This window comes from Macrosteles quadrilineatus, unplaced genomic scaffold, assembly GCF_028750875.1.
Source record: "Macrosteles quadrilineatus isolate MER2022 unplaced genomic scaffold, UCM_ALF_1.0 Scaffold_7__1_contigs__length_78375512, whole genome shotgun sequence".
Lineage (NCBI taxonomy): Eukaryota > Metazoa > Arthropoda > Insecta > Hemiptera > Cicadellidae > Macrosteles > Macrosteles quadrilineatus.
In genome coordinates, this window is record NW_026542600.1 from 36,844,004 (window position 1) to 36,988,182 (window position 144,179).

The following is a 144,179-nucleotide window of genomic DNA, read 5'->3' on the forward strand; positions in this document are numbered from 1 at the left end:
CTCTCGATAAGTTCTCCATTTACTCACTACGCGTGCTAGTGTTTTGTTACGGTTTAATTTAATGATTTGAATCAGCTTTATGTATTGTTAAAAGTTGTTTTGTTATTTTATTTTAATGTAAAAAAAAAATTATTGAGAAATATACGTAGATTCCTTTAGCCTACAATATTTTATTTTATTTTTATGTTTTAAAATTAATCGAAAATATACGAAGGTTTCCTTTTAAAAGATTGTATTTTATTTTTATGTTCAAATAAATTAATTGAGATATAAAATAGTAGTAATATTACTGAGGTCTGTTATTATGTGTTTGTGTATTTTTGCGTCGTGATGAAAAGTATCGTTCATAACTCGTAACGAACGTTATTTTCTGGCACTTACTCCATCATTCCCGTACTCGGCGATTCGGCTTCGTCTTGCACGTGAAATTGGGGTTTTCTGTGTTCTGCTTCGCCTTACACAAAAACTTGAGCGCGTGCCAGAAAATGTCACTATCGGTCCTAGTAATGAATTAAACATTTCCTCCTTTGGATTGGGTAGGTTCATGGATTTGTACATTTTTTACACTTAAAATCCTAATCCCAAAAAGTCGGATGTGATTTAGATATAAAAAAATACCCAATAAACCGTGACATTTGTGTTATTGGAATGAACATTGTTGCACCATAAATGTTTAAGATTAATTTGGGGCATATTAACAATGAGCCAGGCTCAAACAATGTGCAATGGAAAAGTTTAATTTGTTGTTGGTCACAGCAGCTGTACTTTAAAAATAACTTGATGAATGTCAACTTTTAAGTTGTCAAACACCCCAAGCTATTTGGCTTGTTAAGCAATCTTTCTGAAACTGAAACTCTTCAATGTCAATGGGCTTCAAGTTTGGTCTTTACTTGGGCAACGTACATAATATTACTTATAATTCTTCTTTATTCCTTCCATGTTCATTATCACTGATGGAATTACATTTGCACCCCAATAATTCCATTACGTTAGGTTTTAAAATATCTTTGACAAATATCATTTTATTTTTGAAAACTACAACTAAAAAATATATATATATGAAATTCCAGTTTAATATATTTCAAAAAAATCTATTATTGACAACAGATAGATGGTAGCTAAAGATTTATGAACACAGATCTTATTAAAAAAATTATATTTATTTTTACAACAACACAAATATTTGATTACAAAAGGACGGATGATTCACAAAATAATCAGTCAAAGTGAATATGCTTTTTACAAAACGTGCTTCAGTTTTATGTCTAAAACGATGTTATTTGGGAGATAATTATGGACTGTGAATATTACTGTGGATTTAATATTTTTATGGATAAAAATGGAGATAGAACAGTGATGATAATTTGAATTGTTTTGTCCAATAAATCTTTGAGTGCACTAATTCAAACAGACTTTTTTCGTTTTTCATCTCAAAATAAAAATACAAGATTGTACTCTTATCAGGGAAATACAAAATAAGCTATGGTTGGCGTGCATGGACTAAGGGTTCCACCCCTTCCCATCAACCAAAGAAGTCATTGGCTCATTGATCAATAAACAACTAATTTACCCAAGAAAAGAGTGTTAGGCAGTTGATACTTGATAGCACACAGCTTTAAAACACAATTTTAACTTATTTCGCTCCTCCAGAATCTTATTTCTTCAGAATGAAACATGAAAATGGCAGTTGAACATTTTTTTTGTATCAGTGAAAGTCCAAAATCATCTACCAAATCACAATAAGTTTTTAAAAAGTTACATTTCAATGGCATTCCTCGGGCAGTTCATAGCTTTGTATTTGTTGAACTCCTCAAGGAAGTCAGAACCTAGATGGGTTAGGTCATCTGGTTGTAATACTCCTCGTGGCAGGTACCCCAGCAACTTGGTGGCGTGAGTCTTCAACAAACGGACTCGTTCCTCTTCTATCAGCTCTCTCCTGCAGACAAACACATTGATTAATTGAGCAGATCTCATAGATATAATTAATCTATTACAATATACAAGATATATTTTAAATTTATGAAACCAATGCTTGATTATTCATAACATTCAGAAAGATTTAATGATTTATTAATTCAGTAGAGGTTTCGATTCTCCGAATTAATTGAGATTGGGCTGATTCAGACATTTTTACCATGTTTTTCCTCCTCTTGTGAACATTAAATCGGAAAAGATCTGCTGATATACGTAACTGTATGTGATGTATTAGTATACAGAATAGATGTCGTGTGTACGGTGTGGCTAACTGATTCAAGTTGGAAATAGGTGCTCAGACTAGCTATGTAGCTTGTACAATGTTGGACCAGAGCCTGGAAATCAGACCCCAAACCTATCTGAGCCCTAACCTATGTTGGCTGCTACCAAAATTGACTTTGATAATCTTGTTGGAAACCTTGCCGGGAACCAGAGGACTGAGATCTTTTACCCAGACCAGAAAGCAAAGCAAGCCAAGTCAGCTTTGATTACACTTATTAAATAACTGCTAATATTGAAACTTGAAACCTTCCAAATTAACCTATAGAAATCTGATTGCAGTAAACAACTGATGATTTGAGTTTGAGAATAAGCTTCTTAAAATGATATTATAATTTAGTGATGGTCAAAACCAGAAAATCCGAATCTGAAAACCGAAACTGAAACTTTCAAAAATCAAATCCTGAATCTCGAATCTCTTAACCTAGACGCGAAACCTTTTTTTGAAAGAGGTCGACTCCTGACACTGACATAACAATATAAATGTGACTGAAAAACCCAAAACAACTTAATTTTTTATAACATTAAAGTAAATTAAGCTACTGGCACCAACATAAACAAGAATATTAGATTAATTAGAACATTTAGTGGTTAATATTTATTTCTGATTATTAAATATAGCTATGAAACTGAGTTGTATGTTGTTCCAGTTATAGTATTTAAGATGCCTTTTGTAGTTCAGAATCAGAATACAATTTACTGTTTTCATTACTGTTTATGGTGATTAGTTGTATCTATTGCTACCAGCTTGTGTGGAAAGTGGAAACAGTGTTAGACACAATAATAATGACACCAAATATGTCAGCAGTTTCCAGAATAAAACTGCCAAAATCTTCAATTTCAAAACTTTTGAATCTCAAAACTCGGTGATCGAATCTCGAAAACGAAACTTTTCTAAAGTTTTGATGGTTTTGAGATTTGAGATTCAGTTTTGAGTTTTGACACATCACTATTATAATTCAACTGACGCTAACACATTTTTCCTAAGGCAGGTCTACCCCAAGCTCATCCACAGACAGGTCAACTCCTCATGAGTTTCGCAACCAACTTGATCTACAGAAGATTTCAGCCCTTGATCTACAATGCTATATCCTAGCCGGGGAAACTGCTCGGACTTTGATTAAACCAAAGAGTCAACTACTCTACCATCACTAGTAAGCAGAACGCTCTGGTATGTATTAGTTCCATGTTTAGCAACTACCTTTTAGCATTAGATGTTGGATAAGGGCTATCTTTAATTTTGTAATTAGGCAAAGCAATGATTTATTTCTAAAAATTTATGTATCCACTATTGAAATCAAAATCTACCAGGAGCTTTAATTCTTGCTCTTAATCATTCTATCCGTTTCATTTCTCCCCCAAAACCATAAATCATTTTCTCATAGCCAATTAAAACTGATCAAACAATGTGTAGTGCAATAATTTATTAAGAAACTCTTATTATAAATTGTTTGGATTTTAAAATGTTCTCTAAATAGAGATCTTGGAACACATCAGCCTGTGTTTATCTGTCAAAGTGTTAGGTTTCTTATGAATTTCAATGGAAAACTTATAGTTAGTCGCGTGAGGAGTATAGCAGTCTATCTTGGCGTCTCTCACCTGTGTTTTTCCTCAGCTTGTCGTAGAGCCTCTAGTTTAGCCAACTGTTCCCACTCCTGCCGCCGTCTCTGTTGGCGCTCCTCTAGGAGTTGTTGCACCTGTCTCCGATGTTCCAACGTCTTGAGTCGTCTCTTCTCTGCTGTTAGCTGCTCTATCCTCGTGTCGTCCGCAAACTTGGCCAACAACTGTACACACCAATTCATTGTAACAACTAGTTGGATTTGAAAAACTTCAATACTCAATTCATAGTATTACTGGATATTAAGTAGCTTTAAATCCAACATTAAAACTATTTTGTCTCAAAATCAAAATCCCTTAATCACTTCACTTAGACAAGAACATACTTTGCATATTTTAAGCTGAAGATATGAATAACAAGGTGGATTTAGAATTAAGTGCATGATCTGTGTAGCTTTGATACTGACTGATATTAGCTGTTTCTTAAGCAAGGACAAAGAAAGCCCAATGGCTAAGGACAGCTGGTATTAGTTGAAAAACATAAAAAAAAACTACGTGCTTGTTTAATGATCTAGGCGGTGGCTTTCTAATTTTTTGCTCCAGAATAAGACAATTCACCTTGCTCAAGAGACTAATCTTTTTTTGTTTTCTAGATAAGTGAAACTAGAGTTGAAGTTGGTATAGATTTACTGTACCTATATGTAAAATGGTGTTACTTACCGTGGAAATAAATTAATAGGATTGAATGGAATTGAAGGAGGACACTGACATTATCACATTACCAATGCTCCTTGCTTATTGCCATTGGAAAATTGTGAACATTTTAACCCTTAGTGAGCTGTTTATTGTATAATGGCCCTAAAAGTAAATTAATTTATAGCAAAACATAGTTATAAAAAAAATATTAACAATTTTAAAATAATTTTATAGATAAAATATTGAAGTAAGGTCGTCGTCTGCGGTTTTAACCCTTTTTTAAACAAATTTTAACCCTTTCCTCTAGACCTGACGTCATAGACTCTAACTACTACATGCTCTGTGCCAGGTATCTTTATCAGAAGTAAACGACAAATACTCTTAAGTTTCAGAACTATACCTGTTGCCTGTAAAGTTCTGTTTGTTGTTCCTCCTCTTGCAGTCTTCTTCTTCTCTCCTCTAGCTGTTGCCTGTAGCTTCTCTGTAAATCTTGTCTTCGACGCACTGCCTCCTCTATTTCCTGTTTTGCTTTTTCTGCCTCCCTTTCTCTTCGTTCTTCTGCAGCCAACTCAGCCAATACCTCTTCTCTTTCCCTCTTCCTCTCCTGCAAAGTTATAACTTAATTAAGTTATGTTCTCAAAACTGCATGGATTGAAACACATTCTAATTGTAATCATGTGTTTGTTTGTAAAGGTACTAAAGAAAAAAGTGAAATTTATCAAAAAGCGACACACAGCTAGTTTTATAAATCCATATGGCATGGACAACCTCCTACAAGTTAAAGACAACTATTTGATTCAAGTTTCCATATCAATGGCTTTAGCTTCAAATGCATTGATCCATTTAAAATGTTTTGTGTTGAAACATTACTGGGCAAAGACAGCTTTAGGCCAAGTTTGAAGGATTCTGTGGATAGGTTGAACAGTAAGAACAAAGATTCTACAACTGAAGAAGGAAATGTAGTTTAGAAAATAATATGTTTTGTGTGTTTATTATTAGTAAGAATAATAAACTTGCAACTTATCTATCACCAAATCCTTTGAAATAGTTTGTGTTACTGATCTCAGATCTATTTGTAAACAGATTTATATTTTGATTCCTCTCTGTTGTGAAACAAAAGTACATCAGCATACATGACAGGGTCTTTGTTGTAACTGCCTGTCGTCTAACGTCTTTGGAACAAACTTCCTCTATCCATAAAATCCTTGATAGTGTTGTTCCCGGTTTGTGGCAGCACCCAAAAAGTTGTACTTCAAGCATATGGCTTTGGCTGGTACGTCCTAGGACTGTTTTGGCGCTTCCGTAATTTCTGACTGAGTGATTGAGTGTGTGTCATTTTGTTGGACAGTTTTTGTTATTTAAGTTTTTTTTTTATAATGTCTGTGTAAATGTTGTATTGTATGTCTGTGTATTTCATATGTATGCAGGTTAAGTGCAAGAAATGACAATGTGGCCTTCACTTTGCCTGTTAAAATAATGGATTTCATTCATTCATTTGTACAACAACTGAATGCATGATCAGTAAATGACAATTTCCACCAACTAAATAAAATACGATAAAGTATCCCTTGGATGGATAATGTTTGTGTAGCAACAGATGACATTGATTTATTATACGAGAGGTATTGAGGTGTTTAGAGAGCATAGGACAACAGATGTTTTGGAATAAAAAGTTAGCCTAGTATCACTATGAAATGTTATTACATACATTTTAAAGCGAGTCTTTGTTTCTAGATTTTCAACATTCAATTAGAGCTTCAAGCCACTGCTTTTTAAATCGGTACAAGTAATTTTGATTGCGAGTCTATACCTTCATTTGGTATAGATACCAAAATATGATAATAAAGCTGTTAGATACTGTTTCATAAAACTAACTTACATTAAATTTGAGAGAAATGTTCAGTGAGTTTAAGTACGGCAAGTATTGATTTTCACAGATTTCGTATAAATTCTTATTCTTGATTGTAGTTGTTAGCCTCCGGATTGCCAAATAATATTAAAAAAGGTTCAAATACCTGCTATTAAAGTGAAATCACCTCACTGAAAGTAACTAATCCACAAGCCCCTATACTCAGAGGCCTCCCCAAGATCCATAAACCTGACGTCCCCATCAGACCCTTGGTAAATTTTATGCCAAGTCCAGCCTACAAAATTGCCAAGAAGCTAGATAAAATAATAAAAGACCAAATTTTATTGGAGAATAGTCATAGTATAAAAAATAGCCTAGAACTCGTTGATAGAATTAAGAACCATGCTGTTAAAGATAACTACAAATTGGCATCATTTGACATTGTAAATTTGTACACCAACGTCCCTGTTCAAGAAACAATAGCTCTCCTACACCAAAACCTCATTAAAAACTCAAGTTTATCCAGAGAATCAGTAAATGAGTTAGTTTCACTCACAAGATTAGTGCTAAATCAGAATTACTTCAGATTCAACAATGACTATTATTCCCAGAAAGAAGGGCTGGCAATGGGTTCCCTCCTCTCCAGTATTTTAGCAGAGATTTTTCTCAACAACCTGGAAAATAAACATTTATTTTCTGATTCCAACCGCTACAAAGAAAAGATCCTGTTTTATTTCAGATATGTAGACGACACTATTGTTTTGTTCAACGGAAACAGTAGACAGTTATCGTTACTCAACGCATACTTATGTGGTATTCACAGCAACATGAAGTTTACATTGGAGGAAGAAAACAATAATTGTTTGAATTTTCTGGACCTCACCATAAAAAAGCATCAAAATAAATTTGAGTTTAAAATATACAGGAAACCGACATGCACTGACCAGACCATTCACTCAGAATCCCATCATCCGTACTCACAAAAATTAGCTGCATATAATAGTTTCGTACACCGATTGCTTACAATTCCAATGAATGAACAGGACTACAACGAAGAAGTAATTACAATAAAACATATAGCCGTATCAAATGGTTATCCAAGTAGTATTGTGGATAAACTCATCTACAAACATAAAAATAAAACAGGAGGAACTAATAAACAGAACACTTTCATCAATGCAGGAACACTTTCATCTCTGCAAAATTTGGCACCTTTATGAGCAATAAATATAAAAATCTCATGGCAAAAAACAAAATCACAGTTTCCGTCAGAACAGAAAACAAGCTTGGTTCATTGTTAAAGGAACGCAGTCCCACGATGACACAATCTTATGATAAAACTGGCGTTTACAAGATCAATTGCACCTATTGTACGAAATATTACATCGGCCAAACAGCACGTTCCTTTACAAAACGATTCAAAGAGCATATTCCAAAAGCGTCAACAGCCCACCAAACATCATCTTTTGCCGAACATTTAATATCCCAAAGCCACAATTATACCAACATTAGCAGCAATATGGATATTCTACATTTTTGTAAAGACAGATATAAACTTAACACATTGGAAGAGTTTGAGATATATAAGGCAGTAAAATCCGACCACCATAATGTACTATATGACCAACAATTTTTCTCGTCTAATTTTATGTATGACACTGCCATCGGTTTACTGGAGAGGGGAGGTGTGATTGACAGGACGCAACCTGGGATGATAAGATAGCGGACGTACACCACTGCACTGACCACCCGCAGTCTGGACTCAAACTCCGCCGGGTTAGCGTCGTCTATTTTCTTAACTGATCAGTTACCATAAATGTCTCGTGTTCGTGTTTGTGTCGTCTGTAAATGTTTATTTATTTTCGTGTAAATATGACGCTCTTCGTATGAAGAAAGAAAACTGTCCTTGTGCAGCCTGATGATGGTGTCACACAGACACCGAAACTAGTTGTTCTAACAACAAATTTGGATTGCTTAATAGCAGGTATTTGAACCTTTTTTAATCTTATTCTTGCAACCTACAGTCACAATACAGGCCAATTACTGTGTACCGGTGGTAATTATCATGAACATCTATTCAATCAGATTAAATATCAGTCTACCACAGGCTCACAAGACTTTTATAATTTATTTTTTCTTCACTGTGCATTATCCCTCATGATAAATTCCATTTGGTAACGATTATTATAAATTTTATAAAACAAGATCTTCAGTAATAAAAAAACAGACACAAATAACAGGCAACAACTGCATGAACTAACTGCATTATGGCTGTGGGTAAAACAACTCCCTAACACAAAGTTGAATAAGTTGACAAAGCCAGTTCTTCACATCGGCAAATTTTTTTATCCTAGACCGCAAGGCATGAGCCCGGGATTGTTTTTCACATTACTTCAGGCTAGACCTAGTGGTTGTGGCATTATTACTTAGATAAAATCTATTTGTGATTGGCGGGATTTGAACCCAGAACCTCTTGGACCGAAATCCCCCGCTCTAACCACTAGACCAGCTCACTCCCCCATCGGCATATTAGACCAAAATATCTATTACTAGCTGTTGTACCCGTGCTTTGCAACGGGAAGAGGACACAAAATAGAAACATTTTAATCATTATCTCTTGCATATAATAGTTACAGATCCGCCAACGCTTTTAGAAACAAAAATTCAACTTTTATAGCCTTAATAGAAACGTTCAAGTTATGATTTTTAAATCTGGTAAGTAGTGGATACCACCATTTTGGTTTTGATTAATTTTAAATCTTGTGGAGGCTGACATGAGAAAAACTGACCAAATCTTCGAGTAAAACTTGAACATGATTTTCCAGATTTACCTTCAACTCCCTTAATTACAAATCTTTTGATTTATTATTGACATTTTCAATTTCAATTTTGAAGTTGCAAAAATACTAATTATTAAATTTAAATATCTTTATATTAAACTCTTATTTATATTAATTCACAAATCCTTTCATCTTCAGTTTTTTCACTCACAATAAATCATTAGCAAAACTAAGTCAGCTGTTATAAACTTTATAAATATTGCTGTGCCTTATCAATACAGTCTTTTGAAATATTAAAGAAACTATATCCATAGGTACTATAAAAAATTTCAAACAAATAATTTAGCATTAAAGACAGCAGACAAAACTAATATGATTATCAAAGCATCAAGGACTAAAAAATGTAATAGCAAATACGGAATATGTTTCTTTGCATCTCTGATTCTACTATACAAAAATATCAACAAACAACTTAATATACAAACCAGTTCTTTTAATCAGTTCCATCGTCCATTGCCTTTACATTTTCACACTTACCATTAGGAAAACATAGTAACAGATATTTCATTGATTTTAGAAACAAAAGAACACTGTGTACTGCTTAGTTTTATGATATTTTCCTTGGTTTAATTTAATCAGTGGTGTGGCAAAACACAAACAATAAATTTATCAAATAAAGTAAAATTTGAACTGAAAGCTATGTTAAGATAAAATAAGAGTATTTTGTATTATAGATTTTAGAAAACAAAAATCAAAGACAAATTATGACAACTTATAATTAAAGATTCCTCTAAAACAGAAAATCGTTGTAGTGCTGTAGTTTCTGCGTTTTTTTGCAGACGGACTTGTCTCTCTTGAAAGGACTCCCTTTCTCGCAAAGATGCCATTGCCCTTGCCTTAGCAGGACGACTGGAGAGGTTGCTCTTTTTTCTTTTAGGCATTTTAATATCCGAAAGTCCCACATGTATGTTAAAAAAGATTAAATTCCAATAAATCAAAAAAAACTTTATATAAAACTTAATATATCAAAAACTTTTAACTTTCTAATTACATTTAAAAAACATTTTCAAAAAATAAACAAATAAAAATCTCAAATCCTTTACTTACTTTTAAATTATAAAATAAAACATAGACAAACAATAATTTACAACATCTGGTTAATATTATGGTATAGCATTTAATTTGAATGAAATGAAACAGGTGATCTTGCTTCTAAAAAGCATTGCTCACTCAGCATTGAATATAAAAAAAAACTTATTATATACTATGTGAACAAACAAAAACATTAATACTCTTACTACTAAAACAAAACAAACAGAAACATACTATTTAGCTATTAAATAATAGGACTATTTAGTATTTAGTCCTACTATTTATAGCTCCTAATATTTATGCACCAAAGGCAAAGGCATATATACAACTTTTTTATTGTTGTTTTTAATTTGAAATATTTGTATATCAGCTTAGAATTAGTAAATTTAATGTCATTCAAACAATGTTATTGTAAGGGTAGGTTAAGTTAAGAGGAACTTGGTTGAAATTATACATGTAATGACCTTGAAACGCTCGTAAAAAGATATTCATTATTAGAATAGAATGTAAAATCTACAGGAAGTGTAAAAAGTTATAATATAGAGTAGTAGCTACCTCTGGATTAGAAAACATCATAACTCTATGGGTAGTAATATGAAAATATGATTTAAAAATTTGGGAAAAGGCTAATGGTGTGAAAAATATTTCTCTCAAAATGGCAAAAATATACAATTAATTATCTCCTTGAGAAAAATGTTTCAATTTTTAAGGTGTGTGCCCTACTCTAAACACATGTTAATTGTTCAAAAATGTTAAAATGATTCAAGTAAATGTGAACTTTATAATTTCACTATTTTTACACCAAACTCTTTCAATACAATTATTCACATTAGCAAAATTTTAAATAATTAATTAGGGTTAGATACAGCATCAGATATACAATCTCACTAATTTCATAAAATAAATAATCAATGAACCATCAAATATAAGAATAAATAAACATGATTGTAGAGCATATTATATGCCTCCTATTTATAAACCAGCTGTGGCATTGTGAATTAATGTGGTTTGACAGTGCAGCTTGTTTACATTTGGGTGGCATAGCAAATTGTAAACATTGTGTTTGTTCTCATGGCAGCCATGGAGACCAATCAATATTTACTTTTAAAATCCTCAACTCAGAACTTTTAAAGCCAAAGGGGCAAAGCCCACGGTCAGTATCGAAGTGTGAATAGTCCTATTATGGTCCTTGGTATGGTAGCTATATTTCTGTAAAATTTAAGCCCAGTCAGTTCAGTAGTTTATGCGCCTATTAGTAATACACATACAGACACCACAAGATTTTTATATAATAGTATAGATTTGTTCAAGCTCTCATATGATTTTACATCATAGTTCAAATATAATGTGAACTCAAATACGGAGGAAAGTAATTGGAGCACCACCTTCGACAGTCATTCTGTCATTCTGTGTCTATTTATCACAAATCAGGGATTTAATTATCAATTTTCTGTTGCTTTATGCAGCCTCTACATTCCTCCATGCAGCTTGAGTTCTGGAGACAATTTTATAGGTGGACAACCATGATCCTATTAAATCATTACTAGAATACCACGTACCTACAGCAGGTATATAGATAGCATTAATATAGCTTTTTAATTTAATCATTTTTAAAGCTGTAGTCAAGATTTAAGTCAAATAGGAAATTTTAATCTTACCAATTTAGATAAAAATTCTGCTTCCACACGTTCTTGCAATTTCTTTTTTATTTCATCCTTTTCCTTCAGTTCTTCTAGTTTCTTCCTCTCCTCTTCTTGGTGTCTTTCCAGATATTCTTGGATTCGTCTAAAAATTAAGTGCAATGGTAAACATTTAGTTTTAAAAATGAAACTACAGATCCATAAAACGAGTTTAATTGACTAGTAGGCTGAATTTGTATTTTTAAGTATCATGATGAATTTCTCATGAACCCCTTTATAAAGTTTCTTCCCTACATAATTTTAAATGGTAGTCGATAATTCAAGGATATTAACTATTAAATGGCTAAAATAGTCTATTGAAAATGGCGTGTATAAAGGCTAGTACAGTCTAACCTTGATATAACGAATTCCTTGATATAACAATTTTTTTTAAATCACCTAGAACACTCCATAAGACTCAATGTATATTTCACCTTTACATAACGAACAAACCATATCAATCTTGATTTAACAAATATTTGATGATCCCGGCTAAAATAAGACACCTCAATATAACAAATTTATCATTGTCAGAACCTCTACATAGCGAATTTAACACCCCACTTAATGAATTGTCTGTGTCTTTACATCGATATAACGAATTCCCCTCACATTATTGTTTTTGAAAAATGAGAGTTTTTTATGAATATAAAATGGTAAGATGACGGCAACACTTGTGCAACATTCGTCTGCACTGTTTTTTACATCTCCTTATCTTTCTGCTGTGCACGCCACAACTGATTTCATTCCCTGAGGACTGATGACCGAGATCTTGTTTCTGAACCTCGACTTAGTGAAATTCAATACTAACCTCAATATAACGAACCTCATTTTAACAAAATCCTTGATATAACGAATATTCAGTTTGGTCTCTTTAGATTCGTTATACCGAGTTTAGACTGTATGTTAAATGTTAACCACTTAAATTGCTTTTTAGCAACTAGTTTAGGCAAGAACTTGGTGCTATCTTAAGACTGTCCATGGACTTGTGTCTATTGAAATGAAATTAAATGTGTTTATTCGTTTATTGTCTTGTGGATTATACAAATCATTGACAATGTCATAAAACTGCTAAAATTAGCATGGTCAGTTAATGAATACAATATAGCTAACTACACACAAGGAGACATGTTACAATACATATTTTAAATATTACAACCAAATAATCTTATTGTTAAGAAAAATTCAAGGAATAATGGAAGTTATTAAACCCCATAACCAACTAAATCCAACAGTAATTTTTGTTAAATTTGCTATTGTAGTTATCTTCTACTTAGTACTGTTATTTTTATGAAAAAGTACACTGATTTACACAGTCACACACATGTAGTAGGTACATGAACATTATACATGTAGCCTAAAAATTAAACTTTGACGTTATTCTTATACAGGGTGGCTGAAAAGTAACTTGCACCCCCCTTTAACTTTTGAACCTTTTGAGATATTTGAAATCCGTTTGCGGAAACCTTCTTAGATATAAGGGGCTACAATAATTATGGTCAATTTTGAAAATTTTGCCCTTAGGGGTAGTGGGGGCTCAAAATTTTTAAATAGCAAGTGTAGTCGAGTTTGGTATCATTTTACGAGTCTTGACGAGACAAAACAATTGACATAAAGAAAACCAAAATCGGCCCACTAACTACAAAATCGTGCCCTAAAACGTATCAAATCCAAATAACCATGTTGGTGGCTGAAAATTAACTATTTTAACTTTTAACTATATTAACTAATTTAACTATTTGAGATATTTAAAATCGGTTTGCGGCAACCTGTTTAGATATGAAGGGTGAAGAATAATGATGGTTAGTTTTAATAATTTTGCCCTTAGGGGTAGTGGGGGTTAGGGTGGCTAAAAATTTTCAAATAGGAAGTACGGTCAAGTTCCGTATCATTTTACAGGTCTTGTCAAAACTAAACAATTAACATAAAGGAAATAGAAATCGGACCACTAAAAACAAAATGGCAGCTAAAAATTACTTTTAATAGGTAACCATTGTCTTAATCCTTTTTAGCTGCCATTTTGTTATTATTTTTTACTGATTTCAAATATCTCAAATCGTTGAAAAGTTAAGGGGGGGGGGGGTGCAAGTTACTTTTCAGCCACCGTGTATAATAAGAATGGACAATTTGGGAACAGCCTTCCCGGAATCATTTTTTACTATTCATACAGTAGTCACAGATTTTTTATTTATTAGTGTAGATACATTTAAAAACCTCCTGAAAAAGCATTCAAGAATTAAAATGTTATTCAATTTTGTTGGTGAAATCTGAGGACGATTTTTGCTTACCTATCTTCTTTCTTCCTCTCTTCTTCTTCCCTTTTCTTCCAAATTTCTTGTTGAAAGCGGAATTGTTCAATTTCCTGTTTAGTGTTCTGCATTTTTTCCAATCGAATCTCCTCCTCACTGACAATAATCAGATCAACAGTTAAATAAATGAATATTACTACTAATCTCTATATAACAAGTAATTTGTGTTGGTCATGGTCATATTAGATAACATTGAACTAGTTTTGTCCAAGAAAATAGTTCTAAATAAGTTAATGATTAAGTTATTGTATTGCTATTGAAATTGTATTGTGTTTATTGTTGTGGTAAAGTGTACCTAGATTTCTCTACTGCAAACACCCCTTATCATTTCAGTAATGAGAATTTGAATTTCTTATTACGTTAGCACAATAATATTCCATATAACCATCTTCAAACGCCCAAAAAAGCTGTTAGTGAATAAAGTAATAGCACACAAGATGGGTGATATTTTATTTTGGGAGTTCAAACCTTTTTCACCTTTAGTTGAGGTAAGCTACCTGAGTTGAAGGTTGCCCCTACAAAAAAGTACCAAAAGTCATGCATACTAAATAAGAAATACACCACTTAAGTAGCGAGGTTATTTTTGAAAAAATCAACTAACTTGCTGTCAGAGAAAAAAAGGCAAGATTTTGTCATTTAAGTTGTCATGCAACAATCAGTTGTCTATTTTTCCCAATTTGATCGACCTTAACCTTAATTAACTGCATATTTTGTCCTGTTTTACCTCTCCAGAGCCTAACTGTACTTATAACTCTACAGGCTTATAACTCAAATGATAAACAACATATAACTTTTTTGTGTTTTGTGAATTATTCAGCTCACAGAATAGAAATATAGTTAATCTCTTATCGATAAGAGCCGATTTAGGCCCTTGGCACTATTTCTATAAAAATAACAAAATATAATAAGGTACATAAATACTGTTATCTAGGGCTTTGGGTCATGACAATGGCAATTCTTTTGCAAATTTTCAACCCAATATCCAATACTTCAACTCAAATAACGTCTGAAATGTGTACAAATACAGGGTGATTGATATAAGTGTGCCAGCCGTTTTATTCAAAAACTATAAGAGATATCAAAAAAAGTTAAATGGTAAGTGCCTTGGATTTTTTATTTAAAAAATTGTAGTAAAGTCGAAAAAATTATTTTAGCCGCCATTTTTCCAATATGGCTGCCAACTTTGATTTTTCTTATGGAACATCCTGTATTTTATGATATATTCTGGTAGAAAAGGTAATTTTAAGACAATTTTATTCTTTCAACCGTTTCAAAGATAATAATGGTTAAAGTTTTTAAAATTTCTGCATGAGAAAGAGTTTCGATAAAGGCCTAAGCAAGCATGCCAGCTGTTTTATTCGAAAACCATTCAAAATTTCACAACTTAAACCATTAATATCTTTGAAACGGTTAGGTTTATGAAAAAAATCACAAAAATAAAATTGTCTTAAAATTACATTTTTTACCAGAATACATCATAAAATACAGGGTGTTTCATTAGAAAAATCTAAGTTGGCGGCCATATTGGAAAAATGGCGGCTAAAATAATTTTTTTCAATTTTACTACAATTTTTTAAATAAAAAGTCCAAGGCAGTTACCATTTAACTTTTTTTGATATCTCTTATGGTTTACAAATAAAACGGCTGGCACACTTATATCAATCACCCTGTATGTTGATAATGTATAGTGCCAATAATAATTTTTCATCAGATTCTGCTTTTAAAAATAGGCCTATGTAAAAGCTTTCTTTGCTAGGCTATGAGTATTAATCAGTTTGTTTGGATGCAAAGAATGAAAATAAAATATGCTGTAAAAGAATAATATATCCTTGTAATATTAGTCTTGCCAAAAAATATGAAATGTTACTGTAAAGGAGGCTATTTAAACTGACACAGTGAATGAATATACTAAATATGTTACATAGGATTAATCAATTATGTACATAACCAGTACATTAGAACCTTGATAGTGCCACACCTTGTGGACTAAGGGGTGTCAAACTATCCAGCTGCCAAACTTTAGGGAGTATTTAAAACACAATATAAAGCAAACACATTTATGGAATAGTATAAAACTTGACAAAAATAAACAAACTTATCTACTTAAATCTCTACTGTACATTCTTTGGCGTCTAACTGTATAAAATAGTTTGTAATATTGAACTGCCGTTCATTTTGGATCTTAGAAGATAATTTTTTTAACTAATTGAATAGTCAAAGTTTGAGCTTTGAGGCTTTTAAAGCACTTTGAAAAAAAAATCTTACTACAATCAAATTATAGATAATGTGTCTCAAGTAACGAACAGCAAGCAGTTTTGGAGTGCAATAAATTCTTTTAAAAGTAAAATTTCAAAACCAAATTGGTAAAATTGCGATACAGGATTGGACGAAACAGTTTAAGTGTCTATTAAATCCACCCTTGTTAGTATCTACTGTTTCGTATGCTCAGCCAGTAGTTTGTGACGAATACCTTGATGCAAATATTTCTCTAGATGAATTAAAAGCTGTGTTGTTATGGGTAAAAAATGGCAAAGCACCTGGCATTGACAGGGTGCCATTTGAGTTTTTTTTTTATGCACCGGCTCCATTACTTAATGGTCTTATTTATATTTATAATAGTATTTTAGAGAGTGGTTATGTCCCACGAACTTTCAAGGAGTCTATTATTTTTCCTCTACATAAAAAAGGCAACATTAATGACGTCAAAAGTTATAGAGGACTGTCCTTTATCAACTGTGTAGCTAAGATTTTATAAACATTTTAGATTCAAGGTTAAGTAATTGGGTTAGAGATAGGCAGTTAATAAGTGAGTTTCAGGCGGGATTTAAGAGAGGTTATTCAACCATCGACAATATCTTTAACCTAAATGCGATTGTGCGTCTAAGGCTGGCAAGGACCGGAGGTAAGCTATATGCTTTCTTTGTTGACTTCTCGGCACATTCGACACTATTGATAGGAAGTCGCTACTGTTTAAGTTATCCTGTATAGGCGTTTCAAGAAAATTTTTAAATATTTTTAAGAACTATTATGATGGTACTAGAGCTGGTGTGTGGTGTGGAGACAGTGTGACAGCAAATTTTGAAACTTCGACAGGTCTTAGACAAGGATGTTCTGTAAGTCCTTTAATGTTCACTTTAATTATTAATGATCTTCCTGAGGCACTTGGTGGCGGCTGTAATTTTGGAGGGACTAGGATAAACATTCTTTTATATGCCGACGACTGTCGTGCTGTTAGCGCCTACGTCCACCTGCTTACAACTTATGATAAGAAATTTAGAAACTTACTGTGAAATATGGAATTTGAGAGTTTATCTTGAAAAATCAAAATAATCGTTTTCAGAAATGGGGGTAAATTGGCCTCGTCAGATAAATGGTGGTTCAATGGGAAACGTGTAGAAGTAGTAAACAGCTATAAATACCTTGAAGTGTTATTTACAGCGACGTTATCTTGGCAATCACATTTTAAAGATAAAGCGAGGCAAGCAAAATTAGCAATTAACTCTGTGTGGGACAACTTAATCAAGAATAAATCTGTGCCTTTATCATCTAAAATTATATGTTTTAATTCCGTCATAAAATCAATTGTTAGCTATGGGGCTCAGGTATGGGGTTGCTTTGAATCTGAAATCCTAGAATCCGTCCAAAAATTGTTTTTAAAGAGACTCTTCCGGTTGCCTTATAACACGCCAAACTATGTGATTTATTTAGAAAGTGGATTTAAAAAAAAAAAATTTATAATATGATTACGAATTTAAATTACCTCTTAAAAGTACTGCATTCCTCCGATAATAGACTTCCTTTGATTCTAGCCAAACAAATTATAAACCATAACTTAGATTGTTGCAGACAGTGGAAGATGCTAGGTGAGAAGGTAGGGGTCGATGTAGATTATAGAGCAGAGGCGGTAAAATCTAGATGTCTGATGGTGGTGGAAAAGCTAAGTGACGTATGGATAGGAGAGTGTATAGGGCGCGCACGCACGTCCATACACCACAGTCAGCTGATCAGTCTCGACCTTGGCCTTGAACTTGTTGATAGAAGCTACCTTACTGATAACGCCGATTTCAGCTTCATTTCCTGGATAATTAAGGCTAGGGCAGAGTTGCTCTATTTGAATGGTAAACATTGGTCAACGGGAAATAAGTTTTGTTCTCTTTGTAATATGGGCGAAATTTAAACCACATTTCATTTCATCGCTATATGTCCAGTGTTAAGTAATCTTAGATTAACAATTTTACACGATAGGGTCCTTTCGGAAGGGGATTATATTAGTTTTTTAAATGGTAGGGATTGGCGAGCGTTAGTACATTGTTTAAAAAACGCCTGGCAATACAGGTGGATTTTAATACAAGAATTTAACAATAAAAAATAAAAATAAACTAATCATAAAATTTAATTATCGTACCCCTCCAAACTTCTCAACACAAAAAAATCCGATATAGGCCCTAACTATAGGAATTTAGAGAAACAGGTTAAATTGTATTTCTATTTCTTAACTTTAAAGTCTTGGCCATAATTGTTAGTTTAAGGAAAGATTTTTAATTTTATTTTAAAAGAATCCAATAACTGTTTTGTTAGATTCAGTTTTAGATGTGCCAACCCGGCAGACGACCGAGAGGTTATTGCTGTAGCGCGTAGGCACATCCCCTGCGTGGGACGAATAAACTTGTATTGTGCACTGGGTATTTTGAAAATAAAGCGCTTTTTATTTCTTTCTTTCTTCTTTCTTTCAAAAACAATAAGAGTATAGTTTTTTACCATGGTAAACCCATCAATGGCTGCTGCCAACATGTCAAGTGATTACGACCCGTGTCGAACTATAGGGAGTGAAGAACTACTATCGAGGTTCTACTGTATTCTTCTTTTCAGTTGAATCTACTACCAAGGAAAATCTCATTAATCTGAATTTTTATATTCTTGTACCATAAGAATTATACAAGTTTTAGGTATCCGGTAAAAGTGTTTTCAAACTATTCAGTCCCTATTCAAAAAAATGTAATCACAAAAATAATATAAATTTTGTTTGAAAAACAGAATTGAGTTTTTCTGTTTTTTTTTATGAAGCACAAGATTTACCAGTATGATGGTAAATGTCAAAACCATTCCCTTTAAGGGAACTATTTTATTTATTACCGTAGTCACTTCAGTAATAAATTAATTAAGTTATACTGAATGATGAAAACAAACCTAAAGACTTTATACTATATAAAACTTACCGTTGATCTTCTTCATGGATTGCCTTTACAATCTGGTCAAGAAGAGCTTTTTCTTTGATAAATTCTTGATAAGCCTCTTGCTGTCGTTTGTAAGCTGCTATTATCTGATCCTGAAGCTCAATACGATACCTGTAACACAAATGTTTAAATGTTGTTTAAGCTAAAAATAACTCTGACTATTTTCACTCCAAAATATGGTTTGTTTTGTTACTACTAGGGTAATTTTTCGGCATTATTTACTATTGTTTGGTTGGTGAAAATTTGTTTGCTGTTCATTGTCATATCTTCCTTGTTTACAATCAAAGAAGTGTCGCATCACGTCCATTCAGAGCTACTTCATACCTACCTTATGGCCTGTCATAGTCGCTTTTGGATGATCCCATTTGAACTTGGATACTCAGTCTGATTCGTACCATTACACTTACCAATCAACCAGATGTACAAGATAATATATGAACAAAACAATGTACTGTAACATGGTTTAGTTTCATATAGAAATTTGAGAAAATAATTTTTATTTTATTTTGTTGTTGTAAAGATTTGAATTTAAAGTTTTACATTAACAACAGTCAGGAGTAGCCTGCAGTAGCAAGACATCTTGATAAGAAAGCTCTGGAACCTTCCTTATCACCTGGTCCAGTGCAAGTGCTAACCCGAGTAGGGGTAGAAGGTTCCAGAACTGAGATATCTTATATGAGGGAGGTGCTTCCATGTGGTCAGTTCAAGAGTGTAAATGTATAGTGTCCAGACCTGGGGTGAATTTCTGCAGCCTACTCAATGAGTAGTAAGTTTATTTTATTTTATGTTATTTTAATCCATTCACTATTATCCCTCTCTCTGCTAATTATTGTAATAACAAGAAAGATTGTGGAAGTTTTATTATTAAATATTGAACTTTGATTTCAACTAGTAAGAGATGTAAATATAAAATACACCTTTTTATTCTTTTATAATTTCTTTAAACAAGTTAAATTTGGATATTAAAACAATAAATGTTAATAATTAAAGTAAAGTTTTTAAATTTTCTAGGAAAGTTGAGCAGTTGTAAATTTTATTTTGTTCAGGAAGGAATTAATGTTTAATTTAATTTTTAAAGAATTTTAATTCAATTGTTTAGTTCTTAATTTTTTTAAGAAGTTTGAAACGTTAAAATAAATATGTATTTGTATTGTAGACAGATAAGCTAGGAAAGGGTTTGTTTATTCACAGGGCTGTGTACCATTCTGTGTACCAGGAATTAATTGTTTTAAAATGTCTCATAAAAATATTAGCCGAATGTTTTAAATTTGTTAATTTTTTTATATTCCAAAAACTAATGGAAGTAATAAATTTCAGTTTGATTTCGGGCTCTTAAAGGTGTAGTAGAAAGTGTGTTAGAAGAAATTGTTTTATTTTAAATAAACTATGAATTTTGTAACAATGACAAATTTTTATTTTGGGTCTCCTCTTTAGGCAAATTGCACAAAATGAAAAAGTAATTAATCTTGGAAATAACGATACAGTACTGTATGGTGCAGCGTTGAATACTACATCGTACTAGCTAGTAGCTACCCTGTGTGGCTAGATTGCAGTACTACACTAGAAAACTTTGACGGCAGTTCTTGCTCTTCAGAATAAAAATAGTGAATAATTCAAAATATGCTTTGTAACGCCCAGACGTTTAAATCAGCTCAATATTCACAGAGGAGAAGTCAACCAAAAATAGTTTGGGCTATGAATGGAAGGGACATCATAATGCTTGTCTAGTTATAAGGAGCATGTGTCTACTACTTTGGCTAGATATTGGTAAAATAAAGTTTGCTTAGTTTGAATTATAATAATTTGACCCTAAAAACATAACATATCACAATTTCAATTTGCGCCATATTGTAGAGCAAAAAAAAATAGCCTAATGAATTAGTATATTTGAATCTGTACACACACAGTGACACTCAGTCAGTCGCTTGTCAGCTGACAAGTTGAGATGGCGAGTCCAAGTGATGAAGAGGTTGGATGGTTTTGCTTTCAAGTGGTTTTTACAAACTCAAGTAAGTGCACACAAGTTTCAGGTTCATCCTGTGAATCCCAAAAATAAAAGTGATCTAACGTCCTAAGATGAGAAAAAAGAATAAAGCACAGACTGAATTGTCTGAGTATAATTTTTTGTAAATTAATTTAATCGCTGCAAGGTACTAATGGCGCTTTACTGTAGAGTCATCAATCGTAATTCCAAACCACATGAGTATAAAATCAAATTCACATAGCTACATGGTAAACTACTGCTTTTGTTGGATTGTAAATCAAGACTTTTGCAACAAACATTTCCCAAGACGTTGCCGAGGTCGTAATAAGTGAAAGTAGATACTATGATTGGTGAGCAGTTCATAAAGATGGATGAGAAACCTCAACAATTTATTTTCAGGAAGAGGTCCTGCAATGTGTAAGTCTTAAGCAGACAATTTTTCTAAATTCCTTAATAGTGCTTATTCAGGACACATTCCAGGAGGAGAAATATGACTAAAAAACTAAAAAAAACTTACCACTATACCCCATAAAAAACTAATACGGAGTCCCCAAATGGAACAAGCGTATCCGAGAACACCTTGGTTCAAAAGTGTCATTGTATGCTCTAGTCGAACCATCCCTGCTTACAGCTATATAAACAATCGACTTGGCAATTCTTGTCGCATGCAGCTTAGGTCACTGCAACCATCTCAAATACCTGCTAGGCGCGACTGTGTGTGCATGCTTCAATTCTACTTTGCAGTAAGCCAGTATGCGACCAGATAGACTGCCAGCTACCTGTCCTGCTGTACTGTGTTGTCCTTTCTAACTTTCTTATAAAGCTCATAAATTTTAACTTTTAAGGTTTTAAGCATGCTATTTCACATCTCTGGTGATATTGATTGACACCAACAAGATCATATTGGGTTTTTTAAATTGGTTCTAAAACAGTAATAGATGAAAAAAAGATAACTTGCATAAAGATCCTTATTGTTCAAAAATGTCGAGCAAAGTATCTTAAAAACATGTCAAATCAAACATTTGCAACAATATTTCATACAAGTTACCTTATCTTAGAAGCTAAGTTTGCCTGGTATTTCTCTCGCTCCTGTTCTTCAATGAATCTCCTTTCGGCTTCAGCAACCTCTTCAATTTTCCGCCTTTCTTTCTGTCACAAGGAAAAGGTTCTTATTAATTAAACCCTAAAACTATCTTGTATTTTTTTTAATAGGCATATTAACTAGCCGAAGCTATTTGAAAAGAAGAACTCTGTCATTCTTTTTTGATTGGCAAACTTAACTTTTTTTTATACATTTTTTTTATATGAGGAGGCCTATTGTTAGTGACCTAATATCATTACTTTATATTTGTACTACTAGGACTTAGGAGATTTACTATGATAAGGAGTTGAAAATGGAATTAAAAGGTAACAAGTCGTGGAGACAAGAAATTCGCAGTTTAAAAGTCCATCAAAAGCATCCCATGTTCTAATCTAATTATTTATTCATACAATATTGCAAGAATTTTATCAAGACTAGCTTTTGCAATTAAAAAATCTTAAAAACAAAATGTTAATTTACTTTTTCTATGGCAGCAGCCGCCCTCTTCTCTGCTATTTGTGCGGCCAACTCTTTACTGACATAAGCAGCTTTCAGTTTTGCTTCAAGAGTCTTCAATTCTTCACTGGATTCCCTCAACTGCTGACTAGTAAAAATAAATAACGCAAAATTTGAACTGGTTCAGTAATTAATGACACTAGCAGCTAATCAGTAAATGACAATGGAAATCATAGAATTCACAACACGGCCAAGTAGACTCAATGGTAATTGAATGGTTTTGATTACCTAGAAACTCTATTAGTGAAATGGCAGAATTAAAAATGAGTCATTGTGTACATCATCTGTTGAGGTTGGGGCCTATGTCTTTAAAATTTAAATTGCAACAAGTTTAAATTTGTTAAAGATAAGTAAGTTATTATGTAATTACTTACAAGGACAAAATTATTTTTATAAGATGATGCTTAATTTTTGTAACTTTGTTTGGGGCTTGCATTGGATGACTGTACATACTGAGGTTCTGATTGGTTAAATGGTCCAATTACTGTGGTTGGTTGGTAGCCAAATTGAAGTATGGATGCGAAAAACAGTGATATCAGGATAACAAAAACATCAGGATTTGCTCAAAAGAATAACATTTTACAACTTAAACAGAGCACTTTTATTTTTAAAACTATTTGAACATGACTGAATCTACTCCATTTATCACAACACATTTTTACAGGTTACGTTCTAGGTTTGGCCAAGGGCTTTCATATTTATTATATACTACTTTTTCCTGCAAAGGGCAGGGTCCGCTAGGCGCGGGGGCCAGTGCGACGGCACTCTTCGCTCCTCCCTAATGCCAGCTCTGAATCCTTAATACCGATTTGTTCGCTACTTTTCATAGGTTAACCAATAAATATAGATGCACAAACAGGCATAATTAGTGTATTTATGAACAAGTAGGCCTACCACTCCAAAGATGGGTTACTAAACCTAAAATGAACATAAACCTAGCTCATTTCATAAAAACTTATTTGAACCACCCAATAGATCCTCAATTTTGAAGGAAGTATACTTAGTTTTAACCCAGTAATGATTATTTGAAACTTATTTTTTATCCATAAACTCACCGAATCTTTCTCTCTCTCAGTTCTTCATTTTGAAGGCGATTCATTTCTGCGATGGATCTTTCAGCTTCCTCTCTCACAGTAGCTGCTGCAATTGCTTCTTCTCTTCTCTGTTAAACAATGTTTTAAAATAAAATGCAGATCATAATCATCATGATCAGTGGGAGATTGTGTTTTTAATTTCCTTAAATCTGATCATTCAAAAGTGAATGCTGTAACGTCCCAAATTGTACCTCTATTAAATTTTTAATTAGAGCGGGAAATGTTACCGGCAGTGTACACCCGCCGCACTAGTAGCGTCTTAAGGATGTAGTGGTAGGGGTAGGGCGAGAGTTCTCCAGGACCTAGGATCAACCGGCATTTGATCGGCCTGGTCACTTCCCTCTCTTGGCTGCTCCTTGTTAACCTGCTCTAATTTACCAAACCCATTGGGTAAAATAAACGTGGACGTCGTCCCGTTCGAACGTATTCTATTTATTTTGTTATTAAAATTTGGTTGTTAGGGTGTAACATGGTTTAGTTGTGTATAGAAATTTGAGAAAATAATTTTTATTTTATTTTTTGTTGTAAAGATTTGAAATTAAAGTTTTACATTCACAATAGTTAATGTAGTAGTAGCCTATAGTAGCAAGACATCTTGATAAGAAAGCTCTGGAAGCTTCCTTATCATCTGGTCCAGTGCAAGTGCTGGCCCGAGTAGGGGTAGAAGGTTCCAGAACTGAGATATCTTATAAGGGAGCTGCTTCCATGTGGGATTGTCAGTTCAAGAGTGTAAATGTATCGTGTCCAGACCTGGGGTGAATTTCTGCAGCCTACCCAATGAGTATTAAGTTTATTTTATTTTTGATCTTATTTTGATTCATTCACTTTTATCCCTCTTTCTGCTAATTATTGTAATAACAAGAAAGATTATAGATGTTTTCTTTTAAATTTTAAACTTTGCTTTCAATTAGTAAAAGATGTAAATATAAAATGCACCTTTCTTTTAGAATTTCTTTAAAAGAGTCAAATATGGATATTAAAACAATAAATGCTAATTACAGTAAAGTTTTCAAAGTTTCTAGTAAAGTTTAGCAATCGTACATTTTATTTCATTCAGGAAAAAATTAATGTAATTGAATTTTTAAAGGATTTTAATTCAATTGTTTAGCTTTTTAATTTAAAGAAGTTTGAATTCAATTTAAAGAAGTTTGAAACTTATTTAAAGAAGGTTGAAACACAAAATTAAAAAGTAATTAATCTTGGAAATAACATTACATAAATTGCGCAACTCTGCTTACTGGGCCTTTTGCTTAGTTTTATTATCCAGGATTAATTTACGCTTCATTAAAGATTGGTCTTAAGACAATTGAAATAAGAAGTTTGGAAGCATAAATATAAAGATGGGTTCTAAGATAGACTTGTTGTCTAAGAGTGGATTAGAGTATGAGTTAAAATTAAGAAACTTTGAGCCAGATGTTAGGAGTACAAGTTCAGTTTTGAGAAAAAAGTTAAGACAGTTGATTAGAAACCAGGCAGATAGTGATGTCAAATATTTGAGTAACAAGTTAGTAATTACATGAGGAACTTAATTACATAGAAACGAGCTTGAAAGTTTTGGGTGGTAAATTAAAGGACCTAAACGACAGCAGTCGACCAATAGATATTTTAAGATTTGAAGCTAAAATTGAACACCTAAATCTAAGAATCACTAACATTGGAAAATATAAGGTATCGGATGAAGCAAAAAAGACTATTGAAAGATATTCTAACGAACTTAAAGCTCTAAACATTAAATTTGAGGAAATAGGTAAATCTATCGACAAGGATATTAAGACGGGACTATTGCGTAGGTTAAGTGAGAATAATACTGAAGAAGAGAATTTAGATGATGTATTCGAAAATGTAATATAGCTGAGGAGGGAAAGAAAGAATCTTATCAAGAGATAGAATCAGATAACAGTAAGGAACTACTTGCTAACAATATCGAGCAACAAAATGTACGGGCTGTACTTTCCCATGTTGAGGTAGGACCTTCTAATCTGGGCAATGTCACGTCACCTGAGAGTAACCTTTTTTCTAAATTACCAAACCCCATTCTGAAATATTTTGAAAATCTGCAAGTCTGTGACGGTCTAAAGATTGACGCTTTATTAAAATTTTTTAAGCGTGACTCTAAGAATAAAAGAAGATACTAATCTACCAAATTGCCACATTCTAGAGTTGTGTCAACAGTATTGTAGTGGACCTCTGTGTGGTAAAATTTTGGAGTGTAAATAAATCTACACATAAAAATTTAGAGTTCCTACACAAAGAAGTTTTAGATTGTTTTGTGCCTTTGGGCTTGAGAGAAGCACTTAAAAGAGATTAGGTAACCACCATAAACAGACAAACTGGGACAAATCATTACCTTTAATACAGAATTCATTGAATTATTCTTTCAAGGACTAATACATAATAGTCCTTTTCATATCCTTTTCATATGAGTAGTAAGTTTATTATAATTTTGATGTTATTTTAATCCATTCACTTTTATCCCTCTCTCTGCTAATTATTGTAATAACAAGAAAGATCATAGATATTTTCTTTTAAATTTTAAACTTTGCTTTCAATTAGTAAAAGATGTAAATATAAAATGCACCTTTCTTTTAGACTTTTTTAAAAGAGTTAAATTTGGATATTAAAACAATAAATGCTAATTACAGTAAAGTTTTTAAAGTTTCTAGTAAAGTTTATTAATTGTAAATTTTATTCCATTCAGGAAGAAATTAGTGTAATTTAATTTTTAAAGGATTTTAATTAAATTGTTTAGCTTTTTAATTTAAAGATGTTTGAATTCAATTTGAAGAAGTTTGAATTCAATTTAAAGAAGTTTGAATTCAATTTAAAGAAGTTTGAATTAAATTTAAAGAAGTTTGAAACATTAAAGAAATATGTATTTGTATTGTAGACAGATAAGCTAGGAAAGGGTTTGTTTGTTCACAGGGCTCAAGTGTGTACCAGGAATTAATTGTTTTAAAATGTCCAATAAAATATTAGCCAAATGTTTTAAATTTGTTATTTTTTTATATTAAAAAACAAATGGATGTAAAAAAATTTCAGTTTGATTTTGGGCTCTAAAGGTGTAGCAGAAAGTGTTTTATGAGTAATTGTATTATTTTAAATAAACTATGATTTTTGTAACAATGATGAATTTTTATTTTGGGTCTCCTCTTTAGGCCAATTGCACAAAATGAAAAAGTAATTAATCATGGAAATAACGTTACAAGGGGACGGGCGAAACAGCTCACGTCCATCGATAGGAGCTTAGTTCACTGCACTTGACACTCATAACCATAAATTATAGTTGTTACAGAACGTATTTTATTTTGTTAAATAGAATTACTATTACTAATTCGTCCTCCAAGTGGACGCGTCAGACGAAGGATTAGGAGCCTCCCTCACCCAACGTCGTGACAATGGGGAGGTGGTCATCGCCTACGCGAGTCGTCTGCTTTCAAATGCCGAACGTAAGTACACTGTAACCGAGAAAGAATGCTTGGCTTTAGTCTGGGCGGTAAAGAAATTTTGCCCCTATTTAGAGCGTTACCGCTTTATTGCGGTGATGGACCATATCACGCTAAAGTGGCTCTTGCGTCTAAAAGAACCTATTGAACGGCTGGCCAGGTGGGTTCTTGAGCTCCAGCAAAATGAATTTGATGTAGAGTAGGAAAGGGGCATACAACCGTGAAGCTGACACAATGGCGTGTTTTCCAGTTGAGGATCTGACGACTGATGACCTGGACGTGTCAGCTTGTCCCGTGGACGTGAGCACCCCGAGTCAGGTGGTGAAACAGCCCCAGGACAGTGTTACAGGGTACGTGGATAAATAGTATGACCGTCTTTTTGCAAAGGTAGCCAGAAATCCAGTTTCCAACCATATATTCTCTATTCGGGACGATAAGCTATATAAATTGTTTAGGCGGAAAGTGTCCCACGGCAAACAGAAGGAATGTTGGAAGCTTTGTGTTCGAGTAGAGGACTGTGAAAGGGTATTGGTTGAAACCCACGACTCCCTTACTGCCAGTCATTTCAGCTTTAAGAAAACAGCCAAATGAACTAGAGAGAGTTATTTCTGGCCGGGCTCGCGGAAAGACGTCCGGGCTTACGTTAGAAGTTGTGCTACGTGCCAAAAGTTTAAGGTCGAACAGACAAAGCCGGCCAGAGTTATGCATTTTCGCCCTCCCGGTGGGCCCTGGCACACGGTTTCGGCAGATCTTATGGGGCCCCTACCATGTTCTAAAAAAGGAAACACGTTTATTGTAGCCTTCCAAGATCAGTACAGTAAGTGGACTGAAACGGCGCTACTTAGAAGTGCCACTGCCACGCAAGTAGCCCAGAAATTTAAGGAACTGGTCTTATTGCGGCATGGGTCTCCTGAAGTGCTTTTCATAGATAATGGTACTCAATTTTGTGCTCGCGTATTCCAGGAGCTAGCAAAGGACTGGGACATAACCTGTCAAAATACAGCCCCATACAGTCCCCAGTCCAACCCTATTGAGAGGCGCAACCGGGTAATTAAAACCCTAGTGGCGCAGGGTGCCTGACGCGATCCGTGGTCTGTTATTTGAGGTTGCTAATGACGGGGGTGAAATAACTCCTGATGAATTACACCACGAGCGAATGCAACGTTTTAGGGCTCTATACCAAGCAACTCTATACCAAGAAACTTGCGAAACACGTTTTCATCTCAAGCAATAATCTGCGATGCCGGGATGTACAATATGCGGTTGGTCAGCAAGAATTAAAACGGACTCATATTTTATCGTCCAAAGCTAATGCCGTGGCCACAAAATTGTCGCCAAAATATGACGGGTCATTTGTTATTACCCGTAAAGTAGGCTAAAACATGTATGAAATTCAATTGCCCGGTTCAAGGAAAAAGCAAACTGCTCATGTCAAAGATTTAAAGGCACTCCAGGAGCGTCCGATGGTCGACTAACTTATAAATAAATCTACACAGTTGACTAATCATAAATTGTCCCAATAGTTAAGTTTTCATTTCACTAGTATTTAATTTGCTGTACATAGTTGGTGCGTAGCATAGTTTTATCACTATTTTATCTAAAATTGATTGATTTCTCTTGTTTGCAGGTTCCACTTTTGCATTGTAGTGCTTGGCTTGTGCATGATATCATAGTTCCCCACTCTTGCTTCACACCATCCCCTGTGCACCTTAGCATGGCTACCTTAAGGCCTATAATAAAAATTAGTAGTGGTGAGCTGGTTGCGCTGTACAATAATGATTGTATTGATGGACTGGTAATTAACGCCTACTTAAGGCTCCTAGAGCCCCAAAGTCGGTATTATCGCGAAGTGCCCTCCACTTGGGCTTTTGACACTGAGTTCTTTGGAGACTGGGCGAAAGGCGGTATCCGAGCTACCAGGGAGCGTGTGAGTGAAGTTGCCTCTTTTGTGCATGAACTATTGTTGTTCCCGGTACACCTTCCGGAGGTCAGTGAGGTTGGGCATTGGGCCTTGGTGGAGGTGAACACTTGGGCAAAATTCTTGCAGGCCTACGACTCGGTCCACTTGCGCAGGGCTCCCCAAATGAAACTAGTGTTGAGTTACCTAGAGAAGGTGGCATTGGTCCAGGGGGTGGAGTTCAACCCCGGGGAATGGTCCCTCTTTGAGACACCAGACGAGGCTCCGCGACAGCCTGATAAGTCGTCGTGTGGCAACTTTTTGTGTGCAATGGCGGAAAAGCTATCCAATTATTCGGGGATTATTAAAGACTTGACCATCAACCCGTGCGAATGGCAAAAAAAAATGCCCGAACCCTTAGGAGGGGCCGATTAGAAGATGAGAACTTCGCCCTACTTGAGGTTAATCAGGCAGACGAGCACGGACGACGTTATGCAGGAATTCCCCATGCCAGACTCCTGCTATTATCGATAGTCACTAGAGAAGGACGGCAAATAAAGGACGATTTAATGGAGGATCAAGTCAGTTTCCGGGGCTACAACTCATTTAGGGCAGCGCCCAGTTTTATTGAAATGTCTGGGATGGAAGAGGAAGCTACCCGGGAGCCCGAGTTGGAAGAAGGGGAGGTCGACCCTCAACACCGGTCCTGAGTATTTTGGTGGATGAAGACAATCTCGAGATCGGTGCTTCCGAAGACGGGCGAAACAGCTCTCGTCCATCGTTAACCAGACCATTGTGGAGGGAGGTGCGTAACACTCTCCTGGGACCAGAGGAACTTCCCGGAGAATCAGAATGGCGGCGGAGGCCGAACCGCTTCTACAAAATAAGAAGGTAGAGAGAGGACGGGACCTTCTACCGGGAGAAAGTACTGAAGCCTCAATCCCGGAGGCGCTGGCACTAATCGGGTTTATAAAGGGTAAAGTGGTGATTTCATTTAAAGGAGAAGTTTTGTTTCCGTAGGCCAAAAGGCCGTATTTTCTGTTACCAATTAGTTCCTTGTGACAGTATTCGTTAATTTTGCTAGACGAAAAGCTTGTTATTTTAATTTTATTTTATATAGAATGTTACTGTTGTTTTGTACCTTTGTGAAGTAAATTGTTCTGTTACTTAGAATATGGTGCTTGTCGTTTCATTGGGTACTACCTTACATAACCCCTAACTAAGGGCAAACCAATATTACAAATGTATATATGAATACAAACAATGCCGTCTGTTTTTTTTTCTTTCCCGAAAGTGGGAAGAGAGTGTAAGGTCCAAAATTGGATCTCTATTAAATTTTAAATTAGAGCGGGAAATGTTACCGGCAGTGTCCACCTGCCGCACTAGTAGCGTTTTAAGGACGTAGTGGTAGGGGTAGGGCGAGAGTTCTCCAGGACCTAGGATCAACCGGCATTCGATCGGCCGGCGTGTAGCTGGTCACTTCCCTCTCTTGGCTTCTCCTTGTTAACCTGCTCTAATTTACCAAACCCATTGGGTAAAATAAACGTGGACGTCGTCCCTAATCTGGACGATCACCAACTGTAAGTATTCTGAGTATTAAATATAATTAAATTCACTATTATTATTTTTTTCTGTTATATTCCTTTTTGGTGGAATTTATAGGCCAAGATAGTTTCGAGCTAAATAGCTAGGTAGATAGGTTATAGTCTGAACAAGACTGTTTACGGGTATTGTTAGTTGTCTTCTTGAGAGTTAGATTGATTCTTGGTGTAGACTAATAGATGTCTACTACCGTATTTTATTAAATTGAATTGTTAGGGGACGGGCGAAACAGCTCACGTCCATCGATAGTAGCTTAGCTCTACACTTGTCATTAACAACCATAAATTATAGTTGTTAAAGAACGTATTCCATTTATTTTGTTATTAAAATTTGGTTGTTAGGGGACGGGCGAAACAGCTCACGTCTATCGATAGGAGCTTAGTTCTGCACTTCTCACTCATAACCATAAATTATAGTTGTTACAGAACGTATTTTATTTTGTTAAATAGAATTACTAGGTGGCGGACGAAAAAGCTCTGCTTATATTACTTCACTTGTTACCAATTTAGATTCTTATTAGGTGACGGGCGGAACAGCCTTGTCGTGATCCGTCCCGTCGTGTGGTCTATTAATTAATACCCATCTATTTAGATTAATTCACTTAAAATTGATTTAAACCTGAGATATTCCCCACGTCACACCCGGGGGAAACAACTCAGGGAACCTAGGACGTAGTTGTTAGTCGTGACAATAATTTTCTTTAGTTATTCTTATTTTTGATTTTATTGGTTTTGATTAAAAGGTGAAGTAACCTTTTTACAAGTAATTTTATTTTTTGAGCGTAGGTAACGCACTAGCAGTAGTGTTGGTTCACGGCTAACCTACGGTTCTTTCTTTTTGTGACGTTTGATTAGCCTTTTAACTGAACGTAAATGATAATAAAAACACAATCGGGGATTAATTGGCTTTAATTTGGGCAATGATGATGATCAATGATTTACTGAATAAATGATAATATCCTATGGTCTGAGCCAAGCAATTAATAATTTAACTTGAACCCTGGACACACCTGACTGGTAGCAGATCCGAGGCATATAAGGTGTAATTTTACCCCCCTCGGAATTAACACCTTACAATGCATAAAATAAGCTGTTTTAAAATTTCAAAACAATTGAATATGCAGTATGTTATGGCTGTAATTACATTCTGGTTGTAGTTTTAAGTGGATTTTAGAACAAAAACACAAGGTTTATAAATACATTGAGGGAGGTTACATAACTAACTCGTGCCGAGAAAAAAGTTTTAGGTAGTTGATATGGCAACAATTTTTAGAAAATTAAACTTAACACCTTATCTTTACAAAAGAACCCTCTACTTTTTTCTGAAACTTATGCAATCAAATTCGCTGTTTTAATATATCCCTTAATCTCTATTTGTAATTTACTGAACAAATACAAACAACTGATTATATTTGTTGGATGCGTCTTTAAACTTACTTTGGCAAGTAAAGTCTCCATTTCAGCTTCAGTTTGTTCTGTTTTCAACCTCCTCTGAAGGTTACGCCACTCTGCATTCTTGTCCATCTTCATCTTTTCAGCTTCTAAACTGTCCCGAGATTTTTGTTTTTGAAGCTGCTTATAATCTTCTAGAACCATCCATTTGGGACGGTTATTGCTGGCCTAAAAAGGTATATTTTTCAATAAGTTAGTAAGCATTTACTATCTTGAGCCCATTAATCTTAATATTTTATGTACGGAAATTAACTGAAATAAGCACATTCATCCAACACATATAGCAGAGTAGCTGCCTTGGTTCAACCAGAGTAAGCCTACAGTTAAATCTTTTTGACGGGTCAAAACTGGACCCAGTTGTTCTTAATCATTGGGCTTTTAACAAATGATCCTGGCTGAAGTACCAGCAGATCCTGGTCAGTAACAAAACGAAGCCACCATCAAATTCATTCAACATTCACCCTTCTACTGATCTTTGCTTAAAATAGACCTATGTATTCTGATACTACAGCCTTGTCAAAATCTAATCTCATCAAAATCTATCTAGGTCTAATATTATTAACATTGAATCAAGAATAATATTTGTCAAAAGAAACATAGGCCTATAGTTTAATTTACCCTTTGATTTCAATAGTCACTGGTGAATCTTTTTATTGGTTGTAGTGGCCCCAAAACTGCAATATTGACTAGGCGTAATTGGTTTATATTACCTGTCATATTAGTTCAAATTGTAACATTCAACATATACAACTCAACTTCAACTTGCCTATGTTTTGGCAAGCTACCATTTTCAAACACCAACTTAAGTTAAGTTAGCCTATACAGTCCAGGAAAAAACATTAAATCTGCTTGGACGGCTTTGTTGATGGTTTAAATCACAGCCACCTCTAATACAAGGCCGCGGCGAGTGAAAAGCGGCAACGTCGCATCAGTGTCTTGGTGCGCGGTCGTCTTATTATTACAGTGAATGGAGGAGTCGCGTACCGACGTACATAATCGCGTTTCTACTACCTTTAATCATTATTAATGACTTTAAACTTATTACTACAGCATGCTAGATAGATGTGATGTGCCTGGATGCAAGAATTATTACGATAGCTCAATTAAAAATGAATAATACATACAGTGTTCTAAGATTCTACGTGATCCGTCGCGTAAGCAACAATTGCTTCCTGCTATTCTTCGATCAAATTAGACATCTTAAAACCATTCTCGTTTTTGTGTGAAACATTTTCACGAATATGAACTTAAATTTGTAAAAAAATGTAAGAATAAGACTTTGATTCGTGTAAATATACACGCGAGAAGCGAGTTTTAGGTATGAGAAAGCCGTACTATTTCCTTGCTTATTTGTCTATCTATTGATAAAAGCTGTTGTTAAGTGATTAAAATAACTTAAATAACTAGCACTTCGAAGAAATAAACCGGTGTTTCTGTTAAGTAGGCCTACTAGTAAAAAATATGTACTACACTATCTAACAATTAAAGCATCATATTCTCCGACTCCAGTCTGAATGTTGATGTGATAAAAAAAATTCTATTAATATTGTGGAAAGCCATATGGAGGCCTAGCTTCTTAAATCGTTTACAAAATGAAAAACGTTTTGCTTAGTAATTATTCAAAAAAAATAATTTATTTATAGTCAGTATGCCTTCAAAATGAAAACTTAAAATTTTGTTGTCGCTAACTAATGGTTTTCTCAGGTAGACTAAAACATAATATTCCTATTGAAAAATGAAAATTAATTTTATTCGAACAAAATTGGTAGATGTTAGTCTCTACAAATCCCAAAGTCTCTAGAAATATTGAAGTGGCAATAAGTTAGTCAGTCCTACTGTATTACCATTCTTGGCATAGTAGCTTTATTTTGTAAAATTTAAGCACAGTCTGTCTAGTAGTTTTTACTATGTTGAATAACGCACATATGTACAGACACCATGAGATTGTTATATAATAGTGTAGATTATCAAATTAACAAAGGAAATATGAAAAGTCCATCTATTTCCACATTCATCGTACTTACAATATGATAAATGCAACCAAAAACATTATGTTTGTATATTTTTAGTTTTAGACATATTGTGGTATGTTGCAATTTTTCACTAAATAAACAACCTAGATTCCAATTTTGTCTATTTTACCATACCTTAAAATCTACTAAAATATGTTATTACGTATTTAAATACTTTCATTCATTGATACAGAGCAGCAATACTCTCATTGATGTTCATACCCTAGCGCGTGTGAAGACGGACACAGAGGGGGTGTGATTGCTGCGTTGCCAGTTCGAACGTCGCGGCCTTGTATTAGAGGTGGCTGTAATACACAACACATAAGTTACATGTAACACACAATAAATTAATAGGCTACTTTTAGTTTGATCAGGTAATATAAAACAATAATACCTAAGTGAACATTTTTTTTAAATAGTATTTAAGTTAATGTAGCCTAACTTAGGTCAAATGACATTTGGTGGTTACTGTAGATCTTTATGTTGACAATTTCAGTTTATTCATTCTGGTGACAGGGACGTAGCAATGCATTGGTGGCAGAGGGTGCAGGAAGCATAGGGGCGCAAAATAATAAAATGGCTTTTGAATCAAATTGTAAGAATAATTAAAAATAAACTTTTTTCATAGCTTGAATGGAATCGTAGTAGGCTACTAACTAGAATTGAAAACTATTAAATATATTTTTTTGGCAATTCTACATCCATACTTCGTCACGTAGAATAATATGATTATGGGAGAGAGCGGAGCGCATTTGTATGTTGTATGCCGAACTGCCGCCCTACTTCAGTGTGAAATGCAAGGCGGGGAATATTTTTGGTGGGACGGCCGACAGTTGTCAGTGCCGCAGCGCTTTTGTCTTTTGTCGGATCAAAAGTGAGTAGCCTACTAGTAGTGACAACAAGGCGCCAAACAGGCTCAACATAACCTGGTCACAGACTGCTTTATTGTTTATGTTTACATTAACACTGTTTTTAATGTCTTATGATGATCTTAAATTATCTTAATAGACAATAGATATTTATGTCTATAAGAAAATGAATTAAAACTTCTAAATTAAATAAAAAGTTATAATTCATTCTCTTGTTGTTATTTGTCTTAATATTGAATTGTGGTCCCTGGCTTCATTCAAGCTAGACTTATTTTTTGAGGAAACACAAAGCTGAAAAAATAAATGAACACTGCTGTTTAAGTTATTAATATCCAAGCTAGTGTAGGCATAGGCTAAATACATTTCTGAATACAGCTTACCATTGTGAAAGAAATCTTCCTCCAAAATTGGGCAAGCTAAATCTGTACAGAGCAGAAAACCTAAAACGGAAAAATAATTAATACCTAATTTTTGACTCAACAACTTGATTTTTAACCATCAGAAAAATTATTGCTGAAGGTTTGCTGATTGAGGATATCAATAGCCTATAAGCCTTAACTTAGCCTTATTGATATTGAAAAGTTACTTATTGATCGGTTACAGAAACATTGCTTTCGGACTATAGCATATCTTAAACAAAAGAACAATGTTGTCTTCAAATATAAGCTTATATACCATTCACGATTAGATATTTATAATTGGAATATTAAAACCTTATATTGGTCCCAGCATTACTTGCAGCTGAAGTTTACTACAGGTTATATTTATAAAACCAAATTGAAGGTTTTAAAAGAAGAGTTGGTTTAAACTTAGCTAGGGATGGACGAGATTGGATTTTTAGTTCGAGACGAGACGAGGCGGGATTTTTTTACATACAATTTTGAGACGGGATTTCCCTTCTTATACATAACGGGAAATGCTTGTTCTACATTTTAACCTGTTTGTTTTTAACATTTTTAAATACCTACTGATTTATAACAGACTTGTTGAATAAAAAAATAATAATAGACAAAAATATTTAAAAACTGTTATTAAAAAACATTAATAAAAACATCAGTATAAAAAACATATAATAAGGTCTAACTTATTAAAAATAACTCTTCAGCATAGAAAACATGGAGATATCAGTTTAGTATATAAAGTAGGCTAGACTCCCTCTTACCCGGACTTCCTCGAGACCGAGGCCAGTCCGGATAACGGGTTTTCCGGTTAAGCCAATGTCCCCAAAAACTCGTTAAAACACACTATTTACTGAGATATTCGACCTAAATGTAGGAGAGCATTGTATTTAGACATGTGATCACTGGTCTCAAATCTTTCCCACAAGAACAGTCGTTTCAGTACAGCCCACTTCCTGGCGATCTAGTCCGGTTAAACCAATGTGCTGATAAAAATTGTCCGGTTAAAGAGATGTCATTTCCGTCGAGTGTAGTCCGGTTAAAAGGTGTCCGGATAAGAGGTGTCCGGATAAGAGGGAGTTTACTATAGTTCAACTTTGAAAAATATCAAATTTATAAGTCTAAAACAACAGTATTACTAGTTAAGTATCAAGTAACAATTTTTAAGTCTTGTGTTATTTTTAGAATTATTTTAGTGTGACTTATTTTTGCTATGTTAACAGTCACATGTCTCACACTGCTTACACTAACAAAACTTCTCATCATTATCTATTTCAAAAATAATTATAAAACAATTCAAGCAATATTTCCATGTAAAAAATTAATAAGCATTTCCCAAAAATTTCGAGACCCGTCCATCTCTAAACTTAGCTGTAAACTTTAAAAATAACACACCTTTTTTAAATTTCTCCTTAATACCTAATGGCTGACTTGGCATTTAATCACCATGTAATCAATTTTACACAAACTTCTGAATTTAATTTCCTTTTATCACCTTGTGGATGCCTGGGTTAGTAGATTTTTTTTCACATTTATCTGTAACAAACATGGCCTATAGATTTTTGTTAGTCACTGATGCCATTTATGTGTTATGTCTTGTTTTGTTTTTGAGTTTTAGTTAGTATGTATACTTTAAAGAGGGATAATTCTAAGGGAGAGGATGTACAAGGATATATAAGGTTTGGATTTGAGATGCTCTTCTCGGCCAGGGGTCCGTCAGGCCTACCCTAACCTGAAAGGGAGGGGGACCACGGAAAGAAGAACCCAATGCCACAGGATATTGTTTTTTGAGTCGTTGTTCTATGTGAGTTTATATATTTTTCTTGATTGTTCGTAGATAGTTATTAAATTTCTCTGTACATTTCAGTGTCTAGGCGGGCAAGTATTTCTCTTTTTTTGTTTTTTAAGTCATAGTTTGTGATTCTGTTTATTTCTTTAAAGCATTTCTTTCTCGCATATTCATATTGAGGACATTCCAATATAACATGTTCTATTGATGCTACAGTCCCTGCAGTGCATTTTAAGCACAGTGGCGTGAAATAGAGATTCATTCTATGAAGTGTTTTATTTAACATGGTGTGACCAATCCTCATCCTTATGACGTTGGTTATTTCCCATCTGTACAAGTCTGAACCCGCAGGGGGCCCACGCTTGCGTGGGTACGTGGCCTGGCGACCACGCGGACCCTAGCTCTCCCAGAGGGGAGGTAATTGCCCGGTGTTGGAACCGGCACTTCAGGTAGGCCACAAGCTATGGACGACTGGACAAGCCAGCCTCTTTGGGTTGTACCCAAAGTGAGAGTACCCAGTGACATTTCCTCCATTCAGGGTGGTGGGGTGTTTAGCTCTGCTAGTGTTGATTAAGTTCATAGATCTTTCACCTGCCTGTAGCTTGTGGTTGTGACTTGAGTTCTTCGGGCTCGTCCTACCTGTTGTGTTCGACTGACATTTTGTGAGGCATATCCTCGACTTTGGAAGTAGCCTCGTCCTGGGAGGTGAAAAACCTAGCCCCCAAAGGGGAGGTAACTGCTCGGTGTTGGTATCGGGATTTTCAAGTAGGCCACAGACTTGGACGACTGGGCATTGGGTCCCAGTGACATTCCTTTATCCAGGATGGAGGGGTGTTTAGCTCTAGGAGAGATGGAAGTGCATCATATTCTCTAACCTACCTGTGTCTGTGGTTCTTTGGGCTTCGGCCTGCTTGTTGTGTGCGACCAGCATTCAGTGTGGCAAATCCTCGACTTTGGAAGTAACCTTTCCTGGAGGTGAAAACGGGCAAGTACCCGTAGCTCACGGGGACACTCAAGGGCAACGTAACTTTCCGCAGTGTGAGGGTAACGGTTTGTAGGCACTTATGCAAACCAATCCCTGTCTCTGAGCACGGACGGTATGGTTATCTTGAGTGTGGGGGGTTCTTCCCGGAACCTCAATTGAGTCAAGGGTGTCGCCACCTCTGGTGGATAGGTTCATCCGGGTGGGTCCCACTTCTATACCTGCCTCCTTTTGGGAAACCCTGATGGCCTGGCAGTGATGTTGGGTCTGACGGGCAAACGAAGTAGATCGGGTGCTGGGTCCGAGCCCGCCAGGGGTATCTGGGGATCTATCGCTCTGGTTATCTCTGGTTTCCCAGCAACTGGGTAAGGCCTCGATCGGGTAGTGGTGTAAATGGGAGGTTGGGGTTCCCCCCGTCAGCGTGCTGACGGTCCCCTTCCTTCTGGCTATTGATGGCGGGTTTGCCTGTCAGGGATTAGATAGGTCCCGAGTGTTACTTGCACTAAATGCGTCGGGGCGCTCTACCATGGTCCTCTAGGTCCCGACCTAGTGGAACCCAGGTGGAGTGACGCTTAAACAAGTAGCCGGAAACCCTGGTTAGGATTGAGGGGTAACCCTCTTTCCGAAGGGTCTGCTTCGGCAGCCGGTGAGCCTGATGACCTTAAGTCATCCGCCCATGATGTGCAAAAGGTTGATGCGTAAGCTTCGGCCTACATCATGGGGCCCGGGTAAGTCTCACGATAGGTACCGGGTATGTAGTCAGGGGGCTTCGGCTCTCATGACAAATATTGAAATTGACAAAAAAAAAAAAAAAAAATTGTACAAGTCTGTACTGTGGTACCATGGAGCTAGTGTGCTACGATTTTGTATGGATTTATACCAGTAGGCCTTGGGTGTAGTTTTTAATGTATTATTTCTTTGTTTCCATGTCCTATCCTTTTGATATGATCTCAAGTCATTTATTGGTAAAATTATGTTATTTTTGTCATTTCCAGTTGTTATTGCTTTCTTTGCTGCGGTGTCCACTTTTCCATTATATCTTAATCCTACATGGCTAGGAACCCATTGAAGAGTGGCCATCTTTTTGGAATCCATACAATTTTTCAAGATTGCTAAGCTCATATTGTTTGCATTATTTGATGTTCTGTTGCATAGGTTTTTAATGGATGAAATTGCGGAAAGTGAATCACTACATATCAATACTTCATTGGTAGGAATTTCAGCCAGATTCTGAGTACAGATGAGTAGTGCAAATGATTCCGCTGAGTAAATTGATGTGTGCTTGGGTAGCTTATATCTTTTTTCTATTTTAAGTTGTGGGATGATGTATGCTGCTCCGGTTCCTTTAGTGGTTTTGGATCCATAAGTAAATATTTTACATAATTTCCTGTGTGTTGTCCCTAATATTTCATTTGCCATCTGCTGATAAAAAATTGGGTTTGTCTCTTTTTTTTATTGCTGGAAATAATTTAAGGTGTCATTGATGTGGACTAGAATGTGGGTTAGTATTGGTGGTTCGTCCGAATCAGTGGTTCTTACATTTTCCTGTTCATTCTCTAATAGGTTTGGGTAAAAAAATGTTATGGTTGATTGAATTATATTCTATTCGATTTGACTTCAATTTATGAAGGGATTCTTTTGTGTCTCCAGTACGGGTTTATTTTTGTTAGAAGATCAAAATAAAGGATTTTGTGTCTATTTCTATTAATTGTGTGGTCAGTGAGTGTTTTATAGATAGTTCTTTCTGTGAGATTGTTGTGTCTAATTTAGTTGATTCAATTGCTGCTTTTTTCTGTAGTGCTATTATTGGTGATGATTTGAAGGCTCCTATGAAATCCTTAATGCATGATTTTGGATGTTTTTCAATTTTGTTAAGAATTTGTTTGGGGCACTGATAAAATAGGAAAGAAAAATACTCCCATTTTGGTCTGATCAAGCCCTTGTATATCTTCAATGCAAACTGTGGATTAACTCCTTTTTTTCGCATGTTATCATTTTCAATATATTGATGTCTTTCTCACATTGCTTTGTTATGTTATTTATATGTTCATTGAATTTTAATTTATTTTCAATTGTAATACCTAGTAAGTTAATTTGATCTTCCAGTGGGATTTGATGTCCATTCATGGTCAAGGTTGGAGTTTCTTTTTTTCCTTTTTCTAGATATTATGATAATCTTAGATTTCTCTGCATTAATTTCCAAAAACATTTCACTTAGTTGCTGTAGTGAGATGTTTGTTAGGGCTAGGCTATCTGCATATTCTCAGTAGCTTGTGTTGCCTTTTTGTTTGATGCATATATAGCGACATCGTCTGCATATTGTAATGATAGGACTCCATCAGGTAAACATTTATTTATTTTCGATATGTAAATTGAAAACAAAATGGGGCTTTGTGTGCTTCCTTGAAGAAGGCCACGGCATGTGACTCTGGAAATTATTTGGTTCTCGGCTTCTGTGTTGAGGGTTTTGTCAACCAGCCAAATTTCTGACAGTGTATGATGAATTTTTTGAGTATTCCATACAGATACATTTTTTTTAATAAGTATGTTAGATTTACTCTGTCATATGCGCTTGAAATGTCCAACGATGTCAGAATTGATATTTCGTTCAATGTTTTTACAGTTTCTAAGTCGAAGATTAGGTTGAGAAGATAATCAGAACAACCCCGTTTTTTCCTAAATCCATACTGTGTGGAAGGAATTATATGTTTTTCATCAAACCACTCGTCTGTATTTAACCATAACATTCATGATTTTGATCATTACGGTATGAGGGATATGGGACGGTATGATTTCTCATCGTTTATGTCTTTGTTCGGCTTTAATATAACTACTATTTTAATTTGCTTCCATTTATCAGGCATTCCTATTTTGTCCATCCATATATTGTTATAGATTTTTAGCAGTATGGTCAGGGTATTTTCTGGAAGGTTTATAATCATGCTGTATGTGATTGTGTCGCTGCCTGTTGCAGTATCTGTTTTCTTCGAGTTGATAGCAGCCATTAGTTCTTTCATGGTATTTTTTTTCCAGAAGGTTGATTGTTCCACAAATTATGGGTGATTTTATTTCCTCTGCTTGGGCTACGTAATCAGGAACAATATGTTTCAAGAATTTTTCAGTAAGATCTATATTCTCATTCATTGGTGTAGTATCTAGTTGATTTTAATTCGGTTTAAGTTTTCTTATCACCTTCCATACAAATTTACAATTTTTTTCCTCTATTTTAGCACATACTTGATACCATCCTTCATTTTTTGCAAATTAGGACTCATCCAGTTAGGAATAGCTTTGTTGGCAGGTTCTGTATTATTCCTTCAAGTTTTCAATCTGTTTGGTTAAAGGTAGGTCAATAATGTTATTGGTTTTGCTTTCAATTTTTTTTCTGTACTGAGACCAGTTTGCTTTTGATAGGTACATTTCTTTTTGGCTAATTTTTGTGTTCTGAGTTGGTTTGAAATTTTCAAATATCATTGATTGCTCCCCATTGCATCAGATATAACTTTCCACTTTTTTAAGTGTACGTGTATAACTAATGTGTTAAAAAGGTGAGGTCTATCACTGATTGTTTGCTGAATAAATTTGGAATTGATGTAAAAGATTGGTTGTTTGCTAGAATCAAGTTGGAAGTGCTGAAGTGCCTATATATATCATTGCCCCTTTTATCTGGTTTTGATGGGTTCCAAAAGGGATGGTGAGCATTAAAATCCCCACAGATTATGTTGTATCCCTTGTCTAGGTTAAATACCTCTGTTTCCCAGAAGGATTTATTTACATTGTTTTTGGTACAATATATGTATAGGCCTTTTGTAGATGTTGAATGGTTTGGTAGTGTTTGTAATTTGCATGTGTGATGGGGAAATTTGACAAACGGTATAATAGTTTTAAAACTAAAGCGTAGAGCGCAGCACACTACAACAATCTGCCTTATCAAAATGGAGATTACAATAACTTCAGAGATTGACCGCTAGGAGCGTCCTAGTAAAACACTTCCGCTGACGTAGGGGCATACAGTCCAAGGAGAGTCGCACGAGGGAGCCCGAGATAACAGACGTGCGTGTACGATAGTCAACGGAATTCAACGTGAAGTTGATAGAACACTGTAGTTCGAGTGCATACTAGTCATCAACTGTCTTCTATCAACCTGTGTGGATGACATAGAACCATGTGTAATCGGCTTGTGAATAAATGTCTGGTAGAATACCGAAGTGACTATAGTTCAAAGCTCGAGTAGCCTACACCCGAGTCACCGATGGTTTCCTGTCGGCGTGAGTGGACGATAAAGGACCACGTATAATCGGCTTGTGATTAAGTGTGCGAGATAGACTTCGACCGATCAACATATTTCTCCGCCAGTCAGTAGATAGACTTCTTCGGTGAAGAAATAATATGTTCATTGGCATCCACGTTCAAGGTCACAAGGACTTACTCGGAGGGAGGGTCTCTGGTTCTTCGGCCATGTTCCAGTTCACGAGACATCAGATGAGTAAATAACTTAGATCAAAACTTTCATCAGAACACTATTCAAGTAGGATTAGCTATTTATATTTGTATTATTGGTTTATAAACTCAAATCAAATATTAGGCCTATATTTAAACTTGCCATTCAAACAGTTAGAACAGACCTTTTTGGGTGGAATACCTTATTTAGATTATTAAAAACATTATGGATTTTTGCATTTGATTTTTAAAATAATAAAAGAAGAGTATTTTAAAATTATTTCGCTTTAGGCTATTATTTTTCATATCCCATTACAGTGATCAAAATAACATATAGGCCTAATACAACTTTAAAGAAAGTGGCTAAAATAGTGTATAAATAAAAGGTCACACATGCCAAGCATTTGAAGTGATCCTTCATTATATTCTTTTATGATTTTAAAATGCACTGAATTGTGTGTAATTATTGCATCTCCTCTGTAGCCATCGTGTCTATCTAGTTTGGTAAATTTGAAACTTTTATCATGTATTTTTTTGTCTATCAGCCAAGTCTCTTGGATGATTCCTATGTCGTGAATTTGATTTTTTGTCATATAATTGCTCAATTCAGACCATTTATATTTGGTTGACTTTGAATTCCATTGAGTTATATTAATTTCTGATGTCATAATTTTTATCTCTATGGCCTAGGATTACTAGACTTGTTTTCCACTGTCATTTGTTTTCCTGCGGTATTACTGTGAGATGATTTTATTTCTTTGTCTGCCATGTCTTTTTGCTGATACTTCTTTATGTGCTTATTTTGTTTCTTAGTCCTTTGACTTTTTCATTCAGCAATTTTTTCAGGGGTCCATTGTTGCAGGTGGTCCTACATTAACAATATTCTGTTGGTAGGGTAGGATTAATTGTTGTACCTATCTCTCGGGTGTGTAACTTATACACATATAGGATATGTGTTTCCCATTTTGTTCTTTGTTTGGGACGGGTAAGTTCTTGGTTTTGTCTTGTGTGGGGAATAGTTGTGGTCGCTATTATTTTCTAGGTCTGTGTCAGAAAGTACTGTGAATTGGTTTCTAAGCTGTATAAGATTGGATTGGTTTGGGCCTTCTCATGAAGGTGATGGGTGACTTTGAACTGGTGTATTATGTCGCTTATTCCCAGAAATTTTAGAGTATAAGATTGTTTAGGGCCTATTCATTGAGTTAACATTATAGTTTTTTTGTTTGGCATTTAAAAAAAATCTTCTCTGTAAAGTGTCATCCTTTTAATGATTTTTTTCCTAGTGTACCGGTATTCAGGACATTATCTGTTGTTACTGCTATGTTGTCCCTGACAATTGGTGCAACATTTTGCATTTGTGCATGGTTGTCCTCCATGGAATTTTTGTCCACAATCCCAGCATATTTTTCCCTTTCCACAAGGTAATCTAGCAGTGTGTCCAAAACAATTGTAGGTAACACTGTTGTACTGGTGAAAAATATTACTCTACTGGCATTCTGACATCGTTCAAATATATCTGGGAGCTTATCTGACCGAAAGGTTACGGTCATGAAATTTGTGTTTGTAACTTGGTACAAGCCTATCAATTTTTTTTATTTTTTTTTTGTTCTTTTTAGGCTAGGCCTATATCTGGTTAACTTATTCCTTACAGTGTCCTTACATGTCACAGTCCTTTTCCTGATCTTTTAATGAAATCTATCTTGTTGTGATGGTTTTTAATTATTTTTCCTATGGCAAATGGGTTGATTTTATCACCGCTTTTGCTCTGAATAATTACTTCAAATGGTCCTTGGTGGTGATCGGAATACAGTATAATTTGTCTTATGTTAGCCCGTTTCGAGTGGTTACTTTGGTTTTTACCAGTATTGTCAGATAATAATTCATTTGTCTCTTCACTTAGTTTCCTTTTGTGTGTATTACAACCAGTCGGAGTGGCTTGTTCATTATCTAGCCTATGCCTATTTCTATTTCATGGTCATATTTGATTCCTATCTCATCTAGGCCTGCACTTTTATTTATTCCTATTATTGCAGCAACTGATGGTTCAGTTTCCATATCTGTTATTTGATTTACAAATACTGAAGGTTAAGGCATGGTTATGGTTACAGTACAACTCTTTACCACTTGCCAATTTATAACATCTAAGGTTAGTGATAATCACATGGGTAGAGGAGTATGTTTTATCTATGGTAGCCTATGGTACAACATTCACAATAGGCCTAGGTTATGTTTGGCAACCACAGGTAAAATCAATATCCACGTTACTCTCACGAAATATTAGACCGAATAACTTATTGAAATTGAACACACCTTCTGTGGTAAACCATGCAGTGCAGTGTAGTTAATGTAGTATGAGTGTTAATAAAGCTGGTCCCAATATATCTTCCACTATTTTCAAACCTCCAAACTAAACCACCTACCATCGATATGACGATATATAAACAAACAAACACTGACTGACAAGTGGTGAGAAGTGACAACAGTTTTTTCCTTGCCGAAAAGGTGGTCTGGAAATGTTTACCCATGAGACCTCAGTGTTCTCTGTGGTTGTCCATTAGTAAACATTATCATAGATAAAACATACTCCTCAAGCCGTTGCTTTACATAAAGCAATTAATAAAATCACTTACAACAATGAATATTGGCCGATACGTGGCAGAGCTGACCACGGGGGGTAGATTTCCGGGGGTAGATTTCCGGTCGCGGGCAGTTTCTTGACCGTGTATAGGCCCCGCCCCTCGTGGCGTCAAAATGACGTAGGGGTTTTTTTCATGGGGGTAAATATCCGGGGGTAGAAATCCGCTACCCCTATTTAACGATTCAAAATCTTTAATTTTAATAACTTAATTTATAAAGTGCCAAAGCGTCTGATGGTAAATTTATTTAGATAAGTGTTTTTTATTTGTGAAAAAGCACTTCAAAACTCTGTTTAATATATTTATTTTAATGTGATCTGATCTGATTTTTAGACTATCTGATTTTACAATGTCCTCAATATGACTACGATAGAGAAAAATATCTTAAAAAGACCAAAGAATACAGCAAACATTGTTCAAAGAACCTGACCGACACAATGAAAATTGCAGATTAAAAAATCCACGCTGAAATAAACAAATACTTAAAAGCAATAAAGAAAAGAATATAAAAACATGCAAACCCATATCACAAAACATAGAACACAAAATACAGCTCAACAAGTCAATCAATCAAATCATTTATTGTCCATAAACATATATATACAATGCATAGACAAAAGTCACCAATGTCAAAATAAAAGAAAAAAGAATACAATTTCAATGTATATAAAACAATATTACCTCTTAGTGTACAAACCTGGGCTCAACTTAGATCACTCAAAATGTAGTTTTCCAAATTGTTATGCCGAATCGGTTGGATCTGAAATTTTTGATGAATACGGTCTTTTTTTAACTAGCCAATTCTTCAGAGCAATTTTGAATTTAGTGCCTTCTAATTCCTTTATATTGTTTGGTAGGAGGTTGAAATAAATTGACCCCATCACAAAAGGACTTCGGCCAGTTTTGTTGAAATTCCTCCTCACACGGTGAAAATCATCCTTTCGTCTCGTGTCGTACCTGTGGATTTGACTATTTTTATTTGTGTGCTTTACATCATTTTTCACAAGCATAATTAATTGATAAATGTATAGTCCATACAAAGTGAGGAGATTTAAATTAACAAAAATATCTTTACAAGACCTTTTGTACCATACTTTGGCTATCAGTCTGATTGCTCTTTTCTGGAGAACAAAAATTGTATGTAAATTACAGTCGGGAGAACTTCCCCAGAAAATAAGGCCATAAGACAAGAAAGGAAATATGACACCAAAATAAATTCTTTTTAACGTATCTGTATCTAAATAAAAAGATATTCTTCTGAGGAGGCTGATTCCACTTAAAAGTCTAGATCTTACATGAGATATATGATTCTTAAAAGTTAAGGTCTGATCTATATATAGTCCCAAAAACTTACAGCACTCTTTACTTTCAAAGATCACATCATCCTTAACTAAATCTATCAGAGGAATGCCCGTACTACTCAATCCGAAAACTACAATTTCTGTCTTATCTAGGTTGACTTTGAAATTAATATTTTCAAAATATGAGCTGGCTTTATGTACAAATTCGGCCATGCCCTGCTTGAGTTCATCAAAAGACTGAGCCCAGCATACACCTGACGTGTCGTCAGCATACATACTAATTTCAACCTTATTGATAGCAGGAAAATTACTAACATAGATATTATACAGATAAGGGCCCAAAATGGACCCTTGTGGGACTCCTGAAACAACATGTTTTTGTTCTGACATGACATTGTCCAATGACCAACCATTGTCATAAAAAATCTCTGTATACTGAATACGATTGGTTAAAAAGCTGCTAATCAACAATGTCAGCCAAGAAGGGAGGCCAATCTCAACTAACCTATTGACCAGGATTGCATGGTTGACCCTGTCAAAGGCTTTAACATAAGTACATAAGTACATACATGTTTTCTCAATCCTTTGGGTGCTTCATCCGTGGCCAACCTTGTTTCGGGTTAGGACATTGCTTGATCGGCCCCAAGCAGAGAAGAGTCACCTTAACCATTAACCTTCCATTTCATGAAATCCGTCAAATCTTTAGACTCCCGAATCCTTCAATACGAATGAAACGAGCAGAACATCACTCCTACAACACCAGAGGTAAAGACCAACTCGATGTGCCATTCTGTAGGCTAAGTAAGAAGAAAAACTGTTTCCCGATACTAGCAATGAAACTATATAATGCATTGCCAGCTAGTACCAAGGATCTTGATCCCCGCAAGTTTAAGCGAACAATTGAAAAATGGCTGAAAAAAACACCTCTCTTCTCTATTGAAGAATTTTTTGAAGAGGTCAAAAAACCATAAATCCTGCCGCCAATCTGTAAATATTCAAACAGTAAATTCAAGTTTAAGTTTTTATTTTTCTTGGTGACGATGGACTGCATAGTTCTAATTATTAGTTTAGTTAGTATCGACTCAATCTATCCAGCAACTGCTGGTCAAAGATGAAGAAAAGAAGTATGAAGTATGAAGTATCCTACTTTTAATTAACAAAAACAACATGCACCACGATATACCCCATCTATGTTTCTTACTAACAAAAATCTATTCACCATTTAATTATCTGGAAAATAAGATAGTGTTTACTAATGGACAACCACACCACAGAGAACATTGCTCTCATGGGTAAAAATACCTAGACCACCTTTTCGGCAAGGAAAAAAGAGAGAAAAAAATTAATAGGTTTTTTTACTGTTTAGTTAGGTTTAGTTTAGGTTATTGTTATTAAGTGAAATGTGAGGTTAAGGATAAAATTATTACGTTCTGTTCTGACATATTGACTTAAATGATCGTTTGATGTTTTATGGTGAAAGTAACATTTAACCTTTATTATTTTCTTAAATATATCAACCAAAATGTCTGGGTGGGAAGAATTTTATGCATCAAATAATCCACCTACAAATTTTGAAGAAAACATTACAAAAATACGTAATTTTTGTGAAATGCACAAAAATAAGAAGATATCGTTAGTTACGGTAGGAAAAACCGTAATAACTTAGTTTGATACAAACTAATCCTGTTTATTTTTCTAATAAAATTATTCACAAGTAACAGGGTGAGGTTACCTATAGGTTAGTTTTATCAAGATAGCAAGCTAGGTCAGTGTTGGTTTAGGCCTAGGTCAGTATGAAGGAAATGCCTAAATACCTTTTGTAAAGTTACTTTAAGCTAAACTATCTTGTATTATTATCTTGTTTATTTTACATTATTGTTATTAAGTAAGGCGTAAAGGTATTTTGCAGAGAACGATCCGTCAGTAATGTCGTAAAGCATGTTTTTTTTTTATTTAACCCTCCAAGTGTCCATAGTTTAGGCCTTAATGTCCACCTATTTTTGGCGCATTTGCAAGGTTTTATTAAAACGGATCTGAGAAGCTTAAAACAATGTTAATTCTAATGTTCTATATACCATTTTGTTTGGAAAATCATGGGCTTCAATATTATATATAAAACATAAGGAACATTAAAAAAAAAAAAAAAAATTTTTAGGTAAAAAAATATAATTTCGAAAATTTTCAAAAAAAAAAAAGTTCGCGCTCAATGAAATTGTATAAATTATAGGCCTATAAATATTTGAAAATAGCCACTTTGTTCTAAATTTTATGAGGATTACAAATATATAATAATATAAGGAAGTAGATTTGCAAATAAATAAGTTATGGGCAAAAAACTGATTTCAGTACATAGCGTTTAGCTAAGAATGCATAGCCTAACCATAGCTAGGAATCTGGCTGATAATTTACATCAATATCACTACCTACTTCTTCAGGATCATCAACCAGCACTTCAAAACCACTTAAATCTTCTTATAATGCACCACGTATATCACTACTTTTGATTTTTAACACTAAAACAATGATAAACGTAATAAAACACATCAGTCATCGGTCCGGGGGAACCTAGCTGTTTACAAATACACGCACGTCAGCTGTCTGCTACAATATTTTCGGAACTAAAATGAATAGCGCTTAGAGACAGACCTCTGGAGAAAGCTTAGAATATTACGGAAAGAACGATACCTAACTCGATCCAGTTCAATCCGATTCAGTCAGTCATAGAGCCTTCGCCGTAAACGATGTCTGCGTGTCGAAAAATCGACAAGTAACACTACACAAAGTGTGCTGCTTGTCGAATTTTCGTCAAGTAACACTGGGAGGGTTAAGGGAAATGCTCCATTCTTATTAGGTACAGTATTTGTATTTTTACTTCAGATCTAATAACATTTGCTAGTTAAAACCAAAATATTTTTATTTTATTCAAAAGAAATGTTTAATATTCATATAGGCACTATTTCATTATGTAGCCTATTTATAAAATGTTGCTAGTTAAAGCTAAACAATCATTTACTTATTATGGAGTTTTGTATTTGTACTGTTTTTAATTTTTATGTAAATCAATGGTAAATTAGGCATTCTTTATTTATTTTTTTCCGCCAATGTCAACAATACATTTAACAATAGTCATAGGTCGGGACTGGCAGCGGGCACTGGACAGTTGTCATGCACGCAGATGTCAATGATTACAATTTATTTTATGAAAAACTAAACTGTTTAAGTTAAACCTCAATTCTTCTGACGAATATTCTAAATTTTACAAACGTAATGTTGGGTATAGCTCTGTTGGTATATTTCACTCAAATATCAGGAGTTACAAGAAAAACTTTGATGAAAAGTGCTTGGGCCTATATCTTAATAATTGTATTATGGGAATTGACATAATTGTTTTTACAGAATGCTGGCTGTCTGGAGGGGAGGGGGTGGCTACCTTGGAGGGCTTTGACCTTTATCACACTTCTACTTATCGCAATCAGAACGATGGGGTTATTGTTTACGTTAATAAACATTTATCTGCTACGGCTACTGAAATTACCATTGGGGAAGTTTACGTCATTTCATTACACTTTTCTCTATCCAACAAACACTTAAATCTACTAGCAATTTACAAAACTTTTGATTGTTATGTTGAAATGTTCCTACATGACCTTGAAGTTTACTTATTTAATATCAATAAAGATCACATGGTTATTTATCTTGGAGACACTAACATTGACATACTAAACATGAATGTTCTCACACATAGGTACTGAAACATTTTAACTGGATCGGGATTTACACAATGCATTCACAAACCTACAGGAGTGACTCAAAACACAGCAACATGCCTTGACCACATATATATCAAATACAAAGACTTCGAGAGTGTAAAGTCGGCTGTGTTACAGACTAATGTTACCGACCACCACAGCACCGGGATCACTATCACATTGGGGACACCGAACTGTCACTATGACCCACCGCCACTAATAGTAATAGTTGTAACTATTAAAGAAATAAACTACACTTGACCGGCAACAACCCTAAAATGTTTTGGGGCATAGGGGAATCAATGAAATATCTGGTAGAAAATGTAAAAAAGATTCCTTTCCTATTGATAAGTTTGTTCCAGCGGACCAGATATCTCCAGCCCAATGTCTAAGAGTTGCCAATGTCTTCAACAATTTTTTCTCCTCTGTAGGCTCTAATTTAACAATCTCTATTGATTCAAGTGGGGACCCAGTTGTGAATGACAATGACTTTGCCCATGATTGTACATTTACACTTCACACAATCACTGAACCCGAACTGGAACGATACATTTACTGTCTGCGCGGTGGGTCAGCACCTGGCTACGATGGTATCTCAGCCGAAGTCATGAAAGCCAATTTCCATTTGTTTAAACAACCACTCTTACATATAGTAAATGCATTTCATCAGGTACATTTCCGGAACGTTTGAAACTTGCCAAAGTTTTTCCTCTATAAATACAATGAGTTTGCCAATATGAATAATTACAGACCAATATCTCTTTTGAGTGTATTTGCCAAGTTAATTGAGAGAATAGTAAAAGATCAATTAGTTACATTTCTTCAAGCAAACAACATTTTGAGTGATTGTCAGTATGGGTTTCGCTTGGACAAAAACATTTCAGATGCACTTTTTGACATTAATAGGGACTTAAATTCGGCAATTTCAGATAATGAACACCCAATATTAATATTTTTAGATCTTAAAAGGCATTTGATTCAGTTGATCGATCTAAGCTTTTTTCCAATTAGAAGCAGTTGGGATAAGGGGTAACGCACTTCAATGGTTTAAAAGTTATCTGTCTTAAAGATCTCAACTTGTATCAATACTTACCAACAGTAATATTGAATCCGTTAACTATGGTGTGGTTCAAGGCACTTGGGCCTGTTTTATTTTTAATACATATAAATAATATTTCAAAACTTAATATTTTTTGTAAGCTTTTCTTATTTGCTGATGATTCTTTAATTTTGAACAGCGGAAAAACTTGGCTTGAGGCCCGCAACAAAGCTTTGCACGACCTAATGGAAACCAAGTTATGGTTAAACCAGCATATACTCTCTTTAAATTCATCAAAAACTAAGTTTATGCCAATTTCATTAAGTTTAAAATCTGATTATAATCTAGAAAATCTCGTCATTCACACCTGTGGTGATTACCTAGACGCCAACTGTAGGCTACATGTGAATCTATTGAAAAAGTAGAGTCATTCACATAATTTAGGAGTGGTCTTTGATTACCGTCTCAAGTGGTCTAATCATATTCAACATTTAAACAGTAAAATTAGAAAATATATCTATGCTTATCGGTCAGCTGAATCAGATTCTAAATGAAAGTGGAATGAAATTAATGTACTATGCTTTTGTTCAATCACTTTTATCCTTCGGAATCATAAGCTGGGGGGGGGGGGGGTTGTTCTAAAAGTATTTTAGAGCCATTAAAGATAACACAAAAGTTAATATTAAAAATTGGTTTTGGGAAGTGCAGGCGTTACCCATTTGACACTCTCTTTAAGGATGTGTCAGTTTTAACGATCAGACAACTTTTCATAAAAAATGTTCTAAGTCATATTTTTAAAAATTATAGCAACATTTTCTCTGTAATTTCCCATACACATAATACTAGATATTCTACCCGAATTGGAATACATCACTACAACTGTACAAATCCTTTTCATCGACCAACTCATTTTATATTGCACATGTTCTATTTTGTAACTTACAAAACTATTTTCAAAGTGTTAATCTCTTTGACTCCCCCACTTTAAACATATTAAAACACCGAGTCAATGAGTGGTTACTTGGTCTAGGCAGGGACGAGGCTGAGCTTATCATCACAGCTGATTACGGACACAGACGCTCCTGACACGACATGCGACCTGACCATTGTACCCTGACTCGTTCTCCGCCGCCCGCCCCACCCCTCTAGACACTCTTTGAAAGCCGTAGAATTCCTGTCACTGTTACAGTTCTATTATTTTTATTTAAAATTAGTTTTTTATGCCACCTAATATTTTTCACATAGTTATTCATCTCACAATTTGTTCTTGTAACTCCATTTACATCATATTTTCATCTCATCATATCTTCTGTCATTTATTTATTTATTGCATTTGATAAATGATGTTATGTTTGGACGCAACTACAGTCGACGCACAGGCTCGCTGCCCATGTCGGCTTATTCCTTATATGTACGATGTAATGCAAAGGTTAATTTTATTTTATTCTTTTAAATTCACTTATGTTTTTTTTTCTTCCTTTAAATATTTGTGTACATATTCTGTAAATACTTTTTTGGAATAAAGGGATCATTCATTCATTCATTCAAGACAGAGTGAGTTGGGCAAAATATGAATCACACATTACCCGTTTTGCTGCTTTACTCCAGTTTCACTAGGTTAGGTACCTATATGAGAAGGACACAGATATTGATGGCAAATGTAGAATATACTTTCAACCGATTAATTGAATTTTTTGGTGACTACTTAGTTTTTTCTCACTGAACCCAAAAATGCATTAAATCTTTCTCGGAACAATAAGAACTTACTTACGCCTAAGTAAGTATTGGAAAACAAAACCAAATATGACAAATTAAAGGTCTATTGAGCGGTTCTGATGGTAGGCCTAACTTATTGGCGGTTTGGAGGAATCCGTACATGGAGAGCTAACAGATCTCCAATATGATAAACAAACCCACTACAAGTGTAAGGAAGGTAAGTCGGGTTATATGCAGATTCGTGACTGTATTAAGTGTTTTTAAATTAGATTAGATTAGGAAGGTAAAGTTCAGACGATTTTAGTAAACCGGCATAAGTCTTTCAACTCGAATTAACAGGAATGCCTTTAAAGGGCCACAACTACATTGTGGGGCGAGGGAAGTGTTTTCGATTTTATCTGCTGTTGCATCAGAGTCTATCTTTGTTAAAATCTTGTTTAAATTTTATCACCGTTGCCTGCTTTACATAGTTTTCACTCCTGTTACCTATTTCTAGTCTGTTATTGTTATAACTATTACTCGTTTCCATATTGCATAGTCTATTATTCGGCAAGCATGTTACTTAATTACCTATTATTATTACCTAGTTAATTCAACCATCACTCTTCATTGTTATTATAAGAAAGAAAGAAAACAAAGAAACACTCATATTTGCATGTATATCTGCAGTATGTATCTGCACAACAATTTAACACCCAATGAAATTAAATGAACAATGAAATGACAGAAATAAATAGTAAATAGTTGTAACAAATAGTGAACAGTAACAATATCACACTCCAGACTGTGACCTGTTCTGTGACACAATTTTGAACCTGCATTAGCGTAAACTAGGCCTACCACCTGACGCTAGATTTTCACCAGTATTTATTCATCTTGTCTCTGATGTATGCAATATTTGTTGAACTGAATTTATTTATGTTTGTTCCTGCATCCATCCATGTTCATATTTATTGTACTGTACAATAATTTTACACTGTATTCTTTGATCTCACTCATGCACTTCATACTTGTTGCCATTTAACTTTATATTTTTTTAATCTAAATATTTTTATTGATACTACCGGTATTCATATTGTTACACTTAAATGTGACAGACTGTAAAACATGGCAGTGATGTTCAGGATTTTGTGTCAGTGCCACTAACTTTGTTTAAACTATCAGAAAGCTCTAATGTTCATTTGGTACCATGTTATTTTGTATATTATGTAGTTGATAATAGGCCTACACACACAAATCTAGCACTACTTAGAACTGGCAATTGAAATCTTAAAGGAGGCTGGTAAATTTAGGAAAGAAAGTAGGCCTACTTAATTCTCCCTTTGCTCTCCATTGTAGTAGATCAGCAGTTATCACTGCATTTTATTCACTTGTTATTCTTACTGGCATTACTGGGAAATGCTAATATAATATTTTTTTGTTGAATAGTCAGGTGGAACAACCATACCGTTGGAGCACAACACAGTTAGATTTGTAGACAACTTCAGTGCCGGCACTCGGGGCTCTGCTTCTGCGGAGTACTTCATTGATTCAGGCTACAATGTCATATTTCTATATAGGTAAGTAATGAACTACACTATCAAAAGATTGTTTTAAAGTATTCACTGGCTATGTTACTAGCCCATGTATAACCCTATTCATCAACTCACAGTGCTGTGGCAGTTAGGTTGGTTTCCAATAGTAAAGTCATTGATGTTTTTGTAGTTGATTTTCACCATTTCCAGTCATAAATCCACTGATGATTTCTCAAGCTTGTATAGATTTATAAAATATACCTTTTTTAAGGTTATCAACCAAACCAATTGTCGATTACTTTAAGATTGCACAGTACAGTTATACTTGAATAGATACAACTTCCGTATCGGTGTGGTGGGGCGATCTGACGTTCGAGTAAGAGGGAGAACTGCCAGGTTGACTACCTGAGCAATAAGAGCAAGGAGAGCCGCAAGGAGAGCGGTTTCCATAGCAACAGGCACTGTTGCCATATCGCACTGCATCTCCACGCCCGCACGCACATGTGCAGTTCCTCCAGTGTTATGACAGTGACTACTTCGAGTACAGTATACTGTCCGCGAGAGTTTAGAAGTCCCCTAAGCTAGAAAAAAAAACTTTTTGATGTTGGAATAGTCATCACTTGTGTATTTCACAGTATATTTTGGGTTTACAACAGAAATGTCGTTTCCCACCAGAAGTCAGTAAATAGAGCGTTCCAAACATAGGGAATCATTTATTTTAGAACAAATGTTTCTGTACTTCTAAGCTGTTCTGTTTACAACACTTCCCTATCAGCAGATGTTCTCTAACTATCAACAGATAACACGAAATTACAGCACAGCACTCAGTGTAACGCTGTGTGCGTTGTTGTAAGCTGGCGCTGGCGCGCATATTCTGTGTCTGTGAGGATTGAGGAAGTTGCAGTTCCCGCTCACTGCGACTAACAACGCGGCAACATCGCAACGGCAATCTCCCCACTGCTCGCTACCCCTCCACACCTCTCCGATACGGAAGTTGTATCTATTCAACTATAGTAGATTGTAGATAATCTTAGATCGTCCTAATCTGGTTGCGGCAATGTTGGATAAGCAAAAAATTTAGATAAGTTAACAAGGAAAATAATATGAAATAAAAACCCTTGTGAACATAGCAAAAAACGTTAAAAATACAGATTTCCCTCTATCTTATTCAAGGATTTAAGTTTATTTTACCACGAGACGATCATAACAAACAACATGAAAAAAGGATAATTAATAGTAAAACACCACTAAATTAAAGCGATACACTACCAGTCATAGATCTCCGCTTCGTGGCTAAGGTGATTGGCGCAGCAGAGAGGTATGGAAGTATGAGGAGTGAGGTACGAAGCTTTCAAAAATGAATATATCTTGTGAATACAGGGCAGGGTTGGATCCACGGGGAGGGGGGAACTGGGGGAACGTCCCCCCAAACAAAGATTTTTTTGGTCAAAATATACAAAATGTAGCATATAACTTAAAATAAATTAAATCTTTTTTAATTTAACCGGAATAAGTTAATATTTCAAATTTCACATTAACGATGAAAAGCTAAAAAATGATATTATAATTAGGATATTGTAAAAGTTTTTATCAATGAATTGGAAATGGAATAAGTTAACTTAGCAATCAAAATGTGAATTTAAAATCCTTTGGTCTGAGCGAGTGGGAGACACGACACAGTGCACTGCATATTCTTAAATATGGTATAATTTCTAATTAATACATTTTTGTGCCTAAAGATGTCTGCTTCAATAATATAGCCTAACTTAATGCACGTATATATTATTTCAAAATCCAAAGCTAAAACTACATAGTAGCTGCCTGAAAAGTTAAACAACCTAACTTAACCTAAAATCTAGACGACCTGACCTGTCAGTGACTGCAGTTGAAATGAAATGAAAAATGTCTTTATTTAAGAGGAGAAGTTAGGACTTGCAAGTCCTCTCTACCACTTAACCTCTAAAACATAAATAAATAAAACTTATTCACTTATATAAGTAAATTTAAATAATCTAAAGTAATACATTAAATGAGTAAACATGAAGAAATTAAGCTTAGTAATCCTAAAAAAAATTCCATTGACACAAGCCGCCAACAACCCCTCACACCAGCGCCAGAGACTCACTCACGCCTGCTGCTCAATATAATAGATTTAATCTCTGCCCCAAACCTCGCACGGTTTCCTATGGATTTGATATGGTCAGGAAGAGAATTCCACATTCGAATTGCAGATACCAAGAAGGATTTGTTAAAAACTGTTAACCGGTGAATTGCTGGTGCTGATGTCAGAAATAAAATAGAAGTTGTCTGATAAATAATTGGGAATTTTTTGATTGATAATGGAGTGTAGAAGACGGAGGGTGTGAAATTGCCGAAGTTCATTAATGAAAGCAGGTTGAAATAGGGAGTTACATGGTCATATCGCATAAGGCCAACATGAATCTGATACAGGAATTCTGCGCTCGCTGAAGTCTACTAGAAACTTCATTAGTCATGTCATTGATCACTACATCACAGTAGTTGAAATGAGTCAAGATGAGAGTTTTTACTAACATGATTTTCAAGTTCAGCGGAAGGTAGTCTGCAAAACGTTTGATGGTGTGAATAGCTCGAAAGACCCTGTTACAAGTGGAGTTGGCTTGATCAGACCAATTCAAATGTTTGTTCATTATGAGTCCTAAGTTTTTCACTTTGTCGCAGTAGGTGAGATCCTTTCCGTCAAAGTTAAGTCGTGGTGCAGTGACTAAGTTGATTTTAGTCATTAGTCTGGGGTAGCCAACAATCATTGCTTCTGTTTTGTCAATGTTGAGTTTAAGTCCGTTGTTTGTGGCCCAGTGAGTTATTGATTCAATGTTAATGTTCATGAGTCGTACAGCAATATCCATCTCGTTTACATTAAAGTGGGAGTAAATCTGTAGGTCGTCAGCATACAAATGGTAGTGTGAGTTAGTGATATGTTCTATAATGTCATTGATGTAAATTGAGAACAGTAGTGGGCCAAGAACAGATCCTTGAGGAACACCTCTAGTAACCTGCTCCCAGGTAGAACATTTGTCACCGACTTTGACACACTGCTGACGATCAGATAAATAGGACTCAATCCACTCAACACAGTTGTCAGAGAAACCATCCAAGTGCAGTTTAAGGAGCAAAAGAGGATGGTATACACAGTCAAACGCCTTTGAAAAGTCAAAGAAGGTTAAAATTGTGGCCTGTCTATTATCCATTGCACGGCGGATGTCATCTGTAATTTTCAACAAAGCAGTGGTTGTGCTATATTTAGCGTGAAACCCAGATTGAAAATCCGTTATAATTTTGTTCTCTTCCAAAAAAACAGAGGATTTATTATACACTATTCTTTCAAAGCATTTAGAAAGGGCAGGAAGAATGCTGATTGGTCTATAAGGGGTATTGGGAGAAGAAATTTTCTGAAGTGGGCGAACAATGACAGATTTCCAGATGGAGGGGAAGGTAGAAGTTGCTAATGATCTGTTAAATATGGATGTTAGTACCGGGAGAGTAACTGGTAGAGTGTCTTTAATAAACCTGATAGGAATATCATCGGCGCCGATTGCGTTACTTGTCATCCCCAGAATTTCCCTGCGGACTTCAGATTCACTAACTGGGGAAAATAAAAACTGATTTTCTGGCATATCAAGTGGTCTAGATGTGATATCGGCAACATAGTTAAAGGCAGCTGCAGAACTTATAGGGATATTCACAAAAGTTGTTAATCAAGTCGAGACAGACAGACAGAACTGCAGTTGCAGTTTCCCGCTGTCAGATACAGCAGTAAATCAGTGTTACCATTGATTATACAGATGTGACATATACATATAACTTACATGAATATAGTATACACCAATCCAGTTAAATTTAATTACCTGGAACTAGATTATATGTATTCCCAAAATTGTCATATTCATTACCCTTTTTATAATCCATTTGGAACGCCCATTAAGCAATATAAACATAAAGTAAATAATTCTAAACATTTAATGATATTTCCGTAGTGAAGTGAGTGATTTTTTTACGAATTACTTTTAAGTTTGGGTTCAAATATGTTTATATCCCCACAAATAATAAAAATAATTTAAAGTGACCGCTAGGTCAAGCTTGGCCTTGGAACCAAGACCCAGTTGAAGCCAACAACAAACAAACAAACAATCTTAACTGGATTTGGATTAGTTTGCTAGGAATTTTAAACTATCTTCTGGGCATTGCTATTACAGTGTCGTTATAGCCAAAAATGCTTGTTTCAAGGTTCAAAATTTTCCCTGGCTGGGCGGATTCCATACCCCCCAGAGCCCCTGGAAGGTGCCCCCAAACTTTGTCTTTGGATTCCCCCTGATTCAGGGAGGTGGATTTCATGGTAATAGATCATCCGTGGGATAGGCCAGATAACCAAAGGATGGATAAGCAAGCCTCTCCTGGACTGATGGTAGAGGAGAGATGAAACCGAGACCGAGAAATGTCACGAGAAAGAGTAGTCACACCAGCAGCACTAGTCTGTCAGTGAAAATAGTCTCAGTTTGAGTGAACACATTTTGGAAGAGTGACGTACAATATTTTTCATCATACTACTCTAAATTAACCTAACAATATAAAAACTGTACAACTCCGTTATATATTTTCCCAACTTAAGTACTAATCAATCACTACACATAACCTCCTAGAGAGGTTATGCTTTTGTATACAACCACTCATTGTCAATTATAATCTGCTGGTGTCTGGCAAACTTGATGTTAACAGTAGGCTAGTAGGCTACACAATAAAACCCCATTTGACTAAGCAGGTGGCCAACCGCTATTAAAGCTTAGTAGTGTGGCAAAAAAAATACAGGGTGATTCTAAATTATTGGTACACTTTTGAAACCCTATAATTGAAAATCCATACAACCTATCATCACAAGGTGAGAATTAATTGAAAGAGGCGATTCTTAAGTTTTGTTTGACACCAATTTTTTAAACATAAATGCAAAATTAGCCCTACAGCCATTTTTAGATTTTAACTACGATTTTAAATTAATTACACACTTTTACCTGTATGAACCTCAAAACTTAATGCTCTATGTTGAATTGTCAAAAATTTGAAGTAATACCTCTAGGGGTTAATTAGTTCTATAATTTACCGCTCAGTTATTGTTGTTCACCATTATTGTAAGCTGCGAGGAACATGACTTCAAAAGAGCTAAAAGTGTTCTGTGTTTTAGAGTTTCATTGATTTTAAATTGTGTAATTAATTTTAAATCATAGTTAAAATCTAAAAATGTCTTTAGAGACTAATTTTGCAAAAATGTTTACCAAACTGGTATAAAAAAAGAATAATATCCTCGTTCAATTGATTCTCATCCTGTGATGATAGGTTGTATAGTTTTTCATTTACAGAGTTTAAAAAGTGTAACAATAATTTAGAATCACCCTGTATTTTTGAGGATTGCTAGAAAACATGAAATTTCTCTCTACAATTCCTGATCAATTTGATATTGATTATCGACAAAATGTTGAAATGTATTCTTATAAAACAGTGTATTTGATATTAATATTCAGTGACATTCAAGCCAAGGTTTTTTTTCTAGATTGAAGTCTTTGGAGCCATATGTTCGACATTTTGTTGGCCACCAATTCCTCGACAAACTTATCATCAGCGACGTGGAAGCAAATGATGAAGAAAGAGCTTCAACATGCAGTCGAATAGAAGGTCAGCTAATATATTTTATGATGGTTTTCATATTTCATTTTAAAGAACAACAATTCATACATTTTGGACTGGAAACGCCCTATATCAGTTGCATTAGAGCCTACTAGTGCATGCACCTACCTATTGCAAAAACATGTTGCGTACATTATCCCCCGTCCCTAAAACATTGACCCTGCTAACGTTTATGTACATTCAAATGTAGGACTAAAAATCATATTTATGTTAAATTATTATTATTTTTACTACTGTAGAACCATGATGGGACGGGGCCATGGTCGGAACAGGAATAAGGTCGGTTAAGGAGGAGGCATAACCTACAGTCCCCGCGACATTGGTAAACGTCTCCCGCAACAGTAACAACACCTGTAAGCGTAATTTGTTCTAACTTTGGTAATCATCTCTTGGGACTGTGGCAATACCCTTGAGCAAAACTTATAGTCTCCGCGACTTCGGTTATCAACACTGCGACCCCGACATCCCCTGTGAGCGTAACTTTCATTCTCCGTGATTTCAGTAGTGGTCTCCCGCAACGGCGGCAACACCTTTAATCGGCGACAGCAGTGATCGTCTGCCGCGATTACGGCAACATCTGCGATCTGCCTTTCAGTTAACCGATTGCGCTCGGCGTTATCGCCGCAGACAGGAATCAATGAGACGGTCGGACACTAGGTCCCGTGGAGTCGGTTTATTCCAAGGTCGGGTATGAGAGGTTCAGTATTGTCTTGGAATTGGGAGTGCTCCGTCCCAGAGTCCTTATGGACCAACCGCCATTGCTGGCAATCTACAAGAGGAACTGTCAAAGTGAAACAGTTAATTATTAAATTTACACCTAGAGACAATTCTCACCACAGCTACATGGCAACTAACTGTCTATTTCTGTGCAAAAGCGATTGAGCAGCATCCACTGCTTGCATGGAAGTTTCACTGGACGTTTTTCAAACTTGTTAGCATGTCACCAGCACAGCTGTGTCTATAATGTAAACTTTCACAGTAATGAAGAGACGGTAAATGGAGTCAAACTGCCCCAATGGCGATGTTGATGTATGATGATTCTTCTAGGAGCATAGCATGTTTCAAAAGTTATTTAAATAATTAAATAACTTACGTCATCAATCCATAAATTTCTGTGTGATTATAACACCGTGCGCACGGCTGGACGGGCTTAGGTATGCGGCTACACTCATACCTAAGCCCGTCCAGCCGTGCGCACGGTGTTATAATTGTAGTTTTATCGTCATTTAAATGTTTCGTACGTGTCGTGTATGTGTAATGAACGTAAAATGTGTTTGTCCTATTTTTTTAATATATCGACGTTGTTGCTACAAAATCAATGCAACATAGAAACAGATTCAACCTAGTGACAGTGGAGCTGAGGATGACCTGATGGTTGAAACGCGTACTCCACAGAAATTTATGGATTGATGACGTAAGTTATTTAATTATTTGATAACTCAATCCGTTGTGCTACAGTATCAACATTATAAAAGTTATTTAGTGGAAATTTTAAAATTTCAATTGCAAAGTATGATGCAGGACACTTATTGAGTTTGTTAAATTGAAATGAAAGACAAAATAAAGACTTTTTAGGCTATTGCTTTGAGGTAAGCCAGTAGCCTAAATTATGTCAACATTTCAACATTTCAATGACTGCCTGTTGTAGTGAGACTGTGGGTCTACCAACAACCGCCGCCTGTTTTTCGTACGTGTAAAAGTAGTGTATGTAATGTACAGTTTGATGTAAATTTGTATGTTTTGACATGTTGAAAGCTCTGATGGTGTTGCATTGCAACGAAACATGTCAGCTTTAAATTATTGAAACATTGACATAATTTAGATTACCAACGTATACAAGCCAGTTATAGCCTAAAAAGTCATATCTAAGTATCCCCTGAGGATTAGAATGAATATTTCAAAATAAAGCTCATACGAAAGATATTAAAATAAATTCTTTGGTTTACGGATAACTTTTAAAATACCCAATGTGTAATGAGCGTAAATAACGTGTTTTCAGCATACGATAAATCTACCGCTCTCTCTATCTCTCTCTGAGTACCTGTATCCTGTACCGTCTTTTTCACCTTAAGTACAACAAATCAAATTGAAATGGGTCATAACTCAACCCTGGAACTGCCGTTTTATTCAGAGCTTCATGTAAGAATGAATAAAGTGTAAACTGCTTGCTGAACTGAAAACTGAAAATGTAACAAGTAGTGAACACAGTAAGATCTGCTGATATGTCGCTTAAAAATTGATGTTATAACTGTTGTGCTGGTGACATGCCGTCAAGTGTGAAAATGCTTATTGCTCTCATCCTTAATGACTGACTTGTCATTTACCAGGAGGCTTTTTCGACCCTGAAAAGATTCCAAGGAGAAAAACCAATAACCAATATAGCAAAATTCAGTCCTGCTGATATGAGAAGTAGTTCACAATGGTCGTGTCTTCATTTAGGAAAAAGATTATTATGAATGGATAAATGAAGAGCAGATAATATATCTTTTTTTATTTAATTGTACCTCTTTATTTAGGCTTTATTTAGGTCTTTTGTGTTATAAATCACAATACCAGCAGACTAGGAAAAAGGACTGGAGATTAGAGTTCTCCTAATTACTTTAATGTATGTGAATTTATTTTAAATTTTTAATAGGCACTACAGAAAGTTTGTGAATTGTATAGAATTTATCAAATTCTGTTGTTAATGCTCTACTGCACAATGAAAATTGATCCGTTCCTAAGCACATTTTCTTTTACAGTTGCCCCAGAGTTTGCTCTCGGAGTGATGCCCATCCTCAAACGCTACAAGACAGCCATTCAGGAGAAACGGTTGCTGTGCATCGATTTCACTACACTCTCGGATTACTTGTGGTTACTACGAGGAGCTTGCCAACAACTGACCAATCATGGCAGCAAGGCCCTCTTATACCTAGCTGCGGCTGTGTCCGATTTCTACATTCCTGCCAACAAAATTGTATGTATAGCTGTTGAATATCTTTGATTCATAAGCACTGTATGCTCTATAAAATAGGAAGTTTGTGAACAAATATTGTGTTTTTTCACAGTGCCGGATTTTAGGTACTTGCAGCCCTAGGCCAAATTACTTGAGCGGCCCCCACGACTGTGGTGGAAATTCCCTGCGACAGCAGTGAAATCGTGAAAATCTCCCACTATCATCATCATTATCATATCATCCTCACCCGCAATCACGGATGAAATCGTGAACATCTCCTGTGGGCCACAATCATGGGGAATTCATCATTGTAACCAACGATCGCGGAGAAATTGTGAACACTTACCCTAAATCAAGGGAATTTCGTCACAGATACCCACGACCGCGGCAAAATCGTGAACACTTGCCATAAATCAAGGGAATATCGTCACCGACATCTGCGACTGTGTTATGATTGTGAATATCTCCCGCGGACCGCAATCACTGGGACATCATCATCGACACTTGCGACTGCAGCAAAATCGTGAACATATCCCACGGGCCGCAATTTCGAAGACATCATCATCGACACTCGTGACTACGGCAAAATTGTGAGCATCTCCCACCGGTCGCAATCACGGGGTCATCGAAACCCGCGGTGAAATCGTGAACATCTCCCTCGGGAAACTGATGACTTAGAAAAATTTATTTAAAAAAAATGTTTTTTGTCAACCGTCTGTGGCCCCCTTATGCTTGCTGCCTAACGGTAAATCAGGCTCTGTCTTTTCGCTACCTATTGAATTCAACTAACAATTATAATTACATTCTTATTTCTTTGCTTTTTAATCCTTAAAATTCTGTTCTTCCTCATAAACGAGGAAGTCTGTGTACCCAAAATATGTAGCTTCGGCAACTCAAAATATAGACTTGGCTATCACAAAGGCTATCCATGGCACCCTGTAACCTTAGAAACAAATTTCTAGAAATTTAGGTTCATCCTAATCAAAGTAAGATAGTAGGAGCCTACTTCCACCTTAATTTTTATGTTTCTAACCATTATCTCTAATATTGCCTTGTTGTAGATTGGGTACTGTCTCACTTGAAGACAGGATCATATAGCACATCCTATATTCTCATAAATACTTAGGAGAATGAGTAAACTGTTGTATTTTGCTTGTTTATTGATATGTTTTGATTGACTTTGTAATAATTTAATATCTCTAATATATTTATTTCAAACTAAGCTATGATATATGTTTCACTGAAAAAGACCTTTACTGCGTTCCGCAGCAAACCTCAGTCCTTGTTAAACCTCATGTTTTTAATACACAAAAAACTTACATTGAAGAAAATATTTGAGTGAAACTCCAATCAGTAGGGGTGCAAGTACTCGAACCTTCGAGCTTTCCATTATTCGGCTTGGCTCGTGGCATTTTGAAAAAGCTCGAATTTTGAGTCAAGCTTTTAATACTTAGTAAAAATAAACTTAATTTGTCTATTAATAATTGAAAACAGGACACAACGAATTCAGGAATTTAATCTATATACCTTGTTCATGCATTTGCTTTCCTCGAAGCAGATGTTGTTAAAACATGTAATTCACGTCTCAGACTCAGTGTCAGAGTAGACAGTTTTGGGGATGGTGAAACCGAACTCGATCAGGAAACCATCATCACCTCACACAGCTTAAAATTACCGTGCACTTCCAGTTTATTATCGTATCAACTCCAATTCTTTACAAAACCGAACGCAATTATGAATATTGTGATTTGATTGTAAATAGTAGAGCCTCTTTTATCCTGGGGCGGGATCACCAAAAGTAGAAGTCCCCGATTTTAGTGAAGGGTCACGAAAGCTACATATTTTACAAAAAAGGTCACAGAAAAAAGAAAAATTCATATCTGGATGGGTAATACGGTTAGGATACAGTATTTGATAGTTCTGTTTGACTTTCGATTTTGACAACTAAAAGATAAAAAGTTAGTAATAGGCCTAACAATTAGTTAAAAATCTGAATAGTGAAACATACATGCACAGTAAAAACTATCAATTTACGCAAGTTGCCAAGGTCAATGTTTTTTTTGTTTGTAATGATCCATGTTCAAATTCTGAATCAGACAACCGGTATAGTTAATGCGACCCAAAAACATTGTGTGCTCTCAGTTATTTATCATATCCAAGTCTGATAAGATAAGTAAACTGAATCAGGGAACCACTCTTGCTTTTTATGAAATGAAATAATCGTAGACTGAAAACTTCCTAGTTCTGTTACCATAGCGAGCATCCACTGAGCTAGAAATTATACAGCTGGCACGGCAACTCTGCTATATCAAAGCTCTGTTAAAATTTATTATCAAAATTAAAATTATTAAAATTTATTAACAACATTTAATGTTGTTATGTTGGTAATAACTAGAAGAATCAACCAGCTCATTGGCTCTTGGCTTTATTACAATCCCACAATCCCCTAGTTCCAATGTAGTATTCCCTTAGTACATATGGCGGCCAACGTTTCTCATTTTTCTCATTCAGCGAGCAACTATTGCCGCCATCGACTTAACCTTGACCACTACTAATGACAACGGACGTTACAGTATTTCGTTATTTATATTTTATTTTAGTATTTAGTCACATATCAAAATTGAAATTAAACAAGGGTGGAATAGTCTACAAAGCCTGATACCTCATCAGTTTTAAAGTTTAGTGAGAGTAGCCAGCGAGAGTAGCTTACAAGAGAAATGAGAATAGAGTGTTGTCTGTGTTATACTGAATGTACTGTAGCATTGTGGAGGAATCTAACCTCAAAATTGTGCTGGATCCTTTTTTGCGGTATGCTTTGATGGTGTATCCGGGTACTTCACCCGTGCTTTTTCCCTCCTTTCGGCAATACCGAGGGCCAGCTAGCTGTTTTGTTTAGTGCTGCTATCTATTGGGTTGTAAAACTACGTCCACAATGACAGGGATACAGTACATATGCTTCTCCTATTGGATGAAACTAAATTTAAACTTTTTTGCGCACTCATTCACACAGCACATAAGTTGTCCACGCTCCTGGCATCGGCCAGCCATCATGCAACCGCAGTAAACAAGTTAATAATTCAGATCAGGTTTGGTTGGAAAAAGCTCGACTTGGCTCGGCTCGAGGTTGAAAATCAACAAATCGCACACATCAGGCAAATGGAAGCTTACTTAGTTTGCTGCAGCGTTTCATTATTTGTATTGAGAATGTCAATAACTCCTCAAATACCCTTATGTATTTTTCAGCCAGAACACAAAATTCAGTCAGGTGATGGGGCTCCGACTATCCAGCTGCACCTGGTACCTAAGATGTTAGCTCCTCTTGTGTCTCAGTGGGTACCCGAGGCTTTTGTGGTGTCATTTAAGCTGGAGACTAACCCTGAACTTCTAATTAGCAAGGCCAGAAGAGCTTTGGAAACCTATAAGCATAAGGTACCAGAAAATGTGAACTTTAGCTTTTTAGCCTTAAGGGTTTTTTATTGATTTCACAACGCTAATTTATAATGTTTTCCATCATTTTGCAATGGTTGTCCATGAATTGAGGTCTCCATCGAGATTGGTTGGATTTGAAAACTGTCACTTTGTTTGTACTTCATCCACTAATATTGATGCCGGTTTCAACTTCTATGTGACAAGTAGTCTTGTCAGAATAGATAAAATGGGTGCAAAAGAAACCCTCCTGCCAAGTTCTGTGGTTAGGCTTTTCTGTAGGAAGGGGATCAACCAAAGAGGATATGTATCCAAAAGAGTATGAGTGGCTTTGGTAGTTTGCAGGAGGCCATACTCATTTGCACAAGTCTGTCAGTTTCTATCAAAATAGTGATTCGAATTGAAGAAACTTGACTTGCTCATCGACACGTTTAAGGCTATTAGGGTTATCCATGTCCTTAATAATCTTAGAAATGTCCCCTATCAACTTAGCAATCTCTCATTCAATCAGCCAATTTCTTTAATTTTGGTAACTGCCTCAAAAGAAAGATTGCAAGCTGTCTAAACTGTCCAAAACATTTTGGCTGTCACCATTGTGGAAATTTTATAACCTCCTCCAAACTCTCTCCACCTTTTACGGCCATTTTATAAAAATAATTATAAAAAATCATGGAAACATTAGTGAACTCTGTAGGTTTTTAGGGGAGATCAGAGATGCAGGAGCTATAGAAACTCAGTTGAATGTAAAGAGGACCAAATTTTGATGTGGGAGAAAGTACGTTTAGTCCAATGGACTGTTGTATTACTTGTTTCGTACAGCAGTCTTGTATTGTATTTCTACATTCAACCACTTTACTTAATTCATTTCCATCACTGGCAATATTGACTTTAGTAGTTGATGAATTAAACCACAGAAATATAATCACAGAGTGTAATTCAAATGCATACTTTGCAGTACTGTCTTGACTGACTTAAACCCATACGTTAGGTTTTAAGTTGATATGTTCTTTTATTTCATAAGTTGGAATATAATTCAATGACAATAGCTCGTCTGGATTTTGGCGCAAATTTTAATAAGCGGTATCAGCAATCTGGCTCATACTTTCTCCCATTCGCTTGTCAACAACCGTTATTATGTGTAAGCGGTGGGGCTAACTATGATATTAGGAAAATCACAAACGTTGCAATTACTTTTGAACCGTAATTTTTACAGCAATATTTTGGGGGTTTGCAGTATTTTGTTTAGAATTATAAGGATTATAACATACTAACTAACTTTAATCAAAACAGGTTTTTTTCCAAAAATCTGATTTTCTGTTATTTCATAGGAAAATAAGTAAAATAACATAAGCTACAGTAACCTTTGAACGATAATTTATATACAGCAATGTGAGTGGTACCATTTCGTTCAGAATTTTTAAATTCCCAGAAATACCATGGATTAGTACCTACATACCAAATTTCATCAAAATCGGACTTCAGGTATAGTCTGTATCTCTGTACACATCCACACAGACATACATTACTTTTTTGTGTTTAGGGGGTCCTGAAACAGATATATCCACTGGAAACTCAAACTCGAAAATTTTTTACGAAAACAATACTTTCTCCATATACTATGTAGGCTATAGGGGGAGAAATTAAAAAGTATCTGGGATAAAATGACATGTTGATAACTCAACACTTTTTGACCTGTGTTGTCTAACATTATGATTTTCTTTTGCAGCTTGTCATCGGGAATATTCTTGGAACGAGGAAGTGGAGTGTAACAATAGTAGAACCATCTTCACACTACCAGATAACACTGAGCGAAGAAGAAATCCAATCTGATTTTGAGATAGAACAAAAGATCGTTTCTGACGTATGCACAAGGCATGATGCCTTTATTCAGGCCAACCTTTCTACCTGAAAGGCTGATTGATTTTTACTTTATAAATTTAAACATGTTATAGGTTTGACATATTTTTTTAATTACAGTTGTTTACAAAACACATGAACTGTCTAACTGATTCACCTATGATTTATTGATTCCTCATAAACAAATTATTTGGGATTTACTTCAAAAGTAAAATATATTTATTTAACCCCGTGCCTTCCATGTGGTTTTTGCCCCCTCCCCTAAAGCTGGGTTTTTCTAGGCGCGGAGAGTGGAGAGAGGAACACGGAGACCGGAAAAGAGTTTAACATGGTGTTCTGCTCCGCTTCTAGGAAAACAGTAACATTAAATTACCTAAGACAAGCGAGTTTGCTCTCCACGTTCCTCTCTCCGCTCTCCACTTCCGCGGCTAGGAAAACCCGGCTTTAATTCTAATGGTTCGCTTGCCACATAAGTAATCTGTTGCAACAGCCTATGACACACTGATCCACGTGAGAGTTTTCAACACTTTGTGTCGGGTGAGATGAACTTAATGGCACTTTCGCACATATATATTACTTTTAAGATAGAAAACCCCTTGAACCAATATGCTTTTACTTTATGTGTATACAGATGTACAGTAGCCCAGTACCAAATTTCTTCCTTAAATTTCCAGTCCTACAACCATTTTAATTGCTTTTTTGTTTGAACTAAACAAGTTTACACTTTTCATTCTTTCACCCCCTCACCTAATATTACAATTTTTGCTTGTTTGGAAATTAATTATATTTTGATTATGATACCAAATTTTGAACTTAACAGGAACTGAAAACAGCCAGACATAATTGGTTTAAGGAATGGCTAGAGCAATAGTGTTATCCACAGTTCCAGAGTATATCCCATCTACTTGTAGTTGTCAAAATTCCCCCATCAAATCCAACCTAACCAATAATGGTCTACACCAGGGTTGCCACCCGTACCGATTCTGCCGGACAGTCCCAATTTTGGTTCCTTATGCCTGTATATAAGCCTATGTTAATCCAGGAGGGAGGGAGGCAATGTCCAGATTTGTCCCTGACTTAGGGTGGCAACCCTGGTCTACACACTTGAATGGCTTAGATATTTACAAACTTAACAGCTCTTGTGTGTGATAGAAGGGCTTATAAAAGAAGTTGGCCAATTCATCAGTCTTATTTGCGAATGGGCCACTATTGCAATTTATTATCCTTATTATGTAACAATAACAAATGCTTGTTACATAATGATATGTTTAATGGCTGCAATAAATCTTATTGAATCCTTATGTATGTATTCAATTCAAACGAATGAGCCTCTGAAGACATCAATTTTCCAGTGGTTTCACATTAAATATATACATTTTAAAGAACAACCACATCTTTACTGCATATTTTCTTTCAATACCAATTAAGCACCTATCTCGAAAGAAAAGTATCGATACCTACTGGCATTGATAGTATTGTAACATCCTTAATAGAGATTTAAGTAATCGTTTCCCAGCAATTTTTTTTTTTTTTTTTAATGTGTAGGACAGTTTCCCAACCAGTGTGCCGGGGCACACTGGTGTGCCAGTAGGCCTCTGTAGGTGTGCCGCGAAATTTTAAGTAGTTAAACAATTTTTGATCAAGAAAGAAACTTTTAATAACCATACGTCAAACACAAGTTTCCCACTATAGAACTGAAACTAGGGTTTATTTAATATTTCTCACTCATTATTTGTAAATTCATACAACATTTTAATCAAGCTCGATGTTTTATTATTATTTAAAACTTTCCACTTAATAAACACTAAATAATGTACATATGTTGGATAAAAAATGTGAGTTTTATATTTTTTACCTTGGTAAACCCACCTTTATATTATATACACCTATATATTTACTAGTAAAAAATAGGTTATACGGAGTAAGATGTAATCGAAAAAAACAGATTTTTTATGCACTACTAAATGTAATTTCAACCAATGATATTTTGTAGACAAGTGTTCCGTGACTCCAAAGTTGTTCTAGTTAGTGTGCCCTGAACGGAAAAAGGTTGGGAAACACTGGGTAGGACATTATTAAACAATTACTAGGTTAAGTTGTTCAGCTGACATAGAACGACAGAGTTAATTCTTCAAATGTAGTCTCATCATTTAACGAAATATCTATAGTGTTTGTCAAACTTATTTCAAAGGTATTTAAGTTTGTGCAAGAGCTAAATTAATAAAAGTTTTTCTTATCATAAAACATTTCTATTGAAAAAAACTGTTAGTCTTATCAAAGTTATTTACAGGCTGAGATCTCTGGTGAAGTAAAAATTAGTGATGGTCAAAACCAGAAATTTCAAATCTCAAAACCTAAACGCGTAACTTTTTTACATAGCTGGTTACAAAGGTCAAGGTTACAAAAATTACACATAATCATAAAATGTTGAGTATGCAATCAAAACTGAAAGAGATCGACCCCTCCTGACCGTACATAACATAAATACATTAAGTGAATGTGACTGAAAATCTTAAAACCCAATACAACATAATTTTTTATAAACAACCAACAGAAATAGTTATTTGTGCAACTAGTGAGCAAAGGGAGCAATTGACTCACTCGAGAGAAATCACGAGAGCCGTAGGCGAGAGAGGAATGACAAATAACAAATAATTTTAACTCATTTTTTTACAAAATCCTCAATGTTACATACAAAATTTTGTAATACTACTTCAGACACCTCTTCAAAAAATATATGGCATACAAAATTGTATTTCGAACCAGTAACTGATACCGAAATAATAACTATTATACAATCTTTAAAAAATAAAACAACATCTGGCTATGACGATTTATCGGTAAAAATGTTAAAAGAGGTGAAAGAGGAGATGAAATTCATTTTAATGCATCTAATTAACTCATCATTTGTAACAGGAATTTTTCCAAATGAGCTTAAAATTGCTAGAGTGGTACCCGTTTATAAGAAAAACTCTAAGAAAGATATTTCAAACTACAGGCCAGTGTCAATTCTCCCGGCAATATCAAAGGTATATGAGAAGGCAGTGTACAACAGGTTGAACAGTTTCTTGAACCAGAATGATCTAATTGATAATGAACAACATGGTTTCCGTGCTGGTAGATCAACTGTTACATCAGCGGTTAGTTTCATTGAAGCCGTGATAAATTCACTAGATAGGAGTTTAAATTCAGCTGGCATCTTCATGGACATGATAATGTAGACCACCACCAATTAATAGCTAAACTTGATAATTTGGGTATTAAAGAAGTCACTCTCAAATGGTTTAAATCATACTTAGAGGAACGTTACCAATTTGTGGAAATATCAACTTTGTCAAAAAATAACATCATCCAAAAAACAAGATCTAATTTATCAAAGATATTATCTGGTGTCCCACAGGGATCGATTCTTGGTCCTCTTTTATTCATATGTTACCTTAAAAATCTTCCAAATTCTCTAAAAGACCCAGGTAGTAAGATAAGTATATATGCAGATGATATTAATCTTAACACAACTGGGAAATCCCTAACTGATTTAGAAATGTCTGCTAAATTAGAATTTAAAAGTCTGAATCAGTTTTTAAAAGACCATAATTTAGCACTTAATACTAGTGAAACTAATTTCATTCTTTTCAAAACAAAAAGAGACAAAAATGATAAAGTATAAAGTTAGATATAGATACAAATTCCATTGCTCAAGTTAAAACCTCAAAACTATTGGGTGTGATAATAGATGAGGATTTAAGCTGGAATAAACATGTTGAGTATTTAATAAAAAAACTAAATTCTGGTATATTCGTCCTAAGAACAATGTCATATCTCTGTGAAGGATCAGTCCTTAAAATGATATATCATGCTCATATTGAATCACATATTAACTATGGAATTAGTGTTTATGGTGGGACAAAGAAAAAGAATTTAAAAAGATTTTGAAAATACAAAAAAAAGCAAAAAGATTTTGAAAATACAAAAAAAGCAATCAGGATAATACATAAATTAAAATATAACCAGTCCGTCAAATCTTATTTTAAAGGGATGGGCATTTTTACAGTTCACGCCTTATATATTTTTGAAACAATTAAATATCTTTTAAATATTGCTGAGACTCAAGAATTGCCTGTGCATAATTATAATACAAGGGGTAAAAATTATTTAGCTAAAGAAAAACCAAGACTGGAACTTTTTAAAAATAAACCTTCTTATATTGGAAACTATTTTTTTAGAAAACTTCCTATTTAAAAAAAAAACGAAAAAGACAAATCTAAATTTATGAAAAAACTGAAGGCATTCTTACTTGACCTTGCACCTTACAAAATAGAAGATTATAGTTATTTAAATTTAAAATAATGTAGCCTATAGTATTTTGTTTTAATGTTTCTTATTGCTAATTTAGGTAGTAAGTAACAATAGACACTATTCATGTACGAAAATTTGTACTGTGTGAATAAAGTCTCTTTGAATCTTGAATGGTTTCTCGAGTGAGGCAATTGCACTTTGCACATTATATTTTTCCTACAGTTACCTAACAATGTACATGTTCTCTCACTGATTTGAGAAAGCAAAGTTGCCAATTCGCTCATCAGTGAGACAATGAGAATAAAAAGAATTCTAAAAATGACGTTTCTAATTACCGACCAGTATCAGTTCTTCCCACAATTTCAAAAGTATATGAAAAAGCAGTTTACAACAGATTGATAGAATTTTTAAGCAGATCAGAGCAAATTGATAATGAACAGCATGGTTTCTGGGCTGGAAGATCAACAGTTACGGCAGCAATTAGTCTCATTGAAGCCATAATAGATTCTGTTGATAAAGGCTCAAATACTGCTGGAACATTTATGGACATGTCGAAGGCCTTTGACAATGTAGATCATATGGTATTGCTAAACTAGCTTAAGATAATGGGCATTAAGGGTGTTGCACATAAATGGTAAATTTGTAGAACTCTCTTATTTATCAAAAAACAATTGGATATAGAAGACAAAATCAGATTTACTACAGATGCATCTAGGGGTCCCTCAGGGTTCTATTTTGGGCCCTATTTTATTTATATGCTACATTAAAAACCTCCCAAATGAATTGACTGAGTCAGCCAGTATATTAAGTATATATGCTGATGATATAAATCTTAAAACTTCGGGTAGTTCAATTACTGATATTAAAAATTCTACTGAATTGGAGCTCAAAAATATTGAACAATTCTTAACAAACAACAATTTAACACTAAATACAAACAAGACAAATTTTGTTCTCTTTCATACAAATAAGATAAAGAAAGATCAACCCCCTAAAATTACTCTAAATAATAACCTGATCAATCAAGTGAAATCAACTAAATTTTTAGGCTTGATAATTGATGAACATCTAAATTGGAATGAACATATTACATATTTGGTTGGTAAAATTAATTCAGGCTTGTTTGTTTTGAGATCAATGGCTAATATCTCTGTGATACAGCTGTGTTAAAATTGATATACCACTCGCTTATAGAATGTCATATTGGCTAGAATCAAAATTTATGGTGTGACAGCACAAAAAAATTTGAAAAAGGTTTAAAACTGCAAAAACAGGCCATTAGAGTTATTGAAAAATTTAAGGATAAGAAGTCGGTGAAAAAGTACTTTAAAGAAATGAAATTGTATATTTTTAAAACTATTCGGCATGTTTATAAAGATAAAAACACTGAACTATCCCATAAATACAATACAAGGTGGAAAAATCTTACTGTAAAAAGTCATCATCGTCTGAAAATTTCAAAAATGAAGCCTTCATATATTGGCAATTTTTTCATTAAAAGTTTGCCTGCCTTACTAAAAAAAGATCAAAACAAACCCAATTTTTTGAAGAAGCTAAAATCAATCTTAATTAATCTGGCTCCCTATAGTATAGATGAGTTTATAAATCAAAAATGAATTAGCTGTCCACTCTAAAATAATTGTCAAATTTATGGTTAAGTCATTTAGATTAAGTTGTATAACTAATGTTATATGCTTTGACACTATTCATGTATATAAAATGTATAAAGTGAATAAAGATAATTTTCCTACAGTTACCTAACAATGTACATGTTCTCTCACTGATTTGAGAAAGCAAAGTGGCCAATTCGCTCATCAGTGAGACAATGTTAACATTGTCTCACTCTTAATTACTTTGTCTCACTCCAGATTTGCAACGTGAAGGCACGAAATAGTGAGCGCGTAACCTGCAGGCACCGTCGTATGCGCGCGAAATACGTTGGCAACACTGGCTGTAAATCAGCTGGTCAGCTGTTGTACTGTTGTATTTGTCACTTCACATTAAATGTTATATTAAAAGTTCACTTTTGTGTAAAAATAGGTTACGTTTCTTCACAAATTTATTTGTTTTATGGTAACTGTAGGAAAAGTATAATGTGCAACTCGAGTTCAAAGTACAATTGCCTCACTCGAGAAACCATTCCTCACTCGCCTACGGCTCGTGAGTAAGGATTTCTCTCGAGTGAGTCAATTGCTCACTTTTCTCACTAGTTGCACAAATAACTATTGATTTGAATGTTAACATTGTCTCACTCACTCCAGATTTGCAACGTGAAGGCACGAAATAGTATGCACTTTTGCAACGTGAAGGCACGAAATAGTATGCGCATGAAATAGTATGCACGCGAAATAGTTGGCAACACTGGCTGTAAATCAGCTGGTCAGCTGTTGTACTGTTGTATCATTAAATGTAACATTAAAATTTCACTTCTGTGTAAAAATATGTCACTTTTTTACCAATTTATTTGTTTTATGGTAACTGTAGGAAAAATAAATTAAACTTCTAACACCAACATAAACATGAATATTAGATTAATTAATTAGAACATTTAGTGGTCAATATTTCTTTGTGTTTAGTAAATATTAATGTGAAACTGAATTGTACCGGTTATAGTATTTAAGACACCTTTTGAAGTTCACAATAAAATTTACTTGTTTCATTACTTAATGGTGATATTTGTTCTGTTGCTACCAGCTTGTTTGGGAAACAGTGTTAAAAACAATAACAATGGCACAAATAAATGTCAGCAGTTTAAAAAATAAAACTGCTAAAATCTTCATCGACACTGAAACTTTTCCTAAGTTTTGATATTTGAGATTCAGTTTTGACACATCACTAGTAAAAATAATAAGGATGATTTAAAAACTTTCCGTTTTTAAGTATTTGATATTAAACTGAATAATCTGAAGTTTTAAAAAATGAAGTTTGGTGGACAATAGTTGTCATAGGACAATCCTTTTAAGTAATACTGGGTGAATCCACCCGTGCACATTAACGGGATACAGCCACTTGTGTAACTCACTGATCAGGTATACAAATGTTTGCTTAAACCCACTTCTAGAATAGCTAGAGATCTGAAATTTTTGAGATGATCTGTCTTGGTCCCAAACCACCCAGAAAATCCAAAAGTTACATTCTCAAATTACAAGCCCCCCCAAAAAAAATTCTCTTAAATCCCCCCATTTTGATAAAAACAAGTTTTGTTTAAAAAGGCCATAGCTTGAAAACTATAAGAGCTACCAAAGATTGGAAAGAATTTTCATGGTCAGGAATTCAATTTTCAACAAGGCACTCAACTTATTTTGAAAATCGCACTTCACCTTCAAAATTTTGTTGTGAAATGTCTTGGATATTTGAAGTGTTTTTAATTTTTTTAATTACTTTTTGGACAGAAATTTGTACCTTTAAATGATCCAAACATTGAAAGAAAAGTGCCTTGGTTACATTTTAAAACTTGTCGTAACCCCCTTTAAGTTTTAAATGGCGGATTTTCAATAATAAAAGGTCATTCTTAATCTTAACGCTTGTTGGGCCAAACCGTTGTTCACGGGTGGTATGATTCACCATGTACAATTTATCTCTAGTCCCCCAAGTTACAGTAAAATATTATAACTTGGCGTTTCTCATGCAGGAGTGAACTTCTGGTAAGTCTAGTCTACCAACCCTCACAAAAATCCTCAAAATTGTGTCCTGGTCCTCTCTACGTTACATTCTTTTCCTGTTCTTACACATGACAAGGTTGCACCACTCGATCTAGGGCAGAGGCACGATATCACCAATGTTGGTTGTGGAAAGTTTAAATGATATTTTATCACCAGTTATAAAGTAGATTATGACTTTTCTGGCTGGTAAGTGTGAATGAATACAAATCAATTACTTAAGTGTCTTTGATTCCTTTCTTCCTGACTGTAGGACTTCTTCTTCTAGAGCATTATTGGAATAAATATACCTAATGAACTTAGAGCTCATGACCAGTATACCTTGGTCAACTTGATCCACAATGTCATTTTTACTTGTTTGTAGTTTAATAATGAGAACAATGCACATTCTCTTAGAACTTTGCTAGATTTAACAATATATTAATTAACATTAGCATCTATAACAATGCATATATATATATATCCATACTGCCACACATATCTTTGTTATTTTACTTGGAAATATGTATGCATTGCGAGGTTTCGATTGAGAACAGTGCAAAATCTTCAAAGCAAGTTGTACAAAAAGATATTTAGCTCTTAAGCTGACTTAAAATGATTTAAGTAATTATTTTTAGCATTTCATATTTACAGTTGCGTCAGCAATGCTCAACATTTGACCAAATGTGAATGGGCATTCTTACATTGTCAAAACAATATTTAATTTGAGCAATATTAACTTGCTATTTAGACAGCTTTCAGATTCCCACTACTAAAGCAAAACTGCCAAAGTTGAAGAATTATTTTTTATTGTTGTCCAGAGAATCATTGATTCTTACCAAGAAAGAAATTATACTAAAATATTTGGCAAGAGAAGTGACAGAATATTTCATATTGTGTTTCTTTAAGTAATGAAAACATTTGATATAGTCAATGTTGGATATACTAAGCTCAAATAAAATCAGCACTTTAAGCAAAGTAATACACTATGAATACCAAGATACATTTTTAACAAGGTTGATAAAGGAAAGAAGATCACAGCTTTCCAACTATTATGTTTTTAATTTCTAACACTGTACAGTTGAATTAATTTGCCTTAAAGAAAAGGGGTAATTTACTACTCAATGATCCGATTGTTTCCACAATGGTATATTTTAAAAATAACAATACAACAATGATAGCTTAGGTCGGTAATCTCAAGTCGCTTATCGCTATGCAGAAAAATTATAATACAACAAACAATAGTTTAACATATTTTTTTACAAAAAAATTTAGTGTAGAACCGATTAATGAATTTCCGTACCTTCCAGAATACTGGATAAAACTCCAGATTCGGGTGGATTGAATCTCTACGCACGAACCTATACGATGGAATAAACCTGAAACTTGTCTCCCTGAGGGCTTTAAATAATTTCGAAATCAACAATATTATGTAGTATATTATGTACTCCCTCGAGGAACACAAGCATTCTACCAAGAAGTCCGTAGCAACGTATCAGGTGACCCCTAAACCTAAAGACGGTTACGGTCAACCTAGGGTTTATTCCAAGGGTAGGATCGAATCTGCCGGGCAGTGATAACTAAAATGCAGTGATTTAGAATGCGAACAGTAGCAAAAAGGCCATCATAAGACAGAAAAGACCCATGGCCTCAGAAAGGGCGAAACCCAAGATGGCGTAAGAGAACAGTTGTTGTTTGAGAGATGGGTTTCTGGCGTAGCCGATAATCAGGGAGCCAAAAACTGTCCCGATACCAGCTCCTGTAACATAATGTAGAGTTTAGTCAAGGATCCAATGAGTACATTACGTTTAACAGGCAAATTATATCTTAAATGTTTTAACTAGTCACGTGCACTAATTACAACAAATCAAACCTAAGTAAGTCACATTTGTGCAATAGCAAAAACAATACACAACAAAGTGAGCAAGAGATGGGCAAGTGTTTTCCCAGTTAGCCTCAAAACTTTTTTTGTGCTAGATTTAAATCTTTAAAATTTACTGACTTAGAAAGACGTACAAAATAAGATTAAATGTTCTCTGCTGTAATCAATCTGACATCCCATTTTGTATACACTTATTCTTACGTCTTTTTATGCACATACAGTCAAGTGTGTAGATTATCCAAAATAAATGTGGTGTTTGGATAACTGGTATTGGGCTCAGACTGGACAAATTATATACAATACTTTTAGGCCTACTTATCTTTACTGCCAAGCACAGGCAAATTTTGATAGCCTTGCGGTTTTTTAAATGTCAGGAATCGTCACATTCCTAACTACATATACCGAGTTATAGCATCTTCTGTAACTACTACCATATTTTCAAATTATCAGAAACACTAAACATTTTGTTTTGTCAGTCTGAAACTTACAAAGGCCCACATATGCAACTGAGAAATAAGTACAAATGACATGCCATGGGGGACAAAAGCCTCATAAGCAAAACCTGTGAAGCGGTCGTTTACTAAACTTTTGATTGACGCATGATTTAATTAGATTTATTATTTTGTTCTTCCTTTCAGTAAACTGACATTTTGTATGACTTAGCTTTGGATAATCAATACTGTATGACATATACATATTGATTTAATGCTTGAAATAACAAATGAAAAAGTTTCAAAATTGTTCATGTACTTTTTACTAGGAATAAAAAAAAAGGTGAAACCTTTATAATATAAAAGTAGGCTACACAAAATTAGGTGCATAATGCAAAAGCTAAGACAAGACAGAACAGTCCCTTTGCTCCACACATGCAACTCCTTTTGGTGAGGGATTTCGTGCAAAACTAATACATTAATCCCTCAAAGCAACACCAATCCTGAAAATACAAAAATAATTAGCAAACATGCAACAAAGCTACAAAATGTTAGCTATACAAATTATTGGGAAGATGAAAACGATAAAACGTTAAGATAATTTGTACTAAGTTTTATATTTTCAAAAGAACATAATGGAAATGAACGGAAATAACTAGGTAGAAAATTTAGAAATAACAAAATTTTGTAACAAGCTGTGATTTTTATAAACTGGTGATGAATTAGGTCATAAAAGTAAAGGTAAACAATTTTACAATGGAAGATTAACGTTTTATTCAATAGTTGGACACCCTGTAAGAAGTTCATCATAAGGTTATTTTACATCGATGATGATGATGGTGGATAGTTAGCCTTACTCTCAGTTTTTTTTTTTATTGATTGCAATAGGTCTACTAATATGTAAGCAAAAAAATTGTGAAGAATAAATGCAGATAGGCTATAGGCCTAGATTGTTATAACCTAATTGATCAACATTTTATACTGCAAGAAAAGACTCAAGAATAGAGATGGAATAGATCATTATGTTCCTATATCAACTCCACAATGAGGCTAAAGGAGATTGACCTACACTTCTGCAAGAAATGCAAGCCAGTCTCAGAGTATATTTTTTTCTTCAATTTATACCTTATAAAATCATGATATTGTTAAAAAATTTGGTGTGCTTTCCTAGGTCATTGGTTACAAAAATAGGCTACTAACAAACACACTTAAACACAGCACCAACCAAAACCAAAATAACACTCGTGATAGGTTAACTTCACCCACCTGAGCCAGCGACTCCTACTGTTGCGGCTCCAGCACCGATGAACTTGGCAGCCGAGTCAATGTCCCGGGAGACGGCGGATGTTTGGAAATTTCGTACAAGGGGTAACTAAAAAAATTAAAAATTAGTCAGTAATGTATCTCAACAGGCATAGATAACACATGACAGAACACGGCAATTAGTAACAAGTAGAATAGATGGGAAATTAATAACCTAAACTATCTCATCTTATAAGCAGATTATAAATAATCTTTTATAAATTAGCATTTTATTTTTGTTTGACACACTTGGGCATAATTTAAGATGATGGGGCAACTATTTTTCCTCAAAGAGAAAATGTGTAGAACTCAAAAGAAAGAAAGGGAGACACTGTATGAGACTAATACCTATTAAAACCTCCGCATCAGGATATCATCCACTTCTGAAAATCCTATAACCCTAATAGAACTATTATTAGAGATTTTCTAACCATTTGAAACGTTTTAGGCATGTTGCACATTCTGCTTTTATGCACATGCCTCATAGGAGTAGAGAGCATATGGGGCTTTTGTTTAGCTGCCTTGTTTTATTTCAAACAATTTCCACTACAAAACTGCTTAACAGAGATCTTTAGTTTGTGGCAGCACAGAAAGGAGAGTATGGTCTCAGCTAGGATCGACTGAGAGTGTTTAACATACCAGACTAACAGCGGTGGAGGAGGGGGCAGACTGTGTCTGTGGTTGGCTCAACTGGCTGCTCTGTGAGACGATGCTGCTGAGGGGCCTCATGTAGGCTGTTCTGGATCCGTTGACCAGCTGAAACATATCACAACTCTTATAAAATACCATACTGAACAATTGGGTACCTATGTATTAGAAGTGTAATAAAATATTTATATTCGACTAAAACATTTTATTGAAAACTGATAAAAAAAAAACCTTGATTTGTGGGCTCATAAGAGGGTTCCACCCGCCGACATGTTACCACGCAAACATGGGTCTAAAAAAAAGAACCCGGTGGCATAAATGGAGTGTAACTGAAACTTTGTAATTGTAACTATGTACAAAATAATTTTGAAAATCCGTAAATGAGTATTTTATGTTATTTTAGCTTCTAATTAATAGTTAAACATTTACTTATCACCATCCATTGCAAGCTCTGATATGTTAAGAGCACAAAAAGCATCTAGTCATTGGAAACTAATTAGTTTTAGAGTGTTGAGAGCTTGTACCGTAGAGGCGTGTTTAGAAACATTAGCATGTATAGTCGCCATCTTGAATTGACCGGGTAGAACCCTCTTAATATCATAGTTCCAAGAAGAATATAGTCAGCTCCCAGCTGCCTGTAACCTCAGAACTGAAAGAGTTATGCAATGGGCTTAAGTAGGTATAACTGTGATTAAGTCTTCTTTAACACAATCTAAACATAAATTACAACAAATCATGGAAACATTACAGAACTCTGTTGGTTTTTGGAGAGAGATCAGGGATGGGGGAGCTATAGAAACACAGTAGAACAAATACCAAAATTTGATGTGGGAGATAGTACATTTAGTGTAATAGACATGTCGTATTACTTGTTTCAAACAGCAGTCTTATATATTGAGAAATTCTCACAGATAAAAGGCATTTTTATTTGATAGTCCAGTGCAAAAAAGAACACTCCCAGCAAAATGAGTGGGCAAAGATTACAGAGAAAGATAATTATAAGCCAAACTGATATATCAAACGCATGCCCCTCCATTAGTCATTCTTTGGGATGTAGTTCTACAAGACAAATAAATCAAGTCAGGAAAGTTTAATGATTTTCTAGGACACTAAGATTATTTGGAGCAATGAAAATCGTAGGCGTTTAAACAAAAGTTTTTGGCACAATAACCAAAGAATCTCTTTTGTTAGTAAATCACCAATCACGGAAGGTTGGTAACAACAAATTAAACAATTTAGCATTTAATCAATCTGCTGTCCTTTACCACACACACACACACACCAGTTATCTTAACACCACCCTGACAGTGGTTCTATACTTGTCCAACAAGTTGTAGTACATGCACAAACCAGATAACAGTTTAAAGCTGGTTTTCTTGCTCAGGTCTAAATTTGTTTCGAGGCTCAAAACATCCAATATACAGGGTGAATCAGACCACCCATGCACAACATTTTGTAGGATACAATTTCAAGATTTCACGTTAGGCTTTTTTTCTTTCAGGGTTGGGATCATTAAATGTACAATATATGTCAGAAAAGTAACTTAAACAATTAAAAACATAGGCCTACAATGAAAATTCTTTCAAATCTTTGCAAGCTCTTACCGTTTTCAAGCTATATCCGTTTAAAGAAAAAACTGTTTTTTTCCTAAAAAAAGGGGGATTAAGGGAGTTGTTTTGGGGGGGGGGGGGTTGTAATTTTAAAATGTAACTTTTTGGGATTTTCTGGGTGGTTTGGGTCCGAGACGGACCTCCACAAAAATTTCAAAACCCCTAAGTGGGTAAACATGTATATACCTGATCAGTGAGTTAACCCTCCAAGTGTCCATGGTATTAATGTCCGCCCATTTATTGCGCAATTGCACGGTTTTATTAAAATGTATCTTAGAAACTTAAAAACAATGTAAAGTATACTGATTTATATATAATTTTGTTTGGGAAATTATGGGCTTCAATGTAAAAACATTGCAAACAAATTTTTTTTACTATATTTGTGGGGTTAACATTTCTAAAAAATTTTAAAATAAATAAAAAAAAAATTATGTTTGCGCTCAATAAATTTGTATAATTTATAAGTCTACAAATATTTTAAAATAGCCACTTTGTTCTAAATTACAAGGATTACAAAAATATAATAATATAAGGAAGTAAATTTGCAAATAAATAAGTTATGGGTGAAAAACAGATTTCGTACATTTAGCGTTAGCTAAGAATGCATAGCCTAACCATAGCTAGGAATCTGGCCGATAATTTACATCAATATCACTACCTACTTCTTCAGGATCATCCACCAGCCCTTCAAAATCACTTAAATCTTCTTATAATGCACCACGTATATCACTACTTTTTATTTTCAACACTAAAACAATGATAAACATAATAAAACACATCAGTCATCGGTGTGAGGTTAACAAAGTTGTTTACAAATATGCACGTCAGCTAACTGCTACAATATTTTTGGAACTAAAATGAAAAGCGTCTAGAAACAGACATCAGGAGAAAGCTTAGAATCTGCTGAAAACAACGATTCCAATCTCGATCCAGTTCAATCTGATTCAGTCAGTCCCAGAGCCTTCGCCGTAAACGATGTTTGTGTGTCGCAAAAGCGACGCATAACACCACGGCGGGGGACGCTTAACACTCGGAGGGTTAAAGTATGTGCACAGGTCCGATTCACCGTGTATATACCTACCAGACGCTCTTTTATAAAAATGCTAAAACTAGTTAGGAAAAAATTTCAGTATTTAAGTTAAATGAACTGTTGCGTTGTATTACAAGTAAACTCATAACTTATTTTTCCACCACACAGAAATAAAAACTCAGCATTTTATCCATTACATTTTTTTTAAGACTCATAAGGAATACAGCCTCAATATTGTATGGTATTGGTAGGTAACTTAATTGTTGGAACAACGTCCTTTAATTTTGTTTCACTCAACCACCAATAAACTAGATTGAGGACAAAGGTTTGATAAATTAAGTGAATATATACTTATACGTGGCATACTACAGAAAAAAAGAGAAATAAAAACTGTAAAATGAAACATTTAAGGACAGTGTCAAGATAAAATATATAATTCCCTGACAGAGAGCTAAATCCAAGGACTGCCAGTGCACACTATGAAAATTTCAGGCTTTCACAGCCACACAAGAACCCTGTTACAACTTTAAGAGCCACAACATTTCAAAGTTTGAGAGTGTACATCAATTTACCAATGATAATAACTTAAATAAAATAGAATGTTAGGAATGCAATAGGGGTTTTAAAGAAGTCTAATCAACTTGAGTTTAAATAGGAGCACTTTAATTCTTTTCAATAGGCTACTTTAAATTGGCAAACAGCTTCGAGTTAAGATCCTAGGCTAGGCCTACCTTAAATTAACATCTAAATTAGTTAGGTCTAAGAATTTAACTTAAGTTACCTGTGCTGTACTGATAATGGGATATAAATTGTTGACAATGTAACACGATCTAAATTTGCCGCAAAATGGACCATAACGCATACCTTAACGTCTCCAAGGAGAAAAAGGTTCTTTTCCTTTTATTAACATTTGAAATAACTTTGAGCTGCTGAGTTAATAGAGGATACTTAACCAAAATGAGTTCAAGTAGGTAGGCCATATAAAAAGTCAGTTTTAAAATAACTGTGGTAGAGGCAAGCAAGTAGCAAACTTTTCAGCCAATCCAAACTGAAATGACAACCTAATTAGCTTTAGTGCCTAATGTTGACTACAAAGGCACATTTAATCAATAGTCACCGAACAAAAAACTACTTAAGGAGAAATTCAAATTTGATTTAATTCTTATTAGGATGAGAATTTACGATAGCTTATTTATATCTTATAGATTAGATGTATTACAGTATCCAAGTCAATGGGACAGTATATTTTATACCTAGGTGAAGGGAAATTACGAGTTGACAAGTGTATTGCTACATGGTTTATGTCCTTAGAATCTTGACAGCGTCATCTAGCTTCCCCCCATTATGTCTGTAACTTAATTTACGTGTTCAAACCATGGGTGGTTACGTAGTCTAGATTGTTTTTCCAAGAAAGTGAACAAAAGAGAAGAGAAGTAAGTTAAAGCCGTGAAACATAACATAACTGAGTTTTGAGCTTAGGTAAGTTAGGCCTAAACAAGAAAGTAAACAGTAAATTAAAGAAATCATTAGGGTACAATTAAAATCTAAACATCAATGAGGTGTGTAAAAACAGCTGTAATACGCCAGCGCCTTGTATTGTTATTGCGGCTTACAGCTGTTATTATAAATTTGGCTCAACTAGATAAACTAGACTTCGTTACTGTACATGCATGACATTTATTAATATCTAACATGTGTTTAAAAAATTGGTGAAAATATGCAACCAAAGTGTGTGAACTTACTTACGTTCAAGCCTATATGTATTGCATTATGATGGTGACCAGTGGATAATTAACTTAGGCCTAACTTAAGTTATGTGAAGAATAGACAATCAAAAATTAAATAAGTTAAGTTAAACCCGGAATAGAAAGTAGGAGAACCTTAACAATTGACGAAATCCGTTGAACTTTATGTGTTTTATGTTGACCTAACCTGTACACAACCTAAAGTCACCTTGACCACCAAACTAATAGCACCTGGGCTAATTCCTCTCATCAATTGCAACTCGCGAGATTTATTGAGGAATAGGCCAAGCTGTTTAAACTTATAACTTCCTGTGTAACTTAAGCAAAATATAAATGACAAAGTTCTACAAACAGGTAGACTAATTTACTTGTACTTAGGCCAATACAATTTAAACATTTAAATCTACCTTAAGTACGGTAGGCCAAAAGTTAAGCTTAAGAACAATGCAAATACAGTACTGAAATTAAAAGTTATAATTCATGAATTAAGTTAGCGTAGGCCTAATAGAATATTATCCGATTGATGACTTTTTCAAATCTGATTTTTTTATTTGATTTGACTTAAGTTGGGAATAACATAGCCTACTGAAAAAATACACACTTAACCAACCTATTTACATTGGGTTAGCTTAACCTCAAAATAGGCCTTAAGGTTAATTTCCTAAAAGATTAGGAATGAAATGATTAATTTTAGTTTCCAGAGCAGTTAACTTAAATTAGACATTATTAAGCTTACCATCAGTAATTAATATGAGGCATAAGTTAATGTCCTAAATGTTACAAAGGGGACAGATTAGGGCTTGAGTCATTTACATTACTTAGTTATATTCTTTGCCAGTCAGATCACTGTCGCCACCAAATGATGCTGGAACTTCATAATAACTTAACTTAAATAACTCAGGCCTAATTTATTACTTTTTAAGCTTCGTGAAAATTCAGCTCAGAATCATTGATAACTATGTTACTCGGCCATATTGTTGTTAGTAGGCCTAAACTCAATCAGGTCAAACCCAGCCAGTGAAAAGTGAAATAACTTAAGGAAAAGGAGGTTAGAAAAAAATAGGTCTAAGTTATTTGAAGTCTATTGGAAGCTTAGAAAATTGATTTCCCAATCAATTGGGAACAATAATTAAAAATATAATGAGTACAAACTATTCAAATGTGCATAGGTTATTATGTGACCCACAATTGACCTTGACTGGGACCAAAGTGAGAATCCCAATAATTAACTAACTTAGGCCTTGGTTATCTTCAATTCGACAAGGATGCAAGAAAAGAATATAGGCATAAGGTTGTTTAAATAGAGTGCAATAACTTGGATCTGATCAGGACAAAATAGAGATCTGAGACAGGTTTTACAAAGGCCCCTCTCAAACAGTAGCAAGTGATTTGAAGGGCTTTCCCCTTAGACACAAGTTAAGGGTGAATAACTTACTAGCAATGTGTAAAATTTTCGGCTGTGCTGAATAAATAAAATTGTAAAAATACAATTAAACTAATACTAAGTTAGTAATAGGCATAAGTAGGCTACTTACAGCAGTCCTGGCAGCAGGGGCAATGATTTTTGCAATGGAGTACATGTTGGAGGTTTAGGATTTGAGTCCTAAAACAAAAGTAACTTGCGATTAGATCAAGAAGTGTGTCCTAAGATAATACTAAGCTTATGACCTAAATGAATTACAAGAGCAAGTTAGGCCTAGTATGTAAGAGTTAAAGCTACTCACAACGAAAATGGAATGTATTGCTACCTCCGTCCCGGAACGAATGAGACAACTGAAGAGTGATGTTCGCTTATCACTCAATCACTAAAAGCGTTGCACCTTCTAAATTTAGAGTTAAATTTGCCTTTACCGGATTGTCTTACCGGTTGACCTACATGAAAAATGGCCGTCTCGAAAATCGCTAGCAGACGAAGAGAACTCTGTTGTTACTTCTAATATTAATTCTATGGTAAAACCCCGATAATTAAATAAAGAAACGATTGACCGCGGTTAACGGCTTACTATTCTAAACAATTAAAGTCAATGTAATTACAAATACCAAGGATTCAAAGAGATAAAGTTCACTTACTTCCTCTGCTGCAGCGAAATCACCAAAGAACAGATGAGAGGAGGTAGAGGAAGGTTAGACGTTGTCGAAATAGTTAACTTCCTACCCAGAGTTCCACACTTCAACGGAATCAACGTAGCTCAGCCAATCAGAAAGAAGCTAGCCGTTGGATTCCGTTGAGTTGGTGTTGGAAGTTACTAGGTTGTGGCCCCTCCTACTTCTATTGATCTCCTAAATTTAAGTTCCAGGGTAAAGTCAAATCAAGACTTTATTTTGTGACTTATTACATTTTGAAATGTTTGCCACACTGATAAATATAAATTTACATGCAGCCCATTAGTCAATTTTGTTTCAACATTTCTACGTATGATTTTTCATTGAATTTATTGTGTTAAATTAAATGTGTTGGTTTGTAATTGACTAAAGTGCAGGACAGCTCATACTCACGAGAAATGGAATCAGCTGTTTAACTGTGTAATGGCCGTGTTCATGGTTAATATTTGTAAATTTAATGGATGTGGACTTACATTTCAAAGTTTAGGAGAGCTAATATGGCATATAGAAGATAACCACATTGGTAATATAAAAATTAGTAACAGCAATAATATACTTTTAGAACTCTTTGTAACCCTTTCCATCCAAGAGATAGACCTAAGTTAGGTTAGGTCAAGGTCTAGGCTTACCATCGAATTTGGAGCCAACCCTAGTTCTCAGAGAAACGAAAAGTTTTCAATGAAATCCATTTTAAGGTTATTTAAAATACACACAGTCCATTTTAGAACAACATTTCTAAAGAATGATGTGCATTAATAATTTGCCAGTCAGCTCTTAAGTTGTGGTCTTGCTTGTATTTGGTTTTTCCTAAATTTTTGTTTGGCCCTATGACATGATTTTGGTTAAAATACGAAAAAGTGTTATCATAATTTAAAAGCCAAAGAAAAAAAAGTCCCAGAATCATCTTAAGGGTGCGCTCTACCTCAGCTCGGGCCATGTTGCACCATTGGACAGTGCCGCAAGCAGCGCTTGCAGAGGTTTCCAAGATTACTGTTTTCGAATTTACCAATAATGATAGCTACCCACTATAAACGGCTTATACTTAGTAGCCTAGTGCAAATACCAATCTAAGTTATAAGTTCTGCGTAGGCTATTTCAAATTTTCAAATAGGCCCTAAAGTGTTTTCATAAGTTAGGGCTAGTTGAAAAGACCTTTTTTTCTTGTCCTACAAATCAAGTTTATAAGGTGTGTATTAAAAATTAATGAAATAATGAAACGCAGAACTATAGAAAATTTCATCTTCTTTAATATGAGGCCTTAACTTTAATTCTACCTTCAATGTAACTTAGCAGGTGAAAACAGTAGGCATAATCTTGCAAACCCTTGCATTCGGTTGCACGTCAGGGGTAGAGCGCACCCTTAATTTTAAAATTGCCTTAGGGTAGGTAGCCTACTATAACTTACATAGGGGAAGGGCAATGTTAATTTTTAGGTGGATGTAGTTTTCTGTTTAGATAAGGTAGGCCTAAGTATAAACCACTTAAACGTAAGCCCGGTTAACTTGTCTTACATACACATATTTTTCTTAGTGTCAAGTCTTGCTTTGACCAGTGGTGGCGATAGGAGCTCGCCCCCCTCCCCCTCACAAGTTTGTTCGCCGGGCCCCCTCTCTCAATAATCCTAAAAACATTTTCATATGTATTACCGCCTAAACTTGCACTTTAGCTTGGCACGGTATCTCCCGAGGCACTGAGGCGTCATCATCGTCTTCAATGATCGCGGCAAAATCGTGAATACTTCCTTGGAAGAAACATTATCATAGTCTACCGTGATTTCAACCGAACCTATGACATCATCAGATAACAACATCATTGTCTCCCGCATTCACGGCCCAATCCCTAATATCTCCCGCGATTCGTTGTGACGGGGAAGTCATTTTGCACAGTCGTGGCAAAATCCTAAATACCGTATATCGCTCGCAGGAAAAGAAACGTCAATAACGTCTTCTGCAATCCGGCAATCACGGCAAAATATTGAACGTCTCCTGCGGCCATGGAAACATTGTCATCGTCACCTGTGTTGAAATGTTCTCTTTGATATCCTTGATCGTGGCAAAAACGTAGGCCTAATCTTTCAATTTCGTGAGCGTAAGCCTTGCTGACATAAGGCTTTTATTTTCAATCGGGCATTATTGTATTGAGAACTGAGAAAATAGGCTCAAGATTGATTTTCTGACAATGTAATTGATCTCTCAAGCTTGTAGGCCAGACAGGCACTGCTCGGATCGAAAATCGACATTATATAAAAATCAACAGTTTCCAAAGCAAACCAATATTGAACCGATCGGATTTGGCCCGAGGCCTATAGGTAAGTAACATTTTTTACCTGACTCGAAGTAAATAAATTTAAAGTGCAAAGTAACAAATCTAGAGTGCAGCCTCCTAATAGTAAAAAATGAAATTAACCCTCCGAGCGTCACTCGTCGAAAAATTGACGCGCGACACACTTTGTGTAGTGTCACGCGTCGATTTTTCGACGCACGAACATCGTTTACGGCGAAGGCTCTATGACTGACTGAATCGGATTGAACTGGATCGAGTTAGGTATCGTTCTTTTCGTTATATTCTACGCTTTCTCCAGAGGTCTGTCTCTAAGCGCTTTATGTTCTCCGAGCCGATCGTAATTGTAGCAGACAGCTGACGTGCGTATTTGTAAGCAGCTAGGTTACCCTCGGACCGATGACTGATGTGTTTTATTACGTTTATCATTGTTTTAGTGTTAAAAATCAAAAGTAGTGATATACGTGGTGCATTATAAGAAGATTTAAGTGATTTTGAAGGGCTGGTTGATGATCCTGAAGAAGTAGATGTAGTGATATTGATGTAAATTATCAGCCAGATTCCTAGCTATGGTTAGGCTATGCATTCTTAGCTAAACGCTATGTACTGAAATCTGTTTTTTGCCCATAACTTATTTATTTGCAAATCTACTTCCTTATATTATTATATATTTGTAATCCTCATAAAATTTAGAACAAAGTGGCTATTTTCAAATATTTATAGGCCTATAATTTATACAATTTCATTGAGCGCGAACTTATTTTTTTTTTTTGAAAATTTTCAAAAATATTTTTTTTTACCTAAAAAATTTTTTTGAAACAAATGTTCCTTATGTTTTATGTATAATATTGAAGCCCATGATTTTACAAACAAAATGGTATATAGAACAGTAGAATTAACATTGTTTTAAGCTTCTCAGATCCATTTTAATAAAACCTTGCAAATGCGTCAAAAATAGGCGGACATTAAGGCCTAAACTATGGACACTTGGAGGGTTAAATGAGAATCCTTCTTTAGCATCAATGAATGAATACAATTATTTATTAGCTAGTGCTCTAGCCACTTAGATTAATTCGCCGATCTGATCGTAAAAAATGTTCATTTATTTGAATCTGCATATAGTGACCCGCTAGGGGGCTAGGAGGATTAACATTAATGTTTTATCCTCCTAGGCCCGGGGCCACATTGGTTCTAAATTCGGCCCTATTATATACAGCGCCTTCACACAGTCCACGAGAACAGTTGATGCAACCTGCATTACCGATGACAATTCTTTTACTAAGGTTGGTAGAGAATTTATATCAATCGGCCAAATAATACAGTAGTGTCAGTTAAGCTGCTGTAAACTACAGTACTTGTCCTAGTGCTCTTACTGGGTTTAACAAATTTTCGTCTTAAAAAACATATGGTAATTCTCATATAAATATTGTTTTGATAGGGGGCAAGTGTGGCTGAGCCTGTCACACAACTGCGGGCCAGCGTCCCGGTAAAATTTCCCGAAAAATCCCGGTCAAGGCTCATGGGCCCCCCTAGCTCGCAGGCCCCCCTCCCGCACCGCAGGCCCACTATCGCCGCCACGGGCTTTGACTCGAGAACTCTTTTTATAATATGCCTATCACCTCATTCAGTTGTAGACCCGTGTACATTGCCAGATTTATAAGATCTAAAAAGTATTAACTTAAGTCTACACTCTAACCATTTGGAACTGCAGACGACAAGGTTGTTTCAAAATTGTGTCAAAACGCTGTTTCGGTACTGCAAAAATGAATTTTTAGTCTAAGTTACTGAAGCGATAAAAACCAGTAGTAGGTTCACTAAAATTAACTTAGTTGGTACTTTTAGCTCATCAAAACTAACTTAAAGATCAATTTACTCTGTGATCATTAACTTTCTACAAATTAAAATAACAAATTGCACACTTAAAGGGGTTAGGGGGGGGGGGGGTTAGGAATTAACTAAAGTTATTGAATGTTTAACATTCCTAGAGCTTTGGGTTTAACTTATATCCTGTAAAAGCCTAACTTCAGTTTTACTTTTCTGAAATGCTACCCTACCTACATAGAATAGCTTTCTGTTAAGGAGCGTGTGACTTTTTTAGATGAGAGTTATTGGAACATAAAAATGAAATGTCGTTTTGGGATAGGTTTTTGTAGACATCACCCACTAGTAGTGTTTTTGGTACTTTGGTATCATCCGGAGGCCATTTATTTTAGAGGGATTTATTTTAAGGGTGACCAAAAATAACTACACAATTGAAAAGAACATATTTTAATTGACTTACTGTCCAAATTTTATATGATTACGATTACGATTAGCGGCCTTTGAGTTCTGCCTCCCAGAAGGCAGCGATGTCGGCGAGGATTGAGTTGAATGTGTCACTGCCGCTAGCTGCCAGATGTACTCCTCCCAGTAGGTATGCATCGCGCTGCGGCGGTTATGTTAGGTTAGGTTAACATAAATATGTTGGTAAGACATTCCTCGTTTCGCTATGAATCAAACAATACCAAATGAGTCATAACTCAGGATACTGATCCAGATATAGGCGTGGTGACAGGTGATGCACGCGCTCCGGTCAACGACCTGACCTTGGCGTACTTGGAGGGTATTTGGCGGACGAAAGTATGACTTATCTGGTATCGTTCAGTTTATAACAAAACGAGGAAAGTCATACAAATATATTTACCAAAGGCCCATGACAGGTTTTTTTTTATAAGAAAGATAGAGGAATATTTTTATCTTCTGGTGAGCGCAATATATACCTATAGTGTAGCACACATTGTTTCCGTCTAGACGTAAACTTACTAAGATTTGTGTCAGTATGGAGAATACCACCTTTTTTAAAACCCTTTACTATTGTCCCCCTGGTTTTGGTCCTGTTCTTACTTTTGCCGTTAATTGTAATTTACATCTAAATAACTTATCTTCACATCAAACTTTAGTGTTACCTGATCTCTTTTTTTCGTACGCCAGAAGAGGCATTTCACAAGAGAATAAATGTTTAGTGAATGTGCCGGGAATTGAAGCCGTCCCTCCCGCACCGATGTCTGAGATGCTAACCACTAGGCTAGCAACAAATTGATAAAAACACACAACAACATCTCAGAAAACTCTTACTCTTTAAAAACATAATATGTTAAACTTCTACTAAGTAATCTAATTAAAATAGCTTGTTCAACTGGTGGCCGACATAATACATCTTTATATTTCATTCAGTTGAAAAACTTTACCGTTGTGTAAAAGCAGGGAACACATCGTTAGGTACATTGTAATGCTAACTTGAATTTTGTCCGGGCATTGTAAATCGTCTTGGGAACAATGTCACTGCATCTTCAAGCTCTCATGTACCTCTACTTGTTCCTGTAGGCCTATCTCAATAGTCAGGTCGTGAATAAATTAAAAAAAAAATCTCTCATGTCTATAAATTATTCTGAGATTACCACCTCAAACTAGCTGCAGGCATGCATTTATATATATAAGACTCTTGACAAACGCATATCTTTAATTTGTAATCTCCATGTTAAGCATAAACTAACTTAAAACCACCCTCACAGAATACATGTATTAGGTAATCTTGACTGAAACGTCAATGATCTGGATGGAAAGTGTTTCAGCCCCCTCCAAACTGATAATGTGGTTAAGAATTTGAGCCATCCAACTGTCTGCAGCCCTGTCAGTATAGTTTATTACAGTTTTGTCGACATTTTACATCTATGATTAGCAGAATCTTAAATGTTATACGTGAATCTTATATGTATACATGAGAACTGTGTTCTTTTTGCTAATTTTTCATGAATATTTTAGACACAGATATTATGAGCTAATTTAATTCTATAATAATCGGTTGATCACGTAGTATTATCAACAAATGTGGCTAAGTTACGGGTAATGTTTCAATTGAATGGTTTCAGATTACGATCCTCTAGTTGTAGAACAAAAAGAGCAACAGCAACCACAATGCATGCCACTGAGCTACATTCTGCCGTTTTTCACGGATGCGGCTCGGAAGGACCACAAAGACGTGAAGCCCAAAATGAACAAACCTTTGGTGACCAAGACCTTGCCTTCCCCCTCCACCCCTACCAATGTCACGGTCCAATCTTCGACACAGTCAGTCACACCAAATGGTAAGAAATTATGCCATAAAGCTGTTGGAAAGGTTTTTAATCTTTACGTTAGGCCTATATTTCACCTGTTGAATTACCAGGAGTTCAAAGTTCTTTCAAGTGGAGGTGCATAGCAACTTAAGAGACCACAGCTCATAAATCTATCAATTAAATGGATATATGTGAGCGTCCACTCTATATTGACACATCTGTATACTGGATTGTTGTTTTTAATAGACTCACTCTCTGTTTCCGAGTCATCAGCGATCGTCAGTTTACACATTTACAATTTTCAGGCTGTGGAAAGGGTTATTCTGCAGCTCTTCAAATGCCAAAAAGTTGTGATAACCTGGTATTTTAAATTTGTCTGGTTTAAGCAGTTCTACATCCATGCACCAATAGAAAAAGACTTTTTTGATTGGCGCTCAGTTGGTTGACTAAAAGCTAACAGTTAGTAATAGGCCTAGGCAATGTAAATGTTTAGTTGTTTACTCAAACCACCTGTCCTGGAAGGTCCCATGATACATATATCTTCACTTAGATGCTCGGTATTATTCCTGCTTACCATTAGCAACAGAAGGTATATTCATAGCTTGATTATATTGCAAATACAAGGGCTAGGCCTATTCAGAAAGTAAACAACGATCCCGTTTGACGAGGTGTGCATTCGTTGATTGCACATGTTCGTCTTGTCAATGATAGCCCAGCTCTCACAGCAAAAAAATGTTGTGTTGCTCGTTGCCTCAATCAACATTAAAGTTTATAAAGTCTGCTGCAATTGAAAATCCAGCTAGTAAAGATTTGTGGTCTGTAATACGATTTTGTTGGCCACAAACTTTAAACCTATAGAAATATATCGTCAAGTCTGCAAAGTGTATGGAAATTACATACCGGTTGTAGATTAAAGATCTCTCCGGGGATGGTGCATTCAGTTTTAATATCACCAAACAAGGTTGATGCCAAAGTTTTGTTTTTGCATGACAATGCTCTAATTCACACGATAAATCTATTCAAAATCTGCTTCATTCGTTGAAATGGAAGATGTTCCCTCAACTATTGATTCAGACCACACCTTGCTCTGAGTGTCTTTCACTAGTTTCCAAAAATGAAGACTTGGTTAGCAGCATATGGCTTTGCTGACGTGGAGGAGCGTAGTCACTGGGTAGATGAGCTCACAGGCTGCAGACCATCACAATAGAATTTAAAACTCGTCCACCGCTGTGATAAGTGTGTCAATTTGTTTGGCAACTATGTAGAATAGTTTTTGTGTGGGCAAAGTGGCACTTTGATACATTGAGAGAAATGTTAACGCACTTGAGCCGTAGGCGAGTGGAAAGTTTCTCGAGTGCAGCAAAGGCAGTTTGCACACGTGTTACACATTATATTTTTCCTACAGTTACTATAAATCATATAAATAATTAGTCTTTCAAACACTGTACAACACTTTTTTAGGTTCGGTTAAATCCAAAAATTGAACGAAATGTGAAACTCTTCACCAGCTGATCGTAGTCGTAATATCTTTAAGTGTTGCCAACTTATTTTCAAGCGTACACGGATTACGTGCATAAGAAAAGCACGCTGTTTTGTGTTGTTTGGTTGGAATACTGGTGTGCGCAGTCTCTTAATTTTGATAGGATACCAATAGGTTTAGAGAATAGATATTTGGCGCAACGTTGGTCACTGGTGGACAACTATTATCTCTCTCTGCGTTTTGTTTTGATAGACAATAGACAAAGCTTTATGATGTTCTGAGCCAGCTCAACTCTGTGGACCAATCTCTGCAAATGCAAGAATTTGCAGGACTTCTAAAAACAATGCCTACATTCTAGATTAAAAGATAAACACCATAAAAAGTCAACATGTCCATATACTTGCAAGGTAATAAAGACATTTCTTCTCTTTACTTGTGTATGTTATACCGGTAGCCGGATAAGAGTTTCTACTGTACTGCTAAGAAATGTAAAAGAATACCTGTGGGAATGGGTGCGTGGGGCCATAGAGTTGAGTTTAGAGATCCTCAGCTTTCTTTACCGGCCAATCATGACGGAATGAAAGCAACTTCATAGTCATCAACGAAAATCTTAGTTCGATAATTTTACAGCCTAGTCAGTCCTTCCTTTTTAATACATCCATAATACCAGTGTTTGAAGTTCTGTTTATTATGTAGGCCTAATCATTGTTATTTGTTACTTCTAAATTGATTGAAAATTCAAAAAACCTAGATGTATGTTAGCAAAACCAAACACCACCAAGTAGCCTTAGTTTAGTTTATAAGGTTGGTTTAGTTTTTGGAGGATAAAGCACCTGGCCATTGGCTGATGTATGAGTAACTTATTGTTTTACCAAACTATCTTGATTTGAATTTTTTTTAAATGCTGCCTGATTAATTAGTTAGGAAAATCTCTGTTGATTAAATTAATCATAAATGATTTGCAATTACTCATAATAATACTGCATTTGATTGTGTCCCAATTAATTAACCTATTAATTGTTTGGGTTGTTAATTTAATGAGTTGGAAAATGTAATTACCACTCCTAAAAATTTGTTGTTTATTTTCATTTTTTGTACCAGATAAAAACTACTATCTTAGTCAAAGAAGTTATTTCTAGTTCAAAAATGTTTCCCTAGTAGGAAATGTTTTCTCACCAAAACGAACAAATCCTTTGTGTTTTGCGGTTAGAAAAGAGTTTAATGAAGAAAACTGTTTGAAATATTGATAATTGTAGGTTCATTTGTAAATGGATGGATTTTTTTGTTTTGGCGCATCCCATTATTTTTTTATTGGTGGTACAAATTTTTTTCTTAAGTGTTTCATTGAAATTAATACTAGGAAGTTTTAGGAAGTTGGCATTGAAGAAATACACTCTTGGACTGTTGGGAAATCTTTGAAGGTTGAAGAGAAATTGAATTGTATTTCTCAATTAAATCCACAAATGTGAGAATGCTGTTCTTGATTTTAATGGCTTTGCTGAGAAGGGTTTATGCAGATTATTATTTTAAGGACAGTTTTATTTTGAAGTAGTTTTTTGCAGGGGTATTTGTCCCAACCACTGTTTTAAATAGAGACACTATCATAGTTGACCACAAAATCCTTACTTAACAATTTAAATATAGATAATTTTTTCTGTTAACATAAAGTTAATTGAGGGTATGATAGGTATGAGTAGTCAAGCTGCAAAAAAGCCTCATTACTAAACTTGTATTTATTTATAGTGAAAATAACACTTGGTAAAACATTTTTTTAAATAATATACTATAGTTGACCAATTGTGTTGTCAGATTGATTCTTACTAATGAATGCTGGTTTTAAAAATCATAAGAAAATTGTGGTTATGTCTAAAACTGTCTTGTTACCTGTAAAAATAATCAAGAAAATTATTAAACCAATGATAAAAATTATCTTATTGTATTACTTTATCATCTTCAATGGGATTGGTATAACAAAATGTTTAAATTTAAATACCCAATTGTCAAGACGGTATGAACGGGCAGACCTAGCCATTGTAGCTGATATGAGCCGCCTTGACCCTGAGATAAGCTATATCTTCACTTACTGTTGAGTTTAGAATCAAGGTTGTTTTAAAGCAAATATATTTTATGCTAGAAATAATTTCCTAATTAATACATGCATTTGAATGAACTTAATTAGGAAAGAGTTTGTCTAATGAATTTGATTTGAAAAATATTGTTTACATAAATTGGAAGTAGGTCAAAGTAAAGTTGTAATGAGTTACTATAAATTGTAAATTTTAATTATTATCCCTTCTATAAATATATGTTGTCCCTATTTGATCAACATAAATTATGTAGCCTGGTATAATGTGCAAATTTAATCTGAAAGGGTGAAACTGTCCTAGTTTTATTGTTATTTTAAAAACACTCTGCGATCAAAATTTTAAAATTTATGTTTCTGGAACTCAAAGGGCACTAAGTACTATCTTTGATGATATAATAAAACATTCCATTTCCATGTGTAAGTTGTTATTTCCAAGCAGGTTCCAACAGTTTGGATGTAAAACGAACATTGAATCAAACCACTTACAGAACACATGTTTGCCAATTAATTATTATTGATTTTTGTTTAGTTTCAATTACATCCACAGTTTAAAGAAGCCTCGCAAAAATATAAAGTTATTGTAATCTATAGCATATTTTAAATTTTAAAAATAACCATAGTATTCAAAAAATAAGAGAGAAAATAGGCAAATAAGAGAAATCTTTGGACGGCTGCCATTTTTGACTCGGTTGTCCATTTGAGATCCAGTTGGTGGCACCTATGCTTACCTTTAAAATTTTCAACTTACTCCCTATGGGCCGTCCCCCATAGGTGATATCCCATCACTATTTACACATAAAAGTAGCTTACGGTACTATTATCAGTAAAGAGATGCCAAATTTGGTTGTGATATCTCTTTTCCTTTAAAAGTTATAAAGTTGTCTTAAGACTTAATTGTCACCATATAAATGGGATGCGTACACTGGTGTCTAAAAGTCAATGTTTCTATTGAGCTTGTTATACAATTAAACATTGTATTGTATTGTAAGAGGTATTATAGTAAGACTCAGGGTCCTAGCACGTCAACCAAAGCTTATTGTACATACCTCACTCGCCACTAATTTGGTAAGCTATATGAAACTAATCCCACTTAAAGGAAAACCAAGCATTTAAACACTAAGTGGTGCTTCATGGCTTAGTGTTTTGTCAAAATGGAGCGAGCATCCTAATTAAACTTTCCTTAAACAAAAATTTACTTAAATTTACTAACAGTGTTTAAGTTTATAAAAAAGGGTATTAACATATTTTAGATTTTTTAATTTTTAGTTGAAGTTCCGGTTTCACGGGTGAGTCCAGCCAAACCAGTTTCAGTCGCAATCATTGAGGTTACGCCAAAAATTAGACCTCTGAAAGCTCAATCACGAGCTATTACGGGCAAGTTCTAAGCTCTGTTTTACCTCATCATTTTTCAATCGACTAACATTGGTTTGCTTAACACGTGTTGTATCTTTGGTTTTTTGTGTGGTTGAAATTTGTTGTAATGATTAGCTTTTATCGTCGTATTTCGACATAATGATTGCCTATTCTCATTTTATGATATATGGGTTTCAAAGAAGAAAAGAAGTTTGATAGGACATGGAAAAGTAACTACAGTAGCTATATAAGTAAAATAGATAACACATCACTATTTCAAAAATTGGATCGAAGTGACAAAAATTTACATAAAAAGACGCAACAGTTCTGTTTTGCAAGGTTATTTCATTGTTTTTATTGAATTTTCATCACTGTACACTACATAATATTACTTCTATACTAACACTAAGTAGATAATCACTTTACTTTCAGTATATTTGTAAACTTTCCTTACATTACATATTACATTATCAATCCAATAATTGTGTTTTTTGATATGGTATATATATATATTTACATTGCATGTGTTTTGTATATTTAGGTTATACTAATCCAAATATCATTTTCGCTTACACTGTCTCTTTGAGACTCTGCCCTAAATGTAACCTTTTTTTCTGGAAAAGGAATCAATTTTTCTAAACATATTACTCGTAGGCCTATCTCTTAGATTAATTATTGTAAACCTTAAATGTTTCTCAGATATTGTATGTTTTGAAGAATAACCCATATTACACTTAATGTGCTGATTCTTCATCTTATCATATATATTTATATAACTTAAATTCAAACTTGTTATTGAAATACATGATGGAACTGTAATTATTGATATAGATGTAGGTACAGACTTTATCAATGCTAAAAAATTTAAAAGTTATTGTTCTATAGGATTTTACTTCAATGAACTTGAAATGCAAATAATCATTGGGCGTTTTTATAACTAGGAATTTGTCAGTTACACAAGTTACATTCGAGTTAAAGAATCTATTCACTGTAGAAAGAAAACCAATGGCCAATTACAACAAATAATAGCTGTGGTATTTATAGTTTTAAACAACGACAATTTTTTCTATCATGAGGATTAAAAACAATTTAATTACTTTAATTGACACTTGCTAGTAGAGAGGGTAAAAACAAGTCTTTGTAATATTTTGTATTAGCTCTGAACTATAAAACTACCAAAAATCCAACCAAATTAAGTATTTGTATTTGTTTTTATGAATTTTTGTACAAACTATTTGGAATATGAAATAGCATATATTGTAAAGGTGTTATGGTTAAAATCATCTTTCAATGTAGTTTAAACAGGTTAGCCTCTTTAAAGCACTGTAGTAGAAGAGAACATTTACAAAATTAAACCATTGAAAATGGTTCTTAAGAAAGACTGATTAGTCTATGCTTAAAGGGTTATATTCCAAGAGATATTTCTTTTAAATTTACAAAGACCTATAAAACACACACACAGCATTTTAATAGATAGTTTTGACTAATGCTATTTAAAAGTTTGGTTGTTTCATGTCCAGGCAGCGAGGCAGATGACGATGAGCTTATGAGTGAGTTGGAGGATAGCAACGACTCATGGACCACCCCAGAAGAGTTCAGTTCCGAGTTCATCCTACGCTACGGTAGCAAGTAAGTTATGATTGGAAGTACAGTAAAAATCAAACTTGGACCTATTTGGCTTTCTGATTTTTTTATTTCACAGAGGTTGTAATTAGGGACAACAAAAGGGATAGTCTTACTTGTGTAAATTCCTTTGTCAGTAAAATGTTTCAAACTTCTTCCCTAGGACTGTTTTTTTTATTGTTGTACCATGAACTTGGATGTTGTACCGTGGTTTGTACATTTGGATGTAATTGATATAAGGTCTCTTAAAGGATATATCCTGTGTGGAATTCATTTGTGCCTTGGTTCATTTGATCTAATTCGAGTATAATATCCTGTAAACGTTGATATGTTGATTGTACTTTTGGATGGAATTGGTCTTTCTCGCTTGTCCAATCACCCTTTCCCAGGGTCCTAGGAGCTGGCTGGGTGATAAAATCCTTTGCTTTAGCATGAGTAAACTCTTAATCTGATCTCCTCTTTGTACAAATATCATCCAACCGATTGTCGTCCATTTCAACAACGGCAGGAGTCCATTGTCACCTTTACACAGACATTCTTATTCCTCCTTGAAACATTACAAGGATCAAACATGTCAAGGGGTTCATACCATAACACCTTCTCCGTTTGGTACAAAAACAACCCTCAAGACTTTAGTATTTTTTAAAAGTTCATCCGCTTAGAGAACAGTAGTTACTTGTGGTTAAAGTATCATCTGCATGATATCCGTGTTCTTTACTGATTGTTACTGTAATAGATCAGTTGTATTGTAATTATATCATAAGTCGAAAAAGCTTTATATCTTGACAAGAGGATAGCAATATCTTGGATTGGAGCATGTCCATCACATCTCTACACACCTCAATGTGTTATTTTAGAAGTATAACATTAAAATGATACCGTTAATCATAAAATTTAGGTTAACTACCATAGGAATGAATTTATTTCATTGGTACTCTTAAGCCATTTCCTGTGTGTGTATTTTTTTTATATAGTTTTGGGCATATGGCTACTGTGACTTGCTCGAATTAGGCCCAATCTGCAAGTTCAGTTTACGATCACTTTAAAATTCAGCGGCCCTGTATACTGGTAATCACATGACGGATGTTTGCTTCCAAATCATCCAACACTTATGGTTAATCGATAGTTGCTTCATGTATCCCCAAAAAGCAACAGGATTTGGAGTAAAAAAATCCAAGAACATTTGTTGAAAAGCTTTTGCCTCCATTAAACGTCACTGGTTGGTTTGCATTGTGGGCCGGTGGGAGGGACTGTTGGCCCACATTTGTTCAAAGATGATGCCGGTAATGATGTTACTGTGATTGAAGAGCACTATAGAACTATGGTTAACGACTTCATCCTTCCTCACTTAAATTGTGATGTAGAAAATTTGAGGTTTTTCAATTTTACCAAATTCCAATTTCTCCAATTTCAACAAATATTGGAGGATTCAAAGCAAACATCAGTTTTGTGACTGTCAAAATACAGTTCCAGCTTCTATATAGGTAGTGATCGAAATCTGGATTGCACTTTATTCGAGCCAGCAGTTCACCCATATGCCCTTAATTATTTTAAAACACTAAATGGAATAAAAGTACCAATGAAATAAATTTATTACCATAGTAAGTAACATATTATTTCCTGTGTTTTATCTTCTAAAAAACACTCTTCATTCCATGTTCACCATCCAATGGTGTCCATATAGAAGATAGTCGTGTTATTAACATTCCTCATGTTTCGTTGGTCAACTGTCCTCCCATCTATCTTGAAGGCACTAAAGAACATTTTACTAATTTTTGTACTTATATGCTTTTCCTTGTAGTGTTTTATTAATTTATTTCTTTGTGTTTGAATTAGTTTGTATTCAGTATTCACAATAAACCTAAACTCTACAAAAAAATGTAAGCTAGGGACAATAATAGCTTAAAAAAGTAAGTAATACTGGTACTCCATTGACTTGGAGAAGTTCTATAAGATTACACTAAACAAAAAATTAAAAATTACAAGCTACCACGGTAGTACACATTTTCAGTGTGTAGTTTGTACATTGTTTCTATTGATTTGTTAGGGTTGTAATTTCAATCATAAACCTACATTATTTTAGTCTAATGAAATTTTAATTGGTCCTAATCATCATCGGACATGTGTTAGAAGTTACCTATCACCTATTGTATTTTTTTTAACTTTTATTTTTTGTCTTATCGTTTGTAGTTTGACTCTCACAATTTAATCTCATTCTCATAACATCTGTGACTTGCTGTATTGTTTGCTAACATATTCAAACATCAATGTTGTGTTTTGCACAGCTGGTTTCTGTTTACAGAATGGTAACACCAAGTTCACCAGGTCCTAACGGAATCAACCTGGAAAAGCCATTTGCCTGTCCTGTACCTGGCTGTAAGAAGAGGTATAAAAACGTTAACGGAATCAAATACCATTCAAAAAACGGTCACAAACACGATGGAAGGTAAGTGTTTTTTATCAATTACTCAAAATTTAGAAAAATATCTTAGAAACTGTAAATTACAAGTTATGGTCTAAAAAGATCAGGAATAACCACTTACATGATCAGTGAGGATTGCGTGCTTCTAAATAGCTTGGGGCACATAAAAACTTGATAGTTTACAGTAACCTTTTGTTAACTTAAGTAGCGTTTTCCTAGTGCCAGTTACACAGCAAGCTTCATGGTTGCCGGAGACAACGATCCCTTTGAAACCAATAGGACTGTTTTCCTAGCAATGTGGTGCACGACTATCTGCCAACCGGGCAGCACGAAGCATGCAGCGTGATTGGGAGCACTGCCTCGAGAGCAGTCAGTTGCAAGCCACCCTGCACACCTGGATTCTGTTTACATTAGAAATATGGAGAAAGATAGTTTCAGTGATGTTTTTAAGTTCACTCTTAATTATGACAGTTAATTTACTGTATGTCTAGTTTTGAAGTTCTGTTTGTCGGCTTTGAAGTTATATCACTACACACCAAGTCAACAAGGCAGGAAATCTGATCTTTATTTATTCCTAAAATTTTACTCCATCGTCTATAGGGTGTCAATTAATAAGAATACTAAAACACCCTTATTGCTCCTAGATCCAAACAGTTCATTTCGGGATTTTTGACTCTTGGAAAGGGCTATGGTCACATCTTTGTCCATCTCTTCCTCTTCGACCATCAGCATACCGCAAGAGACTTCATTTTCTGATCCATAGGAGGACTGTACTGTGGAACTGCAAATTTGATGGTGACGCAACACATTGGCGGATTTGTAGGAAAACACTTTAGCACTGCGTTTTAACCATACTATTCCTGACTGTACTGTGTTTGCGGTTACTGAAGTTGGGGGAAAACGCGCTTTCAGCTGTTTGATAACTACTGCAAATGGTTGTCCAGGGTAAACAATGTCCATATTTAATGCTTTCAGATTGGTGTAAAATGTGAATCAGCCATAGAATTCACTAAAAGAAAATGTTATAAGACCTGGCTTTCTTTGTAGGCCCACATTTACTTTCTCTTATGTAATCAAGATAGACAGTTTTATTTTTGTTTAGTTGTTCCATTAAGCACAGTATAGTATGCATTGATTGGTGTTAGATAGATGAATCAAAATCGGTTGAGCAGCAGTAGATTTTAAAAGTTGGGCTATTTTAAGTAACAAGTTGATTCTTTGTTCAGTTTTCTGCTTACAACTCCTAAACGACGCATGCTACAAAAAAATGTACCTGTAATTAGTTTGAAGAATATTAAATTATTCATAAATTCATAAAATGGTTATTAATTCACCAAGATGCTCATCCACGTTACCACAGTTGATTTTTAATGTTAACCAATTTAACCAATTTGGCCAAAGCGTCAATGAATTATATGAATCATTAAATAAATAGTGTTTAATTATTATTTTAATCATCCAGAGGTTGATCCAAGAAAGGGGTGAAGAGAGCATTTGACTTCCTATGTAATTTTAAGTCTAGTATTGTTGTCTGGGGCTCCAGAAGTTATAGGATTCGTTCTCACCTCCCTTTTACTGGATCCATCCCAACACTGGACAACTGGACAATCCAAAATGATGTTCTGCAATTTCAACATATAAGAAGACATTACAATGAAATATATTTGATTCAATATAACAAAACAATAACATGTATTAGTTGAATAAACGAAATAGTATCATAATGAGATAGATGTACATGGTAGTCATTTTTTGGTTTCTTTCGCCTTTTAGAAAACGAGGTCTTTACCGATCACTTCACCGATCACTTCATCTAAATTCTCATAATCAGAATCTTAAGAATATAGATTCATTCTTTGCTCTTATTTGTCACAAAGGGTGATATCCAGTATATAATATCCCTGTCTTCAGATATGGAATTGAGACAACCAGGGTGCATTCTATCCCTGCCTTCCGACAAGATTGTATTATCTGCATATTGATTATCAAAGAACTCTGAAAATCAGCACCCAAACGTAATTCCCCTGATTTCTTAATTACTGGAACAACTGAACTTCCCCATTCACTATTACTGACCCACAAGATACCGTCCTCTACGTGGTCTATCTCTGCTTCAATTTTATCCATTGATGCAAAAGGAATCGGTCTAGGCTTCACAAATCTCAGGGCCATTATCTTTTAGTACTAACATTGCCGGTTCACCTTCATAGCAACCTATTTGTATTGTATTGAGAGAGGAGTGGGTGGACTCAGGGTCCTAGCACATCAACCGACGCTTATTGTGCATACCCCAATTGCCAATAACAACTGGGTAAGCCTATTCCCTTGTCCTTGACCAGGTGAAGGTGCTTTTGCCCAATGTTAGCGTCTGATTCATCACCTGGCTGCTTCAGACCAAGCAGGGCCGGCTTTAGACCACAGAATGGCTCCAGTCCAAGGAATGGCATGCTCGTACTGTTATTTTCCAGCTTATCTGCACTCTTATTCGTCTTCAACATAGTTTTAGGAACAACAAAATCTAGTGCTATTGTCTTTTGAAAATAAAGAGTCAGTCTCTCTTAAGCTTTGTGATTTAAGCAAGACATTTGATTGTGTTCCTCATAAAATCATATTAAGCAAACTTCGATACTACAATCTCAGAGAGCTCCATTCAGTTGCTGCAATCATATCTTTCCAATCGAACCCAATATGTTTCTGCAAATGGGTGTCAATCTTCAATACTAACCAATAATACCAGTGTTCCGCAAGGTTCTGTTCTTGGTCCATTTTTATTCACTGTTTTCATTAACGACCTTTCAGGTTGTCGTATATGTAGATGACACAACCTTACTCTCTTTACACAGGGCCTTAATGTGTCTTGAGGAACAAATAAGTAGTGCCTTCAACACAGCTCAAAATTGGTTCTCTTCAAATAAGTTGCTATGTAACCAGGGAGAAAACTCAAAGCATGTTGCTTAGTTTGGCTCATGTTGAAGATTATCAAACTAAATTACTAGATTTTTTTATTGACAATAATTTGAACTGGAAGTCTCATGTTGATCATGTATGCAGAAAAATTTCAAGAGTATCTTTTCTCGTGTGGAAGCTTTGGGATTTTGTGAGTTTTGAATATCTAAAAGTAGTTTACTTTGCTTTTTGTCAGTCCCATGTTTCCCATGGCATTACTCTTTGGGGCCATTCGAGTTTTGTGCATAACATACTTAGAATACAGAAACAAATCATTAGAAACATTTTTAGGACAAGTGACACTGAACATTGCAAACCACTTTTTATAAAACTCAAAGTAATGACAGTTATTAATCTTTACATTTATCACATTCTTATAACTATACCAAATTAAACATATTACAGATTTCAATGATGGAAAAACATTCTTAAAGGGTTAAGAGCAGCCTGACAATCAGACAAAACCACTATCTAAGTCCTTCCTGATGTTTCCACTCATCCCAGTAGCGGAATTCAATAGTGAAGGGTTTGGTGAGAACTGCCTCTGTGCTCAGGACACCTGTGGTCATGTCAAGCACAGGACATACAGCTACACAGTTTTGGCAATAGCGCAGTGGCCTTCCCAGACAGGCAGTCCCTCCACAGATTTGCAATCTTCAGACGGTAGGCTGCCTTGAGGGCTTCGGATTTGATAAAGATGTCCAGAGGTAGCAGCCCAAGAGCGACTTCTAGAGTAGCTGATGGACTGCTCCTGAAGGCACCAGTGGCTTTTGAAGGCTTTCTAATTTGGCTATGACAGTTACCCGATTCACCTTTTTCTACCAGAGGAGCGAACGATAGGTAGTTTGAGGCCTTGCCACAGCCTCATATAGCTTGAGTGCTATGTGGGGTTCAATTCCCCAAGTGGTTCCTGCAAATCTGGTTGTGTTGCTAGCTTAGTGGTTAGCGTCTCGGACTTCGGTGTGGGAGGGACGGGTTCAATCCCCGGCACATCCACTAAACATTTCTCTCGTGAAATGTCACTGGCATTGAAAAAGAAAAAATTCCTGGACGTCATGAGCGCCCATTTAGCCTTACACGGTGCTTATTCAGGTTGTTGTTCCACGTCAGCTTGGATTAAAGTGTCAGTCCTAAATACTTTACTGTGCTTGACACTCCCTGCTGAGTAGTGCCAATTTTCAACCTGGAAAGATAGTCCAAGTTCTTTTAACTGGTGAAAGGGATTTCGACTGTCTTGGAGAGATCAATATTGAGTCCCTCTCTGAGACACCATGCTTACACAAAATTCACCCCCAACCCAATATGTTCATAGCAATGTACATCTATGAACATAACGCTGAAAATAAAACACCAGGTATTGGGTTAACATTATCGTATGTTTTTTTGTAGGGTGACATTAATGACATCAGTTACAATGTTTATGAATTTTCCACAAGGTTCTAACGTAAGGGTGAGAGTACACTGCCCTATGAGCCTTTTGCGGGTGCGATCACAACTTTTCCCCTTAGAATCGCCATGGTGCGTCTTGAGTTATATATCAACATCAACCTAAGCTGTCTGTATATATATTTGGAAATTGTTGATAAAGATCAATAACAACATTGGATTCAATATTCCCAAAATTATCTCAGATTTAATATCATTAACATCGATGAACATTTCCAAACGTTCGATGTAGGACGACCAAGTCTCTTCCGCCACATTGTTCTGATGAGTCCTGCCATTTTCGATGTGTCAAACAACTTTTCTATGAATAATGGCGTCTGGGCTACTTCGACCTACAAAAATAAAATATTCACAGAAAATTCACTCCACCAAAGTTTAAAGTAATGTAATAAAGTGTTTGTAGTTCCTGTCTTTAGCCAATATACCGATACTTGATATCATAATAATAAAGCACTTGGTACGATATCGGCAGTCCTTCCACTGTGCTCTAACACCATGAATCCATTAACATGTTCGTCGCCAAATAAAACATAACACTTAAGAAAGAACTTGTCACTACATAGACTGGGGTGTAATAATAAGTCAGAATTATAAGAAAACTCCTTCCAGTTCACATAGTAAAAAGAAGGAATAAATTTTGCATGGTGAAGCTGGTGGACATCTGAGACCGTTTGGATGGATTGTCTCGGACAGTTTGCGATAGTGATGCCATCGGTGATTGGTTGGGTTTATGAATTTTGAATCGTCAACCAACACTATTAATTTATTTATATTAAATCTGTTTGTTGCATCACTGTTGCCAATATTAAAATCTAAATTCAAAACATTATAAACCATAATGCATATATTACAAAGAGCACACCCAATAATCTAACGTACACCCATTTTTACATTTGCATGATAGTTGGGTTAGGTACATGAAATTGAGAAGCCAGTGTATTAGTCGTTATGATAGGAGTTAACCCATTGGTGGTAATTTGCCATCCTCATCCTTCTGGATTTAGTACATTACTACTCCAAAGCTGCACTTGTAAATAAGCTCTGAAGGAGTGCTGGCGAGCATCCCCTTCTGTAGGGGGCAAGGTCCCCAACCCAAAATTAATTTGATTCACAGATTTGCTGCTCTCACCCGTGTATAGGGTTTTTATTAAGTAAACACCTGCTCCTGCAACTTCGTCAGAAGTTTTAATCTGCTAGAGCACAGGGAAATCCACTGTGATTGGAGTGAACAACTTAACAGTTCAGATTTTCAGCTCCTCCACAACATGCTGTCTTTATCAAACAATGCGAGTGGATACAGACTATTTCGAAAGTACGATTCAAGCTGGGGCTTAGATTTCATGTAGAATGGAATGTGGTGGAAAATTATGTCCAGACTGATGGGGCCGAGTCTTGGTTGATCTAAGCTGTTGCCTTCACAGCTCTTAAGGTTTATGTTTTGCTGCACTGTCTTTAAGGGTTTGCCTTTTAACAATTTTTATGATAGTTGTGCCCTTCTTATATATTCTGTAGCTGTTGCTACTATCGTCTGCAACAACTCCAGTGCTGATAGACATGGGGGAACTCATTTCAGTAAATGGGTCATGACACAGAAACGATACGCTGAATTTATTCAAATTGTTATCATCCCTCTATATTCTATAGTTTGTCACGTCAACATGCTGATTAGATGTTGAGGAGGTGATCCCTCACAATATCCCTCAGTTTGATGGTTAAACGTCCAAGGTGATGGACATACCAGCGATCCATCAGGCTAGAGTCCCGTAGTTGATTCCTCTCGCACCAGAGAGCCTACAAGATATTGCTCTCATGACCTCTTGTTCGATGGCCGTATCTGACCATAATCCACACCAATGATCTTTGCTACGCCTTATTGTGAAATAACTAGGGATGGACGGGTCCCGAAATTTCGGGAAATTTTCGGGAAAAAAATATTCCCGATTTTCGGGACGGGATTACAATTGATTCGGGAATTTTTCGGGGCGGGATTTGGTACGATTGTCGGCGATTTTGCCACTTCTCGAGTGACGATAACGCCGCTATCGCGAGAGATGATCCGCGAACGCAGGAGGCGAAGTCACTTCAACGATCGCGCCGTGACAAAGGAGTCATACCGACGATCCCGCCGAGACCGTGAGTCTTTTTGGTAACTGCAATACTCAAGACTTTCTTTTTATGCACAGGAAAAAATCCCGTCCCGAATATCGGGAAGGAAATACAAATCCCATCCCGTCCCGTCCCGAACTAAAAATTCAATCCCGTCCATCCCTAGAAATAACCATGTTAGTATTAATCAATTTGCCATTGAACTGTATTTTTTTTTTTTATTTTACTATTATTGAACCTCTTATTTTATATTTTAATATGTATGAAAGCATGTGGTGCTCTGAAAATAACAATTTATAGTACTTTTTTCTTTCTAGTTTTTTTGTCTTCCTAACTAATTACAGACGTTTGCAGACTAGCTTTCAATTTACGTCAGTACAGAAACTTCACATGCACCAAATCAACTGTTAACAAACGATAACGGCTAAGCCGATCCTGATAAATTGAAAATCATTCTAATGATCTTTAAATAAAATTCCTGGTACATTTTTCTATAGCTGGCTAGAAGTTAAAAGCCAAAAACTGACCAAAGAATTAAGGGTTTGGCCATGTTGGTCACAATAGTCCAACTTTCAAAAGGTACTGCACTGCAGCTAAATGGCTCAGCCGATTCTGATATATTTTTGTTTGATATATGGCTTATTTTTCGCGATGAAATTTTTTTTTTTAATTTGCCTGGGCTATACAGGGTGTTTCAGTAAAGCGTAGCGGGCTATGCAGATTCAGATTCTACATGCAAAAATAAGTCGAAAATGTAGAATAACTTTTTTTGGATTTCGGCTTAGTTTAGCCGCAATCCGCCATTTTGTATTTTTTTTAAAATAATTATCAACTCAAAAGCCCTTGGAGATATTTTATGAAACTTGATATAAACTTTAAGGCTACAGGTATAAACATTGTCCAAAAATATCTTTGATCAGGCTCATCAAATTTCAAAATGGCGGCCATTTAAAATTTGGTTTTAATGCCTGGTTTTCATGGAATTTAACTTTAAAAATTTTAAATGGCTGCCATTTAGAAATTTGATGAGCCTCATCAAAGATATTTTCGGTGAATGTTTATTCCTATACACTTAAAGTTTATACCAAGTTTTAAAAAAATATCTCCAAAGGACTTTTAAGTTATTAATTATTTTCAAAAAAATACAAAATGGCGGATTACGGCTAAACTAAGCCGAAATAAAAAAAAAGTTATTCTACAATTTCGACTTATTTTTGCATGTAGAATCTGAATCTGCATAGCCCGCTATGCTTTACTGAAAATCCTGGATAAGCTGACCTAGTACTAATTTACTGAACTGGAAACAGTATCAATACAAAGTTGATCACGGGTTTTATATGACAAACATTATCAATGACTTCTTTAGGTGCCGTGTTTGGAACTAGTCCTGCTTGAAGAATTACTTATGTTATAAATGAGTGAATAAAGTTATCTCGATTGTTTGATTGACCTCCCTCCCACCTAGGAGGAAAATGAATAGGTCTAATACATTCAAGACAATCCTTACCCAGTCAATGTTCTGGATATAAGGATTAACAGTGACAAACACATATTCTAACAGGGTGTCCACCGACCGGGAAAAGCGGGAATTATGCGTTAATTTTTTTGAACCGGGAACTATGCGTGAATTTTGTATTTAACTGGGAATTATTTGCCGGGAACGTGAGAGACGACGATGACGTTCTCGTCACCGCGGGAGACGACGATGACGTTCCCCGTCACCGCGGGAGACAACGATGACGTTTCCGTGACCACGGGAGACGACGATGACGTATCCGTAACCGCGGGTGATGATGACGACGTTTCCGTGACCGCAGGAGACGACGTTGACATTTCTGTGATCGCGCATGCAGACAATGACGTTTCCATGACTTCGGGATATGACGACGATGTTTCCGTGATCGCGGAAGATGACGATGACATTTCTGTGACCGCAGGAGACGACGATGACATTTCCGTGACCGCGGAAGACGAAGATGACGTTTTCGTGACCGCGGGAGATGACGATGACGTTTCCGTGATTCCGGGAAACGATGATAATGTCCGAAAATATTGCTTGACGATGATGACCGCGGGAAATTATTTAAATTAAGCTACGACCTTCTAGAAAGTTTTTTAAAAATATTTGTTTGTAATATCTTTATCTACCTTTAACGTGGTATTTATTTAATGTGTTTAGAAGGGTTTAAAACATAAATTGGCCACGTGGAATTTTTGTAATTTCTGCAATATTACTTCTGTAGGCCACTTGGAAAACAACCCATTACTCCAAAATTATACTATATGAAAGTACATAAAGCCAGGGGTTGGTATAGTAATCCTTCAGACAATTTGGTAAAATTGAAATGATCAGTATTAAGAATCTATTTTTCAGGTGTCTGTACAGAGATTCAATAAATTTTGGTATCGACATATCACTATTTTTGGAAGTTATTAAGAAATTGCAGGTTTAAGTATTAGTTTTTATAATCAGTAATATGCAACAATTGAATACTTGTGTCAGGCAATATTACAGCAATCATAATTTTTTTTTTCTTTACTGAGAATGCTCTTTCCGATAACTAAAATAGCGAGCTGTGTTAGCGCTAAAACAGCATTGCGGGAGTTGGCAAGAAAACTTGTTGGAAATTTTAGTATGAAAAGTACGACCTGAACTACCTGGAATTATTTTTTTTTTTACTCATGAATTACTCATGAATTTTTCCTGGTTGGCCTGGTGGACACCCTGTCTAAAAAAATATTATTTGTAGGTTTATGTTTCTTGGAGTTACATTTTAGCATACTAAACCGTTACTTGCCTGGTTTACCTTTTTGTTAAATTTTTTGAGGATTCAGTAGGCAAAAACATAACATAATGGGTATGCCTAACAAGTAACAGCCCAATCAAATCGTGTCATTTGTGTGCTCTACAGCTTTTGTAAACATCTTGCAATAGAACAATGTAATTTACTTGACATATTCTTAAATCACCTGAAAAAAACATATTTGCAAACTGCTGTAAAATGGGGGATTCAGGGAAGTTTATATTGATAAGGTCTGGATCAGTAAAGGTTTTCTGTACCGTACCATGTACCATAGGTTCACAAAATGGTTCTAACGTCAATTAAATTCACTATTCACTGATGTGTCAAAACTGAATCTGAAATCTCAAAACCACTAAAACTTGGTAGAAGATTTGGTTTAGAGATTCAAAATTTCTAGTTTTTATTGCAGTGTTCTAGTGTTATTTTGCACATCCAATTCCTCAATTTAATCTATATAGTCTTTAATAGTTGTGTGTTACTGTTACAGGGTCAGAAAAGGTTTCAAATGTCACTGCGGTAAAAGTTACAAAACAGCCTCCGGTCTGAAGAACCACACAACCGTGATGCACAGTGGAGCCAACATGACAACAATAACAACACAAACTGGTGAAGTATTACAAGTCCCTAGCAGTCAGGTAACAATACAGCCAATCCGAGCCTTGACACTAAAACATATAGCTAGCCTCGGTCTGCCTGTGAAAACTTTAGTTGTAGCCACTAAAACTGTGGACAAATCTGCTAGACCTGTCTCCCCTCCGACCCCAACTCTGGGAGTTCTCACCCCTGCTACCTCTCCGGACTCTCCCTTGTCATCACCCTCCTCACCCCCCTCCAACCCCCAGTCTAGCCTAGCTACATAAATAGTCTGTACTTTGTACTTAATTTGTTATGTACTGTTAGTGTTTTGTTATTTTAACTATCAGTTATACACTTCAGATTAAATACTGTTATATTGTTATCTATTCGTTATATATGTATATTATTTTCGATATTTATTTCAAATTATTGTATTTGGGAAAATTTTACAACATTTTGCCTGTGTCGTTAAATTTTATATCGTAATACATTCGATAATGGTATATGAGTGTTCTGTATACTTTTATGAATATATTTTTGACTAGAATATTTTTCTGTTAAACAGTTTGAAGGTTTTCTGAAGTTATGTTTTATGTTTTGGATTAGTTTATTGTAATTGGGAATTGTTCTTTATCATTGTATTACATCACCGTTGTTTTTTTCCTACAATCAAAATGTTTGCGTCACGTCAAGAATTTTATTTTCACAAAGAAACCAGCACAGCTGGAGAAATAGGTGACACTGTCAATATATAAAAAAAATATTATTTGTGTGATCATGACAAGATACATACAGATCACTGTAAAAATAATTTAAGTTAATCATGTGTGATTAAAATTCAGTAAGGTCTGATCATGCATCATGATTTTCAATTAAAAAGTAAAAAGAGAACTGAGTTGTGTAATCCTAGTCCTTAAAGCTCTGCTATACCTTTGTTGAATTCATTCATATAAGTGCTACATTTATAAATGTAGAACAAAATCAATTTTAACATGTTATTTCTTCAATGACTATTTTGAAGGAACATCTTTTACTCAACACTACTAATATAATATAGTACTACTTCTAATATAGTAAAGAACTACTTTTCCATGCAGTATAATAATCTGTTACACAGTGAAAGAATTATACAATATTCTATTTTGTAACCAGTGTTAATGTTTGTTTTTTTCTTAAGGTTTTAGTTTTAAAGGTAAAGCGGAGTTTTAAAGGTATGTAGAGGAAAATCTACATAATCAAACATGTCACAATGGATTGTAATATTTTTTTTAAATCTACATAATCAACGTGTTAACATTATGTAAAATAGTATCAGTATACCAGAGAGGTTTTATGTATTAATTTTGTTATTTCTTTTTTGGATATTTTACAACTGGGGTTTGTAATTTGTTTTCAATTAATACAAGAATAAGAACCTATTTGAACTGCTACACGAGATATGTTTTAGTTGAAAAACTAGAGGAACATTTTTAGTTAAATACAATTAGATAAGGTTAAATTGTTACGTTTCACTCATTATTCAACACTTTAAATATTTTGGGCTTTAATTGTATATTTATAATTTATTGTTTAGATATTTTATCTCGCGACATTTATTTCCTAGTTTCTAGTTGTGTTCCATTCCCCTATCCCTTCTTGTCCTTCCGTCAACGATTTCTACTCTGTCTAGGGACTGATCATTGAGAACATAAATGTGTACATACAAATGATATTTAGTTTTACGACATTGATGTAAAATACTATAATTTTATGGTTTCAATTATTGTTTTGTCCGAGACATGTCCTAAGAGCAGTGTTTAGTTGCGTTGGAAGTTCTAAACGCGACAACCAAGTCGTAACATACGCTTAGTCACGCCTGATCAGTCATGTAGACTGCTGTAAATACCATGACGTTTGGCGTTAGAGTCACTAGTACAATAGACGTAAGCATATTTTTTGTCTTGTACTAAACATTGTGTTGGCAGATTTTTAGTTTCGTCATAGATCAGCTCAGTTTTCAGATCAAAAAATCATCCTGTAAGATGAATCTAAATTACTCTGTCCGTTCGTATAGTGAAAGTTAATGAAATAAATCTGAAATGCGTAAGAGAATGTCAAAGCAAAAATAGTTTAGTAGTAAAATATAATTTCTGACAGAGAATTTTGTAAATTATTTTTGATAGTAAAATATTAATGTTGTATAGGGCCTACAGAACTTGGGCTGGACTGTTTTCTGAAAACAGGTTGGTTAGTATCAAGAATTTGGTAGAGCAAAACTTTTTGGATCCATAACTTACAACTCATTGAATATTCTTGACTACTATAACATTCCATCATGTATACTTCTCTCCATCCTGGAAAAAGTCCATAATTTATTTTTACGAAACATTTTGCCGAAAGTCTTGAAAACTGAGCTGAAATTCTAAGAATGACTGTAGTATCTTTAGTCGTTTGTATGTTCAGTGTTAGTCTAGTCAAGATGTAGCTGGTAGAAGTAGGTGCAAAACAGTTAAGATCCTTCTTGGCGAATTAGAGTGTTTATGTGTCCAGTTAATCGCTCTGCCATGTTTGAAGTTGAAAATTGCCTTTTCCATGTATTTCAACTGATCGGTTTATGTAGACCATTGCCGTTGATGTCCCCTTACCCTGAAAGACATTATTTCCTTTATCAGGCCTTCCCAGTTGCCAAAAATTTGTCTAGGCTTTGTTGAAAACTATAATTTAATGCTTAAGCGAGTTCATGAAAAATATTTGTTTTTTTTTAATTTTTTTTTTTATTTTGATAGTTAATTTTCCAAATATTTTGTTTATTCTCATGTTATTTAAGATATAAAAAGAATCGGCTGGATTTATACTATCATAAAAGTTATAACTAACATTTTGCTATGGCATGTTGTTACAAATATAATATGTTATTACTGTACTTGTTAAAAGCTAATCTGTAAACACTTGATGGAAATCTATTTAAGTACAAATAGTTTATTTTAGAATGCAAGTCAAAACCACATACCCACAATTACATTCAACACAAGTTACACCCAAAGAAACAACTCTTACTTGCTAAACATATAAATAACACAATCTTATGTACTAATTAACTTGATAGATGACTGAAAAATTAAATAAACCCTACATATGTTTGATACTTTCAAGACTATAAAGTTTTTTTTTAATACGAGTATAGGTTTTGATTTGGAAATGTGGACTCATCCTTGGTCAAAAGATTTTACCCCTGATCATAAACTTTATTGTCATCATTATACCATAACCTCATAGAAGTAGATCCTTTTTTTATAAATTCTCAAAAGCATTCTAATCCTTAAACCTTCATCAGCATGAGATTCAATTTTACGTTTGAATTCTTATTCCTTACACTGTTTCAGAATAAGGAAAAGGTTAGACTTGGTAGGTCGTGTTTCTTTATCAAATATCTAATGATATTAGTTTGAAGTGTTAGCTGTTTTATAATGTTAATAGTGTGACGTATCCATTGATGGGTTTCAGCTGTTACTCAGTTGATTGAGGAAGAAAGTCGATTAAGGCATTTATATCTTACACTTTGTGAGTTGGTGGCTCAGTCAGTTGCAATGCACTGTGTTCAAGACATCGATGTTAGGGATTTGCCCCCAGTTCTGGGCCTTTTATTAATGTCGTTTATTCTTGTGCTGTACCAGCTCATCCTTTTGCTTCATAAGTTTCTTCATATCTTGAAGTATAGACATCTCACAAACATTTTTTAGTTGCAGTTCCGCATTTAGTTAATAAATAAAATACCTTAACACCCTTAATTTTATTTAAAATATCGATAAGTAAAGAGCCTAATTTCTTTAAAGTTTGCGAAATAAATTATTCAGCAAAGTCTATAAATAGTTTAAGTTTCATGGGGGTTTCGCTTTGTGTAACTGTATGCTTAAACTCATCCAACGTGTATAATAACGGTACTTAACCTTAAAGGCACTTTTGTTGTTTATATTAAATGATTCCACATTAATTTATATGTTTATCTATTGAAAACACACTGATATTAAACAATCGTGTACCAGTTAAATTTTTATTTACTCATATGTGTGTTAAAGTATCACAAATCCGTAAAGTTGTCACAATCATAAGTGAACTAATTAGGTCAAATAAAATATAAAAAATTACCTACCTTAAGATATACTTGGTTATTGTGACTAAAGGGCCAATTGAACATAATGTCGAACTAATTATATTTTTAATATGATTTCCTCTGAAGTAAATATAATTCTGTTACATTGTAAGATGTAAAGTATATTTATTCTAAATGTTACTCTTGAATCTGTAACACAAATTTCTGTTGAATATTTTCCACCATGTTGCTAATGCTAAACATTATTTGTAAATATAAGAAATGGCCTAATTATGTACAGTTAACAAAGAGTTATTTTGTGAATGTATATGTGGAACTTAAAATTAACTTGATGACTTTCAAGGTAGGCCTATTATCAAATGGAAATTCTATAGCTATTTTTGTTACTGTGAATTTGATATGTATAAGGAATTGTTGTACTGTTAATTATTTCTTTTATGTTTGGTACTTTGTTTATATTTTAGTACCTATTTCAATTTATTTAAAATATTTAAGTATTCACTGACTATTTCACAGATTCAAAAAACAGTTTAAAACGACTTATATATACATACCATTTCTGTAAAAGAGATGGTAAATATACAAAACTAATTAACAAGGTACTGTTTTAAAATCATGACTGATAATAACAATACCTAAATCATTTTGAATGGTAAATTTTTGTCTATTTTCAAAGTGTAACCTTTTTTATCATGTAGTAATATACTTTGGTTGCCATTGAAAACACTGTTTATTATTAGGGGTCTGTTGGCCAAACTGTTTTATTTCGGGTCTGGTCAAAGTTGCGTAGGGTGCCAAGCAAAAGGGTACCTAAGCGCTCTGCAATGTTCTGTATAATGTAAGGAGCATAGAGACATTGAATACCTATATAACACTATGAAAATCTCCCACAGCAATGTGGACATCATCATCATCTCCTCCGATTGCGGCAAAATTCTTGTCCTCACCCGCTGTTGTGTGGACATAATCATGATCTCCTAAAATCGAGGCATTATCGCCGTTTTCCGCGATCGCGGCAAAATTATGTTAATCCCCACAGCCATGTAGAAAACATTGTCTCCCGCGGTCACAGAAGCGTTATCTTTGTCATGCACAATCGTGGCAAAAGCAGTTATTTTCTTGATCGAACGATCTTAGCAGGCGAGTGTTGGATATTGGTATCGGCAAAGATTTTTTCGATCGATTCTCGATACTGATACCAATGTCCTAGTATCGCTTGTATTGAGAATCGACACCTCCCTATCTCTAACCCTCACAAATAAACAATGTTTGCCAATCTCATTATGAACCTTCTAGTTTAATCTCTGTGAACTATAATTGACTTGTGTTCCCCTGTAGGTGGTAGGCCCGTAAGGTTTCACTTCTTATAGTGTTATATATTTAACAATAGAGGTTAAAAGACGATTTACCTTGCCAAATTGTAGGACTCTAGGAGTAGTTAATTATGGAAAATCGTACATCATAAGCTGGGACTCTTGCCCATACTCCCACTACTTGATTTATTTTTATTCCCAAATAACAATAACTACAAATGAAAAATGGCTTCCTCTGTCGGACATCCCTCCGTCATCTACTTGAACTTGTCCGGTAGACGTTCGTCCGTTTTGGATGTTCTTAAGCATTTATATTTACACATCTGTTTTTATTTATCCAGAGACAGTCCTTACCTTCTAGTTACTACCATATAAGTTTTTTAGGGGGTGATTTTGTTTTCTGGGACTAGAAAAATGTCTAGAACCAGGCCTGACACCGAGAAAGGCATAATTTAGTGGGAGAGCACCTACCAAGCGGTGACATTTGAAGTCTCCTATTGCCGAGCAGGAATTGATGACTATTGTGTCTGCAGTCAAACTTTTTAGTTCTGTTCTGGCCAATGATGCATATTCTTTTGGTTTTTCTGGGAAGTCAGCTGATATTTGAATGTTTAGAAACAGATGAGTGGATGTAGTACCTTACTGATTATAGGCTTTACACAAATTACTCAGATTAAATAAACAGATGGTCTTTGTTAGTAACACAGTTGCACAAGGCATATCACCCTTCTACACTCATCCTTCATTCATATTTGAATTATGATAGTGATGCTAGAGGTATAGAAAGGCTTATGCCCAAGAGCAGCCGTAGCTTTTTACGATACAATACAATGAATAGCATGGCAACATGAAATGTAACCCGGCTGGCATCATGCACTTCTAGTAATCGTAAACAACCCAACGTTCCCAAAAACTAAAAAGTTTGAGCGTTTTTCTATTTTCTAATAAGCATCCCTCCGATGTAACAATGTATTTGATGGCTTCCAAGTATAAAATAATAACCTTAAAAATTGTGTAGGCCTACTTATTAAAACTTAAGTTTTAGGGTTTTGTCTTGGGCTGGTCACATTGATGGTTCAAGATCAGCAGCTTGTATTATCTTTATCGCTGTAGTCACCACATATCGCTTATGTGGCCTACACAGTAAAAACTCTTCGCTATCTGTAAATCACTGCACAGATTATTAGGTCTTTGATAATAGGTATTTGAGGCTAAAAAAACACAACAAAATTTAAAAATCTGATCTATTTAACCCTCCTGGAGGAGTGTTACAAGCTTTGTTTTTGTTATAAAAATATTCAAATCATTTTCAATTGAGGTTGTTTGAACAAAAACTTCTTCGCTGAATGCCACGTTTATCATTCACGGCCCATGCGTGTTATAGAACTTAAAGTAGGCCTACGTTATTTCATATTTCAATAAGTTCATATCCCGTAAGGTAAATAGATACCATAATTGTTTTTTTCTGTGCTTTGTCCAAATATTTGAAAGTAGGATTTTAATTAACATGAAATAAAAGAAACAGTTTAGTTGAAGTATATTACATTTTCAGTGGAAAACACCGAAACCTTTTTCCAACACATTTATTGTGGACATCTCCAAAGATCAAGCTTTTAGAGGTCTGTGTGCATAGTCTATACATAGTTGTTTGCATTTGTGTGTAAATACTTAGATGTTTGTTTGTGTAAAAACACTTGTATATGTGGCAACTTTTGTTACAACACTTCTCTAAGTTCTCCAGTGCCTTGTTTCGTGTTGGTTTGTTAAGGTGCTACTTACGATTGTAAAGTCGACAGTACTTTGAGGAACAACAACTGAATAATGAACCAAAATATCTTGGTTTTGTTATGTAATCAGTTGGGTCATTTTAAAATTCCAATAACCTTAAAGTCAATTACCTCTTACAGATTAATTAATAAATTTCCCTGTAGTTCATTTATAGGCCTACTCTAGTCTAGCTTGTAGTGTAGCCCATTAGGCAGGTAAAATTTAGTAATTATGTTTTAGAAGTTGGATATAAATTGTATCAGTCCATTGAAAATTTAAATAATAAATACCAAACATTTTGTTTTTTACACAGCATTTTAATTGGGAGAATTAAACACAAAAATTGTTTTGTGCCCAGTTTTAATTATAAACATGAGTATTACAGTACTATAATGTTGTAAAATCCATTTAATTTTATATAAGCTTAGAATGTAAAACAGTTTATAAGAAAAACAGTAATTTAGTTTTATGTTAGCCCATTCGATTTTCTAGAAATTTCTTGAATGAAATTATTTTTTCAAAACAGTTATTGTGAAGTTAACGTGGTTTTATCTTAAAATATGTCCTCTTAGTACCTCTATTACAATATTACTGAAATAAATTTAAATTATATTTGGTATTTATCCTTGTTTGTATATCTCTTTATTTTATAAAACATGCAATGCGAATTGTAGCTGTAAAAAATAGAAGTAATGTACATAGTCTCTAGTCCTGTGATAGAAATAAAACCAAAACAGCAATAACTAAATACAATTTAGTTCCTTTTACGTAGTCGCTCATATTTAGTTTGCATTATTAAAGCTGGGAACAAGATAAAAAATGACTTGTTTCTCAATATATTAAAGCTGTAAGATAGCTCCCATATGCACATTTTTCAGATGAATTTGATTACATGGTATTTTAAAATCGTAAAAAAAATTGCTTCAGATCTGATTTTGAAGACCAATAAAACCTATTAATTCATTACACTAAAATAGTCTTGTAATTTAAAAAAAAGATTTTGCTTAGTTCCGTTCCTTGTTTACAAGAAATGTCATAAGTGAGTAAATATATTTTGGCAAACACTGATCAATGTTAGTGCTATTTTATTGTTGCATTTATGCAATATTACTTGTTACTCGTTGATTTAGCTGTGTTGAAAATACATTTTATGTGCTTAAGAAACCAAAACTATGTGTTACTTTTTAAAAAGTACATAAAGCCGTTTCAATTAATGTGATCACAAGTCAAACCAAACAATGACTGAACATTTTGGTGCACTTGTTGAGTAGTAATGTGATAGAATATTGAACTGGCAAACAATAAAGTTTGTTAAAAGTTATATTGGTTTTATTTTCTATTCCCTCTTCCATAAGTAAAGTACCACCAAACTTGGATATTACAAAATATGAACATCTTGAACATTGAACATTTCTGTACCCTTCAAAGACCCTTGATTTATCAGTTTACTATCAAACCAGTTTTGAATTATTTGGTAAAAAAAATATAGTGCAATGGTACACTCTCATAATTTACTTAAATGGTTAACTCTTCCTTTGATAATTTTGAGGAATTGTAACAGATATAATAGTACACGTAAAACATATTATAACCAAGGGCGCCGGCAGAGAGGCATCAGAGAAGATTTTTTTTTTTAATATTGGTAAATAATAACACTGTTTCAAATATAGTGTGTCGCTGCTTCTCCCACCTTTATTGCTGCATTGTCTTTATATTATACTTTAGAGATGGAAATTACCGTTACTTATGAGAAACACGTAACACCGCTCCATTACAACTTGGTAACCGGTTACAGTAACCTGTTAATTTTGTAACCTGTTACCGGTCCGTTCCTCCCCACCACACCGTTACATCCCAGCCACAGCTCGGCGAGAATGTAATGAAATTCTCGCTGGGTGTTATTGCTCTACCCTGTTACTGGCCGTTTGTTCGTTGCGGACTTCCGGCCAACCTGGGCTGTAACGTTATTCCAGCTTGGTGTTACTCCCTGCGGGTGGTTCATTTGTTCCAGTTTGGCCGTAATATAATGAAAGAAATTCTCGCTTGGTGTTATTGCTCTAACCTGTAACTAACCGTTCCTTTGTTTCGGCCTGGCTGTGCTGTAACTTAAATCTAGCAGGGGTCTTCTAGGATCGTTCGTTCCAGTTTTGCCGTAATGAAACGTAACTATGGTTTTATTGTATGTGTTAATGTTACCACGCTATGTATAGTTCTCGTATACGTTAAATTCCAGCTGCAATGAAAAGTAAAGTTTCCTCACATTTTATTATTATTTTAAACATGTATTGTTACGTTCAGGGCTTCGATCCTGACAAAACCGGTTCAGGAAATCAATTCATAAGCCAATGAGCGTGGAGCAGATGGCGTTACAAAAATAACAGGGTATTCTGAGTAACGTGTTATCTTGGTAACAGGTTACAAGTTATTAACATTGTTATTCATCCTGTTACCTTAAATAGCGCCCATCTCTATTATATTTACATTTACGTAATATCTTTGTTCTTTGGAAATAGTATCATGAAATATTTATGATATTGCCAAAATATGAGAAAGTAGACATAGCATTTAGCTTTAACAAGAAAGATTTGAGTACAAAAATGGCCAAAAACGTGAGTTATAAAATACTAAAATATCAACATATTTATCAAATACCCCTGGATCCCCTATACACAGGGGCGTATTCCCTACCCCCCTCCCCCGGTGAGTCCAGCTATGTCCCTGTAAAACTTTCTGCCGGTGCCCTTGATTATAAATAACTCAGAATTGCAAAAGATTCTTAAAAGAGTCACTGAAGTTAGTTTAGAGAACATGGGAAACCCCCTATTGTGAAATACAACGGATGAAGTGAGGTTATACATCTATAAACCGATCAAATCTGCTTTATAAAACTTGATCCCAAACATCTCAGAAGCCAAAAAGTAAAACGTGGAGGAATACATTCTGAACCCAAGAATTGTTTATTTTAATCCTATATGTTCGTCAGTTTTTGGATAATGCTGAATGATCCCGCACTGACATATATAGGACAACACCACTGGTTGTAAGATCAGCCAAATATTTGACTTCCTGAGAACCAGTGGCGGATCCAGAGGGGGGGTGACCGCCCCCCTTCAGACATATACATATTTTTTTACTGCGCATACACATTGCGTACAACAATTTGTCACACTAACTTTGGACAAAGAAATCGTATAAAACTGCCATTTTGGAGACTTAGTTTACACAAATCTTCCTGGGGGGGGGGGGGGGGGCGTACCCCCGAACCCCCCGGTATATATTTTATTAGGTAACCTCTTGCTTCATAAAATCATTTCAACACATTTTTGTAGTCAATACGTACAAAAAAAAAATTTAATACACACAGATACAATTTATTAATATAAATGAATATGTGGCTGGTGATGACACGATTGTAAACACCGGTCTGCATATTTGTTTATGTTAATAAAATGTATCCATTTCTGTGTGTGTTAAGTGTTGTATATTTGTGTATTGATGAAGACAAAGTGTTCCAATGGTCTTATGAAGCAAGAGGCTTGAAAATGAACTTGTTGTTTTGAAACTAGTTGCTTGAAAATGAACTTGTTGTTTTGAAACTAGTCGCTTGAAAATAAATTAGGATTGATGACGAAAGTGTGTAAAGCTATTTATATTGTTTAAGGAAGGAGGTTAGTGGAGTATCCACAAAGAGTTCCAATGCTAATCTAGAAAGTAATTCTATAATACAAAAAATTATTATTAAAAAAAAGATGAGTAATTTCATCCAAGTTGTAATACAGATATAAAGGATTTTCCACTTAAAGACGTCTTTTTCATAATCTTTGAATCTGTAATTGGTTCATAAAGCAGTTATCTCTTGCTTTGCTAAGCTTTTTAACCCCCAGGCCTGTTTTTGACATTTAAAAAGAGTGGAACTTGCTTATTCCTTGTGAATATTTCCTGTAGGCCTGGTTATTGTTTGATTATTAATTTAGCACTTTACAACGCAGAACATCCTGTGAAAAAACACTTTCACATTAAATGGTCTAATAAGTGGTCATTAATGTTAAAATGAAAAAAAAACTATTTTAAACACTGGCACAGATATCTTCCATTTTGTGTTGTTTAGTTTCTAAACTTTTCCATGGATTATGTGAAACTTATTTTGGTATGGTTTTTTTTAAGTAGACTCGGTCTGTTTAAAAGTTCTACTACAAAATCATCTTCAAATAGGTTATATGACATACAAACTTTTATAAATTTAAGCCTTTTGTGTGTAGGTTCACCCATACACAAGCACAGAGAATTAGAACCATCCCTATTATAAGCCTAGCAGTTGCTCAGTTCAGCTCACTACTTCTTCAATAACAATCGTATCTTTTGATGTTTGTAATTGTATAATACTTTTTGTATACAATTGAAATCTATGGTATCAAGAGTTAAAACAATTTAAAATCAAATACATACTCCAAGGTGACTAAAAGCGAATGACAAACGGTAAGACCTGCAGACATATTATATGGTGACTGAATATTTTTCAGATGCAATGGGCAGTGGAAGGGAGGCCCCCAGAAAATCTTTGGCCCCTGCATAAGCTATGTTTATATGAAAGAAAATGGAACTAAGTCCAAGGGCACCCATACTCAGGGGCTGCAGCCCTAAAAAGTGCTTTTAGGGAAAAATAAAATAAAATGTATTACATGTAAAATAAACGGTATCAGCATTCTGACACATACTTTCTCCCATAAGCTTGTCAACAACCTTTATCATGGGTAAGCGGTGAGAGTAAATATGGCATCACAAAAGTTGCAATATACAAATAACTTTTGAACCATAATTGTTACAGATAGGTTGTTACAGCAATGGGGTGTTTTACTATTTTTTAAGAATTATAAGGACCATAACATATGAATTTTTATGAAAACCAGCTTTTCTCCAAAAATGAGTTTTTTTGTTTTTGTTATTTTATGATTTTTTATGGGAAAATAACATAAGTTACAACAACTTTTGAACCGTAAAAAAAAGAACATATTTTTGACAAAACTGTATCTAATTATTCGGTAAATTACTCTACAATTACTGCTACATATTACTGGCTGTGCAAAGAGCCTGATATAATAGCGCTTATAAAAGCCAAAAGAATTAGTCGGTTAGGTCAAGACTTCAGAGACAGGAAGGCACAAGACTGAAGGAGGTTTGTGAGGCTATACCTACAGGAAGACGTCCGTTGGGTAGGCCTAAATTGGTATGACCAAGTCAAGAAGGATGTGATCCAGTACGGTGGAACAATCCGAATGGCGGAGGATGGAGAAGAATTGAGGAGGCTAATCTACGAGGCAAAAAATCAACTGAAATTAATGACGCCCTATTTAATTGTTGTAAGTAATAAGAAGACTATTTATATTTTTCAAAGTATAAATTATCAAAATGTAATATACAGTTCTATCCTCCCTCCCTTATTAATTTTGATATGGGCACATGACTAAGTAATAGGCGTTTTATACTTTAAAAACTACAGCGTGGTTTTCTCCACTGAAGTTAACCTTGAAGCTTGGCTTACCTCTTCTAGCTGTTGGGTGAACCATCTCCCCTGAATGCCGAATACTTGTCTAACTCAGTTTTTCCATTTATAGTTTTTCAATTGTATTCACAAAAAGAATTCAAATAGTGTGAATGAACGCACTAAAATTGGTTTGATTGTTTTCTATAAGCCAGTGAACAATAACAGTAAATTTACTATCTAATGTTAAGAAAGAATAACCTCTTAGAAGTCATAACTGAAGTTAATGGGATTCACAAGGGCCTCACTGACTGTTGAGCCTAACAATAAGTAAAACTACAATACAATCAATGACTCAGGAAAAGTAAAATATAATTACACATGGGCATACTCTAGGCTTCTGAAGAGATTGGAAGCAAGTCAACATTCATTTGGGAGGTCTCGGTCTGCTCTTGATAAGTAATTTAATCTACAATATTCTGTTATATCCACAAAATAATTTGTAACAATTTCATGTTAATTCACCTACTTAGTTCAAGTACTCTTATTGTGTATTCATTATGATGATATTTCTGATTTCTAAATAATAAGTAGTAGGCTACATAAATAAACTTGAAAATTTTTATAAAAAAAAGATTTTTATTTTATATACGGTAATTTAATTTTTTATTAAATTGCATTATCAAGAATCAAGAACTTTATTGTCAGTACCTACAATACATATTGTAGTACATTAGTATCTCTTAACTCGTCAATTACTAAACCTAAACAGAATTTAAATTCTTCACCTTATAATAAAATATTCTAACATTCTATATTTAGTATATTAAATTTGTCTTTAGTCACTGGCCAAAATTTTTCTATTTTGTAAGACAGAGCTTGATTAAAACTTTCTTTAATTTTGTTTAAAATAAATTAAGAGAACAATTTTGGAATTGTTTTGGTAGATGGTTCCAAAGTCTTGGAGCCAAAAAGACTCAATACTTGTCGCCTTATGTCTTGCGAGCTGATATGGATGTTACTTTTACCTCTAGTGTAATATGAGTGAAATTTTTTATTTGTTGTTTGAAAGACATTAGCTTTGAAATATATTAAAACTCTGTAAATGATAGTGCAAGGAACGGTAAGAATCTCAAGATTTTTGAAAGTTTCCTTACAAGATTCCCCAAAGCTCAGTTCGGCCATACACCTCACAGCTTTCTGTTTAAGGACTAGAAGTTAATTTTCTTTTTTGTAGTGTATCCCCATATTTTGATACACTAAGTTAGATTGGAATAAAATAAAGTAGTAGATTGTTTTCAAATTTTCAATCGAACATACTTCACTAAAACTTCTTAATATAAAAACTGACCTTGATAATTTTGTATTAAGGTAATCTATAATGATCATTCCAGTTCACCATGAGACCCAAGAATATAGTTTGTGGAACAATATCTAGGTATGATCTGATCTTCCACTGAAATTTTAGGGTCAAAACTTAACATTCTGGCTGAAAGATTTTAAAAAGCTGTCTTATCTGCATTTACTGATAACCGATTTTCATTGAAGTAATTTAAAATTAAAGAAGTGTCATCTGCGTATGTTTCTATCAAAATAGGAAGTAGCTTAACAAGGGGGTTTTAAAACAATAGTCAAGAACCTTCAGGAACAATATTTTATTAAAAAATCAATAGTAAGAAAACAAAAGTCAAAACTATATAAGCTTGAATATTTTTGTAAAAACAGCACCGGTTTCAAATGCAGACTAGGATTTACAAAAACTAACAAATATCCTAATTTAAGCCATTAAAGATAGCCTACAGACAAAGTAAATGATAGAAAAATTATATTTAATTTGGATTTGAAATGCGGACAGGATTTTAAGGCTACATTTTTTATTAGTATGTTTTGTATCAAAAATCTATCAGTAAAGTAAAAGATACTATAAATGTACTGAATATTTCAAAAAGTAATTGACAACTTTAACAGCATGTTGGTGTTGCACAATTTAACTGAAGTTGTACTAGACATTACTGGAGTGGTCGCTAGTTTTTTTTTTTTAATTCTTTGAAAGTAACATACCTTAACCTATTAGGTTTTTCCAATACCCCATCCATAAGGCTGTCTTAGAGTTCAGCTTTTTTAACCGAAAGTTCAAAATAATAGATACTAGTAAATAAATAAAATAAACAATGGTAAGTGAATGCAAGTTGAAACTGCAGTATAGAATTATAACAAGCTTAAATATATGTCTAAAAATGAGACCATACTGAATAGCAAACTAGAATGGTAATTAATGAACAACAATTATGGTGTTAAGTTGAATACAGACCACATAAATGCTTGACAAAATTTCATATAATTTTGGATTCAAAAGAAATGCAGAATTTTAAAAATCACAAATTTGTTATGAGAATGTTTTGAAACCATCAAGTCCAGTTTTTAATTACAGTACAAAATAATAGATACTAATTAATAAATGAACAATGGTAACACTAAATGCAAGTTGAAACAATACAATTAACAAGCTTAAATATCTATAAGTATAAATATTTTTATAAATGAGATCATAATACAACACAGACTGAAATAGTAATAAGTAAACAACTTATTCCATTTTTGGCACTAAGAATATAACCAACAACATAGGCCTAATGCTCAAAAAAATTAGATTTAATTTGGATTTGAAATGCAGAAAGAATTTTTGGGACTGTAAATCTGTTATGAATATGTTTTGTTTTCAAGATCAAATTGGTAGTTGTTAAGGATATAAAATGAACTGAATACGTTGTTTCAAAAATACCGTAAATACATGTTGAAACAATACAATTATAAAAGCCTTAAATATACTTTTACAAATGAGATCATACTGCAATGCAGTCTAGGATAGCATAAAATTAAACAACTTACATTCTAAGGCACTAAGTGATACAGACATCGTTAATGCTTGGCAAAATTAGATTTAATTTGGATTAGAAATGAAGAAAGCATTTTATGGACTAAATTTTATGAGTATGTTTTGAATTAAAAATTAATTACCGGTACTTAAGGAAAGGGTTTTTAAATGTAATGAATAATTTAATAAGTAATTGTAATTATGTAACAACTTTTACAAACTAAAAAATATTTCACTCTGATCTTTGGTAACCTTTGAAACAAGAAAGGTGTGAAGTCTGTAAAAAACTCTCTGTTTTGTACATATATCTGGGGCGGAAATTGAATAGCCTGAAATCTCTAACACAGTAAATTTTAAAATACAATTATTTTTGGATTTTGCATTTCCAAAATGTTTAATTTCAATTCCAAAAATACACTAAACATTGTCGTGTTTAGTTATTGAATGGAATAAAGTTAAACTTTATTCCATTATGGCTATTCATTTAGTTATATAAGTTTAGCTTTAAATCTATGGGAATCAGGTTTGTTACAGGGAAAAATAATCTATACTTATAAATAAACAATGGTAAGTAAATACAAGTCGAAGCTATAAAATTATTAAAATTAGCTGAAATATACAAGTGAGCCATATTGCAACGCAGACTAGAATAGTAATGAGTAAACATATTACATTCAATACTAATTTTGGCACTAAGTACGTAACAAACAAGTAAATGCTTGAAAAAAAAATTAATTTGGATTTGAAATGCAGAAAGGATTTTTGGGACAGTCAATTAGTTATGAGTATGTTTTGTATTCAAAATCAAATTGGTGAAAACTATATTAAAATGAACCGAATATATTTAAAAAATTAATTAACAGCATTAAAAGAATGTTAAGGTTAAAATAACTATCTAAAGTGGCATTTGATGTTTTTGGAATAGTAGGCTACATTTTTTATATTTTTATATCTTAACATGTGATGAAATGAGTAATACAGTAAATGTTCAAGTGTGATTATTATTTAATTGTGTATGCGCAAAGTTTTTAATTTCAGTTCCAAAAGTAAAAAATAAATTTATCACGCTCAGTTATTGTATAGAATAAAATTAGAACTGAATTCTAATATGGCTATTTGTTCTCAGTTATGTAGTTTTAAATCTATGGAATTCATTTGTGTACCAACAGTTCAAAATAATAAATACTTATAAATAAATAAACAATGGTAAGTAAATGCAAGTTGCAACTATACATTTATAATAGGCTTAAATATGTTTTTTTTTATAAATGAGATCATAATACAACACAGACTAAAATAGTAATAAGTAAACAACTTATTCTAATTATGACACTAAGGATATAACTGTCATAAATCCTTTGGAAAATTGATTTACCGTAATTTGGATTTAAAATGCAGAAGAAATTTTATAATTAAAGGATTTTTGAGACTATGCATTTGTTATGAGAAAGTTTAAGTTTGTACTAAAAATCTATTAGTAAATAATGGGAATTAAAATGTACAGAATATTTCAAAAAGTAGGTAATTAATATCTTTCACAGCAATTTGAGCTTAAACTATTTATCTGAAATGGGATTAGTTATTACCGGACTCGTAAAGGATTTATTTTATATTTGAAATGCAATGTATCTTTACTTATAAGCTTTTCAAATACCCCATCCATGAGGATATCCTGGCATTGGAATGGGAACAACAACAAAATATTTCTTTATGTTCTTTGATCGCCTCTGAAACGTATCATTAAGTCTATTATGAGACTACGTTATATTGCAAAAAAAGTCTAATATGGCTATTCAGTTATGTAGAATTTAGTTTTATATCCATGGAATTCAGTTTTTTACCAACAGTTCAAAATAATAATTACTTATAAATAAATAAACAATGGTAAGTAAATACAAGCTGAAGATATACTTAAATATACTTAAAATGACGGACGGATCTGTATATTGTCTGTATATCACAGTATGATGCGGAAAATGGAAAAATCTTAAATCACTAATTAAGTAAATTTAAATCATTTTTGAATTTTATATTTTTAAAATTATAAATTAATATTAGTTCCAAATAAAAAAAAATTTGTTATGTTTATTTGTAGCGAATTCGAACTATAATTCGATTTTCCGCATCATAAATCTCAAAAATGTAAAAAATGTAACAAATTATCTTTAAAGACTTAGATTAAAATATGAGAGGGTAAAATTTCACCTTCTTCCTTTTTTGCTGGGGCTGGGGCTGTGTATTTTTTTCTTTCTTCCCAGCATTGTTTCCCTTCTTCTTGGTTTTGTTTGGAGGTGGGCTGTTGTGCTGGCAATTCCTGATAACAAAACTTTTGGTTATCTAGATATTCTTTATGTTCAATGACAAAGATTGTACTTTATAAATTTGTCTGTAGAGATTGAGTGAAATACAAGTATAAATTACAAAATTATCATGATTAGTGAGTGACATGAGTGGATTTACTGTGAATGGTAAAAATAATCGTAAAAAAAAATCAAACAGTTACTTGTGGTCGATGAATCTTGAACATACAAGCAGCTATTGTGTGTAAAGCCAGGACCAGCCGCAGAACAAAATGTTCGGCAATCAAGTAGGTACTGTATGCTAAAACCATTTGTTGAAATTTTGATAAATTTGGTCTGTTTGACAAACATATTTTGTATTATACCAGTGGTCCTCAAACGCATCCTGCGCCATCAAACAAAAACCCGAGGGCTAGCTCCGCCATATTTGTTTAAAGATGATGATTGTTCTCAGAGCGAAAACTCCATAATTTTTTCCATTAGTCTATGCCAGTTAGGGGAGAGCTATACCGTACACATAAGGGAGATTCGTAGTTACATTGCAAATTACGAAGTAAAAGTAATGTAAACACAAGCAATATATAATTTAATTATTTGGATACTGATTGTACATAAACAATTTGGAACTATTTCATTTTTTACATGTAAAAATTGGTAATTAAAAAAAAGTTACCTTGTACGAAATAGCCCCGGGGGTTGTGGCTATTCCGTACAGTAAAAGGGGCTATACCGTACAAAAATCATTTGTTTAAGTTAGTAATATAATAGTACTGCAACAAATTATTGCACAAACACTTTTTATTACTATATAAAGGTTGTAGTTAAGAAACAGTGTATTACAATTTAAACATTTTAGAAGAAATTACATTTCAAAAATCAACCTTCATAAAAAACATGAAGTTTATGAAAAAGTTATAAATTTCATCCCAAAATTAAAAGAAAGAAGAAAAAGTCCACGAATGTAGTTCTCTGCAGACTCCGCAGCACTGCAAGCTGAATGGACCCACCCTGAACATGAGCAGCACCCTGTTACCAGAGCTGTATGGTTTAGCCCCTACTAGCCAGAGATGATTGTGTTTTGTGTTTAGTAGCGAGTTTTCATTGGGAAAAACCTTCTCCATCAACATATAAGGACTTCTGGAGTTGGTAAAACAATGTTATTTTGATATAATCAACTGAACAAATCTCATAAGTTGTTGCTGAACACTAAAATAATTATTAAATATTTGCAACAAACATGTTTTTTAAACGTGTTCGTGGAACATATTTTGCTTAGTGTGGACACAGCTTAACTCACCGATACCATTGGACAATTGTAAAAGTTCACAACTTAAAATTGTATATGATCAGATTTTAATTTATTTCCTTAGGCCATTCTATACAGAATGACACAAATTTGAGAGTATTATACAGTTAGTTAAATAGTACCCAAGTGTGTTCACATGAGTCGCCATTTGTAAACTAATTCAAATAGTCAAATTCCAATTTCACCAAAATGTTTGCATTAGTAAGACATAATATGTCATATTATTATATTTGTATTTTACAATTGTGAGATTTGAACTAGTGATCTTCTGGTTTTGGTACATCCTGTAACAATATTTAATATATTACAAAGTTATTCCTTGGGGTTGGGGTTTTGTAGGAAAATGTTCATTTCATCGCTGTAGGACTATACTAACGGTTTATCTTAAATTAATACTGGACAACTTTAGGCCTCTTGCCCACTATACGATTTTGGTTGTACGACACTGTGTCATACGATATTCTTATCGTATGTGTGGTCCTCGCCCACTATACGACACTTTATCGGATAAATGACCAGTTACTCGGTAGCCGTGGGGAGGAGTGAGTGTGTTGCGCAATATCTTAACGATGGTTTTTGTGTCAAACAATGAATCCGTTACGTGTTGTTGCTACATGGCTGCTGTGGCACAAAATTAGGCATCGTAGGATTAAGCGGAAGGAAGTATTGGATTCACCTTATTAATCAAAGTAGGGATCACACTCCTGCTGCGTCCTTTGATGAATTACACCAGAAAATAAAAGCTACGATTGCTTACCGAAATACTAAACTGAGGAACTGCATCACTTCTAAAGAAAGGCTAGCTATTATGTTGAGGTTAGTAAGATTATATTATATATTTGATACGTTTTGTTGGAAGAGGACTTGGGGAGAACACACGACATCTGACAAAAAATCGTATAGTGGGCGAGCGCCCATTTGATCGTACACGCCACTGCGAGTTAGACAGTCGTACGACAGTCGTGTATCACAGTGGCAGTGGACGACTGCTTCACGACAGTTTGTCGTAGTCATGAGATAATCGTACAGTGGGCAAGCTCTCATAAGATCCAATGGTTCACTGTTGAAATGTTGTCGTTCCGACACAGTGTCGTACGACCAAAATCGTATAGTGGGCGAGGGGCCTTACATGCTTCACCCCGTATAACTCCTGACAATTCTCCATTTGCCAATTTTAAAATGTTACTGTAAGTAGAAGTTTATCATAGACAAGAATTTTTTATCAGTGCCTGTGTCGGTGGAGATTAAATTTATAAGAAAGAGCTACAAATGCTTTTTAAAGAATAAAGATCCAAACTTATAAAATTCCAAATTGTTATGTAATCAAACTCGTCACTGCCATAGTCCCATTTTACAAAGTGTACAAATAAACAATCGGATTTTTTATTTTTTATACTGAAATAATAATTGTATGGTTTGAGCACTGACCTGAGGATGTGATTTTGATGGCTTGTTATAAGAACCAGTGCTGCTGACTTCGGTAGATTGTGATGCCTCATCATAAGAAGTACAACTTAATGGAGGAGATAAGGATGCCTCATCATAAGAAGAGGGAGTACTACTGAATGGAGGCGATGTTGATGCCCCATCGTACGAGCCAGTACTGCTGAATTGAGGCGATGTTGATGTCTTATAAGAGCCAATGCTGCTGAATGGAGGCGATGTTGATGTCTTATAAGAAGCAGTGCTGCTGACTTGAAGAGATTCGTATGGCTGAGGGCCAGTGCTGCTGGTGCTGGCCTGGTCAGAGGACTCTTTCTGCAAACAAAGTTAGAATAGTGGATTAGCAAATTGGCAATTGCTACAGTAGACTTGCTCTAGTTTGGTTCAGGCAGCCACCATTTTTGTTGGCCAGTGGCAGTTCTAGGACCTCGTCAAGGGGGTCTATCAGGAGATGTCCGACACCCCTCAAGATAACAACCCTTTAGGGTATGTTTCATGAAATACATTTAATGAAATAGGAGAGTTCAGGGGTCCCCTCTGCGTTTGATTTTTGTTTGTTTGGAGACTTTCTAAAGCCATTTTTAACATCTACAACTGCATCCAAGAACCTCCATTACATTTTTAGCATAAAAAAGGCCTATATGTTTACATTTATTTTTCCAGGACCCAATGGGGAGGGGGTTTTTAAGCATTTGTAGCCTCTTGGATTGCCACTGTTGTTGGCTACAAGAGGTTGCAGTAACTAGATCAGGTTTTGAATTGTTTACTTATAAATAATGTAAACAAATGCATATGGCTGTAAAAAATATAAAATTACACTGTGCTGGCAACATATCCCAGGTAATTATAACATTATCATAATCAGGCTGATGAAATAAAATTGAACTTAAGATAAATCATATAAAGTTATAAAAAACAAAAGTATTGCATTGTTGTTGACAAAAAATTGGGGGAAAACAAGAGGATGAAGACAAAATGGGGAAACTTAGCTCCTTAACCAAAAGAATGTTCGTAACACCAAGCTTATCTTTAGTTATGGTGTAATAATCTTGATATAGCAGTACTTATGGCCAATCTTTTACTTTGCCAGTTTTATCTTGATTAATCCTGATGTTAAATCTTTGTTTAAGAAATTATCAATGTTTAAAAAAAATTATTAGTATTGTACCTACTAATTTTTTACAATTTTTCTAAATGAATACCGTACTGAATTATTGACACTTATTATTGAGTTTATTCTTAAATAATTAAAGTTTGGTTTTACAAAAGTTTGAGGGACTTTGGAGACCCGAAAATTAAAAATACCACTGCCGCAGCAAACCTGCAGACTACGCAAAATTTAATTTCCCTGGCTGGGTTTTTTCCTACTAAATAGCATTAGTTTTAAAGAGTATGTGTGAAGATATGCTGCCACAGGGTAGATAATAAGGAGTGGTTTTTATTAAAATGTTGACAGCTTAGTACAAAATAAATAAATTTGCCAAATTGGATGAAATATTTTCCATAAACAAGCAATCTACAACGGTTTAATTAATCTCTATCCCTATAAAATTGAAATTTTAAATTTACAGTTTTTTTTATCTTCTCCATAACCTTTTTAATACAATGGTGCTTCAATAGATAAAATTATTTGTTTTTTAAGCTACAAAATGGTTTGGAAATCAATTCCTAATTTTAATGATTTAAGGGATAAAAATGGTAAAAAATTATATTTACTCTATTAAAATCCCATAAATCCCTGTTTCCATTGTCCTATCATGCAGGTTCGCAAACTCGTTTAAACAAATCTAGGTTTACACGTAGGTGATACGTAGGATCACTTTTACTAGTGTTATTTTGTTCACGGACACATATATTTCTCCATACACTGTGGATACGAGTAGAAAGTAAAAAAAGAGTTTCCAGTTGTAGTAAGATTCAAACACCGATTTTCATAACAATTTAAACATTAAAAAGTAAGCACCTTTAAATACTATTATTAAAACACTAGATGTATAATAATTTCCTGCGAGAATTAAAATTTTGTTTAAGTCTGTTTAACTTCCCTCAGCTCTATTGTCATGAGTATCTTTAAATGTTTTTATTTACATATTTATTCAGCCTAAGACTCTCCAGGAGACAGAATTAGATTGGGGTGATCTTCATGCTTTATCATGGTATACAACAAAATACATTAGGTCAATTTACTAAAATCAATTTGCTAAAGTTCTTTTTTACTGTAATTTCATATAAAGTTTTATTTTGTACTTTTTAGACTTTGGTTACGATTCAAATTTGAGCCAAACTTCTGTGGAGAACTTCCATTTTATACTTGCTCTTAAATACTTTCAATGTTAAGATCTCAACTTACAATTTAACGAGTGCATGGATTTATTGTTTACTGAAACTCTAGTTGTGTTGAATTTAGTTAGTTTATGACAAAACTCTGAAATTTTTGTTTAAATGACAAATTTAATCTGACTACCATATTTTGCAGGATTAAAACAAAAATAAACAAGATAAAAAAGATGTATTTTTAGATGTTCTTTTACTTTTGTATTTACTAAAATTCTCTAATACCAATAGTTTATGAAATATTGTCAAAAAAGTGAAAATTGGCCACCATTTTCCAAGATGGCGGCTGAAGCACAGCCGGGATTTATGGGGACTTTTGATATTTTATTTATTTAGGCTTACTAAACAACAGTGCAAAGTTTCCACTTAGTCCGAATTTGTTAGGTCGATTTTCCTAAAATTCTTCCACTATAGACTTATCCAGACTCCTCGGGACCGAGGCCAGTCCGGATAACGGATTTTCATGTTAAACCGACGTCCCCCAAACCTGGTAAAACGGACCATTTAAATGCATACTGAATAAACTGAATGATATTACATATTTAGACATGTGATCACTAGTCTCCAATCTTTCCCACGAGAACTGTCGTTCCATTACCGCCCATTTCCTGCCGATCCAGTCTGGTTAAACAGATGTGCTGATAAAAATTGTCCTGGTGAAGAAATGTCATTTCCGCCGAGTGTAGTCCAGTTTAACCGATGTCCGGTTAAAGGTTGTCCAGATAAGAGGGAGTCTACTGTATCAATTCCTTAGTGTCTTGTAGATGAGATTTTCAACTACAGTACAACATATTAAAAATAAAAAAATTTTAAAATTTTAAAAATGTCTGATAAAATATGAGTTTTTAATTTTTTGTTCAAACTTTGTAACATATGCTCGACCGGATGATAACAACTAATATTTTAAATATTTTTGCCCTGTTTTGGTCTCACAATTTAGCAACTTTTCCAAGGTATTACAACTTGGAAAAAATTAGTGATTTTTTTCAACCCACTCTATTGTGCAACTCCTTTAATTTTCAGGTTAAAATCTCTGCATGATTCCTGCGACATTCAATAAAATACAATACTAAACATTTAATATGGGTTTATACCGCTTTGTTTTCCCAAAAAGCGTCATTTGTACTCATTTTGATTCCTAGTAACCATGCGGCTGGCGTAGGGAAAAATGTTTATCACACACCATTTTTTATTAATTCTAAACTAAACTATTCAAATAAATTGAATTGTTTATTCTGTTAAAAACTTGTAATTTTAATTATTATTAGCCGCTATATACCCGTACCTTGCAACAGGGTCAAGATGCAGTTTTAGAAGGGACAATTTTGGTTTATTGAAAATAATGGCAAGCTGCCTTATTTTAAAATATTGTCGTAGATTTAATTGAAGCAGCTGTGAAGCTAAACACCACTAAACAAACCGCAGTGTATAAAACAATTTGCCATGATCAAGTTTATTTAAAATTAAGACTACATTTATTTCATACATTTACTTTATAAATTTATTTTATTTCAACACCAAAGCACAATATTTTAATTTACACTTAATTGAAAATTACGCAAATTGTAATAAGTAACCAGATGAGTTATTGCCATTCGCCTGAATTAAAATAAAGATATCTTTTAAAATCTAAGCTATAAAATTGAATTTTGTTAAAATGGTAGGGATACAACTATTGTCATAGAGTAAATTTATAAAACCATACTTGTCCCCTTCCATATCCTCACTCCTTTGCAAACACAATGCATCGGCATAATCTCAATAAGAGCAATACAAGTAAGTAATCAGTATGAGTGCGGTATTGTTATTAGACTAATTGGCGATATATTGCAAAATGTTTTAGCGTAGCAGGAGTATCTATATTTGAACAAGCAAAACAGTTGTAAAGGCAACAATTAACTTAAATGGTTCCTCACTACCATAGTGGTAAAATCTAATATATAAAATTCTCGTGTCACAGTGTTTGTCTGCAAACTCCTCCGGAACGACTTCACCGATCGTTATGAAATTTGGTGTGTAAATTCTGTAGGTATGCGAATCGGACGTAAACTATTTCCCGTTTCGAAATTCTTAAAAGGGCTCCGCCCCAGTGGCTCTGGAGTTTCCCATGTTAACCTTATGAGAAATGGAATTAATGAATCTTAACAGCTGTTTCAATTAAACAAGTTGGTTCTGTTCTATGATGTTCAATAGCATTAAAGTTACAAGGATTACCAACAGGGTGCAGCACTATTATTTCTTTTACATTTATGACAACAGCTAATTTGCAACCAAAAGGTGAGTGAGCGTAGCGAACGAACTTCAACCTGGAGGCGAGTTAGCGTAGCGAACGAGCTAACCTGAAGGCAAGTGAGCGCAGCGAACGAGCTCCATAATTCAATAAAATTTTATGCATGATAACGTTTTGGTTTCAAAATGATTGGTTGTCCAAAAAGACTTATTTTACATGATTTCAATTGATACTCACCAGAAATCTGTAAAGGCCCCCGTCAAGGGCCCAGGGTGCAGTCCCCAGAAGGGGTGTTGGTTTTTCTTCCTGCTTGGGTGCGCTGGCCCAATCAGGGGGTACCGGTATGAATCTTCTTTCCATCTTGAAGTGTGTTGTTGAACTAGATATTGTAGTAGCCAACAACTGCCCAGTGTGGACCTGACTTCGACAAGACAGTTAAACTACTAGGAGGACTAGACAGAAGCCAGACACTCTTACAATCAATCACGCACAGTTGAGTTCACGTTCACAACCATTAACACAACAACAGCCAAGTGGAAGTGAAGTGAGCCAAGCCGAAGCCGTCGCGTCGCGTCGGTGCCGTCAAACGAGCCGTCTCATTGGTGGAGAAACGAAGCGTTCAAAGTAAGAGGCCGGTTAGCGGTGGTTTTAGCAGGAGGGGGTTAGAAAATGGCGCGACTCTGCCTCGGCGGCGGAGTAATCTGACGTCAAATCTCGATGTCTTCCTGTACACAAAACACAAAAATCTCAGACAATACAAACAAAATTTCAATTACGGTATAGTTATTCCGCCGAAATGATTAAGTCTTACTCATGGCTCTATTTTATCCTTTTCACAAAAATCTCAGACAAAACTTCCAACTTAAGGTGTTGCGCCGAAAGAAAATAGTCCCGAGTAGTGCGGTGTGGTGTGGTGACGAGACGATGCGACTTTCCCGCGAATTTTGGAATAGTTCTGGGGCTTCTAATCCCAGTGACTCGGGTTCAAAACCCAGCTGACTTTTAAGTAAATTTTTATTATTTTTTGTCTGAATTTAATTTGTTACTCATAATTTTCAATTGTGTTCGTTAACTATTTTTATTGCAATTAATTTTAGTTTACTATTTAATATAAACAAACATACTTTTAATTACGTCAAGCAAAAGGAGTAATCCATTTCGAACTCAAATCCTATCTTGCTATCTTAAATTTTTACTATCGAATTACAAGAAACAGAATCAAGTAAAACTATTCTCTCTTTTGTGTAAAATAAATAAATTCATAAATCCACCAATTTGTCAGCCTAAATGCCTTTAATGTAATTCACAAAACACGCAAAATAATTGAAATTAAACTAAACAAATTATTATTTAAATCGATTTTTGTTTATTTTTAGGGCTAGGTACTGCCTAACCTTTTGAACTGGTGTAAAGGTTATTCACATGAAGAGTGGATACTTTGAACACACGTTTAATTCTTTATGTTCATTATTTCTTCAAAAGAATTTGTTTTCTACAACCATTTTTTTATAATTGTCTTGAAAGAGTTTTTCCATCCCAATTTTTGTAATTGTCTAAAAATAGTTTTTACGGCCTATTTCTTACTTAAATATTTTTCATGCACCATATGTTATTACAGTACTTGTTTCAGTTCTTAGTAGTGTGTACAGATTTAATAAACTCCAATTAATGATTTTAACTAGGTACAATTGGAAATTAGTACCTATGTGATTTGACCAGGGGCTAGGAGACATAGGAGAGTTTAGCCGATTAAATATGACGACAGTTGAAATATTTCCTTATTAGTTGATTTTTTTATGAAAATACAGTAAGTAGGTTATAAAACAATATTACATTTTAAAGTACCTATTTTGATAGCATAATCTACGGATTTTCCCTTTGATCTGCAATAGTCATCATTTTCGAGTAACTAAGAAATTTAAAATAATAAAACCTACTATGATACGGTTATATGCTGGATGAATAAAGTTCAAGCATAATCAACTTGAATCAAGCGACCTCTTTAGGTTTCATCGACATTTCTTATAAATTATTTAAATGCCCCCACCATATTAAACCTGTACAAAAAGCAAATCTCCATTTTCCTTATTGGATTTTTACTAGTATATTCCTTAAACATGTCAGATTTATTCCCTATTTAAATAAAATCAAGTAAACAGTGTTGCCAATATGCGTTTGTGAAAGTTCCCGTGGGCCTGTCAGACCGGGGTTTTGGTAAAAGTGTTAAGAATCCAGTGATGTGAATTATAGATTCTTTATACACCACCAAGAACCTCGGCTAGGTGTTGACTATGATTTGACCCAAGCAAATCAGTTGGTTCTTACTGATTACATAAAACTTAGGTACTAGTTATATTAAGTAGTGTAACCGACTAACAACTAATTTCATTTCAAATATTATATCATTTATAATATTTGAATAATTGATCCCAAATATGTTCTTAAATAAAAATATCCAGCTTTAATTCTGATACTTTACTTTAATACTTTTCAATGAAATTGCGACAATACAAAGTAGGTATGTATTTTAGCCAAGTATGAATGGAGATGAGTGTTGGATGAGTGGCGCGATCTTGTGGTCTTGTTAGTGAGAAGATAGGTTTGTTTAAAAAATTTGTGCATAGTTAAATATGGTAACTATCCAAGTTTGTGGAGGTATAATATCGCTTTCAAACATGAAGCCATGTCTCCAGTGTCTTGGTATTGTTTGGTATTCCTTCGATCCTTTTGTCCAGCGCAGATAGCGACCAGAAATCATAACGTACCGAAAATAAAGTACCTCCTAACTAATAATGTTTAATGGTAGCTCAAAGTTATTATCTGAAGTAGTATAACATTGATTGAAAACCAGATTCGTGTGTGTTAAAAATAGTATTTATATATTAACTTTAACGTTTACAGTTAAATATATTTAACAAAGGATTGCGATGTTGTATTCCATGTTGAGTGATTACTACATTTATCCATATACAACAGGTTTGTTAAACCTACAAACCAAACAACCAAGTGATGTAAATAATTTTAATTAAGAAACCGTAAATATTGTACATTACTAATAACCTTGATGTAATTAGTGGATACTAAAAATGTACATTATAAGAACAGTATAAGGAAAAAAACTGACAAGGCCGAAAGGCCGCTTTTTACAATTCCATACTTGAATTTGGCAGTCAAATCTGTCTAGTAATGTATGAGTGGCTGTTAAATCTGCACGTGCAGTATTTATTTATGTACATAGTGATTTCAAAGCTAGATACTTTCATTTGTATCAGTTTTATGTAATCAGTAAGCACTGATTTGTTACTTAAGTCAAACGTTTAATGTCAACAGCATTAAACGTGATTAAGCGTGATTCTGGTGTACGCAAACTTCACCTGTCAAATTCCACTAACTCAAGGGTCAGGCCTGTCCCATCCTCGTGAAACATCAACCTGGCGGCATGTATCCTAGCTGAACGCAAACTTCGCGTATTCGTCACATCCAGCCGGAATTGAACCTGGTCAAAAACGACACTGTTGTACTGGTTGTATACAGGGTGTCACAAAAAAGTGTGATGGGCTATACAGGACCTAATTCTACATGCAAAAATAAGTCAAAAATGAAGAATAAATTTTTTTGGATTTCGGCTTAGTTTAGCCGTAGTCCGCCATTTTGTTTTTTGGGGAAAATATTTATTATTTCAAAATCCCTTTGAGATATTTTTACGAAACTTGGCAAAATTGTTTACACTATAGTAAGTAACATTTATAAAAAAATTATTATTTTAACTTTCCAAATTTCAAAATGGCGGCCGTGTGAATTTTTTAATGCCAAATTTCATGAAAACCGGTACCTAAATCAAAATTTTGTAAGAGACAAAAGTTTTAGTATTTATTATGACAAATCCAACAAAACAAAAATAAATAAAATCGGTTCATAAATAAAGAAGCTGTGTTTATTTTAGTAATTTAGACTGAAATTATTAATATTAAAATGTATTAAATGTAATGTAATAATTTATGTAACGTATTAAGTAATTTCAGTCTAAATTACTAAAATAAACACAGCTTCTTTATTTATGAACCGATTTTATTCATTTTTGTTTTGTTGGATTTGTCATAATAAATACTAAAACTTTTGTCTCTTACAAAATTTTGATTTAGGTACCGGTTTTCATGAAATTTGGCATTAAAAAATTCACACGGCCGCCATTTTGAAATTTGGAAAGTTAAAATAATAATTTTTTTATAAATGTTACTTACTATAGTGTAAACAATTTTGCCAAGTTTCGTAAAAATATCTCAAAGGGATTTTGAAATAATAAATATTTCCCCCAAAAAACAAAATGGCGGATTACGGCTAAACTAAGCCGAAATCCAAAAAATTTTATTCTTCATTTTTGACTTATTTTTGCATGTAGAATTAGGTCCTGTATAGCCCATCACACTTTTTTGTGACACCCTGTATAGGTGAACGTGATATTTCGGTAGCACATCGAAATTAAAATAACCCTATATCAGCAATCCTACAAGGAGCTTTTAATAAGTTACCTAGTCCATTTCCATGGGTTTAGTTGTAACGAAATGTCGAACAAATCGGTTATTTGTTTGTTGTGAGTTAGCGTTGGAAATTATTGTGCAATATGCACAGTTTGTTTAATCCATCTCATTTACGATGGAATTCATTATCTGACTTAGGCCTACCCTGATTGCAATATTTATTTGTGTGGCGACCAGTATTCGAATTCAGCCATCCAGGCATTCATTTGACGAATAGTTTATCAATAATTGTATAAACATTACACTTGACATACTTGCATACTGGTAAGTACACTATACATTCAGTAAACCAACTTGTATGTAAAAAAACAGACACAATTTAAATGTACTTTCAATTAAATTAACACCTGTTTATTTAATTAAAACTAAGTCAGTTAAAATCATATGATATAAACACAAAATAAAGTATTTCCTACAAATGACATGTACAACCCAGTGGGGCGTATCATATGAGAGTTTTTACAAAGCTCCCTAAAGAGAAACCTTCTGTTGGGTATCACGACAGATTTCATATCAATCAATATAGCCATTTCACTGTGATGCTGTTACAAAGAAGTGACAAGTGTGGGAAAAGAACTCAACTATTAACAACAATTAACAACAATTAATCGGGTGTCAGATTGTATTTTTAAGAATTCAACCAGAGTAAACGGTGTTTAAGGGATAGTTGCGGGTTGCAGTAATTTCCCATTACGATTAGTAAAAAAAAAGGTTTTTACGACGTTTCGGGATCTTGAATCTGATTCCATCCTCAGGTGATAAAATATATATCGATGTAAAATATATAAAACATGACAGGTATGTGCCTCTATTTGACCCTGTGAAGGCCCGGTTCACACGAGCGACTTATCTAGCTGACTAGGTTGTAACTAGGTAAGCAGGACTAGGTAGCATACCACAGTGACCACAGTATAGTTCTAATTTAATATAGCAATTAAACTCTTTAATTGGTAAAATAAATAAATGTTGGGTAATATTTCGCCGTTATATATTATGGGCATTTATGTTGTAATTTTGTGGTTTGTTTGGTCAAGGTTGAAAATGTATTTTACAAGTTGAAACCGTTAAATCAATGATATAACAAGTCAAGTCAAGTCAAAATTATTTATTCCATAAAAATAAAAACAATATTACAATACATTGTAAGTAAAAGGAATTATTCCCCCGAATAGACTATTGATCCGTGATCGGGGGAAGAGTTAACAATATCATCAGCCTATGGGTATTGTAAAATTGTTCTAATCACTGCACTTTTTTCTTTTAAGCACATAAACTAAATAAATCTAAGCTCTAAACTTAATAACTGCATTTTAAATGTTAACACAATTTTAATTCTAAAATGAGGTGGATTACTTTTTAACATTAAACACACACCTACAATGCACTACTGTACCCTGTACAAGATTCAGCCCATTGTATTTATTCCAACACAATGGGCTGAATCCCATACAGAAACAATATGGATTACAGTTTTACAAGTAAAATATAAAATAAAATATATAAAAATGTGACCAATGACCAATGACTGAATCATGACAATATCAGACGTTTGGAATATAGACCGACTGGATCAAAGCCTCTGCAGCAGCCCGCCCGATGAGCGCGATGCACTCGCCGATCATCCGCTTGTAAACAGCAACACTGCAACTCTCAGCCTCGATAATGTTTGTTGGAAGATTACGGTACAGGACGTGAGCAATATAAAATGAAT

At 34.5% G+C, this 144,179-nt stretch overlaps 4 protein-coding genes across 9 annotated transcripts; 2 read left to right on the plus strand and 2 right to left on the minus strand.

The window, feature by feature from the left end:
• Positions 1 to 1,139: 1,139 nt before the first annotated feature.
• Positions 1,140 to 45,420, minus strand: LOC128998716 (meiosis-specific nuclear structural protein 1-like). 3 transcript variants are annotated; one of them, XM_054424977.1, is made up of 13 exons: positions 45,318 to 45,404; positions 37,192 to 37,332; positions 35,779 to 35,838; positions 32,503 to 32,685; positions 24,086 to 24,192; positions 22,995 to 23,118; positions 22,482 to 22,582; positions 19,432 to 19,560; positions 14,195 to 14,311; positions 11,886 to 12,012; positions 4,907 to 5,110; positions 3,853 to 4,037; positions 1,140 to 1,936 (listed from the first exon to the last, which is right to left on the minus strand). In XM_054424977.1, exons 3-13 carry the CDS (start codon positions 35,779 to 35,781, stop codon positions 1,756 to 1,758), a joined length of 1,461 nt encoding a protein of 486 aa, XP_054280952.1. In that variant the 5' UTR covers positions 35,782 to 35,838; positions 37,192 to 37,332; positions 45,318 to 45,404; the 3' UTR covers positions 1,140 to 1,755. The 3 variants fall into 3 exon arrangements, with proteins under 3 accessions (XP_054280952.1, XP_054280951.1, XP_054280953.1); XM_054424976.1 differs by lacking the exon at positions 37,192 to 37,332 and having other exon boundaries at positions 45,318 to 45,420; XM_054424978.1 differs by lacking the exons at positions 35,779 to 35,838; positions 37,192 to 37,332; positions 45,318 to 45,404 and adding an exon at positions 34,752 to 34,802.
• A 2,957-nt stretch (positions 45,421 to 48,377) lies between these two features.
• LOC128998275 (phosphopantothenate--cysteine ligase) lies at positions 48,378 to 69,026 on the plus strand. Of its 2 annotated transcripts, XM_054424334.1 has the most exons (7): positions 48,497 to 48,586; positions 53,575 to 53,665; positions 54,877 to 55,007; positions 60,541 to 60,662; positions 63,416 to 63,630; positions 66,853 to 67,038; positions 68,762 to 69,026. In XM_054424334.1, the coding sequence occupies exons 2-7, from the start codon at positions 53,633 to 53,635 to the stop codon at positions 68,942 to 68,944; spliced, it is 870 nt and encodes a 289-aa protein (XP_054280309.1). In that variant the 5' UTR covers positions 48,497 to 48,586; positions 53,575 to 53,632; the 3' UTR covers positions 68,945 to 69,026. The 2 variants fall into 2 exon arrangements, with proteins under 2 accessions (XP_054280308.1, XP_054280309.1); XM_054424333.1 differs by lacking the exon at positions 53,575 to 53,665 and having other exon boundaries at positions 48,378 to 48,586.
• An 8,928-nt stretch (positions 69,027 to 77,954) lies between these two features.
• LOC128998472 (ATP synthase lipid-binding protein, mitochondrial) lies at positions 77,955 to 87,619 on the minus strand. 2 transcript variants are annotated; one of them, XM_054424607.1, is made up of 5 exons: positions 87,545 to 87,619; positions 87,010 to 87,077; positions 81,081 to 81,197; positions 80,406 to 80,511; positions 77,955 to 78,585 (listed from the first exon to the last, which is right to left on the minus strand). In XM_054424607.1, exons 2-5 carry the CDS (start codon positions 87,052 to 87,054, stop codon positions 78,422 to 78,424), a joined length of 432 nt encoding a protein of 143 aa, XP_054280582.1. In that variant the 5' UTR covers positions 87,055 to 87,077; positions 87,545 to 87,619; the 3' UTR covers positions 77,955 to 78,421. The 2 variants fall into 2 exon arrangements, with proteins under 2 accessions (XP_054280582.1, XP_054280583.1); XM_054424608.1 differs by lacking the exon at positions 87,545 to 87,619 and adding an exon at positions 87,199 to 87,301.
• Positions 87,620 to 87,799: 180 nt separating this feature from the next.
• On the plus strand, positions 87,800 to 121,277 carry LOC128998471 (juxtaposed with another zinc finger protein 1). Of its 2 annotated transcripts, XM_054424605.1 has the most exons (6): positions 87,802 to 88,100; positions 93,766 to 93,981; positions 98,784 to 98,895; positions 100,395 to 100,499; positions 102,796 to 102,939; positions 112,705 to 121,277. In XM_054424605.1, the coding sequence occupies exons 1-6, from the start codon at positions 88,001 to 88,003 to the stop codon at positions 113,075 to 113,077; spliced, it is 1,050 nt and encodes a 349-aa protein (XP_054280580.1). In that variant the 5' UTR covers positions 87,802 to 88,000; the 3' UTR covers positions 113,078 to 121,277. The 2 variants fall into 2 exon arrangements, with proteins under 2 accessions (XP_054280581.1, XP_054280580.1); XM_054424606.1 differs by lacking the exon at positions 98,784 to 98,895 and having other exon boundaries at positions 87,800 to 88,100; positions 100,391 to 100,499.
• Positions 121,278 to 144,179: the final 22,902 nt, after the last annotated feature.

Excerpts from the sequence above, each read along its gene's own strand:
- LOC128998275 (XM_054424333.1), top strand. The coding sequence starts at position 48,467 with ATGTCTGGGTGGGAAGAATTTTATGCATCAAATAATCCACCTACAAAT. Across the intron at positions 48,587-54,876 it reads AGAAGATATCGTTAGTTACG|TCAGGTGGAACAACCATACC; the intron begins GTAGGAAAAACC and ends TTTGTTGAATAG. Across the intron at positions 67,039-68,761 it reads TGGAAACCTATAAGCATAAG|CTTGTCATCGGGAATATTCT; the intron begins GTACCAGAAAAT and ends TTTCTTTTGCAG.
- LOC128998471 (XM_054424605.1), top strand. The coding sequence starts at position 88,001 with ATGGCCGTGTTCATGGTTAATATTTGTAAATTTAATGGATGTGGACTT. Across the intron at positions 88,101-93,765 it reads TATAGAAGATAACCACATTG|ATTACGATCCTCTAGTTGTA; the intron begins GTAATATAAAAA and ends GAATGGTTTCAG. Across the intron at positions 100,500-102,795 it reads ATCCTACGCTACGGTAGCAA|AATGGTAACACCAAGTTCAC; the intron begins GTAAGTTATGAT and ends TTCTGTTTACAG.
- LOC128998716 (XM_054424976.1), bottom strand. Across the intron at positions 22,583-22,994 it reads CGGCTGCTGCCATAGAAAAA|AAAGAAAGGCGGAAAATTGA; the intron begins GTAAATTAACAT and ends TCCTTGTGACAG. Across the intron at positions 12,013-14,194 it reads GAGAGGAAGAAAGAAGATAG|ACGAATCCAAGAATATCTGG; the intron begins GTAAGCAAAAAT and ends CTTAATTTTTAG.
- LOC128998472 (XM_054424607.1), bottom strand. The coding sequence starts at position 87,054 with ATGTACTCCATTGCAAAAATCATTGCCCCTGCTGCCAGGACTGCT. Across the intron at positions 81,198-87,009 it reads CCCCTGCTGCCAGGACTGCT|CTGGTCAACGGATCCAGAAC; the intron begins GTAAGTAGCCTA and ends GATATGTTTCAG. Across the intron at positions 78,586-80,405 it reads AGTAGGAGTCGCTGGCTCAG|GAGCTGGTATCGGGACAGTT; the intron begins GTGGGTGAAGTT and ends ATTATGTTACAG.